Source organism: Protomyctophum parallelum, assembly GCF_964188405.1.
Source record: "Protomyctophum parallelum genome assembly, chromosome: 2".
Taxonomy (NCBI): Eukaryota; Metazoa; Chordata; class Actinopteri; order Myctophiformes; family Myctophidae; genus Protomyctophum; species Protomyctophum parallelum.
In genome coordinates, this window is record NC_139699.1 from 63,303,217 (window position 1) to 63,426,637 (window position 123,421).

At 43.5% G+C, this 123,421-nt stretch overlaps 5 protein-coding genes across 7 annotated transcripts; 1 reads left to right on the forward strand and 4 right to left on the reverse strand.

Annotated features, from left to right (window-relative positions):
- Window positions 1-809: 809 nt before the first annotated feature.
- Window positions 810-5,510, reverse strand: LOC310854742 (E3 ubiquitin-protein ligase MARCHF3-like; the record flags this gene model as incomplete). Its single annotated transcript, XM_083759415.1, has 4 exons — window positions 810-983; window positions 1,802-2,008; window positions 4,147-4,345; window positions 5,119-5,510. The coding sequence occupies 4 exons, from the start codon at window positions 5,508-5,510 to the stop codon at window positions 810-812; spliced, it is 972 nt and encodes a 323-aa protein (XP_083615541.1).
- Window positions 5,511-18,429: 12,919 nt separating this feature from the next.
- On the forward strand, window positions 18,430-25,112 carry LOC310879403 (gap junction delta-2 protein-like; the record flags this gene model as incomplete). The annotated part of the gene is made up of 6 exons (XM_083794053.1): window positions 18,430-18,576; window positions 19,058-19,289; window positions 20,067-20,209; window positions 22,840-23,058; window positions 24,052-24,116; window positions 24,596-25,112. 6 exons carry the CDS (start codon window positions 18,430-18,432, stop codon window positions 25,110-25,112), a joined length of 1,323 nt encoding a protein of 440 aa, XP_083650179.1.
- A 7,878-nt stretch (window positions 25,113-32,990) lies between these two features.
- On the reverse strand, window positions 32,991-51,648 carry LOC310878609 (alpha-taxilin-like). The gene is made up of 12 exons (XM_083792961.1): window positions 51,591-51,648; window positions 50,017-50,131; window positions 47,872-48,031; window positions 47,477-47,568; window positions 47,161-47,331; window positions 45,453-45,647; window positions 44,343-44,462; window positions 42,034-42,108; window positions 41,528-41,620; window positions 39,344-39,439; window positions 35,437-35,566; window positions 32,991-34,310 (listed from the first exon to the last, which is right to left on the reverse strand). The coding sequence occupies exons 2-12, from the start codon at window positions 50,107-50,109 to the stop codon at window positions 33,643-33,645; spliced, it is 1,893 nt and encodes a 630-aa protein (XP_083649087.1). The 5' UTR covers window positions 50,110-50,131; window positions 51,591-51,648; the 3' UTR covers window positions 32,991-33,642.
- A 2,137-nt stretch (window positions 51,649-53,785) lies between these two features.
- LOC310877919 (histone-binding protein RBBP7) lies at window positions 53,786-66,379 on the reverse strand. 2 transcript variants are annotated; one of them, XM_083791921.1, is made up of 12 exons: window positions 66,220-66,379; window positions 63,634-63,778; window positions 63,062-63,207; window positions 61,648-61,821; window positions 60,902-61,017; window positions 59,008-59,168; window positions 58,139-58,265; window positions 57,728-57,805; window positions 56,605-56,681; window positions 55,920-55,977; window positions 55,560-55,670; window positions 53,786-55,083 (listed from the first exon to the last, which is right to left on the reverse strand). In XM_083791921.1, exons 1-12 carry the CDS (start codon window positions 66,233-66,235, stop codon window positions 55,015-55,017), a joined length of 1,278 nt encoding a protein of 425 aa, XP_083648047.1. In that variant the 5' UTR covers window positions 66,236-66,379; the 3' UTR covers window positions 53,786-55,014. The 2 variants fall into 2 exon arrangements, with proteins under 2 accessions (XP_083648047.1, XP_083648046.1); XM_083791920.1 differs by having other exon boundaries at window positions 61,648-61,824.
- Window positions 66,380-70,071: 3,692 nt separating this feature from the next.
- Window positions 70,072-81,962, reverse strand: hdgfl3 (HDGF like 3). 2 transcript variants are annotated; one of them, XM_083759444.1, is made up of 6 exons: window positions 81,720-81,962; window positions 80,522-80,598; window positions 79,403-79,541; window positions 78,779-78,940; window positions 71,325-71,450; window positions 70,072-70,731 (listed from the first exon to the last, which is right to left on the reverse strand). In XM_083759444.1, exons 1-6 carry the CDS (start codon window positions 81,801-81,803, stop codon window positions 70,705-70,707), a joined length of 615 nt encoding a protein of 204 aa, XP_083615570.1. In that variant the 5' UTR covers window positions 81,804-81,962; the 3' UTR covers window positions 70,072-70,704. The 2 variants fall into 2 exon arrangements, with proteins under 2 accessions (XP_083615570.1, XP_083615569.1); XM_083759443.1 differs by having other exon boundaries at window positions 71,325-71,453; window positions 81,720-81,957.
- Window positions 81,963-123,421: the final 41,459 nt, after the last annotated feature.

Consider the following 123,421-nt stretch of genomic DNA (forward strand, 5'->3'; position numbering starts at 1 on the left):
CCCCCCATTTTCCCTCACTGTATATTGTATCTTTTCCCTTTTTTGCTTCCCATATGATGAATTCCTGTTCTGTTCTTTAGCTACATAGAAATGTCTATTTGTATGTCTCTAAATGTTTGTATGTCTTTAAATGTTTTGATGAATTGAACAATGTGGACCCTGTTGTAAACAAGTGTAATGCTTAATTGGGTCGTCCACTCACAGTTGACAGTCTTTGTATTGAGTTTGTGCTTAAAATGTACTGTAAATTCTACAAACTGTTAATAAATATTTCAATCAATCAATCAATAAAGCATTACACTAGCTATTACTGCTATTACTATTACCACAGGAAATGACACAAGTCTGGCTTATTGTACTGAATGTTTTCATTAATTTATCAAAAACAAAGGTTGTAGGAAATTTCTAAAAGGCTGTTGGAGTGTTGGTATTCCATTTCCTTCACCTTAATATTGTCTTGGCGGTTAAAAAAAAAGTTAAACAATTGAGCTTCATAGCTTGTTCAAAATGGCTAAAGCCTTCTCAATAATGTATAATCCCTCATCTGTGTATAGCTTCATCATCCTTCTCAAGTTCCTTTGTGTTTGGGTTGTAGATATAGGGTCCATTTAGAACTACAACTATGGAGGTTGGGTCCATTTAGAACTACAACCATGAAGGCTGGGTAGAACTACAACCATGGAGGTTTGGTCCATTTAGAATTACAACCATGGTGTCCTGTGGTTGAGGTTGCCAGGTTGGGTCCATTTAGAACTACAACCATGGTGTCCGTGTTGTGTCTAAGGTTGCCAGGTTAGGTCCATTTAGAACTACACAATGGTGTCTTTGTTGGCGGTCTTTCTGAAGAAGTGCATCGACAGGGCCTGCTGGTGGTGATGTGTGGAATCTGTGGATGTGGAGTTTGCCGGAAGGACCTGGAGTCTCACACTCTGGTCCGTGTTTCTCCAGGTGTGGAACAGGTGGATGTGGAAACGCACCGACACCTGCAGGACGGAGGAGGAAGGAAAAGTACTCACATTTTATAAGTAAAAGTATCAATACTGTGATTTAAAAAATACTCTGCAAGTAAAAATCTGGGATTTAAAATTGAGTCAAAGTTTAATGTACTTAAAGTAACAAAAGTAAAAAGTACTCATTACGCTAGAAGTGAGTTTTGATGTATACATCTTTTGGAAAATAGCAAGCTCATAATGTGTCGCATCCCGACACATTATGAGCTTGTAGAACGGCTATTTTCAAATAGGAATTCCTTACATAAAATCTTAAAGCTAAATAGACAGTGACTGTACAATATGAGTGATGCTCAATCTGCTTACCACTATAGTGTTCATTTTGTCGACAAAGTATGATGAAGAATGTTCATCGACTACCTTTTTTCACAGATGAAAACTAAATAAAACGAAGCTATAGTATAGGATGACTAAAACTATTAAGTCAATTCATATATTGATAATTTCGTTAACAAATTAAAACTAGACAAAAATGTTAGGGAGGGACTACTAGTATACAGAAGAGATCCAGTAACTAAAATACGAGGCATTTTATGTTTTGTTGCACTCTGAAAATAGCAGATCTACAAGCTCACAGCGACGCGTTGTGAGCTTTGTGCCATTTGCAACAAAGTTTAAAATCAGCCAAAAAAGATTTTATCTACAAAATTAAATCGTATGACATTTATTTTGTCGACTAAAAACCAGACAAAATAAAATGTTTAGATGACTTAAAACTATAATCCAAATGTATACCAAAAGAACGTGACATAACTAAATCTGCGGTCAGAAGAACCCGTCAGTCTTCTTACCACGGTCCAGAAGATGTAGATGGTGAGCAGCGTGAGGGTGAGGAACAGCAGTCCTACAGCCTCCACGGTGTTGGTGTGGAGCAGCTCCGTGGCTCCCTGAACACACAGCCACCCCGACAGGCTGGCCAGAGGGCTGATGAGGAGGAAGCACAGCATGTCGCCACACAGGGTCCTCCTCTGCGCCTGCATGGACGCACCGCACAGCCACTGTACGGGGCGGGGCAGGATGATGGAGGAGGAGGAGAAAGGAGCACATGAACCCCCGGAAGATTACCGCCATGGGGTTCCCAAACTTTTTCATGTCAAGGACCCCCAAGTTGACACTAATTATAGCCCGCGGGCACCCATTTGAAGAGACATATAACATGCAGGGACCCCCATAAGAGAAGATCTTTATAGCAGTGATTCTCAAACCATTTAATTTCAAGGACTCCCAGTTTGACATGCATTAGTCTACGAACCCCGTTTAATGGCATTTCTATCTTTGGGACCCCCAATTTATATTGTAAAGTCAATGTTAATTTATGGACCCTTATGGGTCTGTAACTCTGAGATTGTAAAAATGGAACCAAATGGACCCACACTCTCAGAGTTACAGAGCCATAAGGTTCCATTTGGTTCCAAACTATAATTTAGCTGGGGACCCTGGAATTCCCTCAAGGACCCCTAGGGGTCCCCGGACCCCACTTTGGGAACCACTGGATTGCGCACAATATGGAAATTGCCACCACCAGTGGTGGGAAAAAGTACTCAAAAGTACCAATACTGCAATATGGAAATACTCTGTTACAAAACGTCCAGAATTCAAAACGCAGGATTCAAAACGCATTCAAAACGCAAAAAGTACAAAAGTATTGGCTTAAAGTAAAAGTAATCATTATGCAGATTGAATGTTTTCAAATGTATAAAAATGTTATTGGAAAAATCGCCGATCTACAAGCTCACAATGCGATACGCATATCGCGATAAATCTGTGTATCTGAGCATGTGTGAGCAGCATGTGTATGCTCTGCTCTGTAAACAACAGATTACAGGTGCTGCATGGCTTGAGGCTTCACATGCCAAGTCGAAGAGGAGGAGGAAGCCAATTATACCCAGGCCTGTCCTGGCCTGAGCAGAGGCACAGCATGGGAGGGAAGGAAAGGAGGCAGCATCTAATCTGGCTCTCAGGCTAAGTGGCTTTAGGCTTTAATAAATGCAGTCCAGAGAGAGTAGCATGTGCCCTAAAGAGCCCTATATACAGTATGCTGTATATGCTGGGCATATAGAGGCGGAACAACATCGAGTCGACTTCCTATTGGTTCACCAGCCTATGAGCGTGATGTCACCACATTTTAAACTAGAACTGCACTCTGTCGAGTGCCTACTTGCTTGTTGCAGGGCCTACTAGTGGGTAACGTGTCATTACTCAGAAGGTTCATTGTTCCGAAATTACTATCCCTATCTCTAACCCTAACCTAAACCTAACCGCAAGCACGGGAGCAAACCTAAACCTAACCGCAAGCACGGGAGCAGTGCATGTTCGGACTAACGGGACTTCGGATCTATGGGCAGTTCCCCTACTAGTGCGCAAGCAGAGCGCGCAAGTAGCCTACTGTCGACAGCTACAAACTGTCAAATCTCAGCTTCTCTGTGAAAGAACGTTTGAAATATTGAATTATTAGGTTTATCTACTTGCTACGTACCTAGTTTTTGGAGGTAAAAGTATGTATGGTAAAAGTATGTATGGTAAAAGCAACGGCTTTCAATGGTGACGTATGTCGATCAGTGTCGGGTGGATCTATCCTCAAGTAGCAGTTTTTTGTACTGACCTGTGAAATGTACCCATTCTGCATCAGTGTTGATTTTGACACCAAATTTAGATTTTAGTCTCTTGAATAGTTTTCATTTAGTTTTAGTCACATTTAGTCACCTGGAATGTTTTAGTGTTAGTCTAGTTTTAGTCTAGTATATTAGTAAACTAAAATGTATTTTGACGGGCCAGCCGGGCCTTGATGCCGCCGTAATGACTGATTTTACACTTGCTGAAAAGAGCGTTGTGCTGTGACGCGTTGTGAGCTTGCTATCTGCTATTTTCAGCATGCAACCATGTGTAACTTGTCCACTAGTTTTTATTTGTTGACAAAATTGTCAATATATATTTTGTCTTAGTTTTAGTCATCGTAGCTTAGTTTTCATTTAGTTTCCATTTAGTTTTCGGCAGTGAAAAAAGGTAGTCGACGAACATAATGTTTTTTTTTGTCATAGTATTAGTCGACGAAATCAACACTGTTCTGAATACTGTGAAAAAAAAATCAAACAATCAATCAATCAATCAATCAATCAATGGTGGGCGTCGGTCTCACCTGGGTGAAGGGCTTGGCCAGGCGTTCCAGGGCATAGTGGTGGTGGCAGAGCTCACAGTGGCTGCTGTTGGAGGCGCTGAGCCAGCGCTCCAGACAGCCGCGGTGGACCAGGGCCAGAGAGCCAGAGCACTCACAGGGAGACAGCAGCTCCCCGGAACCTCCTCCAGACTCATGGCAGATCCTACAGAACGGCTCCTCACTACTAGTCAAATGGGAGAACATAGGAGAGAAACGTTAAGATGGAGTGCCGTGATTTTCTTTTCGTGTTTATGAAGTGACAGTACATCATTAGACACCTTGGTGTGGTTGTTATGTCATGTATATATGAGGTGACAGTATACTTCATTAGACCTCTTGGTGTGGTTGTTATGTCATGTGTTTATGAAGTGACAGTACTTCATTAGACCCTTTGGTGTGGTTGTTATGTCATGTGTTTATGAGGTGACAGTATACTTCATTAGACACCTTGGTGTGGTTGTTATGTCATGTGTTTATGAGATGACAGTACTTCATTAGACCCTTTGGTGTGGTTGTTATGTCATGTGTTATTGAGGTGACAGTACTTCATTAGACCTTGGTGTGGTTGTTATGTGCAATGATTTGTATTTAGGGTTTCTTCCATTACCAGTGGTGAAAAAATCAGTCCGGAATTCAAAATGTACTTGAGTAAATGTACAAAAGTATTGGTATAATTTTTTTTACTTAAAGTACCGAAAATAGAAAGTACTCTTTATACATGTCTCAATGAAAGTTTTCAAACGTTTTAAAATATTTTGAAAATAGCAGATCTACAAGATCACAATGTGTCGCATTGTGAGCTTGTAGATCTTTTGTAATAATTTACAAAGTTTACAAAGTTAGTTTAAAGCTGCTGTCAAATAATTTGCACAATATTTGGATCCGTAATTGTACTTGTGTATAGTATCCTACTTGAGTAAATGTACTTAGTTACTTTACACCCCTGTCCATTACCTATCGATCGTCCTGTGTTCTACAGAGTGGTCATCACCATCGCCACAACCAACCATCACTTCCTGGTTGTGGATGATTGGCTCCTCCCCCTGCACGTCACCCTCAGGCACAGACTTCAGCTCCGCTACAGGGCTGCCCTGCACACACAGGCCCAGGGGCTGCAGCTCCGCTACAGGGCTGCCCTGCACACACAGGCCCAGGGGCTGCAGCTCCGCTACAGGGCTGCCCTGCACACACAGGCCTAGGGGCTGCAGCTCCGCTACAGGGCTGCCCACACACAGGCCCAAGGGCTGCAGCTCCGCTACAGGGCTGCCCTGCACACACAGGCCCAGGGGCCGCAGCTCCGCTACAGGGCTGCCCACACACAGGCCCAGGGGCTGCTCCGCTGTCATGGCTGCTACATTCAGGCCTCTCTCAGGACAGAAGCATCATTCCACCCTGGAAGCAGACGTGGTATGTATTAAAAAGAACACCCGTGTGAAGTGAGGGGCGCTCTTATCATCGTACATCATCATGCATCATCTCATACTGGCCAATCAGAATGCCTGTTGCCACAAATTTACGTCATATTTGGCGTACATTTGACCTAATTTCTCGTTTCATTGTCGATTGCAAATATGGGGACAAGATAAAAATAAGGTTGCGAATACAAGCAGCCAAAATTAGTTTTCTTTGACATGTGGCTGGCATCTCCCTTAGAGATAGGGTGAGAAGTTCAGTCACACGAGAGAGACTCAGAGGGCTGTATTTTGCGTGTCTTAAGTACCAGGTCTTATTCCCTAACTTGAGTAAACTAAAGACCTGGAGGCGTGATCAATGCTCTTTGGCCACTCAGAATAGCCAAATGGCATTGACCACGCCTCCAGGTCTTTAGTTTACTCAAGTTAGGGAATAAGACGTGGTACTTAAGACACGCAAAATACAGCCCTCAGAGTACAGTCACTGCTTCTTCACAAGGAGCCCGCTTAGGTGGTTCGGGCATCTGGTTAGGATGCCTCTCGGGCACCTCCCTAAGGAGGTCCTCGAGGCACGTCCCACTGGGAGGAGACCCCGGGGCAGACCAAGGCGCAGTTGGAGGAAACACATCAACTCACTGACCTTGGAACGTCACGGGATCCCCCAGGAGGAAGTCACTAATGTTGCTCTGGAGAGGGAAGGGTCGACTACTGCTCTGGAGTTTTGATTGATTGAAATATGTATTAAGAGTTTTCAGAATTACAGTACAATTCAAGCACAACTCAATACAAAGACTGTTAGCTGTGAGTGGACGACCTAATAAAGCATTACACTTGTTTACAATTGTTCAATTCATCAAAACATTTAGAGACGTACGGTACAAATATACACTTCTATATAGCCAAAGAACAGAACAGGAATTCATCATAAATGAGGTAAAAAGGGAAAAGAAACATATATTATACAGTGAGTGTAAAAAAGGGGTGGGTGGGTGGGGACTGCAGGGTGATTCGGATTTTACGGGGGACATGCAGTTTCGAATTGCAGCCGTCCGTAGGTGCCCTTTGAGAGTGGTTTTGAAGAAGTCAAGGGATTCGCATGTCTTAATGACTGTTGGTAGGGCGTTCCACATTTTGGTGGCATAGGAGCGAAAATAATGTAGTCCCTTGTTTGTGCCGAACCTGGATTGCACATGGTTTGTGGTGTTGTGGGTGTGGACTTCGTTAACATTAAGGAAGTATTTGGACAGGTAGATGGGTATCTTGGTGGTGTATCGAATCTTGTGGACCAGACCCATTGCAAGATAGTACGCTTTAACAGCGGGAGACCAACGGCAAGCGTTGCTTGAATTTCATTGGCTATCGCCCAATCGCCCACTGTCGCCGGGCGACGTCGCCTGCTATCGCCCCTATCGCCAGTAGTTGCCGGGTCCCATTGACAAATAATGCACTTCCGGAAAATTTGTCTGGCTGTCGCCCGCTGTTAAAACGTACTGTGAGCCAGTACTTTTTTCTCAATAAAAGCTCTCGTAGCCTGTAGCTTTTATTGAGAAAAATCGGTTTGAGGTAAAAGGAAGTTGCCGCCTGTTGTTCCTGCCTGTCGACTACAAAACAATACTACAACATGACGTAACGATATCATCCGCTCCCGACAGGATCATATACCCTAAATGAAATGGTGCCCAGGCTAAGGCCAGAAAGGTCTAGCGTTAGCTCAGGCTAATTACAACCTGTCAAAGTGGGCAGGGGTGAGGTGAGGTGGGTTCGGGGGGTGAGGCCAAGGGGAGGGTCGACTACAGGCTCAATGGAGACAATTAAGTAATCTATCCTATTAAAAGACATCTAATGTACATTTAACGATTACTGCAACAGGTTAAAAGAGCAGTTTGTGATACTGTACATAGGGTATTCTGACAGATTCAAACTACAACAGCTATGCAGATTATGCAAGTGAATCCAACACCTGAGCGGCTGGTGAGTCACAACACCAGAGGGAGTTCAACAAATCATGTGCAACCCAGATTTGGCACAAACAAGGGTCTAAATTAATGTCGCCCTATATACCAACTGTCATTAAAGGTATATTCAGTGATTTCACTCAAAAAACCTTAGGTTTCGTTTTTGGCTGTGGGACCCAGCCTTTCGTCCAATCAGGATAGAGAGTCAAAAACGAAACCTAAGGTTTTTTGACCCCCAGGGGTTAACTGAGGACAGGGAGGAACTCCTTATATGGCCAGCACACTCTATAGTAGGGAGGATTATCACAACAAAACAAAAAAATAAGTGATATTTGAATTAAGTGAAATCACTGAATATACCTTTAAGACATGTGAATCCCTTGACTCCTTCAAAACCGCTCTCAAAAGGCACCTACGGACGGCTGCAATTTGAAACTGGCCCCCGTAAAATCTGAATCCCCCACCCACCCCTTTTTCCCCTCACTGTAGATGTTTTTCCCACCCTTTTTCCCTCCTTTATGATGATTTCCTGTTTTTGGCTATATAGAAGTGTATATTTGTATGTCTCTAAATGTTATGATGAATTGAAAACGGTGGACCCTCTTGTAAACAAGTTAACAGTTTTTGTATTGAGTTGTGCTTGAAATGTACTGTAATTCTGCAAACTGTTAATAAATACTTATGCTCCAGGGAAACATACACATTGTCTTAAGTGAATACTGCATAGCTTATACCTATACACACATGCAATACACAGACATGCACATGATGCAGTTGAATTAAACCTTAACAAATCAACTAACATTAAACTTGGTTTGCATATAGTTTAGTATACATTATGTTACTAAACTACACGCAAACCAAATACTTCCCTGCATTGTAGACTAGCCTACAGACTTTACAAGCAGATAATAAACTACAAGACAATATCCAAAGAGAAAAACATTCTTCTTACCATTAACAGCAGAAGCATTGCTTTTATCAAATAAAAAACAATAAGTGACCACCTCCCTTATTCTAAAAAAAATGCTAGCAAGTCAAGACCGCTCCTCGTGTGTTTATCACAGAATGGTGTGCGTGTGTGTGTGTGTGTGTGTGTGTGTGTGTGTGTGTGTGTGTGTGTGTGTTGTCCACACAGAGAGGTGTTTGCTGTCCTTAGCCAGCCTACAGATTACCTCAGTTGAAGGACGTAACAGAGAGGGATTAAAGCCCAGGGGACACCGAGGAGGGCCCAGACTAGACCAATGGAAACGTCACATCCCAGTCAGTCGCATTACCACCCTATAGTCTACCTCTACCGTATCGCCCCCTAATCCTGTTAGTTAGGGGCTACCAGGCAGGCAGCCAATCAAACTCTCTCGCTGCCTGGCCCCCCCTGTCTGAATGGTCAATTATTAGTATTAGCCTATTGGGTTTGGTTCTCAATCTCAACCTCTGTGTGTGTGTGTGTGTGTGTGTGTGTGTGTGTGTGTGTGCGTGCGTGCGTGTGTCTGTGCGTGCGTGCGTGTGTCTGTGCGTGCGTTCGTTCGTTCGTGCATGGTTTCACAACCTGTATGTGTGGTATCCATCCATACTGTGGAACTCATATATTCCAAGTGTTTATCAGATATATCAATTATTATCAAATATAAGAATTGGGGTCATATACCAGAGCCTTAATGCAATGACAGCAAAGGGCATTAGGGCTATGGACCAGAGCCTTAATGCAACGACAGCAAAGGGCATTAGGGCTATGGACCAGAGCTAACTGATTTCCTACGACACTAGGCATATTATGAGTCGTAACTACTAGTGGTTCTCAATGCAGTCCTTTCCTCTTTTCCTCTCTCCATGTCCCTAATCCTGTCGACGGGATATTCTGCTGCAGCTCTTGAGTCTTGACGAAGCTCAAAAGGAGTGGACATCATTGGACATCATTGGGAATTCCTTCATGAACACACCGAACTCGTAATATAATGCACAACTCCCTCGGACGCAGAACAGTATCCCCCAGAAATACCCCAGACATGGGACAGTAACCCTCAGACATACTGTACAGCAGCCAAGCCCCCAGTAAGGCTATGCAACGTTGAAGCTGCCACTACCTACTGGCGAAATGTGGAATTGCAGCAGCCCAGACATGGTACAGTATCCCCCAGACATGGCTGGACTAACGGATCCCACATAAAAACACGTTCACATACACCCCGTCACGCTGCACTGGAAGAGGGACTTCCTCTTTGTTATCCCTCTCTGTGCACAGGCAGTCACAGACAGACAGACAGACAGACAGACAGACAGACAGACAGACAGACAGACAGACAGACAGACAGACAGACAGACAGACAGACAGACGCTGCATGGGCAATGGCTCTTTGCCGGTCTAGAGGTTGGCTATATGTTGTGTCTGGCTCTCAGTCAAAAGGTTCTATCTGCCATTGGGCCTCCCAAGTACATGTGCATTGTGTTAGCATGGACCCTTACGGCCCCTCTAATCCTCCTCAGCACAGGAGGGACCAGGGGGGTGGAGACGGACTATAGTGGCCCCTGGGCTCCGCTCTATTAATCCCTCCTGTCATCGAGGTCCCACAACAGCCATTAAAAGATGTTAATCCAGCGTGCACCTCTCTCTGTCCTTAAAGTCTCTCTCTCTCGCTCTCTGGATCGATAGCAGACAGAAGCACCGGAGGAGGCTGTCTGGACATTAGGTCGACACACACACATGTTCCACGCAGGGGTCATGCAGGCGTCACGGACATACAAAATGAGCAGACAATAATATGACCAGAATCACATAAATAGCTATTCCCTGAATCACCATAACAGGTCTGTAACTCTGAGAGTGTACAAATGGAACCAAATGTACCCTATATAGTACAGCGGCTAACAGCCATATTGTGAGAGAACCTTTCACTTGGTGATACAAGCGTGAAATTTGGCATGAACATGCCTCTGGGTCACCTCTTTAACTTTTTTAACCGAGCCAGCGAAAAATCCAATATGGCGGTAATTTTTCAAGATGGCCGCCAAATAGAAAAGGCCTTTTGTGGCGGTTCTGGACAACCATGGGTGCGGCCGACTCGAGACCGGGCACTGCACTCCCTGTGGGTGTGTGGAACGTGTGTGTCGAATTTGAAGTCGGTGGGGCGAACGGTTCTCGGGTTACGTGGATTACAGATGTACACACGCACACAAAATTCGTGCAATATAGCAGATCATTGGAACGGTTGTTCGCTTGGTGATATAAGCGTGAAATTTGGCATGAACATGCCTCTGGGTCACCTCTTTAACTTTTTTAACAGAGCCATCCAAGAAACCAATATGGCGGTGCTATTTCAAGATGGCCGCCACATCTAAATGTTAGCCTATGTCTACATTTCTTACAAATTTTAGGAAAAAATTCACCATTATAGATATATATATAGATAGATTTATTTATTTATTTCAATTTTTTTAATATATTTATTTTATTCTTTATATTTATATTTTATTTTTTTGTTATTATTTTTAGTTTTCATACTGAAAATGGTAGCATGCTAATGCTAACTTAATGCTAACGTGGTAATATGCTAGCATGCTAACATAGCATGCTAACATGCTAATTCTAACATGCTAATGCTAACATGCTAGTGCTAACATGTCAACATGATAATGTCAACATGCTAATGCTAACATGCAACATGCTAACATGCTAGTACTGACATGCTGCTAATGCTAACATGCTAATGCTAACATGGTAATGATAACATGCTAACCTGCTAGCATGCTAGTGCTAACATGCTGTTAATGCTAACATGCTAATGCTAACATGCTAGCACTAACATGCTAACATGCTGATGTTGATGCATGTTAGCATTAGCAGCATGTCAGTACTATAGGCTTACCATAGTAAGACCAATGTGTATTACAATGCACGTTCAATGGTTTGTAGTGGAAAAACACTGTGAGAGGTGGACTTTCAGCCCGAACCCCGGAATGTGTATTATTCATAACTCTGCATGCGCTGCGCGCTGAGTCTGACAGCACTGGTCCCGACCACAGAGCAGAGCAGAGAAAGGCTCTGCTGTCTGCAGATAGACTGTTGTGCTCTCCGTGAGGAAAGCTTGACATGCCAAAGAACTATCTCATCATCATTGTTTACAAACATATCCCTAAATGTTTGTAACCAAATCTCAAATGCTTACAAACATATCTCAAATGTTTATAAACAAATCTCAAAATGTTTATAAACAAATCCCAAAATGTTTATAAACAAATCTTGAATGTTTGTAAACAAATCTCAAATGTTTATAAACAAATCTATAATGTTTATAAACAAATATCCAATGTTTATAAACAAATCACAAAATGTTTATAAACAAATACCAAAATGTTTATAAACAAATACCAAATGTTTATAAACAAATCTCAAATGTTTGTAAACAAATCCCGGAATGTTTATAAACAAATACCAAAAATGTTTATAAACAAATCTATAATGTTTATAAACAAATCTCTAATGTTTATAAACAAATCCCAAAATGTTTATAAACAAATCTCAAATGTTTATAAACAAATCTCAAATGTTTGTAAACAAATACCAAGATGTTTATAAACAAATCCTGAAATGTTTGTAAACACATCCTGAAATGTTTGTAAACAAATCTCAAATGTTTATAAACAAATGTTTGTAAACAAATCCCAAAATGTTTATAAACAAATACCAAAATGTTTATAAACAAATCTCAAATGTTTATAAACAAATCTCAAATGCTTATAAACAAATCCCGAAATGTTTATAAACAAATACCAAAATGTTTGTAAACAAATACCAAAATGTTTGTAAACAAATCGCAAATGTTTATAAACAAATCTCAAATGTTTGTAAATAAATCCTGAAATGTTTATAAACAAATATCAAAATGTTTATAAACAAATCCCGAAATGTTTATAAACAAATCACAAAATGTTTATAAACAAATACAAAAAATGTTTCTAAACAAATCTCGAATGTTTATAAACAAATCTCAAATGTTTGTAAACAAATCTCAAATGTTTGTAAACAAATCCTGAAATGTTTACAAACAAATACCACAATGTTTATAAACAAATCTCGAATGTTTATAAACAAATCACATGTTTATAAACAAACCCTGCAATGTTTTGTAAACACATCCTTGAACGTTGGTGGTATAACATGCGCAGAACATGCACACGTGCACGCGCACATGCATGCGCACATGCACGCGCACATGCACGCTGTGTCCTCTTTTTGGTAATTCAGAATATGGTATGCCTACAGTACTAGCATGTTAGCATGTTGGCATTAGCATGTTGGCATTATCATGTTAGCATTAGCATGCTACCATGCTAACATGGTAATGTTAGCATTAAGTTAGCATTAAGCATGCTACCATTTTCAGTATGAAAACTAAAAAAAATAATAAAAAATAATAATATAAAGAATAAAAATAAAAATAAACTATCTATCTATCCATCTATAATGGTGAATCTTTTCCTAAAATTTGTAAGAAATGTAGACATAGGCTAACATTTAGATGTGGCGGCCATCTTGAAATAGCACCGCCATATTGGATTCTTGGATGGCTCGGTTAAAAAAGTTAAAGAGTTGACCCAAAGGAAGGTTCATGACAAATCACAAATATCACCAAGCGAACAACCGTTCCAATGATCTGCTATATTGCACGAATTTTGTGTGCGTGTGTACATCTGTAATCCAAGTAACTCGAGAACCGTTCGCCCCACCGACTTCAAATTCGACACACACGTTCCACACACCCACAGGGAGTGCAGTGCCCGGTCTCGAGTCGGCCGCACCCATGGTTGTCCAGAACCGCCACAAAAGGCCTTTTTAATTTGGCGGCCATCTTGAAAAATTACCGGCATATTGGATTTCTCGTTGGCTCGGTTAAAAAAGTTAAAGAGGTGACCCAGATGACCCAGGTGACCCAGACCAATTCATGCCAAATTTCACGCTTGTATCACCAAGTGAAAGATCGTTCCTATTATCTGCTGTAGGTACTAATATGGGTCCATTTGGTTCCATTTGTACACTCCTAATGTGCCATAGAAAACATAAGCCCTGACTGTCATATTGAACTTTAAAGCATGATTCACTTAGTAAGAGACCTACACCTTCACTCAAGATTAACAGTTTATTGAAACAGAATGAGATGAATGCGGAGTGGAGTGAGGAACCCAAGGTTGGGCGTACTCTCTGGAGCTGACGGTCGGAATGAGCAGCTGGTCGTCTCTGCTCCGTCACTGCCCCCTGGATTCCTAGAGAATCGAGGTGGAAGGAGGAGGTTGGGGTGGAGGAGGATGGCGATTTTGAAGAATAGTGAAAATAGCCGATCTACAAGTGCAGTACTCACAACCCATGTTTGGTCTGTCGTGGAGCAGAACAAGCAATTTGGTTGAGAGATCGCAGGTGTATTTATGCCGGGTGATAATGAAAGGCAGGTGAGTTTTAATGAGGAGGGAGGAGTTATTGATAATGAGGTGGTTAAGTGGTTATTGATTAAGTGGTTAAGTGGTTATTGAGTTATTGATAATGAGGTGGTTAAGGTTAATGAGGTGGTTAAGGTCATGCGGAAGGAGGTCTCTTCTCCCGAAGAGTATAAATACAACTTCCCTACATGCTTGTTGTATTGCTTTCTTTTGTCCATTAGATTGCATAAACGTTAAGCATGTATCTACAACTCACTCATACATAGACATTAGTTAAAAAACTGAATGAATGAAACACAACACAATCCAGGACCTATTTCCATTGACGTCCTCAAAAATATCCCTTTTGGAACTGTCAAACCCCCATATTGATAAGGCCAACCATCATCTTAGCTTCTTGCAGAAATACCAATCTATATTAGAAAATATATGAACAATATTGTCACACATAAGACTGAGTGATAAGAAACAATCTTATAAGCGATAGAGGGAGTGTTTACTTGTGAGAAGAATTCATGTGAGAAACTAAGCCAAACCAAGAAGCTGTGAGCCAATTAGTGTAAATGGCAATCTGGGGGCACGGTGGAACAGTCGGTAGCGCTGTCGCCTCACAGCTAGAATGTCCTGGGTTCGATTCCCGCTGGGGCCGCTGTGGGCGAGCTCTCTCCTCTGTGTCATCAGTGCTCATACCCGAGGCGGGGTTGGAGAAAGGGCCTTTCTGTGTGGAGTTTGCATGTTCTCACCGTGTCCCCCTAGGGTAGGTACCCTCACATGTTCTCCCCGAGTCCTATAGGGTAGGTACCCTCACATGTTCTCCCCGAGTCCTATAGGGTAGGTACCCTCACATGTTATCACCGTGTCCCCGAGGGTAGGTACCCTCACATGTTCTCCCCGTGTCCTATAGGGTAGGTACCCTCACATGTTCTCCCCGTGTCCTATAGGGTAGGTACCCTCACATGTTCTCACCGTGTCCCCGAGGGTAGGTACCCTCACATGTTCTCCCCGTGTCACCTATAGGGTAGGTACCCCCCCCCCCCCCCCCCCCATTAGATAATTGAGTACTACAGACGACTGTTTAAGTTAAAAAACTGTCAATCTGTGTGTGAGAACTGCAGCTGAGGGAGTCAGTCAGGAGCCACGAAGGCCAATAAATACAAGGTGGTGAGAGCTGCTCTTTATAAAACAGAGTTGTCTCATGTTTCACTTGTACGGAACCCTGGAGTGGCCATTGAGATATATATATATATATATATATATATATATTTTTTTTTTAAATGATAATACGAGATCTCAAAATGGGCTCCGTATACTCTTGCTCTGTGCTCAAACTCACTGTTGTATTCTTTCTTTGTGACACCTGCACTCACTCTGCTGCAATACAAGCCCTCCATGTCAGACAGACAGAGGGACAGAGGGACAGACAAACAGACAGACAGAGGGACAGACAGGCAGGCAGGCAGGCACACAGACAGACAGACAGGCAGGCAGGCAGACAGACAGACAGACAGACAGACAGACAGACAGACAGACAGACAGACAGACAGACAGACAGACAGACAGACAGACAGACAGACAGACAGACAGACAGACAGACAGACAGACAGACAGACAGACAGACAGACAGACAGACAGACAGACAGACAGACAGACAGACAGACAGACAGACAGACAGACAGACAGACAGACAGACAGACAGACAGACAGACAGACAGACAGACAGACAGACAGACATCTGAAGTAATAGGGGTCACTGCAGAGGGTTTTATCTGGGGGGGGGCTCAGTCTCAGTGGTTTGATGTGAGCAGACCTTTCAAGGATCTTTTTTTAAAAGCACTGATAACGGCCTTGGCAGGTGGCTAGAGCAGCCGTCACAACAGACAGACAGACAGACACACACACAGACAGACACACAGACAGACAGACAGACAGACAGACACACAGCCAGCTAGGGGTCCTGACACAATTTTTACAGATAGTTGTGGACACCTTCATTTTGTTCACTTTCAAGCTACGGATGTTACTTTCATTAATTCCAGGTATAGAGTCCCACCCAGATGTGTTAACCGCTAACATTTGAACGGCTTTGAGGAGCGTGTGTGTGACAGCGAACATGCTCGTGTGCATCTTGTAACAAAGCGTGCACGCGGCCACATTTATAAGCGTCTCTCCATTAAAGGACGGGCCCATTAGCTTCCCCCGGACTAATCTTCAAAGAATGTTCTATCTCAGTCAGAGAGCGTGCTATCAGTCCGTCCTGCACTGGAGGAATTAAGGGTCCAACGGTCCCCCCAGAGGGCTTTTAAAATGGAAGCCTGAAGACAAGAGGCACGCCACGTGACTCATATGTCAAGTGGTCGTCCAGCCGGCGTGCGTGTGCGAGACGTGCGTGTGTGTGTGTGCGTGCGTGCGTGTGTGTGTGTACGAACGCGCCAACCCCACCGTTATCTGAAAAGGATGAGACGATGGTTCTCTCTCTCATTTCCAATGGGCCGGGGCTCTCAGACCTCTGAGTGCCTGATGTCCACTCACAGCACAACCAAGCCAGCCTGCCAGGCAGGGCTCAGGGCCGGCGGGGGGGGGGGGGGGGGGGGGGGGATAGGGAGGGTAGTCAAGGCTTGACACTCATGGGGACATGGATGTGATTTTAGTTGTAAATGTTTCAATCTGGTGGTGAAGAGGTAGTCTAGATTATCTTCTAGGCTACAGAGCACCTCCTGCAGGATTGTGTTCATCCCAGGAGTGTCCCAAAACTAAAAGGAGAGAGAGTTTCATCCAGTGCATCAAAGGTTGTGAGCGGAGAGGAGAGGTGGATCTGCAGTGGTGGAAGGTAACTAAGTACAATTTTGTAATGATTTGTTTACTTAACTTGCAGTACGGTATATTTCAGATACTTTCACTTCTACTCCAATACATCCCGGATCCAAATATTATACTTGTACAATCATTTGAAAACTTTAGTTAGTTACTTTCTTATAGATTGAATATTTGACAAAACATACAGTAACCACTTCAGCCCTATAATATACATTTCGACCATTTGAAAACAGCCGATCCACAAACAAGCTCACAATTGTGACGGATTGAATTGTGAGCTTGTGGATCTGAAAGTCTCTAAATATAATTATTTAGTTGAAAACTTCAAATGGGACATTCTGTACAGTGAGTATAGGCTTACTTTTACTTTGATGCCAATACTTTTGTACTTTTACTCAACTACATTTAGAATTTCAGACTTTTAACTTGTATTTCTACATTTCAGTATTGACACTTTTACTTAAAGTGCCGTGATTTCTTTTGAACTTTTTCTGTTTTGTACTATGGTATGGTGTGGTGTCTATGGTATGGTGTCTATGTATTTTTGGTTTCTTCTTGAAAGCCTTTCAGTCAAAAGGCCGGCAAAATGACAGTGATATAGTGACATCACAAATTATCATCCCCTCCCCCTTTATCGTACAACAACAGCTGTGGGTGTGGCTTCAGTTCAGGTGGATCATTCACCACCCACCAGGCAAACCAAGCATACTTAGGGCGCATTCGTACATACCGCACCGGAGCACACTCGCCTATTAGTTTGCAATGCATTGCAGTGCGCTCAGTGCGCTATTTCTGAACGCGCCCATAATTGAACTGGTGGGCGTGTCCACATTAAATCGATATTTTAACACTTTCTGTACACCTTTTTTGAAAATAAAATCTTCCTCCTAATATAATCATAGTACCTGATGATCATGTTTTAGGGGCATCACGGCACTCCATCTTTAAAGGTTTCATGACATTCATTTTCATTAATTACACCCAAAAAACCTAAACATTCAGTGGAGTTTCTGTGGTCTGGAGTTTTCTCTGGGGTTTGGAAGACTTTTGAGCTGCAATGAAAACAGGCAAAACAGTGACATCTGCTGGTAAATCCCATTGACATACATGGGATTTGCAAGCGGTGACATCACAAACAGCAGTTAAATCAGAGCACTTGATTGAGCCAGAAAACCCCAGACCACAGAAAATCTACTGAATGTTAAAAGTTCAGGTTTTTGGGGTGCAATTAGCCTGAGCTAACGTGTTAGGTTTCTGGTCTAGAGGGGCGGGTCGCGGCTCAGATTTGCGCACGCCCTGATTGGATCTCATCGATCTGTCCGTCACCCGCGGCCCCTCCTCTCCCCCCTAGTGCAGCGCTACGTCACATCATTTGGAGCGACGCCCACCCGGAAGGGTTGACTCACACTTTTAGACCAGAGCGGCCAATGCGTTCCTCCAGGCTTTACATTTTTGCACCAACAAAAATGAAAGCCTGGTACCGAGGCTAGGGTGCAATTGACTCAACATTATTTGAGTGGTTATCCCACCACTGTGGATGCGTCCCCCCTAGCAGACCGCAGCGCTCCAAGCAGCAGCAGCTCCTCGACCCTCCGCTGCGGGTCAGTGCTGGTCACCACCACCACCACCACCATCAGGTCACCTCCGCCACCATCATGACAGAGTGGACGCTGCTCAAGCGTCTCCTGGACGCCGTCCACCAGCACTCCACCATGATGGGACGTCTCTGGCTGACCGTCATGGTCATCTTCAGGCTGCTCATCGTCGCCGTGGCCACCGAGGACGTGTATGCAGACGAGCAGGCAAGGTTATTATGGTTGACCAAGAATAAAAATAAAACCATTCTGGACTAAATCAAAACTAGAATGAAAATGACTAAACGACAACTAGCTGAAACCGTATTGTGTAAACTAACTAAAGCCAAAGTGAAATTATAGACAAAAGAATAAATTTTTTAAATGCTATATTTTGTTACGTTTATATTACACAATTCAATCCTGCACCTTACAAATAACCCAAAGTATGTAAAACAAATCACACCCGTGTGAAGTGAGGGGCGCATCCATTAATTTGCTCAGACACATATGAGGTAAATGCTCTGTTCATTGTCAGTGGCATTTAATGTGTTTCTAGGACAAGACTCTACACTATAGCTGAATATAGGATATTAGCATTTTCAGAAAGAAAAAAATAACCCAATTAAAATTAACTGAATTAGAAAATAAAATAAACTAAAACTAAACTAAAAATCCCAATGTTTTTTCTAACCCTCGCTGCGGGCAGGAGATGTTCGTGTGCAACACCATGCAGCCGGGCTGCCCCACCGTGTGCTACGACGCCTTCGCTCCCATCTCGCAGCCTCGCTTCTGGGTCTTCCACATCATCAGCGTGTCCACGCCGTCGTTGTGCTTCATCATCTACACCTGGCACAACCTGTCCAAGCTGCCCCACAACGCCAGCCATCAGAGGCAGGGCCAGGGGGGCACAACCCCCGGAGAAGGGGCGGGCTTCAGCGGTACGCCTGTTGTCAACCATTATTATTACATCAGTGGTTCCCAAAGTGGGGTCCTTGAGAGGGAGTTCCAGGGGGTCGCCAGCTAAATGATAGTTAGGAACCAAATGGACCCTCATGGGTCTGTAACTCAGAGAGTGTACAAATGGAACCAAATGGACCCGTTAGGGTCCGTCCATTTGGTTCCATTTGTACACTCTCAGAGTTGAATTAACATTGATTTTTACAATATATTGGGGTCCCAGAGATAGAAATGCCATTAGGGTATCGTAGAATTCAATTCAAACTGTTACCCCAAAAAAATACTTTCTGGCCTTGAGAGCCCATCCAAACAGGAAAGAATGTGATTGCATTAATGCATTAAACTCACTTTGCCACGTGATTTGCCACTCACTTTATGCATACCTGCCTGCCTGCCTGCATATCCTTTATCGCAATTATTTTTGCATAATCTTCAAAAAATTCTAAAATGGAAATAGCATATCTACAAGCTTACAACACGTCACTAAGTGATGTGTTGTAAGACTGTAGATCACTTATATAGGATACGCTATTTTGGACATTTATTTTTATTTTTCCTTTTTTTATTAATTCATGTGTCAGGGATTTCTTTGTACATTTTATTTACAAGTTATTTGTCATTATCTGCGCATTTGTGATTACGAAGCCTATAAAACACAAATAAAACGCAAATAAAACATTTTACATTCTAAAGTCCAAATAAAAAAAACACCCCACAATTAAATCGTGTTATATATATACATGTGTTAACCGTGCCAGCCCTGCTCGGCGGGACGGGGGCGGCGCGGGACGGCGGTCAGGAAGCCTACAACCGGAGCTGTGACTCGGACAGCTGCTCCATCCTCTCCCACAAGCACCTGGGCCACAGCCTGGCCGATGTGCTGGAGGGCCTCAACAACCAGGTGGATATACAGTACGCATGTTGTGTATATATAATATATATGTATGTATTAGTGCTGTCAGGCGATTAAATTTTTTTTATCGCGATTAATCGCATGATTTGTGTAGTTAATCGCGCGATTAATCGCAATTAATCACAAAACCTTTTTTGCTCTAAATTCAATGATGAACTGAAAGAAAACGCTGTATTGTAGAGATGCTCCGATCAGGTTTGACAACATTAATGTTACTTTTTTTATTTACCTTTTTTCCACATGACAAGTGCAATGTGCATTATTTTATGGCTTGCCCATTTTCTCTCTTTTGAATAATTCTGTGCAATTAGCACATTCAACACAAACAACTGTTTCCATAAAACAAACTAACATAGGCTACTTCTCTATAAGCAGAATCATGAATAGGCCTATTTAATTTATACAAAAGGAGAAGAGAGAGAGCAATGTGTTTGTGGCACAAACTTTGTCTAATATTGCTTTAGAGCAGTGGTTCTCAAACATTTTCATGCCAAGAGCAAAGGAACCCCAATATTCTTTCAATCTACAAAGAAAATCCCAAAATCGCTTATAAATTAAATTAAATTACTTACTAATCGCTTATTTGGAAACACTGGCCAAAAACGACCAGTGCTGCTACTATTTGTCTTATTTTGTATAGACCTAGGGCTAGGTGGCTTGTTTCTGCCATAGAGTTATACTGGCAACAACTCTGGCTTCTAGTAGCTAGCTGGTGCGTCTGGCTGCTGCTGCTCGACTCGTCTCTGTTTGTGTACTGTCAGTCCCAGCTCCGTGACTGGGAGATGGGACTGTGGATAGCCTGTTACAGTTAAATCCATAAACAAGTACCACAAAACTGAAAAGTATCGCGACTGTGACCGCAAGTTAGAAACGTGTGTGGCTATAACGAGCCACAGCTGTTTACAATGCGATGCAAAATTAACAGCGGGGGTTTTGCTTTTGGTCGGGATGGATGAATTGCACAGGTTTCTCAAGCTTTTTTGGACTGGAACGTACGACACGAGCAAAACCTTTGTGAAATGTAAATGGAAGGCTGTTACTCCACTTAAAACATCCTAACAAGGGGTCTGGGAAGGGAGTGCATTGCTGGAACCATGTATTCCTCAACATCACGCCTGCCAATCGCTGTGTTTTTTCTTTTTGTGTTAATGCCATAAAAAAATTAGTGCCGTTAATAAGGTGTTGCGTTAATGCATTAATAACGCGTTAACTTTGACAGCATTAGTATATATATATATATATATATATATAGCGGTTCCAAAACTTTAAACTCGTTCAGGACGGGGGAACCCCTTTTGGTGCAGTTTTAAGCAGTATGTTAGACTTTAGCTGTAGAAAAGTAGCAGATCTACAAGCCTGTAGCCGTTCCTCGCTTCCTGTAGCGGTGCTTGTAGATCTGCAAGCACCATAGATCTGCAACTTTTGAAATATCTTGAAAATGTGGTGCAAATCTTTGAATATATATTGTTTCAGAGCGAACGTTTTTAACTCAAAACTCAAATTCACAAAACATATTTTCAGATGGGGGTCGGCGGCCAATTACATATAGTTTTCAGGGTCCTTGACATGAAAAACTATGAGAACCAATGACATAGAAACAGGTTTTTCTGAAAACTGTCATGATTTAGACATTTTGTAGAAATGGGTTCTTGACATCCAAAAGAGCAATTAGAAGTTTGCCCGGGATCCAAACTATAGCGAACATAGCATATCTACACGCTCACAACACGTCGCTTTGTGCCGAATTAGGAGCTTGTATAGATGAACTAATTTCACTACTTTTTCTACTGTAAAACAACTGTTGAATTTGTTTCGAATTCATGAAAATCTTTGCTTTTATGGGAATGTTTTTAGATATATTTTTTTAAATAATCAAAAACAAAATGTGGCAAAAACAAATAATAAAGGGACCCATGTGTCCGCGGCCCACAAAGGGTCCAGACCCAGTGTTTGGGTACCAGTGATGTAGACAGATGCCATGCAGGTCATTATTGATCTGCCATCCTATACAGTGTTTATAATTTCCATGAATACGTTGTTGTTCGGGGCGCATACGTTGGTTAGACATACTAACAGTCTGACAGGCAACACCGTCCGACAACACCGTCTCTCCCAACATGCGTGGCCGGTTACAACTAACCCGTGGCAGGTTACAACCCGTCTGGAGTAAAAAACACTCAGTATACAAGGCTTCACAAGGTACAAAGGCCCCAGTGAGATGGTCCAAAATTGCAGATATTTGAGTGAGCACCACGGACAGACTGACAAACATTGCATTATAACAGGTGCTTATAGTCCCTCCTACCGGATATACTTTTCATCAATCCTAAAGAATGGCAATTTCAATGCATTATGTATTACCTTGTGTTGACCTTGCTTACTGTAAATCTCTCTGGATTAAAGGAGAATTTCGGACTAGAAGGCTTTCATATACCTTTCTTTGTAGTTGTTACGTCCCCACCAAAGAGGTCCAGGTGTTATTTTGTGCAAAAGCTCATCATTGGTTATTTCCCCTACCATAAGCCCTCAATGAATAAAGTTAAGAAAGACTTCTAGTCTGAAATCAGCCTTTAAGAGCATCTGCTAAATGCCTAAAAAATGTGTAAATTGTAAACCAGAGCCTGCAGAGAGGAGACCCCAACACCGTGGTGTCATTGGACCAGGTGCCGCTGCGCATGTGCAGGGAGGGCGTCGGGGGCGCGCCGGCCCGCCGTCCCGCCGCCACCGCCACCGCCTCCGGAGGGGTGCTGTCCAAGTGCTACGTGTTCCACGTGTGTCTGCGCGCCGTGCTGGAGGTGGGCTTCGTGCTGGCGCAGTGGATGCTGTTCGGCTTCCAGGTAGAGTGTTGTTGATTTCGTCGACTTAACTCATTCTCTGCTCTGTACGATGTGTCACGACCTCCCAGTTTCTTAGCGGACACTCTAAATACAAGGCCACTGTCTGGTCACAAAAAAACGTCATTGAATATTTTCCCTCCGTTCACACTATCTTTAGCGATGTTTTTTTAGCTGCGTTTATCTCAGATTGAGGTGATCATATAGAACATCCATGTTTAGGTCGCGGTACTGTATAAGTAACCCGACTCCGCCAGCTGGTGGCAGCAGTGAGTTCTGGCGGAGTCAGGTTACTGTATTAGCGCTTCTGATGAAAACCAAAGTAGCTAAAGTGGCTGCCCCGGAAATGATTGATTGTTAATTACGGTTGACCAAATCAGCTGGTGGCTCTTCAAAGTAAGGGCTTATGGTCTATGGTGGTCTACGGTGGTCTATGGTGGTCTATGGTGGTCTACGGTGGTCTATGGTGGTCTATGGTGGTCTATATGGTGGTCTTTGGTGGTCTATGGTGGCACAGACACGACTAAAACTTGACCTTAAACCTGGTGCTTAAAGTTAAAACTGTGATGAAAAATGTTTCGTTTTACTATGTTTTTTCACGGATGAAAACGAAATAAAAGCTAAGCTATGATGACTAAATATATTGACATTTTCGTCAAGAATTAAAAGCTATACAAAAATGTTAGGGTAGGGACTGGTGGAGAAGAGAAAAGTATATATATTTTTTTGGTTGCATTTTCAGAAGTGTAAAAATCTGCCATTACGAAGCAACCAAGTGTAAAATGACTTGTGTCTTTTACTTAAATTGGATATTCGTCCACTAGTCACTTCCCAATATTTTACTCAATTGTCAACATATTTAGTCTTAGTTTTTGTCATCATGGCTTAGTTTTTATCTAGTTTTACTTCAGTTTTCCTCGGTGTAAAGCGGTAGTCGACAAACCTTTTTTGTCACAGTTTTAGCCGCCGAAATCAACACTAGTTCCTTTGTTCCAGGTGCCGGTCCATTTCCTGTGCTCGTCGGCGCCCTGCGCCCAGCCAGTGGACTGCTACGTGTCCAGGCAAGCTTATCATAGTTCAAAATGTACTTCATTAACTAAACTAAATTAAAAAACTAATAACAAATAACAAATAAATAAACACTAACTAAGTGAAACTATATTGTTCATAAAACTAACTAAAACAAACATTGGAATTAAATTATAGACAAAGAAATGATCTAGACAAAATGCACGTAGTTTTCTTTTGTGGATGTATGGTTGGTGTTTCTTCTGTAACTGAATGCTATCTTTTGTTATATTTTATTACAATACTTAGCTATTCAATATCACACCTGACCATAAAACAACTAAAACTAATACTGGAAACTAATAAAAACAAAATAAAAATAAATTGCATTTAAAAAAATAAAAACTAATAAAAAACTAGCAAATCTGCGAACTAAAAACGAATTAAAACTAACTAGAATTAGAAAAAAAGCATTATTCAAAACTAACTATATAGCTAAAACTATTCTAACATTGTTGTCTCCACATCACAGGCCCACGGAGAAGACCATCTTCCTGCTGTTCATGTACTGCGTGGGCGTGTTCTGCATCGTGCTCAACCTCCTGGAGCTCAACCACCTGGGCTGGAAGAAGATACGACGCGCCGTCAAGGCCAGGGAGGAGCAAGGAGGAGGCTCTCCGTGGGCTTCTTCTTACCCGCCGGGGGCGATGAAGAAGAAAGGGATGATGGGCTACGAGACCTTCCCTGCTCCCGACAGCGACCCCTCGTCTCTGCACTCCTCCCTGCAGGGGGGCTTCAGGGACGTGACCAGCACCGCCTCGCTGCCCACCCTGGACCTGGTGGTCGGACACAAGCCCGACTGGACGTGCGCGGGGAACTGCGGTGGTGGTGATGCTCCTCCGTTGTTCAATAAAGAGCCCAAGTTGAGAGCTCAGACGACGACTAAGAAGCAGGACTCCCACAGAGGAGAGAGGCAGCCGCTGAAGGGCAAACGGATCGAGGGCAGGGACCGGTCCGATAAGCACAGGAGCACCGAGGTCTGGATATAAATGACCACCACCACTGTTTAGTTGGGCCCCTTTTTCAGCCGAAAGAACTTTGGTTTTAGAACTGGTTCCGTTCTAGATTCTTGAAACCTCTATGCTTTCACAGAACCGGCGGCCATTTTTGTTTGTTCCAATTCATTTTCAGTGGAAAGAAACGCGCTGAACTGGTTCAATATTAGGCAGGAAAACAGAACCAAACAACTGGTTCAACCCTGGTAGGAGAGGGGCCTTGGGAAGAACAGAACGGTATACGTCTTGAGCAGTGGTTCCAAAACTTTGAGCCCAAAAGAGAAATTTGATGTTTCACTGGGTCCCAAACTAGTGAACATGTGGCAATGTGGCACGAAGCTTGGGTTAGATCAGCTATTTTCACTACTTCTTAAACATTTATTTTCTAATTTATGGAATTTCTTTGATTTTTCATTGATTTCTTCATGAAATTGCTAAAAGAAAAATCATTGAATTTTGTTTTTAATTCATGAAAATCTTAGCATTTTGGGGAATGTTTTTCTTTTTTTTTTTAATGTTTTGTAACAATTTTAAACAAAATGTAAGAAACCAAAAATAAAGGGAACCATACTAATGTAAATGGGCAAATAAAGGAAAAACGCGCCCTTTTTTCCTGAGTCAACAATATGTCTCGAGAGACTAGGGAAATAGTGATATAGAGCACCAAAGTCAGAAGGAATGCTGCTGAGTAATTTAGTTCTGATTGGCCAAGCCTGCCTGTTATTACCCAGCCAAATAATTACATTTTCACCAGAACCAAACTGTACCAAATATGAGTGACTGACTATCATAAACGATACAGAGCAACCAAGACAGTTTGTGTATATTTTTGGACCACAATGCTTATATGAGACGATTTTACGATGACCTAATGTTATTCTCCATTGAGAAATTACTTCTGTGAACCAGGGGATGGGTGATCGAGTGACATCAGGACTTCGGTACTGTAAGTCATCCAAAATGTTCCCCATTTTAGTGGATGAGACCGAAAATCTTAAAACGTGATCTAAATCAATCCGTCCAATTCTAATCAAAGATTATGTTTTTGACGGCCCATCGCGGTCCCGTCGCTAGTCGCATTATACATTTGTGGCGTTAACTTAGATACAATTAACCTCTTATGTAAGTATGCTAAGTAGGCTACTCCATGTGCATACATGTGTCCGTTATCACCTGAGAGTTACACCTGTTGTAGCCAGTTTCTGCCACAAAACATTAATTCTGAGGCTGACAGAAAATCTGATCTACAGTATATGTTAAGTGTTGTGAGTGTGTAGATCTGCAATTTTGGAACAAAGCTTGACAATCTTTGGAAAATGTGAGTATGGCCTACTTTTACTCCAATTGTGTGTATTGGTCTTCATAAACCCACACAACTCGGCCGCGGTCGAGATCATAGATTTCACAATGCCACGCCAGACTTCCTGGTCCTTCATTGCCACCCAGTTCCCGCTTACTGATGCATGTGTCCCTAGCGATGACATCAGGGAACGACAGTTTTCTACCTCTGGTCTACTTTGAGTGCAGGATTACAGAGAAGGAAAGATATAACCTCCTGATCAGCTCTGTAGAAGTGGCCGGCAAACTGTGTTCTTCTGGATCGGATTAGTGAAGATTCAGAAACACAGGGAAGGTTGCCGTATATTAGAGAAGTTGATGGGTGGCTCTTCCAAGAGAGATTTGAAGCTTCAAAATAAAATAAAAATATTTATAGGCTATTATTTTTTTGGCTTGAAGCAAGCCCACATTGTTTCTTCAGGAACAATATTTTCTAGTTATGTAGGCCTGTTGTTTTTGCCCTTGGTATTTTAGAATTTGTCTTTCTTTTTTGGTACTGGTTGCACAGCACCTTGTTTCAACTCTGTTGTTTTAAATGTGCTTTATAAATAAAGTGGATTGGAGGCATTTCTTTACTTTATAGGCTACTTCTACTCCACTAAGGTGTACATTTACTCATTTGAAAACTTTAGTTTACTACAGTAGCTACTTGGTAGATTTTTTATTAACCACTTCAGCCCATACTGTGTTACTATATTATTTGAATATAGCCTATCTACAAGCTCACAATGTGCCGTGAGCTTGTGGATCGGCTATTTTCAAATGTTTTTTGTAAGTATTTTGAAATTTGAAATGGGACATTTCTGTATAGCCTAATGGGCAACCCCCTTGTCACCAGGCTTTCCACCTCGGAGGGAATATATATATGTAGCCTATAATGGGTATTGGGTAGTTTTACTTTTGGTAAATTGGTACTTTAAGTATATTTTTATGCCAATGCTTTTGTACTGTACATTTTGAATACCAGACTATTTATTGTAACAAGTGTTTCTAAATGGCAAGTACTGAACTGTATACTTTCTTTTAAGTAGATTTAAACATTGGAGTACTTTTTCCACCACTTAGTGGCAGTGGTTATTCTCATATACTAAAATGAAAGCCTGGGTATCGAGGCTAATATACTGTAGCCTACATCAGTGGTTCTCAACCAGTGGTCCGGTAACCGAGGCTACTAAGCCAGTGGTCCTTGAGGAGGTTCCAGGTAAACCTGACTCCACCACATGGTGGTACTATTGAGTTCTTGCCATCTGGTGGAGTCAGTAGGTTAGTTCCATGTGGTCCCCAGCTAAAAGAGTTCAGTTGGTAATGAATGGACTTCACTCAGAGCGTAAAATACGCTTTCAAGAGTAAAATTGCATTAGTTAAACTGCATTACTTAATATACAAGAAGTCTAAACTATTTAGAATAGTTTTGATCATTTGCCCGTTATCTCTCAAAATGGCTTTATACCACATCAATGCAGCATGCATGTATAATGGAACCAGGGAACAAATCTTATCCAAAATATTTAAGTCCTGGGTCTGAGGCGCTAAATCTCATCGAATGGTGGTCTGTGGCTCAAATGCGGAATAATGGCCCATAATATGAAAGGCTGAAAACCACTGGACTAAAGTAAACTACAGCGTCTGTTTGCCTTGCACAGGCAGGTACAGTATACAGAGGCCTGTCACTTCCATTTTACACAATTATGGAGGAAACTTCACAGCAGTTAAGGAAAAATTCTACAAAATGTTTATTGAAAAGCAAGACAGGACTATAAGAACATTGTACAATCTCTCAAGGGGGAATGTGGGCTCATTTGTTTTAAAATAAAAATACAGCTTTCTGGAAGCTAGCCGCCGTGACTCGTCCCTCTTTCACAGTTGGTCTCACCTGCAGAGGTAGATTGTGACATTACCTGAGAGAGTTGATCTGGGGCAACGCCAAAGAAAGAGGAAACGCATGCTGAAAACCTTCCCTTAGTCGACTAAAGGCCTCATTTATACTTGGTTGCAGAGTGTGGCTCGCCTAGAACGGATTCTCAAGTGGAAAAACACGAAATGGAGACACTGGTGCAACGGAGTATGAATAAGAGTTTTAGGTTTGAAATCTGGTTCGTAGCCCATGCAGGTAGAACAACAAAGGTGGTACAAGGATGTGCTTACAAATCATTGCAATGGGTCTAAAAAACAAAAAGAATCATCATGAGGGATAGAAGACAACACACATCAAGAAAAACATTAACGGCAACGAATCCTGGCAAAACTACAAGCAATGTGAGATGGCCAAAAGGTGAACAGAACATAAATTCAAGCTGATTTGAACATGAACCAAATGTACGACTTTCCCGTTAAGCTAGTCTTTCATCCAACTGGTAATCCAACAGAAACAGGAGCACAAAATGTTAATAAAGCGCACATTTACTGGTCTTTTTAACTTAATTCTACTAGCCAAATTATACATTAGATATTGTATAAAGGAATAATCAAACCTCAAGAGCTTAAACATGTTTCTTCCCCATTTCTGTACCGTTCAGCAATCAACTTGTCAATCATTCCCAATTACTTTACAAAATGGAAAAATACTCATGATTTGGAATAGCTTAAATGAATGAATACACAACAGAACACGATGACCACAACTGCAGGTGTCTTCCGTAATCCAAGATAAAAATTCAACAAATCATAACTGACTTTTTCTTCTCGCCCCTTTTGCATAATGCACAGCAATTAGAAGTTCCAAGTTAGAATCAAGTAGGCAACTGGTCAGTGGTCAGTTAATCTCCTCCACTCGGAGGCTGAGGCGACCCCAGTAAGCTGACCCCAGTTCAGTGCTTAGGGACAATAATTCCAATTCATAGGTTTAAATTGAGTCAACATGTGCACACTCAGTTCAGTGAATAAACAGGAACGTCATCTAAGGCAGGGTATAATAGGGTTCTTGTGTGGCCATATATGGGCATAATAAGTGCATATTTCTACCTGTCTCACCAATAGTTTGAAACCCTGTTATCAACAGACATGGGAATGGTTTGTGGAATGGAGCCTAAAGCCCAATGAAATATAGTTGTAAGTAATTGCAAGGAGTTGCATGGCGACCCTCTGGTGTGGTTAGGGCTCAACAGCAGGCGGTAAGAGAATATAGGCTACATCTATGCCAATAATAAACACTGCGAGCAGCCATCACTTGATGTAGCTGCCATAGAGCAAAACCAGGCTGGTTTTATATAGTTGTACAAAGGCTAAGATAGTGATTTTATGTAGGTAATCAATGTAGGCATGCACAAGTTGGCAAGCCTTCCTTGGAGACAAGACGTCAGCCATTTGACGAAATGCATTACATGACTATAAGCCTTTGGTCCATCTGGAGTCAGTGCAAGATTGATGGGAGGGTTGGACTTCCAACTCTCACATGATCAGGAGGACTGATACATAATTATATGAATTGCAGTGTCTATTGCTGCTGGAATGACATGAACACATCAAAGAGGGCAAGATCCAGGAGAAACAAAGGCGTAAAAAAAGAAAAAGAGCAAACCAGTTTTCAATATTAAGTTAGAAGGCTCTCCTTTTCTTTTAACAACGAAAGGTCAATTTGTATGTGGCTAATTAAACATTTCCCACCGAATATGTCCATTTTCACCTGTAACGAACATGCCGAGAATAGGGATCTTAGGGTTCACGTGATTAAACCAGACAACCAGCGCAAAACGTAGAAGACTCGTAGTTTTCAGTTTTCCTGCACCGCACTTAACTTTCCAGTACGTTTCCCCACTTTGTGAATACTTATTTTCCCTCTCAGCCATCCTCACTAGATGGGACTAAAATACACTATGTGTTCATCTTAGGTTTTTGTTGTTGCTGATAATTTTTCTTGGACAAAAATAATAACTTGGGAGGGTCACTCACAAAATGGCTGCAGATGGGAGCCGAGAGACCAAATCAATATAAGACCCGTGTATGACCGCAGTCTGTAAGCTCACATAGCCCAACATTCATCTGAATAAGCACGCAGACAGCAGTGCCCACCGCAGAGACCATTCAGGGACTCAACCCGGAATAGTCAGCAAAAGTGAGTCACTTTCTTTTCCGAAACCCCAAAACAGGGTTGAGAATCACTACTAGAGCCGTACAAATCTTATGGGGGGGTCCCTGGCATTATTTCTTCAAATGGGGGTCCGTGGGCTAATTAGTGTCAATTTGGGGGTCCTTGCCATGAAAATGTTAAGGACAGTTTTTAATCAACCTGATTAACAACTGAAAGGAGAACACATCAAAACAGAACAGATACCCTGTAGCCGCTCCAACTCCAAACACCACCGCTCTGCTTTCAGGAATGGAAACATTGCATGCATTCGCTCTTCTAATATGCAGCCTAACATCCCGTTTATGGATCCTAACATCCCGTTTATGGAATTCCAATTCAGATTCTAACAACAAACAAGACTACGTTAATAAGTAAGCATCTCCTGACGATATCCATCCGATATACTCCCATTCTTTTCACCATTATTATGAATCCTCCTGTAAATTAGCTTTAATTATTTCCAATACAAGAGATATGCTGCAGAGCAACAACGACAAGAGGCGCGCAAAAACAAAAACAAAGGCTAGTATTGAGTCAGACTTCGATTTAACCGCATGTTAATTTCCTATGAAAATACAATTATGGTAGAAAAACAGGGAGTACAAAGTGCTCGCCACAAAGCCAATTATTACAACCAATGTACAACGTGTCGGTGAAGTACTAGAATAGAATTATCCAGACAATCATTGAACTCTTGATAAATCATCTCCCACAGACGCACGCACACACACACACACACACACACACACACACACACACCTCGCCCCTTTGTGAGATCCAGATAGTCCTAGACGTAAAAAACAAACAAAAAACACGCTCATCTCCACTGAAGATGCTTTTTGATTTCATCTAGTTTTTAGACTATAGGCTGTAAAATCTAGGGGACCAGAATGCTACAGGCTCCATCCACACAGAATAACTTCCTTCACAGGTGTCACAGATGACAATAATGAAGGCTCTGTTCCAGTCTGGTCAAACAGAGTCAGGGTGCTGCTGCTATTGTGCTCACTGGAAACACTGCTACACCAGTGGTTCTCAAAGTGTCCTTGAGTGGGTTTCCAAATGGGTGTGTAACTCTGAGTGTGTACAAATCCATGTGGTTCCATTTGTAGCCCATGGGAGAGAAATCCGTCATGGTGCTAGCAGGCATTGGGAAGAGACAGAAGGGCTTTGAAAAGGATTCCGTTGTTCTTGGGTTCTCCTGGTGAAGTGGTGATACAGAATGATGAGGCACTCTGAAGCAGTGGTTCCCAAGGTGTCCCCAAGGGGTCCCCAGCTAAATGATAGTTTTTGTACACTCCAAGTTAAATTAACAGTGATTTTACAATATAAATTGGGGGTCCCAGAGATAGAAAGCATGTCAAACAGCGGGTCCTTGAAATGAAACAGGTTGAGAATCTCTGCTAGAGCAGTTTAAAAAAAAAACTTCTTATGGGGGTTCCTGGCATATCTTTTCAAATGGGAGTCAGCGGGATAATTAGTGTCAATTTGGGTGAAGGTCAAGCTGTTATCTCCAGTGAACAGGAGAATAACAGCAGGGTGATGCAGACACGAGTGTTATGTTCTTTGAATGCATAAGCTAATTAGGGGCTTTGGTTTCCGATTTGCAGGCAGTTTGAAATGAGAACCTCCAGAGCCCAACCAGGAGTGTCAGGTGAGACATCCTCCATTTTACTTCATTTGTTGGCTCGTTTGCATTCCGTACTGTGCATCATCATGTCGGCCGTCTAATGTGTTCTATAGGTCGTGCACGGAATCCTCTTTAGTATTCCCAGGTCCTCAACTAAAATACACTCGTGTTACAGGCCTGTAAGGGTTTCTTTGGAATCCGTACTCACAATCACTGAACATTATGCTGTTGAAACTGTCCAACTGGGCACATATTTTTCTGTTGTGTGTCGAGGTCAGACGAGCTGTCAAGGTACGACAAAGACAGCCTGGGTGGCGAGGGCTCAGAGTACTGCTTCGAGGAGGTCAGGGCCATAGACATAAAAAGGTAGACGCCCCTTTCGGCTGTGGAGCGTATGTGCTCAAGGGAGTGCTGTACCTAGATTTATCTAGCCGTCTTCCACGGCTCTCCCAGTCCTGGACTAATCATGAGCTGGAACAAGATGCCATTGTTGCACCGTGGGAGCATTGACCACTACCGATAATCAAGATGAATTATGGGGTAGCACCAGGGGGGCAGTCAGACAGATAGCACTCTGAGATTCCTTGTGAATGAAAAGTGCAATATAAATAAAATTCATTATTATTATATTTTGTGAAACCACAAGGAAATGGGGATTTCCTGAAAGTTCATATAATGGCCTGTTGTCATTGGGCCCAAAAAAACCCATAGCCCCATAGAAGTCCATGTATTTGGGCCCAACTTCACCTCTGTATTACCTTAATAAACATGGTTATGAATACTTTTTGCTTCCAGTAACTAGTTTAAAGTCTAATTTCTAATGTCATAATATTCTTTCTGGAAAATTATGGTCCCATTTATAATAAAAAAAAAGACCATAAAGTCGCGCATGTTCTGAGGGGCGTGGCTACCGTTACAGTCTATGAACGGGATCCCCCACCCACTCGAGTCAAAATAAAAACCAACGAAGAAGAAGGGGGGGGAAGTCCCACCTCGTTGTCTGGGCCAGCCAATGGGCCAGCTGGGCCCAAACGGATCTAGAAAGATGGCGACTTACAATACAAGGACTGACAGGCTTCATTTTACGTTCATGTTAGACCCGGGGAACGCTTTGTCCATATTTTTTACAGTCTATGGGTAGCACTTTACATGAGGACCATATATGAAAACGTAACCACTGCTGAGTGAAGGAGACCATTCCCCGAAGACAGCCGTAGCAGTCTCCACAGGTGTGTTACGAATATATTCCTTTTTATATACACTGGTGGACTAGTGATATGAGTCAGGTGAAAGTTTGAGAACCACTGTACACACTAAATGGAACAGAGCCTTCATCAGTATAATCAGTTAACACCTGTGAAGCAGCCTGTAAGTAGAAATGGTTATTCTGTGTGCATAGAGCCTATTGGACACACACACACACACACACACACACACACACACTCCCCCTTCCCCCATTACTCAAGCGAGGCTCTGCACAGGCCCCACCATCAGTAGTCCTGGGGCTGTGCTGTCGTGGTGGGAGGGGTTGGAACTGGAGCTGTGGCAGCAGGGGTTGGAGCTGGGGACAAGATGCTGGTGGTAGTGGAGGTGGTGCTAGCAGTAGCAGAGGGATCAGTTGCAGCCTCGTCCAGGTCTTCAGGGGGCCTGGTGGAGGTGGTGCTAGCAGCAGCAGCCTCCTCCAGGTCTTCAGGGGGCCTGGTGGTGGAAGTGCTAGCAGCTGCAGCCTCCCCTAGGTCTTCAGGGGGCCTGGTGGAGGTGGTGCTAGCAGCAGCCTCCCCCAGGTCTTCAAGGGGCCTGGTGGAGGTGGTGCTGGCAGCAGCCTCCCCTAGGTCTTCAGGGGGCCTGGTGGTGCAGGTGCTAGCAGCAGCAGCCTCCCCTAGGTCTTCAGGGGGCCTGGTGGAGGTGGTGCTGGCAGCAGCAGCCTCCCCTAGGTCTTCAAGGGGCCTGGTGGTGCTGACAGCAGCAGCAGCCTCCTCCAGGTCTTCGGGGGGCCTGGATGCCTGGTGGATCCCCTCCGCCTCCTCAGTCTTGGGCCTGTCGCCCGGCGAGTCGTTGCCCCCTTCCTCCTGGGCCTCGGAGGGCTCGGTCGGCGGCTGGAGGGGTCCCAGACTAGTAGGGTCTGCTGCTTCTGCGGTCCCTCCTTCGACATCTCGGGCTGTCAACATTTACAACATAGTTTAGTTGCCCGATTAGTTTGTTACACACCGTTATGAATAGAAATTGCACTTCGTAATAAAACTGGCCATTGTGGCCTTACTCAAAAGGGGGAGGATTCCATGCTGCTTTCTGCTGGCAGGAGGGCGGTTGACAGAAGGACACTACTGAGAAAACCTGACAAATAGTTTTGTCTTCTCCGTTTCAGATAGCAAACTACTGTAGTCCCCGGTGTAAAAGGGCATGCTTTGGATGCTTTGCACTCTTCCCATTTGCCGCTGTGCTTGTGTTTGTTTTCCGGGTGCTGGAGCAGCATGGTTGCTCGTGTGCGATGCAGTCTCTCACAGCCTAGGCACCGGCCACCGACTTTTTACGGGTACTAAGGTTTTATTTCCGACATAGTGGAGTGGGAAGAGTTTAAAGCATTGCAGACTGGCACTGCTGCTGCCCAACATGAACACCGTGTCTCGACATACTGTCCCTTATTATTGTAAAGTTGGGTAGTGTACACCGTTTATTTTTGCACCGAGGAGCCATGTGTGTCTGACTGTCTGACTACGTCGCCTCAGCTAAAAACAAAAGGGAACCCTGATGTATGCTTCGCCGTACGATGTGTCGCATGTTAAAAAAAATAGCTGATCTGCAAGCTCACGTGTCGCAACACGTTGTGAGCTAGTAGATCGGTTATTTAAATACAAAATAATAAAAAATCTAAATATTGCTTTGATGCTCATATTATCCTTAGGAAGTATTAAGTTGTTTTTATTAGAATATGCATTCCATAGGGTACACATGGACCTAGATTTTAGCAAATTTAGATTTTTTAAATAATGGGATGAATCTACAACAAGAGCCATTCTAGGGCTAAATCTAGAGTTGCAATACTCTCCATTGACTCCCCACTCATCCAATAAATATCGTTTTGCTATAAGTTATTCATCCCCCTTTTATCCATCCGGCGAGACGGGTCGCCGCATTTTAGGAGCACCAAGAAACTCCTCCAGGTGCTCCTCTGAGTACTAGACCTAAAAAGTTGTGTGCAGCCCTGTTTATATATGTGAAAAGGGTTGAAAACCACTGGTCTAGACTCTAGACGACGAATGACGTAATGATGGTGCCAACCCTACCTTGGTCCTCGTGGAGGAGACTGAGGCGCGTGTTGAGGTCGTTCCTCTCCTTCTGCAGAGCTCTGCACAGCCTCTCCAGAAGCTCCAGCTTCCCCTGCAGGGCCTTGAAGTGGCCGTCACGCAATGTTTTCTGGAAAATTAAAGGAACACTTTAGTTTCTTTTCAACCAAGGTTCATGTTTTAGGTTGTTATTAGAGAAAGAAAAAAAGGATGAGTGTTAATTTTCTTTCATTTGCTGCCTTCTTTCGTTTTAGGGATTTTAGCTGTTTTTGACAGGGGAGCGGGGGCATTCGAACATGGGTCTAAATATGTATTTTATTTTACAAAATGTTATAGCGATTTATTATTTACTATAGTCCTACTAGACCCCAAGAAAATCTGGCCACAAAAGATCACAGGATCTACTGAATGTGAAGGTAGCCTACTGGGGGGATGCCATACTGTGTATTTATTTGTATTTGTATGTCTCTAAATGTTTTGATGAATTGAACAATGTGGACCCTGTTGTAAACAAGTGTAATGCTTAATTGGGTCGTCCACTCACAGTTAACAGTCTTTGTATTGAGTTTGTGCTTGAAATGTACTGTAATTCTACAAACTGTTAATAAATATTTAAATCAATCATTGTGTGTCATAGCCTCAATATGTCAGTTTGACACATTCAGTGTGATCTTTTGTGGCCAGATGTAATTTATTGGAGTCTAGTAGGACTATAGTAAATAACACAAAAATGAATCGCTATAAAATTGTCAACTGAAATATGCGTGAGTTTAACCTTAGCACCACCCACCTAATCCAGTCCCTCTGCCTCCTCCTTTAAAGGGCCGCTGACACGCCCCGAAATTAATATGGGTGGTACAGCACATCACGTGGTCTGACTGAAAACTGTTTGAAACAGGGCTACGGCGCGCTGCGCTAGCAACAAGTGGCTGCTAGCTCAGGCTAGCGTTTTTGACGGTACATTTAGGTCATATTTGCTATAAATGTAATTGATTTTTTTTTTTTTTTTTCGCTCGAAAATCTTCGTTACAATGACATTGAGTCGACGTGTACGTTTTAGGGTAAGCTGTTGCATAATCGCAATTTCGCACTCGGGAGTCCCATGCCCCGGCAGAGAGCTGGGATGCAGCTCTCTGTAACGCCGCTAACATACCCTCAACCACGGCCTTGTGCAGAGCCCTGTTCACAGGTTCACTACCTGGCTGTCTAGCAGCACTGCACCGGGCTAAAATGCATATCCGTCTTCAAATATCTTATGTACTTAAGTGAACTGTGTGTTTATGCTTGTTCATTGTAATAATAATAATAATATGAGAGAGAGAGAGAGAGAGAGAGACCCCCCCCCCATATCGGTCAGGTTATTTGTGCTCACGACACGATGAGCCTGCAGTGCAATTGCAATTGTGTGGCGTGAACCCCGGCCACCCAGCTCACTTTGCCCCAACTCATGTCCCCGCAGCGATCTGGTAGTCATGCAGGCTGCTCTCAGCCGGTCGGACTCTAAATGTGTGAGCGCAAGTAGCCTCGGTACCAGGCTTTCATTTTTGTTGGTGCAAAAACTGAAAGCCTGGAGGAACGCATTGGCCGCTCTGGTCTAAAAGTGGGAGACAACCCTTCCGTGTGGGCGTCGCTCCAAATGATGTGACGTAGCGCTGCACTAGGGGGGAGAGGAGGGGCCGGGGGTGACGGACAGATCGATGAGATCCAATCAGGGCGTGCGCAAATCTGAGCCGCGACCCGCCCCTCTAGGCGGTGAGAGGGGGCAGACGGGCTAGACTTTGATGTTGTCATGCGGAGCGACGCGGCGATAAATCATCATAGCGATTGATTATTACAATGAACAAGCATAAACACACAGTTCACTTGAACAATGTTGTGGTACATAAGATATTTGAAGACGGATATGCATTTTAGCCCGGTGCAGTGCCGCTACTCAACCTGTGAGAAGGGCTGAGTGCATGCCGTGGCTGAGTGCATGTCAGCGGGGGAGACCGAGAGAGATGGCCGGGGACATGGGACTAGAGTGCGAAATTGCGATTATGCTACAGTTACCCTAAAACAAAAAACACGTCAACTCAATGTCATTGTAACAAAGATTTTCGAGCGAAAAAATATATATTTTCAATTACATTTATAGCCAATATGAGCTAAATGTGACACCAAAATAGCATAAGTTGCTATGCTACTACGGCCACCAAGCCCGGCGAGCCCGCATAGAAGTCGATGGGGAAAGCTTGTCACACTCTGACCGTCTGACGTCAGAATCATGATAGCATTGTTTGATAGCCGTTCTTATCTCCTGAGGGGCGTGTCAGCGGGCCTTTAAGACTACCCACTTGTCCTAGTCCCTCCCCCTCCTTAAAAAAGGACAGCCCATGGCTCTGCCCTTTTGTTTACAAAATGACAAATTGGTGTCTGTAATATAACACTCATGTTTTTGTGAATGTTAGAAGTTAACACTTCCCATATTTCTGAGATGTCGGATAAGCACCATTATGCACTTATATTGCCACCATTTATCCATGTATAGAGCTATAACCCATGCATCCATACCATATCAGACCTGTTTTTTTCAGATTTGTTTTAATCATTTATTTATTTCTTGCTCATCTCATCATCCAATTAAAATCATAGTTTAACAGCAGCCCTAGGCACATGATGCTCTGGACAGAAGACTCTCCACTCTTCTATTGCTCTGATTAAACTCAATTTACAACATGAATAATCCGTTCCTTCTGACTGCATTGAGTTTCAGCAAGTCGCGTTGCCAGATTTAAAGAAACAAGCGGCCAGGTCCACGGAAACAAGTCACAGAAATTGCCTTGAATATTTATGAAAACGTTTTAACACCAAGGGTCCTTCACATGAACCATTGGTCAAGTCAACCACATCTCACCTGCAAGTTACTTATATGAAAACAAGCCCAAGTCACTTGTAATAGCCAGACATGGCAACATGACTTCCAGCGCGACACAAAAGATACTTCTAATTCTTGACTTTACAGCCTTGTATAAGTACTAGGACCTACATATTGACTACAACAGCACTTGTGCCACTACACTCTGTATCAAAGCCCGACCACTGATTATAAATGAAACAACCTGAACTTCTTGAGAACAGCAAGAGCAACTGGACAGCAGAGCAGGTATAAGGCTGGTTTGTGGTTTCCTTGATTAATCCTGAGGACCCGACGTGAACATCTACTTGCTTCCAATCTAACGATAAACAATCTAATGGACATCTGCTCTGCTGTGATCTGGTAATGTGTGAAATGACTGAAAATCTGTCACACAGTTAAGCACAGAGCAGCAAACTGCGCCGTTCAGTTCACATGTATGTGGCAGGCAGCTCTGCCCACAGAGGTTGTCGTAGGGGAGGTGCATGCAATAGTAATACGTCACACTATCAGTGTTTATATCATTGGCCCGTTTGACTGTCAAGGGTTCAGCCTCCAGGAAGAAACCCTAAATACAAAGTTAATACACCATTGCACATAAAAACTACTCCAGGGTGTCTAATGAAGTACTGTCACCTCATAAACACATGAAAAATACCTGACATCGAAATTTAAAAAAAATCTTCAAAACCCTGACCTTTTGTTTCTGTATCAGTGCTCAATATTTCATGTCATAACCCCAAAAATATGTTGTTCCAGGGACCTGCCCAGAAGCAAAGATTTGAGTTAAAATGTAAAAAAAATATATATATATTTTTGTTTTTCACAGATTTTAAGCACATTCATGATTTTTCAAAAATAGCAGACCTACAAGTTCATAGCGCAGCACTCGGTGCTTGTAGATCTGCTATTATTCAATAGCTAAAGTATAACATAATGCTTTAAAACACCAAAAGGCGTTCCCGCCCAAAATGGGTTAAGTTAGTGTTAGTTAGAGTGAGTGTTGGTCACCTCCTCAGCCATCTGCAGCAGAGCCTGGTTGTTGCTCTCCCATTTGGTCCTCCACTGAGTCGTCTCCTTCTCCAGCTTCTTGATCTTCTTGGTCATCTGATGACGAGAGAAAGGTTTTAAACATTTTAATGACTTTTATTTTTTTGGTATTCAGACAGCCAGTAATGAGTAAAACGCTCCCCAAAAAAAATGTAGGAGCCACAATCCACATTCCTAGAAGCTTTGTCATTGGTAAAAAAAAAAACCCCGGTCGAAATGACTAACCAATCAGGAAGTAGACAGGCAAATTGCCCAATGACAAAGCTTCTAGGAACTGCTAACTTGTGTTCCTCCTTTACAGTAATGTACTCTCTGAGGGATATACGCATGCGCAGAAAGCCTCTGAAATAGTCAACTCCCTCATCCACACATGGATAAGTGTTCACGGTCCCCCTCGGATTCTGTACAGCGACAACGGTAGTGAGTTCAATAATGCAGAGTTCAGGGACATGGCAGAAAACTTCAACATGGAGACGAGGACAACAGCAGGATACGTTCCATGGAGCAACGGGCTGTTGGAAAGACATAATCAGACTCTCACCGACATCCTCCTGAAGGTGAGACAGGAAAACGGATGTGACTGGCACACTGCCCTAGACTGGGCTAAGAACTGTATGCACAGTGTTCATGGTTACAGGCTATAGCCCTCGTCAACTGGTATTCCTAATCCTAATCTTCCATCTGTATTAATTGATAAACTGCCTGCACTGGAAGGCACTACAGTAAGTGCAAGGGTAGGACAACACATATCAGCGTTGCGTGCTTCTAGGAAAGCTTTCACTGAAGGTGAACGTTCAGAGAGGATAAGGAGAGCACTACGTAAGCAGCTCAGACCCACAGAAAAATATGAGACAGGAGACAAAGTCTATTACAAACTTAAAGGTGTACGGGCATGTCATGTGGATGATTTCCTCTGGGCTGGCTCTCAACACTTTGTAACTGATGTGATTCCTCGACTGAAGTCTGCGTTCCATGTGGGACGCGAGGAACATGAGAATTTCTGGATATAGTCACTATAAATGGTGTAATAGAGATGCATCAGCAGAGCTATATTGACAACATGCAACTCATTAACATGCAGCCAGCACGTGCTATGCAAAGAGATTCAGCTCTTAGTGAAACAGAGAGAGCAGCTGAGATCAAAAATAGGACAAATTCTTTGGGTTGCAAGGCAAACAGGCCTGATGTTATGTTTGATGCCTGTATTTTGGCATCCAGTCTAAAAAAATGCTACTGTACAGTCTATTCATGATGCAAATAAGGTAATTCAAAAACTTAAAAAGGTTACTAGATTTCAACATTTGGGTAACAATGATGCTTTGAACTTGACTGTTTTCAGTGATGCTTGCCAGATGGAGGTACACAAGGGGGGACATTCATCACACTCATGGGGGAAAGCCTCTGTTGGCAATCTAAGAGGATCAGACGCGTGGTGCGAAGCACCCTTGCGGGAGAGACTATTGCCATGTCGGATGGAATAGATAGACAATGCCATGTTCCTTGCCACCCTCTTTTCTGAGCTCGTTACTGGGACTGCTGAATCGAATGCTCCTGCATTGGTTTGTGTGACTGACAATCACTCCCTTTACGATGCCCTTAAGTCGACAAAACAGGTCACAGAGAAGAGACTTCGGTTAGACATTCAGAGTAAAACAATCAAAAAGGTGCTCTGGTCAGTGACAAAAGCCCAACTTGCTGACTGTCTCACAAAAGGGAGCATCACCTCTAGTGCTCTTGAAAGCACTCAGTGAAGGACTACGGAATGTGGCCTAAATTGTATGTTGTATGCATTTGTAAAGACGGGAAATGCTTTATTGTATTTGCTATTTTCTTGAATGTTATTGAAATGCACTTTTCTTCATTGCACTTTTTTTTATTTTAAAGAAAGAAGAGGGAGATTGTTAACTTGTGTTCCACTTTACAGAGCCGAACCGACTTTTATTCGGCTCTAAAATAGGAGTATGAATCGGCCCCAAGCGTCGTGTTTATTAAGACGTGATCAACAGGAACATCTTTGAATGCAGATGTGTCACAGAGAATACATTTTTGGGGGGAGCGTTTTACCCATTGCTGGCTGTCTGAATACCAAAAAAAGAATGAAAAAAAAGTCGTTGTAAACTGTTGTTTATCAGATGGATTAAATACCTTCTCCATCTCTTGTCTGAAGGTGGTGAAGACCTCGTTGCTTTTGGCCAGAGTGCTCTGGAACTCCTCAAACTTGTCCATGTACAGGGACAGCTAGAATCACACCCAAACACTCTGTAAGTAACAAGGTATTTCCATGCACATTGGAAAACTATTCAATGTGTTAATGGGAACAGTATTCAAATAACATTTCTATTTAACCTTGCATAATGGAGAAGAGCACGCTAATAAATAGACAGAAATCCCCCCCCCCCCCCCCCCCCCAGAAGAAAAGATAGTTATAAACGTTCGCTCTGAAACTATATATATATATATTCAAAGATTTGCACCACATTCACGATTTTTCAAAAATAGCAGATCTGCTACTTTTCAATAGCTAAGTATAACATACAAAACCAAAAGGGGTTCCCGTCCTGAATGGGTTATAAGGACTTAAACATCTAGTCATGACACTCAATGATAAAAGAAACAAACCCCTCTGAACAACCAATAGGAAGGGAGCGTACCTGTTGCTTGAGTTGAGTCTCCTGCTCCTTCATCAGCTCACACTTGTGTCTGGACTCTGTGGCGTCCTTCAGCAGCTGTACCAACACAACACAGTCAATACACCTTGTACTTGTGCATTATGTTAGATTTAGGAATGAGACAAAACATATCCATGAATTCAAGTCTCCACGGGGGGTGGGGGGTGAACTAACAATCCCTTTAACACAATGAGTGCCACCTGGTGGACGAAAGTGGTGGGGCTTGGGTGCCACGTGATGAGAAGCAATTCCACTATGATTTGCGTCTGGTTTTGGGGGCCATCTTGGATGCTAAAGCAATAACATCAATGCTGAGTGAGGTCCATCCTTGCTCTAGAACAGGGGTTCTCAACGTTTTTGGCAGGGACCCCCGGAAATGCTTTGGCCATGTATCGCAACATCGATCCCCCCCGAGGGGTTGAGAACCCCTGCTCTAGAAAACGTCAATGTTCCAATCACCTGGATAATCAGAAAAGACCTCAGAACATCGGCAATTTGTTCAAAGGGGCGGCGGTGGCTCAGGGGTAGAGTGGCTGGATGGTAGGGGTGCAACGGTTTTCGGTTTAAAACCGAACCGTTCGGTACGGCATGCACGGTTCAATGCGCTCTAATGAACCGCGCTATTTCGGTTTGCATTAATTAATTTCTTACAACTGCGAAGAATGTATTTCTCGGTCACACACCGGCCTACTTAGAAGTCTAGCACTCTATCGGTCACACACCGTCCTACTAAGAAGTCTAGCACTCTTTCGGTCACAGAAGTGTAGCACTCTGTCGGCCCACCCCCTATCCCCCCCACAGACACACACACACACACACACACACACACACACACAGAGAGAGAGACGGCATGATGAGGAGAATCCAGCCCTCGTCTTTAAACAACTTCTTGAAAAGACCTCTCTGTGGAATAATTATTGATCGTCATACACAGAGACACACACACAGCGGAGTAACCTCGAATCAACAGGCTTCTAAGCACGCATCTTTTTAAGTTTGTTCAGATCTGCTTCTGCATCTGCACTCGCTGTTTGAGTGCTAAAAGGGAGAGAGAGAGCAAAAACAACTCGTTGTTTTTTCGGAGCAGGAGAAGAATATTCCGTCTGAAAAGTCCCAACAAAATACTCCTGTCCAATCCATGACTGTAGATAGAAACCCTTCTTCTAATAATATAAGCATAATATCGCATTCAGAGATCTTTATTGTAAACTTTTGTAAATGTTTCTGTGCGACACGGCACTCTGCTGTGAATTCCTCCCCTCTCTCCCCCACTCTCCTCTCCTCCCTGCATGTGCTGCGAGTCTGCACCACGTGTGAGCGCATAGGTGCATTATTTTTCCCTTGAACATAATATTGATGAGGCACATTAAAATAGCAATATAAGGTTTTTTTCCCCCCTTTAAAATAATGAAAAGGCAGAAATGCCTAATAAAATAATATATGCTAAAAAAAGAATAAAAGAAAATGCTATAAATAAACTTTTTTGGTGCAAGCCAGTCCCTGGACTTGTGTGTGTGGGTATGAGCATGAAAGCAGCATGGTTGTTTTTCCACCTGTACCTGCAACCTAACACACACACGCACATATTAACTGTATATAATTATGATGATTTTGTGTGTGCCAGGAGGCTACAGTACAGTACAGTACAGTAGAGGGTACAGTAGAGGGACCGGCACACAGAACTCTGTCATTTCTCAGCCGTTTCGGACACGGGGCGGCAGTTCGGAACCGGCCCGGCACCCTGGGCGCGTTCCTGCGCGTTCCCCCCCCCCCCCCCCCCCCCCCCCCCCGGGAACCCCCACACAGAGTTGCACCACTCACTTCACAAATGTGTGATTTTTTTATTTTACTGTACCGAAACCGAACCGAAACCGTGGCCCCCATACCGAGGTTCGAACCGAACCGTGGTCTAACTGAACCGTTGCACCCCTACTGGATGGTAACTGCAAGGTTGCCAGTTCGAACCCGGGCTCCCCCAGAGTTAGTGTCGAAGTGTCCTTGAGCAAGACACTGAAGCCCTAATTGCTCCCGATGTGCAGGTTGGTGCCTTGCATGGTTTCTGCCACCATCAGTGTATGAATGTGTCGGTGGGTGAAAGCAAGCAAAGCAAGCGTCCCGAGCAACCGGAGGAGAATCCAAAAATGGAGAATAGCGAGGCAATCTTACAGTGAGATTAAACGCCTTAAGACGAGCCTACTTGTCATGAGCGCCTCGCGTAATTAAGTAATTAAGTATACCCGTCCTTCGCAACAAATGTGTTGAGAGACAGAAGAACAAAGAGGTGAACTCACAAAGTCTCTCTCTCTCTGCTGCTTGTCCTCCACCTCCCTCATCATCTCGGCGATTCTCTGCAGCTTGGCGTCCATCAGCTGTTGCTGCAGCTCCTTGTGCTTAAACACCTGGTCTATGTGCTGGTGGAGGAGGGAGAGAACACATGGAATAAAGCTAAACAGAATGTCACAACTCGGGGCACCCGCTGGCCTAGCGGTCCAGGCGCATGCCACATATATGCTCTGGCCTGACGTCGCGTGTTCGAGTCCCGTTCATGACGAACTTTACTTTGCTGCGTGTCTCTCCCCTTCTCTCTTTCCTGTCTTAGTCTATCTTCACTTGATACTATCAATAAAAAGGCAGAAAAGCCTAAAACAAATCTTTAAAAAAAAACCTCACAACTCAAAGTTAATTGATGTATCATCATTCTAAACCCATGTTCCTGCTGTTCTACAAAGAGACAACGGGTTGAAGAAATCAAATTTCTGACAGCATTTGCATTCATAGAAGAACATTCTGAACATTTATTCTATTGCTAGTTTAACAACTTCAAATATCCTGTAATCTTAAAATAACTAAAGTCATTTCCCCAAATTCAAGTTACCAAAAGTTAACTCTGAACTTGGTAGAACTGCTTTTAGCTTCTGTGGCCCTAAGCCCTAATACATGGAATGACCTGCAAACTACATTAAAATTGACCACATTGGTACCCCCTGGCGACTGAGAACTGTAATCCATGAGAACAGGTGAACAACACCTGGTCCATGTGCTAGTATTTCTATATTGCAGTATTGATACTTTTACTTAACCCATTTAGATTTAGTTTCCGTCAGTCGTTCTCAAACCTTTTCATGTCAAGGACCCCCAGAATTCTATGTAATTGGCCGCCGACGCCCATCTGAAAATATGTTGTTCCAGGGACCCCTCCAGAAAGCGATTTTTGAAAAATAGCAGACCTACAACCTTGTAGCGCAGCACTCAGTGCCATGTTATGAGCTTGTAGATCTGGTATTTTTCAACAGCTAAAGTATAACAAAGTATCAATCACCAAAAGGGGTTCCCGCCCGCAAAATGGGTTTTCCACCACTGTTAGCCATGATGAATGTGAGCAGAGCGCGGGGGGAGCGTACCTCCTCTCGTAGTTCGTACTGCTCGATGAGCTTCTTGAGCTTCTCGGCCAGCTCCATGTTCTCCTGACGCAGCTTGGTGTTGTGGGAGCTGTGCTGCTCCATCTGCACCTCGATGTCGCCCAGCGTCATCTGGAAGTGGAGCATGGCCTCCTTTCGCTGCTCCTCGTACTCCCGGGACCGCTGGCCGTTCTCGTCCTGTGGAGAGAGCAGTATTGATTTGATTTTAGTTTTAGTCATAGTCTCTTGAATAGTTTCACATTTTAGTCACCTGGAATGTTTGCGTTTAGTGATTTAGTCGACTAAAATGTTATTTTGGCGGGCCTTGATGCCGTCGTAATGACTGATTTTACACTTGCTGAAAATAGCAGATCTACAGGCTCACAACGGGTCGCAGAGTGAGCCGTTGTGAGCTTGGAGATCTGCCATCTTCAGCATGCAACCAGGTGTAAAATGACTTGTCTTCTACTTATACTGGATATCTTGTTCACTACTACCTTCCTAAAAATGTAGTTTAGTTTTTGATTTGTTGACGAAATTGTCAATATATTTAATCTAAAGGTGCGTTCAGACTTGAATTTAAATATTCGCCAGTTGGTTCGTCCTGTTTGTGCTACGCCAGGCTTGCCGCGCCCGTGGCGCTTGCGCAACTACTCGTCTTTGCATTGACTTGTATGTAATCGCGCCGCTCCAAGGAATACTGGACTACTCGCCCCGGTGCTTGCCTGTTTTTCCTCCCGGAATTTTCCCCAGTGAGGGGGATAACTTTGTAATATGCTATTGGCTGTTTGTATTCTTTTTGGAAAAAGATAAAGAGATACTCCTGTGAAAAGGCTATATTATTTGACTTATATTAAACCTATAAACAATTTAGTATATGTAAGGTTTTGCCCCCTCAAATGGTACCTCGTCAGATAATCCCCACTTATCCTACAACAACTTCTGTGAACAGACTTCACTGTAGTAGCTTTTCATAAATTATATTTGTACTGGCTGTTCTGCTGTCATGAAAGTTTATAGTTAGGGAAATTCCTCTCCCACCCCTCACTGGGGAGAATTCTGGGAGGAAAACAGAAACGGGGCGAGTAGTCTTGTTACCGCTCCAACCATCCAAGTCTGAACACACCTTTAGTCATCATAGCTTAGTTTTCATTTAGTTTGTCGGTGAAAAAAGGTAGTCGACGAACATTTTTCGTCATAGTTTTAGTCGATGTGAGGTGAGGAGGCCAGCCGAGGATCAAGAACATTAGGACAGCTAAAAACCTTGATTATGCAGACTCAAATCCTTGATGCGAAAGAAGTTGTGAAATATGTGGGATTTTATGTGATTGTATGAGGTGAAATATGCGGGAGGTTTGCGAAATTATGCACCCTTTTTGAATAAAATGCACCCCTGCATAATCCGCACCATTTGGCTGATTATGCGATCACATAATCGCATAATTCTGGACACCTTCACCACAACTTGAGCTCAAATAGAGATGGCACACCTTCAGTCTTGTTGTGTCTCTGCAGGCCTGGAGGACATTGTTTCTCTGTAGCTCTCTGCAGAGGCTCTGCAGGCCTGGAGGACATTGTGTCTCTGCAGAGCCTCTGCAGGCCTGGAGGACATTGTGTCTCTGCAGCTCTCTGCAGAGGCTCTGCAGCCCTGGAGGACATTGTGTCTCTGCAGCTCTCTGCAGAGGCTCTGCAGCCCTGGAGGAGGACATACCTTCAGCGTCTTGTTGTGTCTCTGCAGCTCTCTGCAGAGGCTCTCCAGCTTGCTGCGGGCCAGGATGGCCTTGCTGTGTTCCCCCTGCAGGTGGATCTTCTCCTTCACGATCTGGGACTGCTTCTTCTGCAGCACCTTCACCTGCTTCTGCATGTAACGGCTCTCTTCCAGCTAGACACAGACCGTGGACAGGAACAAATGCAGACGCAAACCAAAGACGCCATTATTACCAACAAGCAATAGAATTAACTCCATTTCATTCGGCACCAACGGTTCTGTATGTATGTACATGTGTCTCCAGAGAGATAGTCCCTACCAGGTCTGCATACTTCTTGCAGAGGGCAGCTAGTTTCTCCTCTGGCGTGGCGAGGGTGTTCAGTGCCTGCATCAGTAGAACCACCTCTTTCCCTGTGGGGCACAAACATGACAGTAGGACACTTAAATGGTGTCGGTCTGCAAACCGACTCGGGCCATTAAGTCTACCTTTACCGCCCTAACGGAAGTAGGCTGTTCTGCATTTTATTCTTTTGAAATATGAATATGTACTGCTTCTTGTGAAGCAAAACGATGACGATGCATTATCAACATATTGCTCAAATCAGTGGGTTAAAAGAACCCTAAGGCAGTTTTATATAAGACGCCCTAAAACCTGAAGTCTTTCTGAGAAACAAAGAATTTAATCCGGAAAAGTAGGAGAAGCGACCGCCGTACCGAAGGCTTTGTGGCCAACCGTCTTGCCGCCTCCCCCAGGGTCCAGCTCCGCCTCTCCCAGCAGGTCACTGGGACTGTCCTCCCTGCCCGGGGTCTCTCCCCTCACCTCGGAGGAGGAGGAGGAGGAGCACAGCGCCAGGCCAAAGTCACCCACATCCTCCTGCATGGAATAAAAGCACAAATAAAATATGACTGAAAGATTTATTACCCCCATTCAGGATTTTAAGCATTATGTTAACTTTAGCTATTTAGAAATTAGCAGATCTACAAGCTCATAGCGCGGCACTTATGAGCTTGTAGATCTGCTAATTTCTCAATAGCTAAAGTATTTTTGAAAGATCGTGAAAATGTGGCGCACATCTTTGCTTCTGGGGGGGGGGGGGGTCCCCTGGAACATCATATTTTCAGATGGGGGTCCGCGGCCAACTACAGACAATTCAATATCTAACATATTTAGATATTTTAGTCATTACCAAAAACCTGTAATGAAAATCGGCTCTCACTTCCTTCCGGGACTACAAAGTCAAACCTCCACGCAGCCTCCCCACTCTCCACAAGGAGGGGAAGTGCACTAAAGCATTATGGGCATTGTAGGAATTCAGCAATCCAGTCAAACACTAGTCAAACACAGACTCCAGCGGTGAAATGTCCTTTGCTTTTATCACAATTCTGAGACCATTCATGTCTATGGAAGATGCTTCTTAAAACATGTATTCTATTGCTAGTTTGATCAGTTCAAATACTCTTAACAAAACAATAACTAAAACAAATCTTAAAATAATAACAAACGAAAATAGCCGATCTATAAGGTACTAAGGATGGAGCTTGATGACAGATACCCGAAAAAAATCCGATAACAAGCATATTAAGTACCCGTTATCAATAAGCTTTGGGCTTATCAAGCCTGTTAACAAGCATAGTGGCCCATGACATCATGTTAAAACAATCAAGACAAGAGGCGATCAAGAAATGAATGTAATCATCCATGCTGGCACAAACATGTCAGCCTAAAAGTGTCTCGATACCCGTCAACCAGCGCTGTCCGGGGAAATAAAATTACGCTTATGAAGTGGCGGTGCAATTATTAATAACCAGTTAAGTTTCTTTAAGATTATTTTATTGGGGGGAAAAAAAAGGTCAATTGCCTTCCGTCTGTTGAAAAGTAAAAGTACTGTATTTGAAGGCCCTTAGTAAAAGATGCTCGATAAGCCTGATCGATAAGGTGCGACGTGTTGCGAGTCGGGATGGAGTTCGTTAATTGTCATTGATACCTGTTCATTTGTTTTGCTTCCATAGAAGATATGCTGGCTTCTATGGAATCCAAATGACTGAAATCATGTCTTGGCGACTGAGAACTTTAAAGGAGCATTCAGTGATTTGGAAAAAAACCCGGTCCGCCCCGGTAACAAGATGTGCACATGCACACGCTCTACAGTGGGGGGGGGGGATGCGCAACAGGCCAACAGCACATGCACCAAGGCCCGGATGGGACCTCTAGCCAAAAACGAAGCCTACGGTTTTTTGACCCCAGGGGTTAACTGGGGACAGGGAGGAACTCCTCATATGGTCAGTGCACTCTAGGGAGGATGATAAAACAAAATATATAATATATATATCTCAACATTTTAATGACCTTTTGTTTTAATGACCTTTTGTTTTGTTATTCAGACAGCAAGCAATGGGTAGAACGCTCCAGGGAGAAAAAAAAAAGTCTGGGACCGAGTCCACTTCAATTCGGCATAGAGTAGCGCAAACGTCGATCACTCTGCTGATTTCTGATCATCTGCACCTTTGTTAAATTGACGCACACGGTACACCACTCTCTGTCGCTCTAATTAATTAGTCTCATGTCACGCAGCTGCGTCTAGATTCTCCCGGTGGATGCTGCCGGGAGCTGCTTATGCCATAGAAAGCATAGGTGGACCCCAGGCTACCACAACAATAACACATAGGTGGACCCCAGGCTACCACAACAATAGCACATAGGTGGACCCCAGGCTACCACAACATTAGCACATAGATGGACCCCAGGCTACCACAACATTAACACATAGGTGGACCCCAGGCTACCACAACATTAACACATAGGTGGACCCCAGGCTACCACAACAATAACACATAGGTGGAGGTTTTAATGCCTCTTACCTGACTAGGGCTGTCCAGCTCCGGAGGCGACACGCTACCTCCAACGATTCTTCTTGTTGCCACGTCTATCTTGCACACAGCAGTGTCCTCCATTGGTCGTGATACTGGTCCCAAGCTAGATTATGACAGGATTCATGAAGGAGGTTTTTACATTAAAACATAGATGATTAATTTTGTCACAAAAATACAAAATCCTCAAAATCCTACCTCCAATACACTTTAAATTGGGAAAACAAACAATTATAACATCCTCAGAATAATATTTGTTTTTGATTGTTACATTTTAGTAGAAACAATAATGGTAATATGTATATGAATAAGTAGTGGTAAAAGGAGGGTAAAGAAAGTGTGGTGCAGTGGTGGGAACATTTTTCATTCCAGGAGATGCGATAATCAATGGAAACATAACACAATAAATCAATAATGCAGCTCAAGCATTCAAATGTTAAATCTGTTATGCTTGTTGCGCATGCTGTTGTTGAGAGCTTGTAGATTTGCGAATTTATTTTCGGTGTGTGCAGAAGGACAGGTGTGTCAAACTGCCTGTGTTTAAGTAGCTGGATAATGTTGAACACAATTACTTTCTGTTGGCAACTTTAGTATTTTGGGCTGGTGAATTAAACTCTACACCAGTGGTTCCCAAAGTGGGGTCCGGGGACCCCCAGGGGTCCTTGAGGGAGTTCCAGAGTTAAATTAACATTAATTTTACAATTATAAACTGGGGTCTCAGAGATAGAAATGCCATTAAATGGGGGTCCGCATGTCAAACTGGGGGTCTTTGAAATTAAGCAGGTTGAGAATCACTGCTAGAGCCGTAAAACTCTTCACTTATGGGGATCCTTGGCATATATTTTTCACCTGGGCGTCGGCGGGGCTAATTAGTGTCAATGTGGGGGTCCTTGACATGAAAATGTTTGGGAACCACTACGACACAAACTCTATGAAACCACAAAGTTTATCCACAATAATAATAATAAATAATAATAATAGACAACATAATCCTGAAATGGGTTATGTGTGTCTGTCTTGTCTACTATAGCAGCAGCAGCACTTCCATCACCCCAGAACAAACACACCAAGGAGACGACCACGACGTCAGCTTCACACGAGGAAGTGCACGGTGAAAACCGCGACACCAGGCTATACGACTTCCGGACATTTTGTGACGACAAAGGGACTAACCTACATTTCTCCCACCTCCTCCATGATCCGCCTTGAAGCTAAACCAACCCAACGTTTGAAGCAAAATACAGCTTTTATATAAAGAAAGACAATTTATCGTAGACAGTCAAAATTACATGGATGTATTCTGTGCACTTGCCAGTCCCTGGGTGTCTGTCAACAGCATCTTAACTATAGTTTGCCTTGTTGTGTTTTCACTATTATAGCAACCAGGGGAGCAGCTAGTTAGCCACAGTTGCTAATCCTTGCTACTATACCAGCAAACCAACTTCGTCAGATAAATAAGTCCACATACAGTGTATGTATAATAGAGCAGAGGTACTTAATGCTACTCCTGACTGTATTAGTCGACAGAACAGATACATGTCATTTAAAATAAGAGTTGTATATACCTGAAGAAGTGTTGCCACTGTTCCACACAACCTGGCCGTGGATAGTACTGTCTAAATACTCTTCCTCAGTGTTGCACTGTTGCCACATTGCGCGAGAGAAACAAGCAACCAGGTCCATGAAAACAAGACCAAAAGAAGCCTGACGTACTACTGGCTATTTTAAAATATCTGATCTGCAAGCTCACAACGCGCCGCAATGCGACCAGCTCTATCAATGCGACGCGTTGTGAACTTGTAGATCTGCTATTTTCAAAACAACAATCATGGGAAAAAAAATATTCACAAAATGTGGAATGTTCTTTTGAAACGTTTTAACAACAACACATCTTCCTGGCACGAAACATTTTTAAATGTAGGGTCCTACTAGGTTGGACAAATACATGAAATTCCCAGGCTCATGGTGGCGCTACAACAGGCCAAGTTGCGTCTCTCACTCACACACACACACACACACACACACACACACACACACACACACACACACACACACACACACACACACACACACACACACACACACACACACACACACACACACACACACACACACACACACTGAGAATCACTGGTTTAAATAACATTAGGAAACAAGCCCAAATAATCGACTACACTTTAGAAACAAGCCCCAAAAAACGCACCCCGCAGTACGAATAATCAACTACAGGAAAAACTACAGGAGTATATAAACTACAGGAGTATATTATATACTCTAAGGGAAAAACAAGCCCAAAGTAGCTTATAACATAGATACCGGTATATATATAAAGGCTTTTATATATCTATGGCTTATAATAGGCACTAGGCAGACATGGCAACACTGCTCTTCCTTCTTCTTGCACTGTTTGTTGACTATTGGCAAACCACTTCTGTGCGTTGGTGTCGCCTCCAACTGGCCTGGAGTGTGTCTGCCACCAATAATAATGTACAGCAGTGGTTTTCAGCCCTTTTCATATTATGGTCCATTGATGTTTCGGCAATTTGAGATTTAGCGCCTCAGACCCAAGACTTAAATATTTTGGATAATATTTGTTCCCCGTTTCCATTCTACGTAACATAATGCATGCTGCATTGATGTGGTATCTAAGGGCGCGTTCGGAAATGCGCCCTGAACGCACTGGTGTGCTCTCTTGTCGTTCGTTTATTCAGTGCACTCAGTGCGTTGTCGTTCGAAAATCCAGTGCGCTGCACACCGGGTGTGCCGAGTGCACGCACTGAGCAACCCTACCCTGAGGGTAGGGTTGCTCAGTGTGAATGGTGTGTTGTAACTGGTCGTTCGTAAATAAGGCACACTGAACGCACTCTGTGACGTCACCGCCCACCACACTCAACAAACTGACCACATTCCCGGTGCGCATAGCCGAACGCGCCCAAAGCCATTAGTCCTGAGAGCTAACGGGCAAATGATCAAAACAATTCAAAATAGTTTAGACTAAATTAAGTAAAGCAGTTGTTTAACAATTTAACTCTTGGAAGCGTATTTTACGCTCCGAGTTCATATCGATAAGGGACAAAGGTCTGTCCATTCGGTTACCAACTGAACTCTTTTAGCTGGGGACCACATGGAACTACTCACTCCACCAGATGCCAAGAACTCAATAGTACCACCATGTGGCGGAGTCAGGTTTACCTGGAACCCCCTCAAGGACCACTGGCTATAGTAGCCTCTGAGACCACAGGCGTTTTTCTAATTGAGTCTGTAACTAATAGCATTATAGTTACATTTACGACATTTAGTTGGTATTTTTTTTAATGCCATGTCCTTAGTTACTGTGCACTGTTACTAATTAAAGTGTCCCTTCACTGTTATCACTGTTATCTCTAGACAGCTCCAGACTTATTACACTAATTACAGCATGGCATTAGGTGAGCCATCTAGAAATGGGTCTGTCAGTGAGTCTGTCTCTCACACCAGTGGAACAACAGTGCCAAATGTCTTGTGCTTGCTTCCCATGGACCTCCAGTCCACACATTTATCAAATATTTTAACTTTTATGGCAATTGGATCTGGCTGAAAGAAACCATAGCCAAATCGTGGCCTCATAATGTCCAAGATCCAAGATGAAGCCATACCAATCAGTGGGGGGGTTTGGCAAAAATAAATTAGACCCGTTTTCAAAACCATGCATACGCAATGGTAAAAAGAAAAAGAAAAAAATACAAAGGAGTCAACTTTTAAAATTTAGAAAAGTGTTTTATTGCCAGGTCATGGGGTTTGAACAGAAACAACTCCATGAGACTTGCATGTTGCATTTAGTCATTACACAAAAGAAAACCAACAGGAATGAGGAGAAAAATAAACACACATGCATTTATCTGAAGTGCACTAGTTTAGTCTGGCGCTCTCCACTCAATTTTTTTTTTAGGTTTGTTTTTACTTAGCTGTATTAGACATTGTTCCATGTCTGTGTACCTGAAAACAGCTGGAGGAAACAAAACAAGAATACTGGGAATGTTTTTCGCCCCTAAGGGACGCCTATTAAATGAGGGTAATGTGTGAATACCATAACACTACTGAAGAGGGAAAATGTACAATGATATCAAAGTCCTTATAGGGTGAAAATAATGAGTGTATAAGTGCAACGTCGTGTCACATCAACAGAAACTCTTCTCACCGATCCCCAATGCCTACAATTCTCTAAAACATCTGGGTAAAATTTCCCAAAACCCATCTCGGTGCTCAGATAATCTTGGTTCCAATTGGAATGAGACATATTTTATAGTTTTGTTTTAATAAAGTACTTGAAAAAAAGAGTCAAATTAATTAACATAGAAATGAGCAGTATTCTGGCTCTCTGAAGCACAGCTCAACACAACATTGTCCTTGTTTGCCATTTATGGCCAAACAGTAAATCTTGACAATCAGAAATGTTGAGACAAAAAGGGGAATCGTCTGGTATATACCAGTATTGTTCTTTCTGTAGACCATAACAATCAACAATGAACTGAAATGCACATGAACTGGGTGACGGTGTCCCTTTATAAGGCATTTAGAATCAGTCACATCGGTCGGATTTATCCACATTAAAGACATGTGCCATTTACAAAGTCTCCACCCACCCGAGTCCCTCAAGAGAAAAGCATGTAAACCAACTTATCGTAGTTCCTAAAGATACATTTGGGAAAACTTGGGCAATGGAAAGATTCCAAGCAGGACGACACTCCACATCTTTCTTTAAAATGGCCGGGTTGAAGTATTGACTATGTTGCTTTATAACTCTCCAGTTCATTCAGACTGGATCTATTAGAGACAGTGAGAGATGGACCAGAATGGGTTGAAGGTCTGGGAGGTTCCTGGGGATGTGTGGACCAGTGGGTATAGACTCATGGAGAATGCCTGGATGAAGGGCTGGGGGTCCCTGGGGTTCCGGGGAGGACCAGTCAGTGGAAACATCTAGACTAGAAGTTATGATCCCTAGACTAGAGGTTATGATCCCTGGCCCTCGAGCTCTGAAGCAGGTGTGTCCGGTTCCTCGTCGTTGTAGATGTTTTCCGCCTGCCAGAGGAACAGATATTTTATTCACAACTGACTGATGTACAGATTTAGCAGATGTTTGAGTGGTGCAACCACTCCTATAGACAGCTATGTGTGTGGCTGGGTCTGTCCCTGGCTGTGTCCGAGCACAAAAATAGCGGTATAGCGTTTGTCACCAAGTGTCACTGTTTCACAGCCTAACACACAGACACACACAGGCCAGTGAGGGCTTGTACAGTACAGTACAGTACAGTACAGTACAGTACAGTACAGTACAGTACAGTACAGTACAGTACAGTACAGTACAGTACAGTACAGTACAGTACAGTACAGTACAGTACAGTACAGTACAGTACAGTACAGTACCACTCACTTCAGACAGGTCAGTTTTTTTTTCTTTAAAAAAAAAGATGTCTTTCGCAACTATAGAGGTGTACCAACAATAATGTTTGGCTTTTAGACGTACTGCACAACACACTCAAACACGGAACACTCACCATCTGCCAAACTTGCATGATGTTATCCTCTGACACAGAGCAGATTACCCAGGGTTCATTGGGGTTCCAGGAGAAGTCAGAGATCTTGGCTGTGTGACCGCCGTGGATGAACTAGAGGAGAGTAGAGCAGACAGACATGTGGAGTTTGCTTTGGAGTTGCCCAAACTGCGAGTGCACATTTGAGTGAGGAGTCTCTATAAACACGAGATATATAGCTAGATAGCTATAACACAACACGAGATCACAACACTGGTATCGGTATTCGGTATTGGCTAACACAGAAATTGTGATATCGGGATCAGATCGGAAACGAAAAAAAGTCTATCGGGACATCCCTAGTGGTCAGTAACAGTAACTCACCAACAGCTCAGGAGGACCATCTTCAGCATCCTCAGCTGACTGCTCTTCTCCGATTTTACTGAAAAGGGGGGAGGGAGAATGTTTCAATCATGGCTGGGCAGTATGATCTGAACAAGTATATGTACTGTATATTAAATATGATCTGAACAAGTACATAGGCTATGTATATTAGAAATGGACTCGACATGTCTCAACTTATTTTGCCACTCAATTCCACAAATTATGTTTTACCGGATCTTTGTCAACTGAAATGAGACTTCTGAATAATAGCACAAAAGACACTTTTATATGCAGTATGAAGGGCTTTGCAAACGTGAAGCGAGGAACGCAGGCGTTGTTGCCTGGATCAACACGGTTCTCCTCCAGAAGAGGGGCGCAACAACGCAAGCGTGAAAAAAAAGCTAAACAGAATCCAGGTCTGGTGAGTCGCGGGCGTGTGCACGTAACAAGCACGCACGCAACAAATTCACAGGACAGCGCTCATGTAAATACGCTTGCGTTGTCGCACCGCGACTGCTCCGAGCAAAAACGCAGGTCTCATTGTTTGCAAGGCAATGCTTCTTATTTCCAACTGATGATTCCCGACTGGATTCATTGGGTACATTTCAAGGAGATTCAAGGCTAGCCGTGTGTGTGTGTGTGTGTGTGTGCAGAAGGAATGCATGCTGGGTATTGCAGTTTTCACCTGAGGTCCCAGACGTTGAGGCGTCTGTCGGTGCCGCTGGAGGCCAGGATGGTCTCGTTATGAGGGGACCATTGCACCTGATCACGGTCATGGAGAAAGTCAGTTCAATAAAACTACATTTTGACATGACAACCTAATCTGTGTCTTGCATGGCTGTCCAAATAGTCATGTTTTTCTATGTCCAGCTTTTGGTATATGTAACTCAAATTTTGTCCCAACACAAACTAACATTAAATTGCATTGACAATGAATGGACAATTTTGAGTGTAAATTCTGATTTGCCGGAATGAGAAGATGTATGATGATGTACGATGATAAGATTGCCCCTCACTTCACACGGGTGGGATTTCTTTTTAGCTATCGTTTTTCATGACATGCCAATGGAGTCTGACTCTGGTTACGGGACTCACCAAACTCACCAAAGAATAAAACACGCTCGTGAGAAGTGAGGGGCGCTCTTATCATCATACATTATCACATTCTGTACTCAGCCAATCAAATCTTCACAATACATTTTGGTCAAATCTTCACAATAAATTTTGGCAAAAAAACCCCAAATGTATATCATACTATAATTCACCGAATGTCTGTGTGTCTGTGTGTATGTGTGTCTGTCTGTCTGTCAGAAACAAACACTTATCTCCTCAATGCCTGCACCAATCGCTCCCTTTTCACACAGGCATTGACCATATGAATATGGAGGGCGTAACGGAGCCCTTTTTTCGATTTGACACATTAATTATTAATAATGAATTTATTAGTGAATTAAAAACGCACCGGGCGCAGTACCGCAGGCAAATATCTCACAACGGGTAAGGGCTAGTAAATTATAATCGACTAAATTGATTAGTTTGATTAACCATTTAAGGCCCTGTAACATACCACGTTGTACAATTGTGGCATGCAAAAACAGTGAAAGTAACCCAACTGCAATCCCACAATAAGTCACATCTCGGCACGTTGTGAGCTTGTAGATCTGCTATTTCCTGACACTCTTTTCAGGCTTTATGACAATCCAAAGTATTTCACAATGCAGCTCATAAAGGTATACAGTGGACCAAAATGTAAACATTGCATACAGCACGATATGATGTCATGCAGCAGGTTATGATGTCATTATTACCTGGAATATTTCATCCTTGTGGGACTCAAAAGAATGAAGCTTCAGCTTCAGGTTCCTGAGGTCCCACAATGCAACAGTCTGTGTGAATGGAGAAAAGGAGGGGGGATTTCAGACATGTTGACACAAGTTAATATTACACAAGAGGGTGTGCGTTATCGTGATTATTGGCACGCCAGTAGAGATGCTCCGATAATCGGCCAGCGATATCAGCATTTACCCTATGTGTGATCAGCAATTTACCTGGAGAAACTGATCTTTTACGCCATTTAAGTGGTATAAATGTCAATCAGATATATAACATCACTTTGCATTTTTGTGACAGGCCTAAACATTCTCCGAAGATTAACTCATTAATTTATTCATTCCTTATCATGCTGGCTAAGATGAACTCATTCATTCATTCATTCATACCTTATCAGCAGAGCCACTGGCTAAGATGAACTCGCTGTAAGGGTTGAAGGACAGACAGTTGACCTCTGCAGTGTGAGCGTCCACTGCGTGACTGGGCTTGGACGTGTTGTTGGAGCGAGTGTCCCATCTGAGGAGACAATGTTAAATGAGTCAGTATGACCACGGAGTGACTGGGTCGTTGGAGCCAGTGTCCCATCTGAGGAGACAATGTTAAATGAGTCAGTATGACCACGGAGTGGCTGGGCCGTTGGAGCCAGTGTCCCATCTGAGGAGACAATGTTAAATGAGTCAGTATGACCACGGAGTGGCTGGGCCGTTGGAGCCAGTGTCCCATCTGAGGAGACAATGTAATGTTAAATGAGTCAGTATGACCACGGAGTGGCTGGGCCGTTGGAGCCAGTGTCCCATCTGAGGAGACAATGTAATCACCAGGACCACTTCACCACTATCACCACTATCAACATATAATAGGTCGTCAATAATAATCATGAAAAAACATCGATGATGTCACTGGAAGACGGTTTCTGAACTGCCCACAGCCCTCCTATGAGACACAGACCGAGTAGAAAAATATCGTGCCATTTTTTCATGATTATTAGTGAGGACCTATTATAATATGAAGATAGGTTGAAAAGTGGTGAAGTGGTCCTTTAAATGAGTCAGTATGAAATGCCCGTTAGGGTCCATTTGTTAGTGTGTACAAATGTTAGTGTACATTTGTTACACTCTCAGAGTCACAGACCCATAAGGGTCCACTTGGTTCTAAACTATCATTTAGCTGGGTACCCCCTGGAACCCTCTCAAGGACCCCTGGGGGTCCCCGGACCCCACTTTGGGAACCACTGGTCAATAAGGTTAATAACACTCACATCATGAGCTTCTGGTCGTCTGCGACCGAGCCGAACAGAGACTCGTGCAGCAGGTGCCAGGACACGTCCTCCACCACGGCCGTGTGTCCCGTGAAGATGGTCTTGGCGTCCACGATCTTCCCTTCCTTGGGCCCGGCGCCGATGTCCCACAGGCAGATGGTCTGGAGACGAGGAGGGGGTGGAGGTGTAGGACAAAAACAACACGAGTTGGAAGTAAATGTATACATAAAAGATGTACTAAAAAAGATATTTCTCTGCCGTCGTTCGCTGGGCAGAAACAAGATGCCATGTTAAAGATATTAACTTTTCAGGAAACGAAAGAGAAAACAAAACATGTTTTTCGATCAAAGTTAGTACGGTGACTTTATGTAGATTGTCAGATACTTGAATGTGTCCTTATATTATCATCACTTCACTCAAATAAAGCTCAAGTGGAGTTAGGAGGTTTTTGATCATTTTATGTGGAGTTAGGAGGTTTTTGATCATTTTATGTGGAGATCTTTCCCATTCTAATCAATGGTGGACAAAAAAACCACAGGTATCTCCAAAGTTGGAGTTAGGTGGTTTGACCGACAGTTTGAGGATCCAAAGGAGTTAGGCACTTTAGTCTTGAAGCACTTGTTTCTTTAATACTTTAAAGGGTAAGACCACTTTTTTGGAGGTTTGGGTTGTTTTCTTACGTTATTATGGTCAAACTAGTCCAGTCCAGGAGTTAATTCACTCCATTGTGCAGTTTTATAGAAAATAACTTTATAAAAATACCAGCCCAATGAGCCCATTGACTTACATTGAAGCGGGGAAACAGCTCTCAAAGTCACTCTTTTAGCACATGAAAGAACGCAACAAAAGCTGATTCTGACAGCTTATGACATCAGGAAAACTCATGCGGTTTTATTTTGAATAAAAAATGTCAACGTTGTCTTGTTTTGAGAAATTTGTGTAGAAAGAAGATCTGGTAGGAATGCTTACGCCAACCGAATCACTTCTGTTTTCACGTGACGCGGTACTACGATCCGATTGGTCCAACTCTAACTGCAAAAATCTGGAACAGCGCACTTCATCCTCCGTTCTAAAAGTATCGTAAGCCTACAAACTTATGACTGCTTGCCGTGGGTGTCTGTGTCGGGGGTACTGCTCGACTGCAGATGGATTGGGTGCTCTCAGCGTACAACACAGGCAGCCAGCGTGTTTCCTTGTTTACAAATGAAACCGGAAACGGAAGACCGCATTGCAGCTTCAGTGTCTCTCCAAACAAAATAGTACCTTTATAAATATACGTTAACACGAAAATAAAACCGCATGAGTTTTCCTGATGTCATAAACTGTCAGAATCAGCTTTTGTTGCGTTCGTTCATGTGCTAAAAGAGTGACTTTGAGAGCTGTTTCCCCGCTACAATGTAAGTCAATGGGCTCATTGGGCTGGTATTTTTATAAAGTTATTTTCTATAAAACTGCACAATGGAGCGAAATAACTCCTGGACTGGACTAGTTTGACCATAATAAGGTAAGAAAACAACCCAAACCTCCAAAAAAGTGGTCTTACCCTTTAATACTAAAATCCACAGACGTTAGGGTGTTCAATACCATTGATGTATTTAAAAAAAGTTGAAAAATGGAGATTGCTGGTTCCTGCCGACAGTGACGATTGGTTATATTGTATGTTACGCATTTTATTAATAATAAGTATACGATGCTATAATTGTTAGTGAATGCAGACATGTCGGTGGTCCTCACATGGTCGTCAGAGGCACTGAGAAGGTTTAATAATAACTATATATAACTGTTAGTGTATGCAGACATGTCGGTGGTCCTCACATGGTCGTCAGAGACACTGAGCAGGTTTAATAATAACTATATAATTGTTAGTGAATGCAGACATTTCGGTGGTCCTCACATGGTCGTCAGAGGCACTGAGCAGGTTCCCGCTGAGGTTGGGGTTCCAGGACAGACCATAGCCCTCCTTCTGGTGACCTCTGAGACGCAGGTCTGGACTGCACTCTCCACTGGGGTCTGGAAACGCACACACAAAGAGTCAAACAAACACATGCCATTATTGACCATAGGTTTTCCAACTCTCAAAATATATGATGCAAGACAGTGTTAATTCGACCTTTGTCGACCTTTTTACATTTTCATTGACCGAAACTAAATAACTAAGCTATGATGACTAAAACTAAGAATAAATTGACAAAACTAGACTAAAATGATATAGGGGACTAGTGGAGAAGAGAAAATAGGAAGTGGGAGCTTATAGATTGCCTATTTTCAGCACGCAACCAATTGTAAAATCAGCCACCAAGGCTGAAGGCACCGCCAGCATACATTTGTCGACAAAATCAACTGTAGTCGACTAAAATCGTATGACATTTAGTAGACTAAAACTAGACTAGGTGACTAAAGTATAGCCTCGTCCCCACCTTACTCATCTGCGAAGAGAAAAGCCTGGTAACGACCTAATGCAGAGAGAAAAGCCTGGGGTTCCATTTGTACACTCTCAGAGTTACAGACCCATAGGAGGGTACATTTGATTCCCAACTATCATTTAGCTGGGGACCCCCCTGGAACTCCCTCAAGGAACCCCGGGGGTCCCCACTTTATTGGAAACCACTGAAGCAAGAGCATCCAGAGAGCCGTCCGTACCTGGCTTGGACGGGTGCTTGGTGTAGTCGAACACAAGCACGTCGGAGGTGGGGGTCTTGGTGGCGATGATGCAGGGGTTCTGGGGCATGTAGCGCGCTCGGTTCACCTCTCCCTCGTGGTTGATCTTGATCTCGATCTCGATCTTGCCACTGACCGAACCGAAGCCGCCAAACTCTGAGGAGAGAATACAGGTCACTCACGCCTTGCTGTTATTGCATCCAAGAGTCTGAGAGATAAGACGATAGATACTGTACATCTGTGGCTGCTGTGGTGTTAATAGTTTAAAACTCTACCAACCATATTATTCACATTATAATATTTTTTCCTCACCTAATAATACAACTATTGAGATAGTTTTAAGTGTATGCATACACACAAAGAATACAAACAAATATTAACTGACAAAATCATGAATGCATCCAACACATGTTGAAATAATTGAAATCACACTCCAAAAACACAGATTATTCTCCAAAAGCTGACACACATCCTCAAACCTCTTCTCATGATGTGTCACAAAGTCTTCAAAATCTGCCAATAAAAACTGACCTTTACTCATAAACCAACTAAGTGGGAAAAAGCGTAAAAATAAAAGATGCAAGACTGGCTCAGATGTAAAAAAAAGTTTGTTTAATCTGCTCTGGAGATCTGTGGTGCCCCAACGACCCTCCGGGGTTACGGGTGAGGTGAGGTGAGGTGGAGAAACGCATCAGCGTTCTCAAATAAACGTGAGAAATTGCATCTGAGCCAGACTTGCATCTTTTATTTTGGAGTGCCGCTTTTCCCACTTAGTTGGTTTATGAGTTAAGTTTATTTTCAAAGCTGAGCACCCACTGCCTCAACCAATCAGAGCTGAGCAGCCATTGCCTCAACCAATCAGAACTGAGCAGCCACTGCCTCAACCAAGGGCAGTTTTCCTTTCAAATACTGACCTTGTATTCATATGTATGAACTGAATCAGGCTTCAACTGTACCTTCAGAGTCTTCCGTTGACTTACAAACCAACAAACTTTTTACTAGCACCACTATCACCCCAACAAAGGACCAGTGAGGCTCCTGGACCCTTGCCCACCACAGCCGGACACCCCTCAACACAGGCGGACACCCCTCAACACAGGCGGACACCCCTCAACATACCTGCTGGAAAGCAGAACAACAACATGTCAGTAGCCAGTAATGATAATAATAATGACAATTCACAAACTTGTTAAAAAATTGTTTACTGCCCCCTAATGCACGGTTCAGGGCTAGGCAACCTTTGCACAAAGGAGGGTGGTCAAGGGAACACTGGCGTAAGTGTGAGAGATAAACTATTAAAAAAAGAAAAAATAATAATAATCACACCCGTGTGAAAACTGTGAACAGAGTGGTGCAACTCTGTGTGGGGGTCCCCAGGATGTCCCCGGAACTTTACCTCCTTTCTCGCTGTCGTAGTGCGAGGCGTCGAACTGGGCGTCGTCGTTGGGTACCTGGACGCTGGCGATGACCAGGTGGTTCTGCTCGTCTGACGTGTGGGTCCCCAGAACCAGTCTGTGGACCGCGTAGTCCTTCCCTTCAGGTCTGCACCACAAAACGCAGAGACATAATATTAACAGGTTCCGTCCATCCGACGTGACCACACGTCCTAGGGAATCCAACCGACGGGTTGCAATGACGTGTGTACACGTCCTAGCGCATCTTCAATGATATCAGGTGAGAGAATAATATTCCTGAATTGCTCTCCTTGGTTTTGATCTGATGGATATACTAAGCGCTTCATTTCTGACTTCTCATCCGCCTCTCGTTCAAAATATGAACACTTTGGATTATTTAGCTAATTAATGGAAACGAGAGCAAGGTAAGCTAGCAAAATATTTCTCCGTTGAGGCCCACTGCACAGTAGGGGTGTTCGATATGGTGATAAATATCATCGGGACGATATTTTGCAATTGCACAATTGCATTGTGTCTCCACGATACGGCTTTTTAGAGTTATGTGCAATCATACCTGTTGACATCGGGCAGCCACTGCACGGTGAGACTGGGCCACTCCAGCGCGTGTGTCATCACCAGGTCGTAGAGGAAAGGCGTGTTCTTCTTCCAGATCTTATACTCCTCGTTGATGACCCTCTCCTCCACGGCGTCATCGTACACTGTGTCAGGAACACAACACATATTGTGCGGTTAGTCAAGTGAACTTGGTAAGGGGGGCGGTGGCGCAGTCGGATTAGAATGTGAGAAAGCCCCACCCACACGGGCATCACACTACTTGCTACTGCTAGTAGTAGTAGTACTAGCCGCCTGCCGGTGCTGTAAAACAAGCGCCCCCTCAGAGCCCATTGACGCCCAGGCTCAAGACAACAACAAATAAAAGAGAGTCCCGTCACCGCACAGCTAGAAGGTCCTGGGTTTGATTCCCGCAAGGGACGCTGGGAGCGTGTTCTCTCCTCCACGTCATCACCGCCCACCTGGGTGGGGTTGGTGAAAGGGCCTTTCTGTGTGGAGTTTGCATGTTCTCCCCGTGTCCCCTAGGCCTAGGGTAGGTACCCTCACATGTTCTCCCCGTGTCCCCTAGGGTAGGTATCCTCACATGTTCTCCCCGTGTCCCTTAGGGTAGGTACCCTCACATGTTCTCCCCGTGTCCCCTAGGTCTAGGGTAGGTACCCTCACATGTTCTCCCCTAGGCCTAGGGTAGGTAGTAGCCGCAATTTGCAACTCTAGATTTTTTTATAATGGGATGAATCTAGCGTTGCAATACCCTCCATTGACTCCCCACTCATCTTTTTTGGTTTGCGATCTGCTTGTCTTAAACGACGTTAAACTCACCAACATTGCAGCTATAGTACAAGCTTGAATTATCCTCTTTCAATCTGCCGAGCTTGTTTTTCATAAAAATCCACCGTAGAGATGTTATGAGCTACTTTCTGTCAAGACATCCTCTGCAAGTGATTATTTTTGTTGCAGTTTGGAGGCACTCGTTTTTATTAACGGGTCGCGCTGCTGCCTCCTGCATTATGTGCAAATTCGAAACAGGTGGAACGCAGAAGGTTCAGTGACATACGACGAGTGCTTCCAAACTCCAGCACAAATAATCACTTGCAGAGGATGTCTTGACAGAAAGTAGCTCATAACATCTCTACGGTGGATTTTTATGAAAAACAAGCTCGGCAGATTGAAAGAGGATTATTCAAGCTTGTACTACAGCTGCAATGTTGGTGAGTTTAACGTCGTTTAAGACAAGCAGATCGCAAACCAAAAAAGATGAGTGGGGAGTCAATGGAGGGTATTGCAACTCTAGATTCATCCCATTATAAAAAAATCTAGAGTTGCAAATTGCGGCTAGGGTAGGTAGGTACCCTCACTCACATGTTCTCCCCGTGTCCCCTAGGCCTAGGGTAGGTACCCTCACATGTTCTCCCCGTGTCCCCTAGGGTAGGTACCCTCACATGTTCTCCCCGTGTCCCCTAGGGTATACCCTCACATGTTCTCCCCGTGTCCCCTAGGGTAGGTACCCTCACATGTTCTCGCCGTGTCCCCTAGGGTAGGTAGTATACTAGGTACCCTCACATGTTCTCCCTGTGTCCCCTAGGGTAGGTACCCTCACATGTTCTACCTGTGTCCCCTAGGGTAGGTACCCTCACATGTTCTCGCCGTGTCCCCTAGGCCTAGGGTTCGGTACCCTCACAAAAAGCATGCAGTAATCCTGGTCTATATCCATACACTGTGTCAGGAACAACACAACACACATTATGCAATTACTTAGTCAAGTGTGTGTACTGTAGCCTACTATTTAAATAATTTTCAGTAGAAATGATGCCATTTGTCCCAAAGTGATTGCAAGATTGGTGCCATTTGTTTAAAAAAACATTGTTTTGGCAATGTCAATAATAACACTACTTTGAATTGAATTGCTAGTGATTGTATTACCATACATATATATACACACACACACACACACACACACACACACACACACACACACACACACACACACACACACACACACACACACACACACACACACACACACACACACTTTATATATATATATATATATATATATATAATAGCAGGATTTATTTTCCCCCAAAAAAGCTACTGCAATTCGACACTGGCCCCCATAAAATCTGAATCCCCCCACCCACCCCTTTCCCCCCTCACTGTATACGTTTTCTTTTCCAGTTTTTTGGCTATATAGAAGTGCATATTCGTACGTCTCAAAATGTTATGATGAATTGAACAAGGTGGACCCTCTTGTAAACAAGTGCAATTCTTTATGGTGTCGTCCACTCACAGTGAACAGTTTTTTGTATTGAGTTGGGCTTGAAATGTACTGTAATTCTGCAAATTGCTAATAAATACTCTGAATTCTATGCTAGCCTCCTATTCTCAACAGTTCACACTTATAGGGTTGAGGTTAGCATGCGAATGCGATGCTAACTAACTAGTACGTCTTCAAGCGTCATTCATCACACGCACGCACGCACGCGCACGCACACACACACACACACACACACACACACACACACAGGCAGCAGCACAAAGCAGCATGCAGCAAGTAAACTGGGCCACTCTCTGGCTCTATTCCTCCTACCTTCTTTATCAGCCATGTTGTTCCTTCCAGGCTCAGCACAGCAGCAACTAGACGGTGATGCTACAACTGATATTTATTGATTTGCTTTGTTGTTGTTATTATTATTCTGTTGGTTTGTATGTATGAACACACACAACACAAGTCGTATCCGTCCCTTTTCAGCGCGGATTTCATCTGTTCGTGTTGCGCACGCGCGCACTGTCAAACTAGTAAACTTCACGGCTGCGTACAAACTGCGCAGGAAAGAAGAAATATGCGTTCAATACATTTTGTTACATGTTTATTTGTAGCTGTTAAAACTCAAAGTGTTGATCATGAAAAAAGGTAAATTCTTACATACTATACTATTATGATGATTTCCTGTTTTTGGCTATATAGAAGTGTATATTCGTACGTCTCTAAATGTTTTATTGAATTGAACAAGGTGAACCCAGGCCTCTTGTAAACAAGTGTAATGCTGTATGGTGTCGTCCACACACAGTTAACAGTTTTTGTATTGAGTTGTGCTTGAAATGTACCGTAATTCTGCAAATTATTAATAAATCAATCAATACTACTACTACTACCGGTACTACTACTACTACTACTAATAATAATAATAATAATATATTTGCATGTCTTTAAATGTTTTGATGAATTGAAAAGGGAGGACCAATGGACCATTATGTAAACAAGTCTCAGTGCTTGTTTTATCCTCTTAGCAAATGTTGTACTGTACTTGAACTGTACCCATTCCACAAATTGTTTGTAGACACTGACTCAGGAACACCAAATTAAATGCATTCCAATGAGTTTATTCTGTAAAAGTCTTGTCCATAAACAGCAAAAAACAGTTTACAGTAAAACTACAAACCTTGAAAATGTAAAAGGTGTTCCAAATACAATACAAGCATAACAAAGATTGAAAGTTAGGGAAATAAAATAATGCACGAGCTTATACAGACAGACAGTGTATGATCAACTATCATCCAAATAAATAAATCGGCTATGTTTCATGAAGACAATATTTTATGGAAACCAAAAACTGGCACATAGATAGACTGAGCGGGCGTGGATTAATTCTCAACTAGTCAAATCTAAATCAGCATGTCTGCATGACCGTTAATTGAATTTGGCACATTTCGATAGGCATTGTCATAGCATAGTGCTGCTGCACCATTAGGCGTGTAACGAATATATTAGGGTTGTCCCGATCACGTGATCGGATATCGGGGGCCGATCACGTCATTTTCAAGTGATCGGAATCGGATCGGGACCAAAAAAAAAACGTGATCGGGACATCCCTAGTATCAATAGTATATCCATATCATGATATTAGACTGGAAATTGTCTGTGAGTTTGTATATTGTGATATGGCATAAATGTGTTCTATAAAAATATAAATATCGGATTGGGAAAAATCGGTATCGGCAGATGCTCAAAATCTAATCCGGGAGCAGCAAAACGTGATTGGGACATCCCTAGAATTTATTGTAAATAGATTCAAATCGATTCAAACTGGTGACAATTTAAGTTGCAATTAGATTGCAATTTGAATCGTGACGCAAACATCAGAGTGCGTTATAAAAGAGAAGAAACTGCAGGACAATTGATAAAACAAAATTTGTTTTCAGTCATTTTCTGTATTGAATAGAAGATGAGACGTAAATTTAAAGAGAAAGAAAATACTGGATTTGTGTAAGAGAAAATAAATTGGTCATTTGAATGGAAATGTATGTTGTGTTAGAAATGATTGTATCGTATCGTGAACCTAATACCGTGATTCGAATCGCAGTGTGAGTTGAGTGAATGAACGTTACATGCCTATGCACCATCGTTGCAGTTTATGATTATATTCATCCTCACTTTGTTCTCCTGAAAGTAATATGTACAGTTTCTATGTACACCACTGTAAAACCCTCAGTGTTATTGATATAGCAGCCATTAACGAGAGTATACACACGTAAACCATATGAATGTGGTTGCATTTGTACATTCTCTGAGCTACTTTAAGTTCGTCATCGTTGCTTTGTATATGAGGATGCTGAACCAATAGGCAACAGAAGGTGCATCCAAATAGGGCTGTGTGTCAGCTCCACACCCCCAATGCAGTGGTTTTCAACCCTTTTCATATCAAGGCCCATTGTTCATTCAGCATTTGAGCCACACGGACCACCATTTGATGAGATGTAGCCTCTCAGACCCAAAACTAAAAGATATTTTGTTATCGTTGGATAAGATTTTGTCCACAATTCCAAACATCAATTATTCTACATTCTCAGTGCTATCTACGAATAACAGTTTATGTCCACACTAATTATCCATAATGTATAAGATGGATAAGGGGTCAGAATAATTAAACTGTTATTCGTCTATAGTATTGCGTAGACTTCCTGTAAATGAAGTAATGCAGATGTTTAACAGTAATGTAACTCATGGCACTAACCATAACCCTCAAGAGTTAAAGATCTACGTTAGCAACTTTCCATCACTTAGCTGCATGGGACCACCTGGAACCCCCTTAAGGACCCTGGACCACTGGTTGAGAACCACTGCTCCCCAATGCACCGCATAAAGACAAAACTATGAAAATCGAAAATCAAATCAAAGTAAAAAATAAAATAAAATCTAATTACACCATAATATAAAACAACTGTTTTAAGTACAAGTTGAGCATGCCACTAATATAAAAAGCTTTGAAATATACAGTAACCCATTCCACAGATACACAGAAGAACAGATAATAATATTATAGTATCCCCATAAAAAGATGAGCGGTTATTCTAGAGCAGTCCAAGTAGAACAGTAGTGCTTCTAAATATTCTACACAACAAAGGTAAAATATACAGATATTATAGTTTATTTTCTTTTTTTGTGGTTACATAAAAGAGTAACGTATGTATGTATGTATGTGTGGCGTGATGATGGATAATGGCCGACGGTTACCGTATTCCACAAATCCCGTTTCCCTCCCCTTGTGGGTTCAACTACAGTTAAGAGTGATCAGTACACTGCATTAATACCAACATGTCATGGAATGACTGTAACAGAGTGTCTGTGTTTGTGTATATACTGTATACAGTATATACACTGCACATGGAAGTTACACACACCGTGCAACGTGGAATTCATTGAGATTTGTTTTTGTTTTCGTCGCATTCCTAGTCACGCGAGAGAGACTCGGAGTAGACCCGCTGCTTCTTCGCTTGGAAAGGAGCCAGCTTAGGGTGGTTCGGGCATCTAGTGAGGATGCCTCTCAAGCGTCTCCCTAGGGAGGTCCTCGATGCACGTCCCACTGGGAGGAGACCCCCTGGCAGACCAAGGACCAGATGGAGGGATTTACATCTCCACACTGGCCATGGACCGCCTCGGGATCCCTCAGGATGAAGTTACTATAATGTTGGAGAGGGAAGTCTAGAGCTCTGGGCCCCCGCGACCCGTTGCCCCGTTGTCCCCGCGACCTAACTACGATTAAGCGGTCAAAGATGGATGGATGGACGGACAGATGGATGGATGGATGGATGGACGGACGGACGGATGGATGGCAGAGTCTCTGGTAGTCTCCATTGAGTCTCCGCCGGTCATCACATTTTTGTCTTAGGAATGTGACTAAAACAAACTTATCTCTGTGAATTCAAGGCTTCACGGGGTGTGTAAGTGATAGAAACTAGACATGTTTGTACATGGTGACAGGTAATCATGGTTGAGTCAATTCATATAATAGGTACTGTATATAGACAATGGGTCAGTATAAATATTGTATTGATTGATGGCTATCTTACACTGTGGTTTCGGCTATGAAGTGAAGATGACAAGACCCGGCCCCTCCCCACCCCACCCCCACCCCACCTTACATCCCACCACCCTCCGGTCTGTTTCGGCTGGCCTATACGAGCCCAAAGAGAGGTTTATGGAGGATACTGGTAAATATACAGTGTGTTTTACGAACGATGTGCAAATGGAACAGGGATACACCGGCAGCATTTCTTCATGGCCGTGCCAAAACTGATTTGTGCACGCGGAGATTGAAGTATTACAGGTATGTTGAAAACCTATATCACTCAGATTAATTTGGTTTTGCTTTTGCTTTTTTTGTTGAAAAAAAACATTTCTTTCTCCATTTTCCGGTGGTCTGTGAAATTATTAGATATAACTCTCTATTAGAGAGATCCAACATCTTTGAATAATATGGGGGGATTGGAAAACTGAAATTTGAGTCCCTTTGCTATATGACACACGATACATATCAATATAAGCTTTTGGTATCAGATTTTCTGTACTGTAGGAATTGTGTCAATTAAGGCCCAATTTTGCCCTGCTATCAAGCACGAAATCCAACGCCAGGCAGCATGTCAGTGCATCCCTCATACAGACTAGAGACACAAGTCCAACAGATGTGATAGTAGTGACGATGGTGGCCAGGAGATGGTGCTGAGGATGAGCAATCATGTTGTAATTCCAATTTCACAGCTACAAAGAATGACTTCCCTCCATTGTCCTCCGGACTTAATGTTCTTCTCTGAGCAGCTGGTTCTGGGGACAAGGAGACACATCAAATCAATAACTTATTTAATAAACAATTATGCAAATGTGATTCAGATCAAGGCGACTGTAGGGAAGGTTATAGCGTCCTGTTTTTGAGCGGTGCAAACCACTCCAAGGAACAGCAATGTCCATATGTGACTATGTCCCGATGTTTAGAGTACCAGTAGGGGCAAAAGTGGCGCTGTTGTGCCAGAAACAGAGAGAGATAGTGTTGCACTGTTGCCGGCCAATTACAGAGAGAGAGAGGCCGGGGGAGAGGGGAGAGGGGAGTTGCACCACTCAGTTCACACAGGTGTGATTCTTTATTATATAGAAGTGTATATTTGTACGTCTCTAAATGTTCTGATGAATTGAAAATGGTGGACCCTGTTGTAAACAAGTGTGATGCTTAATCATGGTGTCGTCCACATGAGTGTATACAGTATTTGTATTGAGTTGTACTTGAAATGTACTGTAATTCTGCAAACTGTCAATCAATCAATCGATCAGAGGTTAAAGTGAAAAATGCTGTTCACACGTTTACTTAAGTGAAAAACTTTGAGTACTTTTCACACCAACGGGTTCATCGTCAACTCCCTCACCTTATTGTCGGTGGTGTTTTCCATGATGTCATCGTCTCCGCCCTCAGAGCCACTCTTCTGATCGTCATCCTTTCCGTCTTTCTCCAGGTCCTCTACCCCCGAGGAGATCCTTGACAGTTTGGAGGACTTCTGACGCACGCACCCACGCACACACGCACACACACACACACACACACACAGTACACAGAGATTTTGTTGTTGCTGTTGGATAAAATTGTGTCGACAATTCTACGCTGAATTTACAGTATGTGGTATTATTAGGAGAGATTACAGACAATTGTTGATCAAAATGAACTATAAATGCAGATGTTTAACAATAATGTAACTCTTGAGAGCGTAAAATGAAACCAAATGGACCCGTACGGTTCCTGTTTAAAGGTCTATAAGGGTCCATTTAGTTGGTTGAGAAGTGAGAACCACTGCTATACAGCCACAAATACCTCGAGAGCACCATTTTAATATAGCCTGACATTGCCAGACTATATTATCACTGCGTAGATATTAGTCTGGAACTTCGGTGTGGAAGATTTTTGGTTGCGTCACCGCAACCAAAGAAAAGGGTCACTTTGAATAGGGGGCTCTGATTGGTCACCCACAACTCTGGGGTGGGCGAAATGTAATTTAAACTGAGGAGTGCCAGACCCAATCTGCCCAAGGATTCTTATCTTTTTTTTTTTTTTTACTGCGGCAGATTCCTCTGGTGGCCAAGCCACGATTTGAAAAGGCTGCCATTCCCTTTTTTCCACTATCATTTCCATTAACCCATGTAGACGTGAGGACAGTTCAACAAGTGCCTTCTAAATCCTGACTGTTTTCTGAATAACCCATGTTTCTATGTAAGTCATTCTCAAACCTTTTCATGTCAAGGACCCCCAAAATATATGAAATTGGCCCGGGGATTTGAGTTAAAAACGTTCACTGTGAAATAATATATATATATATTGCATTTTCACAATTTCACAAGCTTGTAGCTATGCTTTTGTAGATCTGCTATTCTTCAATAGCTAAAGTATAACATAATACTTAAAAACACCAAAAGGGGTTCCCGCCCTGAATGGGTTGAACAACAGAATACAATGTGACAATTTTAACCTCTAGCACCCACCCCTCCACCCCAGAGAGATTCAGAGATGTGACAGGATTGTCTTGGATCAGCACATGGCCGCTCTCCACAAAAACTGCTTACATTCCTTCGGATGCACTGCATGTGCCGTGCGTAAATGGAGGCCAGTTGCTAGGCAACAGTGGTTGCTAAGCGAGGAGGAGTGGGAGATGTGGGTGACTTTTTCAACCTGCTTCCATTTACAGTGGAATGACAGTATAGCTATATAACACACTACTACTACAGCAGTAGTCTCTGTATCTCTGCACTGCTCGGTTCATTTAAAAACCATATAAGCCTTTAATCCAGAATTAGGGCATGGTCTAACAAAGGAGGGGCATTGTCATGGAAAATATGAAACATCCTGTGTAGAGAGGCAAGGATATGTACACACCACTCTCAAAGTAAACACCTATACGGACGGCTGCAATTCGAAACTGGCCCCCGTAAAATCTGGATCCCCCACACACCCCTTTTCCCCCTCACTGTATATGTTTTTTTTCCCTCATCACCCCCTCTATGATTTCCTGTTTTTGGCTATAAGTGTATATTTGTACGTCTCTAAATGTTATGAGGTGGAACCGAATGTAAACAAGTGTAATGCTTTATGGTGTCGTCCACTCACAGTTAACAGTTTTTGTATTGAGTTGTGCTTGAAATGTACTGTAATTCTGCAAACTGTTAATACATACTGCAATCAATCAAACAGTAATAGCTTTCGTGCACATCCAGGTGGAGGAGGTGCTGGTAGGCCAGGTATTGTATTCAAACCAGAGAAAACATCCCTTAGAGAAGGAAGGGACTCCAGGACGTAATGCGTAATTTCATGTTTTATTCGCACAACGCCCTTCATGCGTGTTGGCTTTGTCAGGTGCTAGGTGCTGTATACATATATAGCACCTGACGAAGCCAACATGGAGAAGCGTGTTGTGTGAATAAAACATGAAATGAAGCATTAAGTCCTGTGACTGTTGTTGAGCATCTTTTGGAGTGTGTGGTCCCTTCCTTCTCGAACAGAAGTTTTCTCTGGTTTGAAAATCTCTCTCTCTCTCTCTCTCTCTCTCTCTCTCTCTCTATATATATATATATATATATATATATATATATATTTGTTGATATTTAGTCGACTAAGACTAAACTATTTCAGATGACTAAGGGCGCTTTCACACCGGACATGTTTGGTTCGTTTAAAACGAACCATGGTCCGCTTACCCCTTTGGTTCGGTTGGTGTGAACGTGCATACGAACTCTGGTGCGGATCAAAGAAACGAACCATGGTCCGCTAAAAAAGGCCGAACTCGGTTCGCTTCCAAACGAACCACGGTGCGGTTCGTTACTGGTGTGAATGCATTCGGACTTTATAGAGGACCAAATACAGGACGATAGGCAAAATAGCCGTCGGGCGTCGGCAGTTGTGAGGCTGCATTAATAATTATAGTTATAAAAGCATGTATTTTTTTACGGGGATCATATGACAGCTGACAGTCTGATTTTAATAGTAGACGCATACAGTATATGTCGAGGCGCAGCGCAGCATACGAGGTTCACATGCGCAAAATGTACAAGTTATCGACATGGAATGGTGCACGGTATGGCACACGATGTTAGCTTGTAGATCTGTTTATTTTAATCATGCGCCGGCCGCCGCCACGCATGCGAATCTGCGATGCATGAGTCTTCATGCGAGTTTCTCTTTCAACTCGTGTCCCCTCCTTTTTGTGTGTGTGTGTGTGTGTGTGTGTGTGTCTGTGGGCGCGTGGGCGCGCACGCACATGAGGGGACTGGGGGAGAGACCCATATATTTATATGGGAGAGACGCAGAGACAGAGAAATATTTAAAATCATCCATGTCGCGCAGGCCGCAGGTATCGAGAAAAAGCCAATGTTAAATAAGCTATACACATGTGGTCCCAAATGTTTAATTGATTACATCACTATAGCAAAAGACGTAAAACTAGGTCAACTCAATTAGCTGCAGCGGAGCTGTTCTGACTTGAAGCTCAATAACCAACTGACCAAACCATAAGATGACATGGAAATGCCCGCCGCGGCGCCGATTTGATGCGCAGAAATAACATGGGTGAAGGTGCACACATGGAAGAAAAGTCCTTTTTATCGGGGATACCTTGTTGTAGGCTATACGTCTCCGTGAATTTATGCATCAGCATTCAGCAGCAAGCACATTATTGTTCAAACACCTGCTCCTCTGTTCATCTGTTGCTCTTATTTGGCTAATAAAATAATTAATAAGAATGAATGCAATAGCAAGTTGTTGCTGCCTGTCATGTTGCTGTTCTCTTCTCTCTCTGTGTGACTGAAGGTTGCACCTGCAAAAATTGTAGACAGTGATTTCCCCTCATGTTCTTTTCCCCCCCACTATTTGGTTCGCTTAACATGTCCACGTGTCATTTGTTTACATATTTGGTACGCTTTACAAAGTCCAGTGTGAACACCAAACGGACCAAAATCAAAATGCAAATATTTGGTCCTTGGTCCTTGATCCGGACCTTCTAAGCGAACTTTGGGTGTGAAAGCGCCCTAAAATAGGACTAAAACTAAATGTTTTACACTAAGGGCGCTTTCACACCGGACATGTTTGGTTCGTTTAAAACGAACCATGGTCCGCTTACCCCTTTGGTTCGGTTGGTGTGAACGTGCATACGAACTCTGGTGCGGATCAAAGAAACGAACCATGGTCCGCTAAAAAAGGCCGAACTCGGTTCGCTTCCAAACGAACCACGGTGCGGTTCGTTACTGGTGTGAATGCATTCGGACTTTATAGAGGACCAAATACAGGACGATAGGCAAAATAGCCGTCGGGCGTCGGCAGTTGTGAGGCTGCATTAATAATTATAGTTATAAAAGCATGTATTTTTTTACGGGGATCATATGACAGCTGACAGTCTGATTTTAATAGTAGACGCATACAGTATATGTCGAGGCGCAGCGCAGCATACGAGGTTCACATGCGCAAAATGTAGGCTACAAGTTATCGACATGGAATGGTGCACGGTATGGCACACGATGTTAGCTTGTAGATCTGTTTATTTTAATCATGCGCCGGCCGCCGCCACGCATGCGAATCTGCGATGCATGAGTCTTCATGCGAGTTTCTCTTTCAACTCGTGTCCCCTCCTTTTTGTGTGTGTGTGTGTGTGTGTGTGTGTCTGTGGGCGCGTGGGCGCGCACGCACATGAGGGGACTGGGGGAGAGACCCATATATTTATATGGGAGAGACGCAGAGACAGAGAAATATTTAAAATCATCCATGTCGCGCAGGCCGCAGGTATCGAGAAAAAGCCAATGTTAAATAAGCTATACACATGTGGTCCCAAATGTTTAATTGATTACATCACTATAGCAAAAGACGTAAAACTAGGTCAACTCAATTAGCTGCAGCGGAGCTGTTCTGACTTGAAGCTCAATAACCAACTGACCAAACCATAAGATGACATGGAAATGCCCGCCGCGGCGCCGATTTGATGCGCAGAAATAACATGGGTGAAGGTGCACACATCGGGGATACCTTGTTGTAGGCTATACGTCTCCGTGAATTTATGCATCAGCATTCAGCAGCAAGCACATTATTGTTCAAACACCTGCTCCTCTGTTCATCTGTTGCTCTTATTTGGCTAATAAAATAATTAATAAGAATGAATGCAATAGCAAGTTGTTGCTGCCTGTCATGTTGCTGTTCTCTTCTCTCTCTGTGTGACTGAAGGTTGCACCTGCAAAAATTGTAGACAGTGATTTCCCCTCATGTTCTTTTCCCCCCCACTATTTGGTTCGCTTAACATGTCCACGTGTCATTTGTTTACATATTTGGTACGCTTTACAAAGTCCAGTGTGAACACCAAACGGACCAAAATCAAAATGCAAATATTTGGTCCTTGGTCCTTGATCCGGACCTTCTAAGCGAACTTTGGGTGTGAAAGCGCCCTAAAATAGGACTAAAACTAAATGTTTTACACTAAGGGCGCTTTCACACCGGACATGTTTGGTTCGTTTAAAACGAACCATGGTCCGCTTACCCCTTTGGTTCGGTTGGTGTGAACGTGCATACGAACTCTGGTGCGGATCAAAGAAACGAACCATGGTCCGCTAAAAAAGGCCGAACTCGGTTCGCTTCCAAACGAACCACGGTGCGGTTCGTTACTGGTGTGAATGCATTCGGACTTTATAGAGGACCAAATACAGGACGATAGGCAAAATAGCCGTCGGGCGTCGGCAGTTGTGAGGCTGCATTAATAATTATAGTTATAAAAGCATGTATTTTTTTACGGGGATCATATGACAGCTGACAGTCTGATTTTAATAGTAGACGCATACAGTATATGTCGAGGCGCAGCGCAGCATACGAGGTTCACATGCGCAAAATGTAGGCTACAAGTTATCGACATGGAATGGTGCACGGTATGGCACACGATGTTAGCTTGTAGATCTGTTTATTTTAATCATGCGCCGGCCGCCGCCACGCATGCGAATCTGCGATGCATGAGTCTTCATGCGAGTTTCTCTTTCAACTCGTGTCCCCTCCTTTTTGTGTGTGTGTGTGTGTGTGTGTGTGTCTGTGGGCGCGTGGGCGCGCACGCACATGAGGGGACTGGGGGAGAGACCCATATATTTATATGGGAGAGACGCAGAGACAGAGAAATATTTAAAATCATCCATGTCGCGCAGGCCGCAGGTATCGAGAAAAAGCCAATGTTAAATAAGCTATACACATGTGGTCCCAAATGTTTAATTGATTACATCACTATAGCAAAAGACGTAAAACTAGGTCAACTCAATTAGCTGCAGCGGAGCTGTTCTGACTTGAAGCTCAATAACCAACTGACCAAACCATAAGATGACATGGAAATGCCCGCCGCGGCGCCGATTTGATGCGCAGAAATAACATGGGTGAAGGTGCACACATCGGGGATACCTTGTTGTAGGCTATACGTCTCCGTGAATTTATGCATCAGCATTCAGCAGCAAGCACATTATTGTTCAAACACCTGCTCCTCTGTTCATCTGTTGCTCTTATTTGGCTAATAAAATAATTAATAAGAATGAATGCAATAGCAAGTTGTTGCTGCCTGTCATGTTGCTGTTCTCTTCTCTCTCTGTGTGACTGAAGGTTGCACCTGCAAAAATTGTAGACAGTGATTTCCCCTCATGTTCTTTTCCCCCCCACTATTTGGTTCGCTTAACATGTCCATGTGTCATTTGTTTACATATTTGGTACGCTTTACAAAGTCCAGTGTGAACACCAAACGGACCAAAATCAAAATGCAAATATTTGGTCCTTGGTCCTTGATCCGGACCTTCTAAGCGAACTTTGGGTGTGAAAGCGCCCTAAGACTACGACTTTTCCAGAATTTTCCAGTCACCTCTCGGAGCGGTCATGCTGCAAACAATGTTCCATAATTTAATAATTGACTTGAAGATGCATGTTCCACTTTTATTGGCGTCATATCGTTAGGCCTGAAGGCCTGCATGGAGAGGCATGACTCTCCATCTCGGTGCCTGACTCCCCGTGCTGTATAGTGAACTGCTTCTGTAGACTGGGATGAACGGCGGGGGTAGTGGCATCTCAGTGCATGACTCCCCGTACTGTAGTGAACTGCTTCTGCAGACTGAGAAGGCGTCCGGAGGCATTGGCAACTCCGTTTTGGAGGGACATCGCAGAGGGCGGAAGGCATATAGGAGGTGCTAGCCCATCCTATATGCCCAGCTTGCCGCGTTTGTGTAAAGATAAAAGTGAGGACAGAAAAATGAAGCAACAAACAAATTGTGATCGGCCCGGAATGATATTTGTGATGATTTGATTGGCTGAGCACGGACTGTGATGTATGATGATAAGAGTGCCCCTCACTTCAAACAGGTGTGATTTTATAATGTCTGTAACCAAGTCTATGGACTTTTCTGTTGGTGTTGAACAGACTTGTGGAGACAAATATCCCTTCGGGCGGGGAAAATAATACAATTCTGGACGGGAACCCCTTTTGGTGTTTTAAGCATTATGTTATACCTTAGCTATTGAAAAATATACAAGCTCATAGCGAGTGAGCTTAGATCTGCTTTCTTTCTTTTTACTTGAAAATGTGGTGCAAATCTTTGAATATATATTATTTCAGAGCGAACGTTTTTTAACTAAAATCTTTGCTTCTGGGGGGGGGGGGGTCCCTGGAACAACATATTTTCAGATGGGGGTCCGCGGCCGATTACATATAATTCTGGGGGTCCTTGACAAAAAGGTGAGCACCACTGACATAAACATGAGGTTTTTCAGAAAACTGTCTGATTTAGAAGACATATCTTTAGAATTGGCCTCATGTCTAAATGGGATAAAGATGATTATTGTTACCTTGGAGGAGGCCGTCTTTTTCCGCTTGGACGCGCTCTTGTCTCCCTTGGCCTTCTCCTGGTCGTCCAGCTCCTCTATCAGGTCTCCCTCCTCTCCCTCGCTGCTGCCGTCGGCCGCTACACCCCCTTCTTCCGTCTCCGACAAGCTCTGTTGCTGGACGGCCTGTGTGTGTGTGTGTGTGTGTGTGTGTGTGTGTGTGTGTGTGTGTGTGTGTGTGTGTGCGTGCGTGTGTGTGTGTGTGTGTCACAGTGTGTGAGTGAGAGAGAGAGAGAGAGTGTTAATGTCGACGACCAAAACTATGGCGAAGAAATGTTCGTCGACTACCTTTTTTTTACTGCCGAAAACTTTATAAAAACTAAAAAACTAAACTAAAAACTAAGACTAAATATATTTTAACTATATTTAGTCTAAATTAAACTACAACTAAAACATATTTCAGATGAGAAACGTGGACTAAATGGAATTGTATTCAAAAGATTATTAAACAAAATCTAAATGTGCTAAAATGGTGTGCAGAGCATGCATGGCATCATGGGGTTCCCAAACTTTTTCATGTCAAGGACACCCAAAATGATACTCATTAGCCATGCTGCAATGTCATAGACAGGCGGAGAGCCAACTGACCTGGTAGCCGGTGAACTTGACCCCGGGGTTGTTCTCGATCTCCCAGAGGCCCTCGTTGAACCCTTTCCTCTTGTTGGACTTGCCAAACTTGTCTTTGTACTCCTTGTATGGAAGCAGATCCTTGGGTCCCAGAAATGCACTATAAAAGGAAGGAAGGAATATACGAACATTTTCGTCATCTTGTTCTTGTCCCCATCATCATTTTTCGACCGCGGTCGAGATCATGGATTCCACAATGCTACGCCAGACTTCCCGGTCCTTCATTGCCACCCCCAGTTCCTGCCTACTGAAGCATGTGTCCCTAGTGATGACATCAGGGAACGACAGCTTTCTACCTCTGGTACGCCCTGAGGCAGGACTCCAGAGAAGAAGGGAAGATATAACCTCATTCTCAGCTCTGTAGCAGTGGCCGGCAAACTGCGCTCTTCTAGATCAGACCAGTGAAGAAACACAGGGAAGGTTACCGTATATTAGATTAGTCGATGGGTGGCTCTTCCAAGACAGATTTTGCGCTCTCATTAGAAGGCGGGTGTAAGTGCCATCCAACCGATTCTCTTGTTTCTTTGAAAGTGTCCATGTCTCGGAGCAATAGGCCTACAGTAGAATCGGCTCAAAGGTCGTCCTAAATATTGTCCCCACACGTCTCATATTTGCCATCGACAATGAAAGGAGAAATTATAGGTCAAATGTTCCGCGACACAAACATTAAATGCCATTGAAAATAAAGGGAAAATTTACGTCATCTTGTTCTTGTCCCCGCACGTCTCATATTTGCCATCGAAAATGAAAGGAGAAATTAGGTCAAACGTCCGCCAAATATGACGTAAATTTGCGGCAACAGGCATTCTGATTGGCCAATAGGATGCATGATTATAACTTATAGCCACTCACTTTGCACGGGTGTGATTTTTATCCACAATTCATACATTGCTCCGCCAATCAAATCATCACTATGGGGTGCTCAGCCAATCAAACAGTACAACAGTACCAACCCCTAGCGGACCATCGATGGGTCAATGGAGTAGCAATTATATGGGTTTTACAAATATTCCTATTATTCAAACTGTACATCGTTCACACTTCACACACAGGTCCAGGAAGAGTTTGAAGCTTGCTTACGTTTCATGAGTCCCATAGAAGAAGATCGGATTCTTGTTAGCAGGAGGCTTGACCGCCCCTTCTGGAAGTTCATCAATCTGAGAGAGAGAGAGAGAGAGAGAGAGAGAGAGAAGTAGGCCTATCATTAAGTAGAATGTCATTTTTAACAAGTTTTTAAATGTGTAAAAATGTGTAAAAAATCTGTTAAATATATCGCAGATCTACAGGCTGTGTGAGCTTGTAGATCAGCTATCTTCAAATGGACAAAATGTATTACATAGGGCTGAAGTGGTTCATGTTTTGTAATAATAATCAAGATCTAAAAAGTAACTATTGTAGGCCTAACTATAAAGTTGTAAAATAAAAATAATAAAAAAGTAGGCCTACAATATTTCCATCTGAGATCTATAGGCTAATACGGCTATATATAGCCTACAATGCATGAAGTAGAAATACAATAGGCCTATACTGAAAATTGGCCTACTCCATGAAGGTAAAGTACAGTAAAGTAAATCTAAATTGTACTTTAAGTAACCACTGGATTTGGCGTTTGATTTGAGAGAATGCTGTTCTTCTGACTTATCACGACTCCACTATAGTCTTTTGAATGTTTGCAAATGTACTGTAACCTTATAAAAATCAAATGTCATTAGGTCTGACTAGTGTCTGTCTACATGCACGCTGCAAAACATCGATTTGTTGTGGGCAAAATGTCAACATGTTGCAGACTAGATATCTATTGGCACAGCGGGTTACTTGAGGTCAATGCCATGGTCGTTTGTTCAGTCAAGTGATGATACTGTACATATATAGACTACGATACGTATCCTAGGCTATTATAAGCCAATATATTGCGGGAAATCTTCCCGGGAAAATCATATTCGGTAAAAAAAAAAAAAAAAAAAAAAAAAGAAGTTCTAACGACATATCCTCTCCAAATGAAGAGGAAACAAAACGGTATAGCCTACACTTGAATTATTAATAAGGAGGCTAAACTGTTGTGATCGGCAATTCAACGCGATCTCTCACGCGGGGAGTAAATGCGTTTATGGTGAACGGTGGTAGAACCTACTCGATGGCTCGCCTAATATGTTCCGAAAACAAGCATGCACGCATCCTAAAAATGCTCCAGGATCTGCAGAGGCATACATGCAGGCTGTATTGTCTCAGAATCAACCCCGCCTCCCTCGCTTTCAGCTCGGCTGCATCACAGACTCACCCTCGCCGGCCAGTGTGGGTATCCCTTCATTTTAGCAAAAACCAGATCTCCAGCCTTGTATTCCCGCGGCCGTGGTCGAGCCATGTCTGTGTTATCCCCTCTAACGGTCAAATAGATGCGAAGTTAAACTGTATTCTTATTTTAGGATTCTTTCAGTATCTAGATACTCCTCGGGCCCTCAACACACAGGAGTAAATTATCGACCATCAATGTTTTTTTTTATTATATATATATATATATCTAGACTGCAGTTTACACGGAAATAAATAATTAAAACGCAGAGGGAAAAAAGGCCATGGAAAAGGCTATCCTCCTGCGCACAAAAATGTGCGTAAAAATGAATGGAGAATGGCCGTACGTAGCCTCTATGATCACCGTCCGTCACGAGCGTTATGGCGGAACTTGAGCCTTTTTTGTGGACTTTGTCCATTATACGACTCGTACGTCTATGCAAACGGCCAAAGGTGGAATATAAAGTGCCCAGAGCCACGGATGTTACACACGTCCTCGGGTGGGTATAAGCGCCCGAATCGTCTGTATTGTTCAACAAAGAGCATTTTAATCCGATCGGTGGCCATTCCCCCCCCACATAAAGTAGTGTATCAGCGTGCAGTACACCTCCCAACCGATAGGGTCGCGTAGATAGTCCACTCACAGTTAACAGTCTTTGTATTGAGTTTGTGCTTGAAATGTACTATATTCTGCAAACTGTTAAATATTTCAATCAATCAATCAAAAATCATTAAGAAATGCGAATCCCTTGAATCCTTCAAAACTGTTCTCAAAGGGCACCTATACGGACGGCTGAAGACCCCTGCAGACCCCCGTAAAATCTGAATCCCCCCGCCACCCCACCCCTTTCCCCCGGGTCCACCGTTTTCAATTCATCATAACATTTAGAGACGTACAAATATACACTCTATATAGCCAAAAACAGGAAATCATCATAAAGGAGGGGGGGGGGGGGGGGGGGCATACAGTGAGGGGGAAAGGGGTGGGTCTGAGAGCTGTGATATCAAATGGCATCAGGCATATGGCATGGACCACCTCAACAGTCATTTCAACGATATCACAGTAAACGGTAAGTTTTATATTTCATTCAGTCAATATCATATTCATTGTTTAGGCAAACAAAAGTACTTTTTAAGCATATAGCCTAAAGTGAGCTGTTCATTATGCTCAACAACCAACAGCACACTCTAGCGGTATTAATCTGCTACAACATCCTGTTCAGCAGCATTATTCGACCCTGGATGACCTGCTTGATTGATTGATTGATTGATTGATTGATTGATTGATTTATTGATTGATTGATTGAGTCCAAGGTACAGGTCAATACAAAAACCGCTAAGAGGATAAATCAGAAAAAGCACTAAGATAGTTTTTATTAAAGTGTCATAAATCATAAGATGCCCAGCCCCCACGGGCTTACAAGACACTCATAACATTTACATACACAATGATACACCATAAACAAAATACATAGACAGTTACTTATAGATACATCGTTCTCCAACGTAACTGCATGCCTTCTCTATGAATTTTCCTAAAACAAAAACTTCATTGCTGAACAACCAATTTAACATTCAACATTCAGACATCCAAAATAAATCTGGGTTCTTATCCTGATTTTTTTTTAAATAAAGAGTTTCTTAAATCATGGTATAGTGGACAGTGGAAAACAAAATGAAACTCAGTGTTCCGTTCACCTCCACCATGTGGGTGTATATACTTGCCTCTGGTTCATCAGATGATGGGAGCATCTGTTACGGAGCTTGAAATGTAGATTTGAGCATCAAAATATACTTTGAGTACCAAAAGTACTCAAACTTGTAGAAATGAGCAGATACATGGCCATAACCCATCACATCACAGATGGGCTTTGTATACATTTTTGTATTCTTAAAAAAATCTGCATGAACAATTACTAAAGCTGTCAAATGCTGTAAGTGTATTGGAGTTTAAATAACGGCACACCTACCATCAATACCCCCGTACTTCCAGCACCCAAACCAAAACCATGCTACTCATACACTGAGTTGGCGGTGCTCAGATTTGAACCTATGTACTTGTGGTCCAAAAGCAAGAGCTGTACCGACCGCTATTTGGACACAATCAGTTGTTCCATTGTAAACAGCAAAATAATTCAGTGTTTTTGATAACAATTATGTGTCCTGGTTTTGGTTCTACAGTGTGTTCGCTTTTAATTCTTTCAAATACAAACTTATCTTCAACTGGGATTTCAGAAAATGGTCCATAGATTGTGTGTACAACGTCTCACACAAATCGCTCAAAGATCCAGTCAGAAAATCAGGTATAAGCATTTTTCAAACTGCTTAAAACGGTGGAATATCTGAGGGTGGAGCTTACCGGTCAAAGTGACAGATGTGTTCCCCATGAGTCAAAGAACATGTGGAAACAAGTGCCATGACTTTTGGCCAAACGAGGCATGAGTTATGCCTGTTCAAAGGTTTCATTAAAAAAAAGACCTTTGGTCAATTGGAGTAAGGCTGGTTTCAGTGCTGTTTGGCATGACCCTCTACCATACTGTGAAGTTTCATAAGCATATGACGCTGCATGTATTATGGGTCAAAGTTCACGTGTAGAAATTTTCGTGCATTTTGATCAAAGATCCTCCCATTTTCACTGACTTTCATACAAAAATGGCGGGTGATCTAGCGGTCAGAAGTCAAAAGTCAGAATGCGAAAGTTGTTTGGCATGAAGAGACACATAGGTGTATCGAAGTTTCATTACCGACGGTCAACAGTTCAAAGCTTCGCGAAAATCGAGTGCACAGTTCAGCCAGAACTGCTATTTTTGGCAAAAGGAGGAGAAGAAGAAAGAAACAGACAAAAACAATAAGGGACCAAGGCCCTTCAGGACTGCTTGCTCCCTTAATTAGATTTCCCTTTCCTCTACCAGACAGTCCAGTAGACTAGCTACAATGGTTTTGATTGATTGATTGATTGATTGATTGGTTGATTGGTTGATTGATTGAATGTAATTTTAGTTTTATTAAAGGTATATTCAGTGATTTCACTTAATTCAAATATCACTTTTTTTTGTTTTGTTGTGATAATCCTCTCTACTATAGAGTGTGCTGACCATATAAGGAGTTCCTCCCTGTCCCCAGTTAACCCCTGGGGGTAAAAAAAAACTTTTTTGGCTCTCTATCCTGATTGGATGAAAGGCTTTGTCTCCTAGCCAAAAATGAAACCTAAGGTTTTTTGAGTGAAATCACTGAATATACCTTTAACTGATTGCAGAATGGTAACAGATCAATATAAAAACCCTTAAGTGAAAATAAATACAGAAAAAGCACTAGGACTTGTTTACATCAGGGTCCTCCATTTTCAATTCATCATTTCATCAATTCATCAAACCCAAATATGATATCGTTAACGATAAGATTTTCCATGCTGTATTGATGTGTTGTTACCATTAATTAATACCTAATTGTCTAAAGAAATGCAGTTTAACAATAATTTAACTCTTGAGAGCTAAAATTATTTCATTTTACGCTCTCAAGAGTTAAAGGTCCATTTGGTTACCAACCATTTACCTGGAACCCCCTCAAAGCCCACTGATGGTTGACAGACCACTGGTTGGAAAACTACCACTGAACAAGATTGGTAGTCCAACAGTACCCAGCTAATGCTGTGGGTGGCAGCAGAGTCAAGGACATTCGCTGAACATAGACAGTCCAGTGCATTATGAGCTTCTAGATCTGCTATTTTTGGAGGGCGAGTTTTACAATGGAGTATTCATTCAGCATAGGCTATTGGACTGGACTAGTGGACTGGACCACTTCACATGGTTCTGATTTGATGACCAGGGGTCATCGACATGTCCGTACACAGACAAAATGTGTCCGTGGCAAAGACTTGGCCTGGTCCGTGGCAAATTCTCAAGCCAACATGGCGATGACCCCAGTTTTCATATTTGACCTCCAGATGTTTCCTCCCAGGCTGGAACGCCATCGTGCAGTCAGTGTCATCATCGCAACACCGGGCAGGAAAGCATACGCAGAACAAGATAAAATAAAATAATAACATTAATCAAGCTATAAGTCTCCAGAAAGCTGCACAGGTGAGCTCATATACCTTTCAGGTGTGTTCAATCACAATCACAACACCAGAGGGAGTTCAACAAACCACGTGCAACCCAGATTTGGCTCAAACACTCCAGTCCAAAAGGGATAGTACCAAAAAAAAAGGTCATTGCTGTCTTGTTTCCATTTAGGCCCTATGCAATCAATTCATAGACATGACATGAACAATAACAGCAAAAATCTATATAATCATCAATCATATCTGCTGTCTGGGTAGGACTGCATTCTGTGAAATCAATCAATCGATCAATCAACGTATGAGCTCTGAGTAATTCATTATTACAGGTATAGCTCAGATAGAGCCTCTGTCCGATGACCAATAGCCGAATATCTCCCTCCCCCAGGGGGGAAATGTTGCATGGTTTTCCACACGGGAGAGCAGGGTTATCATTCCCGGCGTCGCCATGAGTGGTGGGGGAGGTCAAAAGGGGGGTGAGTTTAGCGGTAAAGGGTCAGACAGAGCCTCTGCCTGATGACCAAAACCCTAATATCTAAAGTCACACTTCTTAAAATAACTCTCAACTCGTCGCTTGGTTGAGAGCACTATAGGGAATGGCAATTGCAATCCTCGGCTGGTGCCCCAAATGACGCCCCTGGGTGGTTCGAATCGCGGCCGTCACGCATTGAAGATATTATAGGTGTTCTACCAAAAAGTAGTAGGCAGCGCTGAATGCCGTAATACATTTGTTCAGGAGTTTTATTTTTTTATTTATCTCATTGGCCGTGGTCTGGGTCACATTTTATTATGTCCTTGAGAGTTCTGTCCTATGTGGAACTATAGCCTGCCCTATAGGCCTACTACTCAAACCGCCTCTGGAACTCTTGTGTTTTCTCCCCGTGCCTCACACACAGTGACTGCTGTTCATTGGTGCACAAAATGCAGATAAATCTGGATTCTATGGCTGCCAGTGGTGCTACTGTCAAGTCCCATGATACTAAACAACCACAGTCATAACACTGCACAGTGTTTCACAGCCATGAAGCAAGCCTCCCCCCGGCACGCTCAATTTATCATGCATTTTACAGTTTCACACCGTTCCATCGTTTGGCCCTTCAGGTGACATTAGCGTTGGTCTTGATACCTGACGCACCTTGGCACCGCCCGGCCGCGCTCATCTCTGACCTGCATGGAAACGGGATCGAGGCGAGAGAGAGAGACAGAAACAGAGAGAGAGAGGAGGCCCCGCGCGACAGCAACAAATGCAAGGCAATTTGGATTCTGACACCCCGGTGCTACGAATAAATGATCCTAATGATCGCCATGAGATTGTTTTGCCACTTGCCGCCCCCCTCAGCAATGACACAGGGTGGGGGGGCACAATGCACCCCCCGTGGCCCAGCGATGGCCAGCCAGGACGAATGTGGAGAAATGAGGCAGACAGCCAGTAAATAGTACTTGCCATTGCTGGGGGGGAGTAGACCAGAGTATCTAAGTACATTTACTTAAGTAATGTACTTAAGCACAGTATTGAGGTATTTGTATACTTTCCTTGAGTATTTCCAATACTTGTACGATCTACTCCACTACACTAGATCTCAGATCCAAATATTGTACTTTTACTCCACTATACATTTATTTGAAACTGGTATACTTGTGGAGTCCTCTGTGTGATATGCCAGGCTCTGACATGGCACCCCGGACCCGGAGAGCTGTCACCCCCTAAGGACGGAAGCATCACCCTCGCCTCCACAATTTGTGCGCTTAACACTTCACTTGGCACATGACAGGTGCTTGTTTCATTCCCCCCCCCCCCCTCACCCCGCCCTGGCGATGTGCCCTCACAGGGATAACCGTCTCTACGGAGCCCACAGGGCACACAGGCGGGCGGCATCTGGTGTGGGTGTCTGACTGTCCACCCCGCTCCACCACCATGCCCCCGCCTCTCGTTGCCTCGCGTGTGTGACTATAGGCCAGTGGTGTGTGTGTGTGTGTGTGTGTGTGTGTGTGTGTGTGACTATGCCAGTGATACGTTTCACATCCGCTCGCCTCGCCTCGCACCGTGTTCACAGCCCAGTGAGCATGCATGGCTACAATAGACAGTGCGTGTGTGTGCATGCACACACACACACACACACACACACACACACACACACACACACACACACACACACACACACACACACACACACACAGGGATCACATTGCACTGACATGCAGCTCTAAGTTGGCCTTGTCGTCCCAAAGGGCATTGCATGCTTTGCAGCAATTACATGAGACACTTCACATAAACACAAAGAACACACTTTGACACCCGTCCAGCTACTAGTATATAGAGAGGATAAAATCATCATAACTTATCCAAATTGGTGTGACATTATGTCACAGTGGGCAAAACAAAACAGTGCTCATATTTGTAAGGGGGGGGGGGGGGGGAAATGTGCCTTTGCTGTGGTGATGCATATAGGCCCTCCCTCTGTACACTAAGGCCCCATACACACATGCAGAACGCATGTTCTGTGATCTGTCTGTCTTTTATGGCCGCCTCAATGCTTTTCCAATGGGAGTCACATGGTTTGACCATACATTTGTGTTTGATGGGGGGGAGGGGGGGGGACAGTAATCAGCAATCACACACAAATGTTTGGTCAAACCATGTGACTCCCATTGGAGTGTTCTGTACGTGTGTAGAGTGTGAGTATCATCAGCCAGTAGACGTGCGTGCGTGCGTGCGTATTTTGGACTTATTTTTAAATATATGAAGGTATTACGGGCAGGGATCTTTAACAAAAAAGCCCCCCTTTTAAAATACATACACACATACATACTGTCACGGTTCAAGTCAGGAGAGTTTGTAGGACCCAAATGCAGGAGGAGGCAGAGGCAGGTCATTTCAAAAGGTTTAATAACTCAAAAGAACTATAGAATACAAACAAAAACACTGGAAGCACAAAAGGTACATACCACACACGCAACATACCACAATGAACTAGCAAGGAAACACTGGGATCAGGGGGGGTATAAATACACACAGGCACAGGTGAACAACACTGTGATAGGCTGGGGAACAAACAGGACAAGGTGGAAACACTAGGCTAATCACAGCACAGGTTGACAAGGCAGGCAAACAGTAACAAGACAGACAGGAAACACTATGAACAATTCTACAAAATAAAAGCACACAAGGGTAATGCAAAACTCAAACAGGAACTAGGAAAACAAGAACACAATACTTCATAGTATAGTATAAGTATAATATAAATCAGAGGAACACAACAGAAAAGTAAAACACAAACCATAACTGGAAAACATGAAAACCAACACATGTCACGGATCGTGACACATAGGCCTACATACATTTTAGAAGTTGAAGCAGTTTTTAAGGACCCACTTTTAGGCCAGTGCACCAGAGCAAGCTTTTGCCTTTTTTAAACCCTACCCATTTTAACCAAATAGATACATACATACATACATACATACATACATACATACATACATACATACATACATACATACATACATACATACATACATACATATATACATACATACATACATACATACATACATACATACAAGTCATTTAATGTTTGGTTGCATTCGGGTGATGTAAAACATTTCAGATGACAAAAACTAACTAACTAAAAAATATTGTCAAAACTAGAAAAAGTGCCCTACTGGGCACAGGTCTCCACCAGGATGAGCAGATGTGAAGAATTCCAGGCAAAGGTTTTTCCTTGGCCTCTAGGGAGTTGGCATAGAAAGTTATCCACAGATCCGTGCAGTTAGAGGTAAAAACACTTTTGGGCCAGTTATAGCGCCACCTTGAGGCTGAGTTGAAATTGTTCATGTGGCATTTCGTCCTCGGCCTAGTGGGAATGTGGGTGCACAATTTCACGGAAATCTCGCGATGTGTTCATGATTTGCAGCATTTTGTTTGAAACTGAGCACTCCTGTGAACTTTGGAAGCCAATCTTAACCAATCAGGATGGAGTCTGAGAAATCTGAAAGAGCGGTTTGGTTGAATGGCTCTAGAGAGACTGTGTACCAATTTGCGTGATGTTTGGACAAAATCTGTAGGTGTACTGTGCAAAAACTTGTTTTGCACAAAGCGGCCTCCTGGTGGCGCTATAACAGGCCGTTCTGGAAAGTTTGGGGCAGAGGTTCATGGTTGGCATCCAGGGAGTGTGTGTGCAAAATTTGGCATCGACCGGGTTAACGGTGGCTGAGATTAGCTGGTCACGGACAGACACACGGACACACGGACACACGGACGGACGGACGGAGTGCAAAACATACTCTCCCCATGCCTTCGGCTGGTGGAGACAATGAACACTGATCCAAGCAGTGATTTTAGTGTTGCTTAAGTAGGCTTATACATGTAAAGATACTGCCCTTGGAAAGACTGCAAGGTGTTTGGCCTTGAATGAGTGTAGCTGGCACACTCTCTCCCTGGTGTGATGAATAATTGAATGTCCTGCTCAGATTGCTCCGCTCCTAAATGACTCTCCGAGATATTGTAATCACACTTGTCATGCTTAAGTCCTTTACCTCTTGTAGTCAAAGTCACGGTTTCATCCTTCGCTCTCAAATCCCAAGGCTGCGGTTGACAATTCAAAAACAGAAATGGGATTATGCTCTCTTTTTGTCCCTGTCAATCACAAGGAGCGTGATGCCGTTCTTTTTAGTTTTTCTTTTAGGGCCACTTGTCAAGACTGCTGGGAACGAACGTCAGGTGGCATTACTGTCCCGCAAACCTTGCTAAAAGCCAACTCTTTTTTTTTTACAGAACAAAAAGGAAAGCTGATGCATTATTGAACACACAGATCAGGTGCAATTTCTTTTGAGTTCTAGAATGGCGGTTTCAGACGAGACTCTTGGGCGTTTGCAGGGCTAGCTGAGATACTATGACGTGAATTGCCCACACGCTGTTTTTTTGTTTTTTTTTGTCTCAATCTCATACATGCACGCAGACTTTAGTATGGCCCTGGCATTAATAAACCATGGCGGACATAGCTAGGCTTTGGCAGCGCATCTTATGAGCTCTCCAGCCTTGTGCGTATATACGACGTGCAGCATTCTGAGGGGCCCGGCCCCTGACAGGTAAGGCAAGGCGGGGAGAGAGGCCAGCTGTGAACGCTAGCCAGGTGGTCCCTGCAGTCCACGCGGCTGCCACCACATCAGTCCACCGCTGGCCTGATTGGCAGTAATTGGCAGCCAGCTCTCTCGCCCCACCCCAAGACCCCGAGAGAGAGAGAGAGAGAGAGAGAGAAAGAGGGGTGGGGGGAGGGGGAAGGGAGCAGGGTTGAAGAGGACTGGCCCAAAACTCCCTACCACCGCTGTCCCCCAGATCAAGGGGGGGTGATAATAATGTGAAAGAACCATCTATCGCAGGGGTGTCCAAACGTTTTTCAAATGGGGGCAATATAAAAGAAAATATTAAAACACAGAAGGGCCAACCACATTACCAAATATAACCAGACGTGAAAGGTAATTAAATAAATAAAAATAGCCTTTCTTTGACCCCTTCAGAATGAGACGACAAGGAAGAAGGAATCCTGACAAATTATACTCTGGGAAATACCCGGGTGAATAAAAAGAACGTCCGTCAAAATGTCCTATACTGTTGGGCGAGCCGTTCATAATAAAATTCAGGTGCATGCGGGCCGCATGCAATTCTTCCCCGGGCTGCATTTGGCCCGCAGGCCGCACTTTGGACACCCCTGATCTATCGTGTCTTGCTAATCACACAGAGGTTCTCAAACATCTTTGGCTCGGGTCAACACCTGTAAATAAATGTTTCATCCATGGCACCACCACCTGAATGACATTGTTATACATTTATAGCACCTTTTTCATATTAACGGAACGTAAATATAGCCTGCTATAGATCTTTCCCCCAAAGATACCGTATATGTCATGAGAAAAACGGTGGAGAAATGACAGAGTTAGGTCCACGGGGGGTCCGTGTGCAGGGGGTCCCCGGGGGGAACATCCAGAGCCCCAGGAACGGCCCAGGGCTCGTGCTTTAGTGTACTCTGTGCCACTTTACTCTGTGCTGTACTTACTGGCCACTTTAGGTGTGTACAAAATGGACACTCTATGATGCGAAGCCTGCAGAGTTAGTTCAGGCAGGCAACTCGTGAGCGCGCCTTCCTGATCAGGTGACTAGTCTCATGAACTCTTTACCTGATCGGAGCGGCTATCTGCCTACCTGGCGCTCTTTCCTGGCTTCTCTCCTGCTGTGCGGTCGTGCGCCGCTGCTGCTGCTGTCTCCCAGCCTCGCTCGCTGCTCACCTGCTGCTCATGAAGTTTTTGCAAATCCCACCACCTCCCCAGCATCCACCTGAATACAGGCTCTGTTTCTAGATCCCCTGCATGGGGGTATAATTGAACTAAAATGTTAATGTTACAGGGAATGAATAGGGACAGAGCCCTGACGCAAATCTATGCTTCATATCTATATGCTCAATTATGCTCAATATATGTTCTAAATTTGAGAGTTGTCTGACTGAACTTAGTTACAGACCCATAAGGGTCCATTTGGTTCCTATAGCTATCATTTAGCTGGGGACCCCCTGGAACTCCCTAAAGGACCCCTGGGGGTCCCCGGACCCCACTTTGAGAATCACTGCTATATAGGGTGCCATGGTGCCAAAAAAATCCAACCCTTAATGGAATAGAATTCGCCACATATTATTTACTGTACTTACGCAGTGCAGCTTTTTGATAACAGCATATGGAGCGAGGAGACACACAAAGACGTTCTTTTCTTGCCCTGTTTGCATACAGTGCATTAGAAGCAACCTTCGAAGTGAAAGGCCTCTAAATCCGTAACGTACCTCTATGGTGAACAGAGGCAGCGCGGTGAGAGCCGCGGGGCGCTATAGCGTCATGCTAGCTTCAAACAGAGAGCGGGGGGCACGCAGCCACCGTTGCCCCACCCGCTGACCGATCGACCGATGCGTGACAGGCATCAATACAGAGAACGGCTGCTAGTACATGCAGGCAGGTTTTTATCAAGCAGGCGTGTATACTCGCCTCTGAAGTTCATCGCTATAGCTTTTAGGATAAATCCTCACAGCCCTCGCTCTATAAAAGATAAACATAACCCCCTGGCCCGCGTGACACCTGGCCATTTTCAGACAAAACACCGATCAAAAGTGTTTCTCTGTCACTCCGGTGACAGCGGTTATACTTTGGAGGGACTGAAAAACATATTTCTTTGCTCTAGTCTCAGAAACCTTTTCTTCTTGTTTTTTTTTCCTCCCGTTTCTCTTGGCTGAACCTGAGTGACTTCCATCTTTTCTTCCCTCCGGGCTAAATTGATGGCAGTGCAGGAGTTAATTGTTCAGGCATGTGTTCGGCTTCCTGGTGGAGAGTGGATGTGGAGCGGGGTAAGGGTCAGAGGTCACAGCGACATGTTTTTTTTCTTTCTTCTGTTTTTTTTTTCATTGGCCGGGCGCTGGGGATGGAGGAAAGGCCGCGGGAGAGTGTCGAACACAGGGATGAATAGGAGCTCCGCCGAGGCACTTAAACCTGTCTCAATGCAGCAGCCAACAAAAGAGAGTACATCGGAGACGATAGGTGCAAATCCACGTGAGGCAGCATGAACTTCACAGATGGCACTTTTGATTTTATTAGAGACCCACAACAAGGTTACATCGTTTTTCAACAAAGTGTGATATTATACCCATAATGCAGTTGCCTCAACTTTATTTTGATTTAAACTTCAGACTGGACTAGTTTGAGTGCCTCCCTTTAAAATGTATTTATTTTTGTGTTCTGTTCTGTTTATTTGTTATATTTCTGAATCACTGCCTAACGCAGACCACGGTCATTCTTTTCAACAATTTGTTTTGTTTTGTGATTTAGCTGAAGACAGTCATGATAAAGAATTACCTAAATAAAGAAATATGCCCCCCCCCCCCCACACACACACACACACGCACACACATACACGTGTGTGCGCACACACATATCCATCCCCCTCACATGGGGGCCAGTAAATCTTGTGGTTTCGTGTGGAAATGCAGCCAGCCAGTCATCCCCAGATAGCCCTAATCATCAGACCCCTGGCTGAGTGCGGGACACTCGTGGCATTACTTTCAGCCAGCTTAAGACATCTTAAGGCACCAAATTGCACTGTAGCCGGACAATGATTCCAGGTTATTTGTCTCGGCGGCACTTGTTTAGTTCCTTTATAACTTTGCTGAGCATCAGTGCGGGGTGAGTGGACTCTGCTACTTAACAAGGCTTGTGTAATTGATTGTGGCACATCCTGCCATGAACAGCAGGTTCTCACTGAGCCCAGTGGAGGGCTGGCATCGATGTGGATATAAGGGAATTATCTCTACTCTGGTGACTTGGACCGTCCGGAGGACAGTGGTGGAAATTCAATTAAACCAATCTATGTTCTCCATATACTGTACATATCCTGTGTTTTAGTTTTAGTTTTTATTTTATTTTGTTTTTGAGGTTCTGGCGCATACGGAGGCCTGTGTGGGTCAAAAAGACGATGCAACACTTCAAGATGGAAGAAAAGTATAGAACGTATTTTTGGGAGTTAAAAAAAAACAGGTTCAAGTAATCTACATGTGCTATAGAGCACCGAAGTCCTGACGTAACTCGCTCATCCCTTCGATTTCCCTGGTTCACGGAAGTAATTTCTCTATGGAGAATAACATGGGGTGATCTTAATATCGTCTACTATAAGCGTTGTGGTCCAAAAATAAACAAGCTGTCTCGGCGTTATTGTCAGGGAGGTGTCTCTGTATCGTTTGCAACAGTCAGTCACTCATATATGATACAGTCTGCTTCTAGCGAAAATCTAACTAATTCAGCAGCAGTAACATTAGCGTTTTCTCTCAGTCAGTTGATTCTTCATATCCATATGAGTGAAGCGGCCGGGATGACATGTTCATTTTTCAAACACAATTCTTATATGAAGCAATCTAAAAATCCTCCTATGGTGATTTCAATGCAACAAAAAAAATACATGAACCTGGGGACTGACGCCCTCTACTGAAAGTGACGTCAGACTTCGGTGCTCTATTCTTTTCAAGGATATTTTTCATTTTTTCGTGAAGAATAGTATGCTAAACCTGTGCATTGTTTCAGTATAAATAATTAACATAGCTATACATTCAATAATTTATCTTACATAATTATATCATACATATACGTAAGTACAGTTTATTGATTTCTGTGGATATTCTACTGTTATAGACTGATGATAGGTTCATGGTTTGCCTATGATCCTAGATTACTTATTTATACGCATTACCGTGGTGTTCTAGTTTATTGTAAATCACTCTGGATTAAGGCACTTATTTATCAACGCGGTGAATAATGGCCTAAGAGCGTCTGCTAAATGTCTAACTTGTACATATCTAGCTCACCGTGCTTCGCATTAGAGATTGGCTATTTTCACCATTTAACTTTTCTTAATTTTTTCTATAAAAAAGGAACGTTTTTGGATATGCAAGGTTCCCACGCGACAGCCACCATATAAATCCTGTTAGGGTTATAGGTGTAGGATATAGCCTCTAAATTCATCTCTCTCGGACTCTCTGTGCGTGGTTGAAGTTGTGTGCACCGTCCGCCTGCGTCCGTCCTCGCTCAGTGAGTGGGAGGAGGACTCCGTGGTCCGTTCGTTGATACGGCGCGTTGTGCACAATATTACCATTTATCTCACGAGTGAGTAGGAGGGGGATTTGTAAAGTGTTAGCGATTCAGCGCTTGGCTGTATGCGGCGACACTGCAGAGCTGACGAGACGATCGACGTGGAGTTCTCTGCTTTGCACTATGAATCAATCAATCAATCAATCAAGCTTTATTTATATATAGCACAATTCAGCCAAGTGCAGTTCAATGTGCTTCACATGAATGCTTGTAGATCTGATATTTTTGGCGAACGTTCCCACCCAGAATAGGGATGCTGGGTGTTCAAGTGGTTAACAAGTGCCATTTTGATTATCGCGATAATATCGTTAAACGATATTGTTTTTTGGCCACACTAATCGTGACATGTAATCTTCATATCGTCCCATCCCTATAAGGAAAATAATAAAATAAATAAAAGAAGCACCAAGGTTCCAAGAATCTTTCTGTGTGGAGTTTGCATGTTCTCCCCGTGTCCCCTAGGGTAGGTACCCTCACAAAAACATGCAGTAATCCTGGTCTCTAAACTGCCTCCCCCTGGCCAGCCGGGGCGCCTGGAGGGGAAAGGAACTGGTTGGAATAACGTGTTCCTTCCACGCGCTACGTCCAACCAGGGAAACTCCCCCCTGTCAGGTGTAAAGGAGCAACTTGGACACTCAAGCATGAAGGAAGCATGAGTTAAGTCCGTTGCTCTCCCCAGGTTGGCGGAGGGTGTGTAGAGCCCAGGATCACATTAGATGATTGACACAGGGGTGAAAAATGGGTTACAAAATCGTGGGATAAAAAATATATTAAAAAAAAAGGTTCCAAGAATCTAGAACAGAACCAGTTCTAGAACCAAAGTTATTTTGTTGGAAAACGGGGCCAAAATGCTGTGCTCTCCTTTAGGTGTTTTGAATGTCAGCTTGAATGCTACTGAACTCTAGCAGAGCTGTAACGAGTACACACGGCCTACCGTAAGTGATCTATGCATTTTGCGTTTTCATTGTTCGCACCACGTACAGCGTACCGTAACACTCACGTACAGTAAACGCAGACATGACGATTTGTGCACGCAGACACAAGAGCTGCTTTACTAATTCAACTGAGGAAATATCACGTTGCGTGTCTGGGGCGATGCTTTGTGTGTCACCGCTTTAGGTGTCTGGCAGCCGTACATTTTATAACATTTAATCAATGAATATAGAGTGCATATGTCTGGTCCACTGCCGAGTGATAACCTGATAAAGTTTGATTTGCACTTTCAACCCCATGCTTGTATGTGTTGTGTTACGCCCTGTCTAATACTAATCGCATATTAATTCTAATGTTTCATGCTTCAGATGTGATTGTTTCACCACCTTAATCCCCATCATGCCAGGAAGGGGACTAGCAGTACGTAATGGCAAAGTAATACGGAGAGATGAAGTGGCTTCTTGTGGATTACTCACAGTGACTGATGCTTTCAGTTTGGAAACACTGGCCCGGAGGAGTGAAAACAAGACAAGAGACGACGTGGAAACAGCACATTTTCTGTGTGACACATGGGGGGGGGGGGTCTGTGGTTTGTGTTGAAGATGGTTGCTCCATGACAACGTCAGCGTGTGAAATGCAGAGGAGAGGCGACCCACCGGAGGCGCGGTGGAGTGAGTGAGGAGAAAGGAGAGTGAAAAAGCAGATGTGTGGTGTTGGAGTACAGGCCTGACGATGAGTGATTCGGCCCAGTGAGGGGATGACACCGACCCACCGGGGCCCCGCTGACACGGACCTCTGGGGCGCGGGGGGGGGGGGGGGGGGGGGCTCCTCCCCTTTTAGCAGCACGGAAGAGACTGTTTTTAGAGATAGGCACGGGCCAGCACCGCGTGGAACCGTCCATTAACCCCGTCGAGAACTTTTTTTTCATTTATTCTATTTGACCTTTTATTAAACCAGTAAAAAGCCATGTTGAGACTACAGCCTCCTTTACAAGTGTGAACTGGCCACGAGTATAGAGGCAAATAATGTTGCACAGCTCTGCCAGTAACAACAAATACAGGACAATAACAAGGACAGACATATACTGTACTGTACAGTATACAGTACAGTATTATGTCTGTCCTTGTTATTGTGTTACCTGTGTGTATGTTACACATGTTACAGTGTAACATACATGCAGTACCCACTACCTATAGGAAGGTAGGAAGCTCAAGGAGAAACAGGGAATGTATTAAAGTGATCAATATGAAACTAGTATCAAATTGAGAGCAACATTTGCTATGCATGTCTAAGCAGGAGCAGCTTGTCTGGGACGTGTGCCCGCATGGCAATCCTTTTAAAACTCTATTTGACCTAATATGGGCATAACTGTCCCTTAATCACATGAACTCTAGTTCACCTAATCTGGACATGTCGTAATGCAGTAAGTTGAACGTGCAGCAGCTGCATACAATTGGCAAAAATAGGCAAACATTCGCCCTAAATATATAGTTAGGGAATTTTAGCAATATAGTTGGACCATCTGTGAAAAAATTTACCGCCAATAGCTTTCTTCACCAATGTGTTCTTATAGGTGTCTAGAATCACCTCTCAATTTTTTCAAACCCAATTCCTCGTGGAAAATTCTGGGGAGCCAATCAAAGTTGAGGAGTTAAGGAGGCTTGGGTGAAAAATATGAAAGTCTAAAATTAACTTGTGAGGTGTCTAACTAGGGGTTTTCAGGGGTGCTGAATCCATTCCAACCATTATCTTTTAGTAAAAATGTCTCCCTGGCCATATAATATTGGTATATTGGTTATTAAGCTGTAATGTACAGCACACAGTGTATAATCAATGGTAGGGGATTGGGGTGTTGTTGAATTGATTCTATTCTGAAAATAAAAGAAGAAAATATTGCTAAACACTTGATAAGAGTGTACACCTACTGTGCACATGCTCAGTGGGATACACTGTCTGCATGTGGGGACTTAAGGAGCCCGGCTTGGGTCTAAAGATTACTTGTGAGGTGTCTAACTAGGGGGTTTCAGGGGTGCCGAATCTATTCCAACCATTTTTGAGTAAAAAAAACAACTCATTTTCCATAAGAACATATTTTATTACATACTGCAAGAAAAATGTAAATCAGAAATGTGCAGTATTGATTAAACCTGGTGTCAACCGGGTGTTACTCAGCCAACTCCTCATCTTCCTCACTCCTTATCTCGTCTTCCTGGTTGATGTTCTTGCATCCTCCATTACACTTGCCACAAGCAGATATACACTGCTTTTTACAGCAGCACCTGCGTGTACTACAGTCTCCCTCACAGTTGCAGCTGATGAATTTCAGTATATAGTCTGGGGCAATGGGGTCTGTGGTAGGGACTGGTGCATAGCCTTCTCCTCCCAGTTTCCACCCGTAGTCAAGGACATCCAGTGATGGACTTTGTAGCAGTAGCCAGTCTCTGGTTTGGAGATATGCCCGGAGAGAATGTTGTGCTGCAGCTGCAGTAGTCGGGGGCAGTTTCTCTATATGATCTTCCCAGCAGCAGCATGCTTGCAACATCTCTCAGCATAAACTTGGTCATTGCTGCAGATGCAAGTAGATGAAAGCGGTATAGTCCTCCAGTCTGACTTGCCAGTTATCACCAGACTAGGTGGGTTTCACCTCCTGAAAAGCTTCCTGGGGTCCATCGGGGTAATCATGGTAGACTCTGGGCTGCAAGAGCTGATACAGCTGGTTTATCCAGGCAGCAGCATAGTAGAACACATCCTCTCAGGTGGTGCTTATGCCAAGGCCATCCGCTTTCATCTACTTGCATCTGCAGCAATGACCAAGTTTATGCTGAGAGATGTTGCAAGCATGCTGCTGCTGGGAAGATCATATAGAGAAACTTCCCCCGACTACTGCAGCTGCAGCACAACATTCTCTCCGGGCATATCTCCAAACCAGAGACTGGCTACTGCTACAAAGTCCATCACTGGATGTCCTTGACTACGGGTGGAAACTGGGAGGAGAAGGCTATGCACCAGTCCCTACCACAGACCCCATTGCCCCAGACTATATACTGAAATTCATCAGCTGCAACTGTGAGGGAGACTGTAGTACACGCAGGTGCTGCTGTAAAAAGCAGTGTATATCTGCTTGTGGCAAGTGTAATGGAGGATGCAAGAACATCAACCAGGAAGACGAGATAAGGAGTGAGGAAGATGAGGAGTTGGCTGAGTAACACCCGGTTGACACCAGGTTTAATCAATACTGCACATTTCTGATTTACATTTTTCTTGCAGTATGTAATAAAATATGTTCTTATGGAAAATGAGTTGTTTTTTTTACTCAAAAATAATGGTTGGAATAGATTCGGCACCCCTGAAACCCCCTAGTTAGACACCTCACAAGTAATCTTTAGACCCAAGCCGGGCTCCTTAAGTCCCCACATGCAGACAGTGTATCTCACTGAGCATGTGCACAGTAGGTGTACACTCTTATCAAGTGTTTAGCAATATTTTCTTATATTTTCAGAATAGAATCAATTCAACAACACCCCAATCCCCTACCATTGATTATACACTGTGTGCTGTACATTACAGCTTAATAACCAATATACCAATATTATATGGCCAGGGAGACATTTTTACTAAAAGATAATGGTTGGAATGGATTCAGCACCCCTGAAAACCCCTAGTTAGACACCTCACAAGTTAATTTTAGACTTTCATATTTTTCACCCAAGCCTCCTTAACTCCTCAACTTTGATTGGCTCCCCAGAATTTTCCACGAGGAATTGGGTTTGAAAAAATTGAGAGGTGATTCTAGACACCTATAAGAACACATTGGTGAAGAAAGCTATTGGCGGTAAATTTTTTCACAGATGGTCCAACTATATTGCTAAAATTCCCTAACTAATAGGCAAACAATCTGCGCGAACTAATCGGCAAAAATAGCAGATCGACAAGCTCACAATGCGTCACATTGTGAGCTTTAAGATTTAAGGTTGGCTTTTTAACTACAACTTATTCTATGGGGTTTAACTGCATGGTTAGACTGCAGAGCTACAAGGCCATATCTTGAACGTGCAGCAATCTTTGATGCAGCCTCATAGAGGCGTGGGATTCATTCACACGCAAACATAGAAGCCCGTACAGTAAGTATACAATACACGCTTGGGTATAAACACGCAGACACGCGCACGCCAACACGCGTGCACGGCGCCAACCACCACCATCCCCCTCACGCCCATGTGTAATGGATTTTTTAGATGTAATGGATAGTATCAGGGCTGATTTTGACGAGTCCCTAGGCTGCTCTAGAATTCCTTTTGAAATCCCTTTCTTTAGTAGTCTTGTTCAAGTAGCCGCGGGCCATGGCCCTCCGAGATCACAATGTTATTAATACAAACATGTCAAACCGCATGCTGAAATTCAAAACAGAGGTGCCAAAATGTCAAGGTGTCAAACTCCTGAAATATGAATTATTCTCTAATATTCCCTTCCTCGGCGCAACACACAAAATAGCTTCAGTGCATATAAAAAAGCAAGATGTGTCCTGCGCATTTAATATTTCAACATAATGTCACCAAATTGCAGAAACTGCAAACCGGACGTCTCTGACGTCCGTGACCCTGAGTTGTGGTGTGAAAATTCAAGTAGCCTCTATAGCAGATTAATGCCATGCCTCTCCTCTGTCCCCATCTCTCCTCTCACGGAAGCCTCATTCCTGCATATGAAACTCAAGGACATCTGCTCTCGTTGCAACACTATAGTTAATTGCCACGCAATTTATTTCATTCCTTTCTTTTTTTACCTGTTTAAATATTTAGCGTCATTAGAAAATGTGACACAAAATGACACATGGACGGGAAGTCTTTTCCTTCTAACACGCACACACCCACGCGCGCACGCGCGCACACACACACACACACACACACACACACACACACACACAGAGCGACAGAGTGAAAAATAAATTCACTGGTATCGGCTGCTTGTGTGATTGTACAGTATAGGCTATAACTCCTTCAGCTGAGTTAACGTTTTTTTTTACTGATATTCCGAAACCGTTTCCTTTAAATTCCAGTCTTTTTGTATGGATCCACTCCAAATCATTTAAAAGTCAGGACAGGGATCTAATGAGCTTCATCCATCCATCCGTCTTCAACCGCTTATCCGTAGTCGGGTCGCGGGGGCAACAGCTCCTCCAGAGAGCTCCCGACTTCCCTCGCCACAGCAACATTATAGTAACTTAATTCAGGGGGATCCCGAGGGTGTTCCCAGGTCATTTTGGAGATATCTCTCCATCTCATCCTTATAGTCTGCCCGGGGGTCTCAATGGGACGTGCATCTAGGACCTATAGGGAGACGCTCGAGAGGCATCCTAACCAGATGCCCAAACCACCTAAGCTGGCTCCTTTCCAGGCGAAGAAGCAGCGACTCAATTCTAGAGATGTCAGCCGCATTCATCTGAGAAAACTAATTTCGACCTCATTCTTTCGGTCATGACCCACACTTCATGACCATAGGTGAGAGTAGGAAGGAAGATTGCTCGGTGGACAGAGAGGGAGCATTGCCTTCTGGCTCAGTTCTCTTTTGGTCACAACAGTGAGCGGTACAGCGACTGCAATACTAATGAGCCTGCATGGCTCTCTTAATTACCCTGGCCCGTTCCCGCCGTGACATCTGCCTCTCATCCACATGAACACCTAATTTTTTTAATGGCCTCTGAAGGAGACGAGAGGTGCCACACAGTCCATATATTCACAGCTCTGTTCTCTTGGCCTGCCCTGCCCGTCGGTTGGTTGGCAGCTGTGGGCATCTGCTATACCAGTCAAAGACCAGCGGGGTGGGTGGGTGCCACCTCGCCCCCCCCGCCATCCCTCCCTCCCATGATTAAACGCTCCCATTGCACATTTCGGTCAGTTCTTATACCGCCGAAGCGCTGGTGTGCGTGTGTGTGTGTGTGTGTGTGTGTGTGCGCCTTGTCACCTCAAATGACCATGATTAACCTCTGACGTAAAGAGGAATCGTGTTACGTGTGTGACACTAAAGGGGTGGGAAAGGCAGAGTTATACCTGATGCGTTTTGTCACCTCTTCCGGCTGCGTGAGCAGGCATTTGTGTCGGTGCGTTCGTTTCGCTGCGGGCCCCGCCAGGCAGAGCGTCAGAGCGCATCTGCTGTGGGGCTGCTCTCCTTCTGCCAGACTGTTCCCCTTCACAACATCTGAAACCAGCCCAGTGGTGGAAAGTAACTATGTACATTTACTCAAAGTACTGTACTTAAGTACAATTTTGAGATGTTATTTTTTACTTTACTAATGGAGTATATGAATATTTTGGTACTTTAACTTCTTTACTCCACCAGCTTACATCTCAGAGGCAAATGTTATACTTTTACTCCAATACAGTTATTTTTAAACTTTAGTTACTAGTTACTTCATGTAGATTTTAATAATTGTCACAAAACATACAGTAACGACTTCAGCCCTATATATATTCTATCGGCCATTTGAAAATAGAAGATCTACAAGCTCACAATGCGTCTCTATGTGACGCATTGTGAAGTTGTAGATCTGCTATTTTCAAAATATTTTAAAACATTTTATACATCTTGCGAAATGGGACATTTTGCGTAATGAGTATACTTTCTATACTTCTGGTACATTTTGACACTAATACCTTTGCATAATTTACTCAAGTCAATTTAGAATCCCGGACTTTTACTCGTGAAGGGAGTATTTCCACATTGCCGTATTATTGATACTTTCACTCTAGTAAAACCATGTGAGTATATATGCTTTTGTTTTTTTCCCCAGCACCACTTGCCCAGCTCAGATCGGTTCCCCTTCGTGACATGTGAAAGTAGCCAGAGCAACACTCTGGTTCACACATGAAATGCTGGGGCCACTCAGCCCCGCTGAGAGCGGCCTGTCAGTCAGCCTGCGTGGCGTGGCGTGGCGTGGCGTGTAGGACCTTGAAGCACTGACCTGAGCTCCAACGCAGAAGGCACAGCGCTCCTGCACTGGGAGGAACAGGAGTACAGACAGCGCACACTACCACTGCTACTTATATGGTATATTTTTTTATTCGTTGGCGTTTGGGGGGAATGGATGTTTTCTCCCCTGTTCGGTGTTTCGTGGTGGAGAGAGAAGGTTGTGAGAGAATAAAAAGCCATGCAGGAAAGAAAAAATGTCCTTGCTGGCTGCTGCAGTTTAGATTACTTCCTTTTCAGCCTTGAGTTGCCTTTCTATACAGTTTGAAGGAGACGTGTGTGATTGCTGTAGTGAAATCGCAGTAGTAGCGTATATGTACTTGCTGTTTCGTTGGGGTTCAACATACCCTGTTTTGAACTGACTTATGTACATTTTATCCTGACAATATTATTGGAACTTATAAAATAATCATGACTCTGAGTCCGATTTATGGTCCGTGAGACTTCAACCGCATGCAGACGTAGTCTCAGTGTTGATTTTGATGACACATTTTGATTTAGTTTTAGTCATAGTTCAGTCAGACAACTCAAGGAGGATGTAATATATATTTATTGAATATAAGATAATCAATGCAATATATTTATTATGGTTTGGCGATGTATTGGATCTGCTTTTAGGTACTCAGGTCAAGCGCATCAGTCCCAACCATAGGGACTCTGAATCCCCCGTACCTAAACAGTAGATCCAAAACGACAGGTGGTAGCTGGGGTGGAGGTGGGTGAGCACTTTGTATACAGCAGCACGCAGTATACAAAAAGGCAGCAGCAGCAGAATTGAGCGCAGGATGTATGACAGCGGCACGCTGATACAACAGCAGTAAGCAAGCAGAATGAGCGCGGGTTGTATGACAGCGGCACGCTGATACAACGGCAGTAGGCTAAAGCAAGCAGAGTTGAGCGCAGGTTGTATGACAACAGCACGTTGATACAACAGCAGTGTAAGCAAGCAAGAAGGCAGAGGACTGCAAACCTCTGGTTCAAGTAGCCGGTATGAGAGATTGGGTGAGCGTGTGATTGGCTGAGTGAATCATGTGGATGAGAGCTTGATGCTGCGGTGGCCCAATTACCGGCCGGCGCGCTGACTGAGGTTCCCTGACTGAACTTGCTCTGCGCATGTCTACGACAGGCGCAAATGCTCATTTCAGTCAGACAACTCAAGGAGGATGTAATATATATTTATTGAATATAAGATAATCAATGCAATATATTTATTATGGTTTGGCGATGTATTGGATCTGCTTTTAGGTACTCAGGTCAAGCGCATCAGTCCCAACCATAGGGACTCTGAATCCCCCAACAGCGCAAAACATCCGAAACCCCCAAAAAGCAGATCATCACCAACCCTAAGCTATACATGTGTACAACAGAGCACCTGTTGTTTCCTGTAACAGGAAGACCATACCGATATCCATTCCGCGCAGCGACAAGGGTCATAGGACATGGATCAGACATAGGTCATGCTAGCATTATGTGATGACTAGTCAATGTGTTGGACAGTACAGCGCCTGTTCGACAGTACAGCGCCTGTTCTAGCATTATGTGATGACTAGGTCAATGTGTTCAACAGTACAGCGCCTGTTGATCCCTGAAATTCAGGAGTCCTAAACGGTGTCCTGGTTCGCTGCGCGCTGCAAAACCAACATGACCCACTGCACAAATAACCCAACCCAACCAGGATCACCGAAAGGGACATTCTATCATTATCATTAATATCTGAAATCAGTACCCAGTAGTCTACCACCTGGAGCTTCAAATTTTAGCTTGCAACATGATCGCATGCATGATCATGATGCGGCAACGCTGCAATGCGGCAAGTTCTGCAACAGTTATACGCAAATACAGTTTTAAGAATGAATTGTACTTATGTAGTAAGTAAGAAAAAACAGTAGCAAATTACACACTATTCACGACTAGTTAGTATTTGAGCCTGTAAAATATCTTCAAGACTAGTCTAACATAGCTTTCGTAAGCAGCAGAGACCACCGGCCTAAGAAACAGAAAGATCATGCAGAAAAACAGTTAAGAGTATTAATAATATCCTGCAGCATAAGGAGCAAAATAATGAAAATATGTAGCAGCAGCAACGTAACCAACATAATTCAGAGCTCATTAGTCTGAGCCTGAAAAAAGCATCCGAGTTTAGCAGAGCATAGCTTTCATCAGCTGCAGAAGACCACCAGCCCAAAGCTTGTAGCATTTGGTGCTGCTGCCGATCCTAAAGAGTGACGTGTAGCGATTAGGAGGCAGCCCACAGCCTTGACACAGAAGAAGCAGCTTTTGCAGGACCGGCCATGGCTTCCCGGAATCCATCATGAATAGAGGCTCATGACATTGCGGATGGACATCATGGCAGAAAACGAGGCATGGAAGAGAAAGGACAAAGACCAGTGTTAGTTGCTGTCACAGATATACCTTAATGAAATTAGTTGTTTTGAGTGATTTAATGGTGGGCATCCAAGCAAAGTCAGAAGTGGAAATATCATGCATAGGATTCACCACATAGAAGGTATAAAAAATAATATATATATATATATTATAGAATGCCAGTAGATAACTCACTGAAGATCTGGAGTAAAGCTGAACGCCAGTTATAATGCCTTTGAGATTTAAAACAATTAACTAAAAGCACTACTATGATAGGATACACAGAAAGCAACTTGGAAAGATGAATAGGACCCTGCAACATACTGTAACCTCATGAGCTTGCAGCTGCATTAAGAGAAGGCAGGAATAATTTACCATGGTTTGATTTAAGGTTACCAGGCAGCTTCGAAACCATCAGCATGGCCTCTGAGCTAGAACATGAAATTAAACAGGACAAGCATCTCTATGTTGACAAACCTGGAATTAGAACAGCTCTTAGAATGAAATAATCCATAACACAGGTCCAAGTTATACCACTGAGCGATGGTCCTTATTGATGGGTGATGCTGATTCCTTCATTATGACTGATCCGTTTCCCATTCCAGGTTTTTCTCCGACCAAAAGCATGCTACCGCTGCTTATAAGGTAGCTCAAATAACACGGAAGACTTGCATCTGCCGGCAAGTATTAAATTCAGCCATTTATCTGCAACCCATCTCCCTTCATACTCTTCCCCCAAGACCGTAGAAGGAGCTGCGTCCATGTCAACATATCAAGGATACAGATGTTTCAACCGAAACACTACTTAGGTGGCTGAGCGACTGCATGTGAATATAGAATTAATAGAACAAAAGCAACCTAGGTGAAGATGCGGATTGATTAACTGATGACCTGCCTCATGGTTTCAGTAGCAGCAGATCCACGTATACCACCAATGTGAGCCTATCCGATAATGGCTGCAGCTGCGATGAAGACTGTATGCAGCAACCCATGGGGAGGACCTTCCCAGCATCCAAGGTTCATCTCATCAGTATAAAGGGCTGTCGCTCAGGAAATGGAGACAGAAGCAGCATGAGAACAGCTATGAATCGCTTTAAAATGACATGGATATAGCTAAAGTTGACTTTAAGGCAAATTAGCTTCAGTCACGGTGTAGTATCATCTAAGCCGTAACACTGATAGAATTCAAATCAATCATTTAGCAGCAGTGTTAGCAGCGTGGAAACGCCATACCTCTTTTCCTGGCTGAGCATAGGAAAAACACCACGCCTCTGTTCCTGGGCTAAGCATAGCAGAAATGTTAGCAATGAGCCAATTCCTGTCTTTAAAGACAGACTGTGCGTTTAATTTAATGTTAAACACTTCCCTGGCGCACCATAAGTACTTACCTGTAAAACAGACCCATAGAGTAAGACGGAGTTACGAAACTCAGTTCACTTCATGGGGCCAGTTCAATGGCGTGGCTCTTCTTCTACAAATGGGTAGAAGGGTACAGAAGCAACAGCCCAGCTTTAGTATTCTTAAGTCCCTTATTTTAGATTGTTTGTAGTAATCGTATGACAAACACATTACAGAGACTTTAGTCGTCCTGAATAATACTTTTAAAACATGTCATGTTGCACACATGCCTAAATGGCTTCTTATTTGCACTGCCGTCGTTGAAAACAATGTATTCGAAACTCCATTTGTCCGCCTTTCAGGCTGCATGAACAGTGCTCGGTTTCTGCCCGCTCATCGTAACTCTTCTATTAGATGGCTCTGCTGCAACCCATGCCGCCTATTTCTCCAAGCATAGGCATCGAGTCGTGGGTGCTTGAGGCCTGAAGCGCCCACTGACACAATGGGCGCGTTCGGAAATAGCGCACTGTGCAATGCAAACAAATGGACGAGTGCGCTCCCGCACTGGGGCCAGTGGGGCGGGGGGGCACCCACTATCAATTAGCATCCTAAATACCTCATAATAGGCCTACTAAAAATAATTGAGATCCCTGAATGTGCAAGCATCCACCTTATAGCCAGGTAAATCATTTATTTGAACAGCAGGATCAATTAGTTTATAGGTAGTTAGCATGAATCAATGGCATGATATTGATTCCTCCAGCCAAAATGAAAATAATAATATCCAGCATGGCTCTGCCCAACACTAGGTGCATGATACGTACAATTCACACTGACATATTCCTTGGGACCCAGGTGCCATGTGGGCCTATGCAACCAAGAGCAACCTCACTGCTCTCTCAGTTGCTCTGGTCAACTACATTTACTTCTAACTGATGCTGCATTGGACGTTTCATTCTGATCAGAGAACTTGTGTTGCCATATGTGAAGAAAAATACACTGCAGTACAAACAAACAATAATAGAAAAACATTAACTAAAATAAGCAGGCTAATTAACATAAGAAAATGTACAAGCAAACATTTACTCACATAATGTAAATAAAAGAAAGAGGCAAAACTATATCATAGTTCCATATATATGCATAACACAAACAAACTTACAAGTATTAGGTGAAGAACCTCCAAACACCACAACATGCATCTCTGAATGTGAACATGAAACTGACAACAAACAAGACGGCTCTCTTCTACACTCTACAGAACAGGAAAGCTAAAGATATACTGCCCCTAGTGGACGGCAGACCCTTCAATATGGAGGAGACAAGCAGCTGGGTCAACGAAAACAAGCCACAAACTATCTTGAATCATTATGAAAACAATCCAACAACGTCAAATAAGTTTATCATCATATAAAATTGAGGGTGCCTCAAATGAACCGCGGGTTTAAACAACGTTGACTGTTATAATGTGCAGACGTGGCAACATGCCTGACAGACGCGATGCGGACATACTCCCGAGTAATCTAGTAATAGTGGCGACATTAGTGTTGACTCACTTGGCAACAATGGAATGCGGAAGTGCTCGTTCTCTCTCAAGGGATAGTTCCAACTTCCAGCCAAAGGAACAATGTTGGAACTATACAAAGCGTGTCGCCACTCTCCTACTCTATACTGTGGACGAATGTATGCTTTTAATCCCGTTGCCTTGAATCTATATTACGTCCACATATTGACTAGAAGCAGCCGAGACAAGAATGCGCACCAAGCGTGACCACCGTCATAAAACTGATTATAAACTTTGCCTGGATTTACATGTGAAGAACGGCGGAAAGCAGAGCAGACGGCAGGTAAGATGCTTCCTTGACTAGTGTTGTGAGCAGGACAGGACCCGACGTGAAATGCATTGGCTAACGCGATCTCGGTGTGATCGAGGCACAACGATAAAAGCAACAGAAGAGAACATTTAAGCAGCAGCTTCAACTTATTTCCGTCGGTGAACAAAAGCAGTGCACGTTCTTCCAACCAATTAAACTCACTGACTTACCAGAATTGTATGAAAGCAACGTTTAGTGCATAGCCTAATCGCCCGGACGCCACAGCAGTGGCGAACTGGTGACATTAGCAGCAGTAGTAGAATTGAGCACTTTGTATACAGCAGCACGCAGTATACAAAAAGGCAGCAGCAGCAGAATTGAGCGCAGGATGTATGACAGCGGCACGCTGATACAACAGCAGTAAGCAAGCAGAATGAGCGCGGGTTGTATGACAGCGGCACGCTGATACAACGGCAGTAGGCTAAAGCAAGCAGAGTTGAGCGCAGGTTGTATGACAACAGCACGTTGATACAACAGCAGTGTAAGCAAGCAAGAAGGCAGAGGACTGCAAACCTCTGGTTCAAGTAGCCGGTATGAGAGATTGGGTGAGCGTGTGATTGGCTGAGTGAATCATGTGGATGAGAGCTTGATGCTGCGGTGGCCCAATTAACGGCCGGCGCGCTGACTGAGGTTCCCTGACTGAACTTGCTCTGCGCATGTCTACGACAGGCGCAAATGCTCATTCTTTTGACAAAATAATCATATTTTTGTCACTGAAATGTTTTAGCTCAGTAGCAGGAGTGTGTCCATTGGTTGCTTGCATGCTAGAAATAGCCGATCTACAAGCTCACCACAGTGAGCAGCAGCACCCGAGTGCAACCAAAAATAAAATGTATTTTAGGTCTATGGATTTAGTTGACGAAATCAACACTGCTCCATGCATATATGCTCATTGCTCACTCTACACATTTGCCTGAAGAACTGCTAAAGCCTGTCTTACTAGAATCTCCTCCTAAACTGTGTTGACTGCTAAACACATTTAATGTGGATCAATATGGTACCATCAAAACTGACATACTGTATTTACAGCTTGCCTTTTTGATATCTTGAGTCTTTGAGTCTTGCATTGTTTGTTTTTCTATCCTTGTCGTCGTCGTGCTAAAGGGACTCTGACTGAAGACGGTACAAATCCATCTACTGAGAGCCTGTCTCTATTGTTCTGGTCTGCTGCTCTGGAGTCAAGCAGAGGGAGTGTGTGTGTGTGTGTGTGTGTGTGTGTGTGTGTGTGTGTGTGTGTGTGTGTGTGTGTGTCTGTTTGTGTGGGCGTGCACGCACATGTCTGTGGGTAAGTACTAAGTAGCCTTGGCCTGGGTCAGTCCCAGATCAGTGCACGGTGAAACAGAGCCAGACACAGCCACAGATCACCCCAAAGCTAAAATAGTGAACCTCACATTCCTCCTGAGTCCTGACATACTTATCTTCACACATACCTCTCTGTCGGGGGTCACTGCGTCGTGGTGGACAGAGCCATAGAGGGGTATAGAGACAGCGGATGCAAAGATACCACCTACCATTCATTGTCAGCGGGAGCCAGCGACATGAAGACGCAAAGATGCATCTGACGTTTGTAGCTGCTGCAAAAAGTACAAAGCTACAAAAACGTTGAGCTGGTTAATTTCAACTTCAGATACAAAGATACAAAGCTGTGTAGCTTTGCATCTTTTGCATCTGCAATTGCGAACGCAGCAAAACACTAAGGAGGAGAGAACGATGGAAAGAATTAAAAGGCATACCATTGGTTCGCAACCTTTTTATACTGAAGTACCAGCTCAGAAAATATTTGGCTCTCCAAGTATATATACCACCAAAATACAGGAGCGTAGACCTGCCCTTTTTGAGAGAGAGAGAGAGAGAGAGAAAGAGAGAACAGAGAGAGAGAGAGAGAGAGAACAAGGGACAAGCAGGATAAAGGAGGAGTAAAGAGAGGCCTCCAGAAGATGAAGAAGGAACCGCAAAGTGATGATCTCCACCCCCCCCCCCCCCCCGCCCCCCCCCCACCAAATAAAATATGGGGGGGGGGGGGGGGGGTGGCAGGGATAATCCAGTTAGAAAAAAAGCCCAGCCACAGCAGGCATGCTCACAGGTCACTGGTATACCCCTGCTATTAGAACCCTACGCCCCCTCCTAGACCCCATAGACCCCCCCCCCCACACACACACACACACACACTCCGCCCCACCTCCTGTTCGGAGGAGAGATTACCACGAGAGGACATGTGAGGTCACAGGGTAAACTGCTCAAACAGATACAGTACAAAACTAACACACTTTTCTTTATTACCTTCTCTTAAATAGTGTGTGTGTGTGTGTGTGTGTGTGTGTGTGTGTGTGTGTGTGTGTGTGTGTGTGTGTGTGTGTGTGTGTGTGTGTGTGTGTGTGTGTGTGTGTGTGTGTGTGTGCGTGCGTGCGCGTGTGCGCGTGTGTCTGTTTCTGTGTCACTCCCAATCTTCCGCCATAGTCTGAAAACTCATCTCTTCAGACTCCACCTTAGCCTGTAGCACTTACCCTAGCCTTGATGACCTTACAGGCGTATGCGAAGGCTACAAATATAATTTAGATAGCATGTTATGTAGACACGGCATTGGCATCCTATAGTGTTCATAGTTTCAATATAGATAGTATTGATTTTCTGTTAGACTGATGATAGGCTTTTGGTTTACCTATATATGATCCTATAGATTACTATTTCTATGCATTAGATGTATTACCTTGTGTTGACCTGTTGCAAAATCTCTGGATTAAGAGCGTCTGCTAAATGCCTAAATTGTATGGGTAGAGTTTGATGTTGTGGACTTATAAGTGCAAAGTGTGGACACTGGCAGTGCCAGGAATAAGCTTTGCAGAGACCTTGTACAATATACTGTATGCACACAGGGCTCTACAGGATGTGCTGCATACTTGGCAAAGGAAAGACATGCAAACAGATGCATATTTACCAGGGTTTGAGCCCAGCCTTACCAATCTTGTTAAGGGATTACAAAATCGTTGTGAAATTGTGCGGGGGAAGATTTAAAAAAAATTACCCCCAAATGCACCGATGTGTACACTTCAAAAGTGACATCAACATGATGTGCTTTGATTTGACGCATGTATCTTTCAAAAGTGGGTAATATTTGATATTTGGTGCCCTTAGCATTCATGTAAACAACACAGATATGTGACCAAAGCTGGCGTGGTAGTAGTGGTCTTTGATCCGCGGCTCCGCTAAGCTTTGATCTGCTCCTTTGCTGTGTAAAACATGTATTTTATTTCCGAGGGGAATGCAGACGGCACGCTGCTAGCAGCCCTATACGTTAGCCAAACATTGGCTTATAGGCGGGCGGATGCAAACCCTCCCAACACACACTGCACTGCCCAACACATTAAGTAAGCATGTACTTACCAGTCCCTGGTGTTTGGGGCAACAAAACATGCCCTGCGAGCCTTGAGAAATCGTGAGCTGCCGCAACTCTTAATAATGCATTTCAGAAAAAGGCCCTTTTCCACATTGGGAGATTAATAGCCTATATATATATTTAGAGGCTTGCCACGGGTTTTGCTAGTAGGCCCGTATGATTTGAAGAAGCATAGAAAGGGGGGAAAGCGGGCCGACCTATAATAGGAAACGAGAGCCACTGAGCTAATACGTCTGACCCCCAAGACACCTTCATCGAACGACCGGTTGGATTTTTACCACCGCGGACGGTCGCAAATAATTTGCGCTAATTGCCTCTGAAGGCAATTACGGCGGACAGAAGAGACAGATATGGGGGAGAGGAATGCCGGTTGCGGTATGAAATGCATACTGATGGTTAGCATCAAAAGCACAGGCCTCTTTGAAGTGCCGTGGCGGTGCATGCAGCGTGGTGTGATAGCAGGAGAGTTGTTTGGAGAACAGGACAGGAGACAGCTTCTCCTGAAGCATGCCTGGCTTGTTGGAGAGGTCAACTCTGTCTGCTGCCTGCTGCACACTGCACCTTGACTTCTCTCTCTCTCTCTCTCTGTTTGTGCGTGCGTGCGTGTCACAGTTTTCACCGTTTTCAACGTCGCTTTCACGCCGCCTGAAGATGACTTGAGCCACGAGGAGCATGGCCAAGCGAGCCGAAGAGAACGAGTCACCGTGACCTCATGACCTGTGACCCCTGACTCCTGACGAGCCAAAAGTGCTTTACATAAAAAAAGAGACCTGCAACGAAAGAGCAATAAGATCAAAAACATAAACATGGAAATTTAAAGTGAAATAGAAATAACAAAACATCACTACATCACTTTAGAAAGATTACCGGTACTACAGGCTCACTTTAGGGACTTCCCTATAAAATGTCCCTATAAACCTCACACCTGTTCATTCACTTCCATATTTAACCACACAGACTATACCCGCCATCTATTTAGGTAGATTGATTGATTGATTGATTGATTGATTGATTGATTGATTGATTGATTGAAATATTTATTAACAGATTTGGAGAATTACAGTACATTTCAAGCAGAACTCAATACAAAAACTGTTAACTGTGGAGTGTGGACGACACCATAAAGCATTACACTTGTTTACAATAGGGTCCACCATTTTCAATTCATCATAAAAAAGGGGGGTAAAAAGGGGGAAAAAAACATATACAGTGAGGGGGAAAAAGGGTGGGTGGGGGATTTAGATTTTACGGCGGCCAGTTTTGAATTGCAGCCATCCATAGGTGCGAAATTAATTTAGTCCTTTGTTTGTGCCGAATCTGGGTTGCACATGGTTTGTTGAACACCCCAGACAGTTTTTAATTCTTACGTGAACACCCCAGCCAGTTTTTAATTCTTATGTGAACACCCCAGACACTTTTTAAGATGCTCGATTCAGTATTTAGATATTTATATTATTCATTTTAGCTGCCCTGCCCCGCCCCCTTCCTGTAGAGGGTATGCGCATGCTTAAAGTGAATGGCACATCGAGTGGCAATTCGAGTGGCAAAGCAACATGCAAAGTGAGTTTAACATTGTTTAATGTTGTTTAAATTAATCAGATTTGTATGTGTGGATGGGTGGGCTGTCAAGGCCAGAAAGTAGTTTTTTGCCTTCCTGCATAACTTCCTGGTTTGATGATGTTGCCACGCACATACCCTCTATACACAACCCATTGTAACTTCAAGCTCCTCATTTTAACCATGATAGATTCATGGAAAAAAAACCCGGGTTTGGTTCTGGTGACTGATATTGTCCTTCAAATACCTGAGGTGCTTTTTCGATTATACTTTCTTCATTTATTTATTCGATTACTTTATTCATTTATTTTTACTAATTATTTTACATCTTTTTTAATGGTTCTTGATCTTTTAATTTTCCAAACAAAATATTGACGGTCTGACAGTCCCCCCCTGTCCCCGTCCCCCTGTCCCCCTGTCCCCCTGTCCCCCTGTCCCCATAGCTCAGTGGCTCAGCTCAGCAGTACCCTGTAATTTCTCTCCCTTCTCTCACCCCTGGAGGGCAACAATACACCTATAAAACTCAATGGGGGGGGATGGAGAGATGGAGATAGAAGGAGTGTGCGTGCGTGCGTGCGTGCGTGCGTGTGCGTGCGTGCGTGCATGCGTGCGTGCGTGCGTGCGTGCGTGTGTGCAAGATATATATATATATATATATATATATATATATATATATAGAGAGAGAGAGAGAGAGAGAGAGAGAGAGAGAGAGAGAGAGTCCCCTTGTGGCCGGCGTGCTCCTCTGAGAATCAGTTTATTCCTTATACCTCTGGGCAGAATGTTGGTCTCAGCTTGACAGCCAACACATAATTCCCCACCCTGACCCCTGATGAGGTGCAGGGGGTCACTACCATATCACCATCACACTGGCCAGGAGAGGATCCAGGTGTCAGGATCATTTTTTACCCAAACGTATTTCTGTGCCGATTTTGTACAGATCGTTTTTTTTTTTAATAGTAACATCCGGTTTAATTGTAACTTAATTTGAGCTTCCCCCTCACTTGAAAATAAAGGTTAAAAAGTCCTACTTTTTGTCACATATATTGCTGTTTGTTTGTTTTCTCACATTAATTGCCAGAATGTTGCCTCTCGCAAATTTCATACAGTCTGGAGCAATGGAAGCTCTGATCATGAGTAAAATATAAATGCTTCCGTCATACAGTCTGGAGCAACGGAAGCTCTGATCTTGAGTAAAATATAAACGCTTCCGTCATACAGTCTGGAGCAACGGAAGCTCTGATCTTGAGTAAAATATAAATGCTTCCGTCATACAGTCTGGAGCAACGGAAGCTCTGATCTTGAGTAAAATATAAATGCTTCCGTCATACAGTCTGGAGCAACGGAAGCTCTGATCTTGAGTAAAATATAAATGCTTCCATCATATACAGTCTGGAGCAACGGAAGCTCTGATCTTGAGTAAAATATAAATGCTTCCGTCATACAGTCTGGAGCAACGGAAGCTCTGATCTTGAGTAAAATATAAATGCTTCCGTCATACAGTCTGGAGCAACGGAAGCTCTGATCTTGAGTAAAATATAAATGCTTCCATCATACAGTCTGGAGCAACGGAAGCTCTGATCATGAGTCAAATATAAAGCTGAAGTGAAGCCTCCTCCCCACTTCCGTTTCGTCCTTACTATACAGAACAATAGAAATATAAATCATCAAAGCATATAGGCTATATAGGCTATATAAATGGAAATAAAACAATAAGCTCTAAAGATATTTTAAAATATATTTTTGTGAACGGAAATGATAAACTGATTACTCGGATTTGGGGAGGTAGGCCTATATAGTTCCAGATAGCATTCGGAGATTGTGGAATAGTTAGTTGTCTGGCTATAGGCGAGACTATACATTTGAGCCACAGCCGCATGCCACGCTTGGGAATCATTTGTAGTGGATCTAACCCACCCCAATCCAACCCTTGATGCTGAGTGCCAAGCAGGGAGGCATTTCAGAGTCTTTGGTATGACCCGGCCGGTGATAGAACCCCGACCTCAGGCCGTACACTCTAACCACAAGGCCACTGAGTTGCTTTAACAGTATTTAGTTATTAGTAACTTGTTAGTAATTACCAATTAGAATTAGAATTACTAATTAGTAATTAGTTAACTAATGCATTGCGGTTTTCTCATTCTAATGCATTACGAATACGTTCATGGTCGCTTGCAGAGTTTTAGTCCAAATATGCTATTCACCACTTCAAATATTGAGTGTGCTAACTGTCCGTTCTCAAGATGATTGCTGGAGAAAAAAAAACAGCAACAACAACAAGACTTCAGTTCCATTTATCGACTTATTTTCCTCTCCCCGACTAAAACACGGCGTTGCAGTCAGAGACCTCGTCTTTGACAACAAGTGCCCCGAACACTCTGTGCCTCACAGCAAAGTAAATATCACATCAGGCTCATGTTTCTGAGCTGCATCTCCTCTCCTCTCTCCGACCCTTCCTTATTGATTCCCCCCCCCCCCCCCCCCCCCTTTTGAAAAATACATTTTAAAAAACAGGGCCCTAAGCTATCTGACACCACCGAGGGCCCCCCAGACACGCACGCACACGCACACACACACACACACACACACACACACACACACACACACACACACACACACACACACACACACACACACACACACACACACACACAAACGGCTATATAGCTGGTTGGTGTGCTGTGCTGTGGTGTGGTGTGAGGCCCCGTGGGTATTCCTCCACGGGACCCCAAGCAGCTCTGGCAAAAGGAGAGGTCAGGGGTCGTTCTGTCAGGCCGTGTCCTGGAGGAGGACCCCCCCCCCCTCCCTCCCACCCCCACCCACCCCCAAGTCAGAATAAATCTTCCGCCAGCGCTGGAACATGAAAGAGGGCAGCATGGATGGCCGTTACTAGACCGCCGGTTACCAGAGCAGAGAAGACAACCACTAGCCTTGTTTTTCTTTTCTTTTTTTTTTTTTAATAATTCACTCCCCCTCCGTCCCTCTTCCTCCTTGTGCCTCATGGCTGTTATCTGCCTGTGGTGGAAAGTATAACATTTACTCAAGTACGGCACTCAACCCGTTCAGAACGGGATCCCCTTTTGGTGTTTAAAAAGCATTATTATGTTATACTTTAGCTATTGATAAATAGCAGACCTATAGATTTGCTATTTTTGGAAAATCTTGAAAATGTGGCGCAAATCTTGGAATGTATATGCTTTCAGAGTGAACGTTTTTAACTCCAATCTTTGCTTGAGGGGTTCCTGGAATAACATATTTTCAGATGGAGGTCAGCGGCCAATTACACATATTTTTGGGGTTCTTGACATGAAATATTGAGCACGACTGACTAGAAATATAGGTATTTACAGATAACTGTTCAGAAGATTTTTTTTTTTTTCGACGTCAAGGACAACTTGAACCAAGGTTCAAGTAATAGCTTGTTATTAGAGAAAGTAAAAGATGAGGGTTATTTAGTCAAATGTTTTCATTGGCTGCTTTCTTTCGTTTTAGCGATTTTATCTATTTTTGACAGGGGGGCATTCGAACATGGGGCTAAATATGTTTTTTTTTAATTTATAGCGATTTATTTTAAATTATTTATTATAGTCCTACTAGACCCCAAGAAATTACATCTGGCCACAAAAGATCACGGGATCTATTTATTGTGAAGGGGGAGGTGACATACTGAGCCTATACGACACACAGTATGGGAAAAATGCATGGGGAATTATTTCATCATGAAAGGGGGCGGGACTGCGACGCTCTATAGTACCCCCCTACACATTCAGTAGATCCTGTGATCTTTTGTGGCCAGATGTAATTTCCTCATGGGGTCTATAGGACGATAGTAAATAATTGCAATTATGCATATGTGGAATCGTACATTTCCTGTCAGTGTGTTGGTCGGGCACCATATATGGTGCCCGCAAGTCCCGTGACATCATGTGACATCATCAGGGATGGAGCTGTGGAAACCCTGACGTGGTAGTAAATGTAACCTGCTGTCGCAGTTAAGCTCATATGATATCCCTGATGTCATCAATATTGGCCAGCATCTGACCTCAAACCCTTAGATCTCCATATATATAGAAGTATCCAGAGCTCAACATGTCGCTTCAGGGATAGCACTTACCCTGTAGCCATTAGACATCTGAACTCATAGTATATAAATATAGCACTTTAAAATAAACTGAATGTAATTTCCTATGCTGCTGGTTTTTGTTTTTGTATTGTACTGTCCTTCTTGTTTGTGTATCTATGGTTGTCTGTATATGTTGAGTATGAACCAAGACAAATTCCTATCAACTTGTTGACATGGCAAGTAAATGATTGAATCTTGAATCTTGAATCTTGAATCTTGATATATGGATAGTATATGTCTGAATCTGTTCTGACATTCCATTATGTTGATCCTTCCCCATCAATCATTCCTCTTCGATGTCTCCCTTTTGATACCTGTCCATTCAAATTTCAAACTCTTGGCGGGCCTGCCTCAAAGTTATTAGATGTAATAATAATAATAATTATTATTATTATTACATTCAAAAAATATATAAATGTTGAGTTATTTTATTTTATTATTTTATTTTATATTTCAAAACTTTTACTTTTATGCACATACATGATCACTACATTTCACTGCAGTATCAATACTGCAGTGTAGAAATACTTTGTTATTAAAGTTTAAAGAATACAAATACAAATACAAATACAAATGTTTTGACATCAAAATGAGCTTAAAAGTACCACAAGTAGAAAGTACATAGTATGCAGATTGTCCCAAAGTTTTCAAAATGTATAAACCTCTTAATAAAAATGGCCGAGCTCACAATTTGGTGCATCGCATTGCGATGCATTGTGAGGCTATTTTCAACTACCAACTAAAGTTTTCAAATTATTGTAGTGGAGTAAAAGTACAATATTTGCCTCTGAGTGAGATGTACTGGAGTATAAGTAGAAGTAGAAGTTAACGAAAGTCAAGAAATGTTCCACCTCTGGCTGTTATCTATACCTCCTCTCTTCCTGTATGGGCTTCATGGGAAGTAGAAGATGTCCTTGGTCTACTAACAGAAGAACAAGTGTCCATTAAGTTCTCTGACTGCATGTATCTAATCTCAGTGATGCTAAAAAAGAAAAGAATACAATGCAAGGCCTTTCAGGGGAGGGGAGTGTCGGCAGTGGCTCAGTAGAGTGGTCGCTTGGGAACCGGAAGGTTCCAGGTTCCATCCCTGTGGGCTCCCCCAGAGTTAGTGTCGAAGTGTCCTTGAGCAAGACTCTGAACCCCTAATTGTCCCCGATGTGCAGGTTGGTGCTTTGCATGGTTTCCTCCACCATCCATTGCTGCAGTATGAGTGAATGTGTGTTTGTGTGTGTGTGTGTGTGTGTGTGTGTGTGTGTGTGTGAATGGGTAAATGTAATGCACTATCTATGTAAAGTGCCTTGGATAAAAGCGCTATATATAAATTCACCATTTACCATTTACTTTTGGAATAATAATTTGTCCCCGTGGCGTGGCATTAAATTCATTGAACTTGGAGTCCAAAATGTGGAATGTTTTACTTTAGCAGAAGGCACAAACATTGCTGGTGGTATGTCTGTACGTCCCCAGTGCACTCCTGACAACACTACACCAATATCACAGTTCATGTGCCACTATAAAGTACACACACACACACACACACGCATGCACGCACGCACGCACACACACACACACACACACACACACACACACACACACACACACACACACACACACACACACACACACACACACACACACACACACACACACACCCTTCTGGTTCAGTGGATTGGCGAGCTCGCAAGAGCCAATTCTGCTCCCCCAGTTCCAGGATCTATGATCATCGGATCAATGCATGGCGCTTGTATGACGCATGTCTGCCATAGTACTTGCCCTAGCCTCGACCTCCTATAGGCGTATGCATAGGCTCAACTTATTTAACTTAAATAGCACTTTACGTATAGACATAACACTCTATAGTGTATAGCTATACACTTATAGTTTCCTTAGAGATAGATATTCCACTGTTAGGTTCTTAAGCTTACGTACGATTCATGATGACTACTTTTATGTGTTTGATGTATTGTTATTGCTTACTGTTTGTCACTCTGGAATAATTAAGATTGTCTTCTAAATGCCTAAATTGTAAAATTGTGTATTGTATGACCCCAATTCTGCTATCAACCCAGTTCCATGGCCTACTGAAGCAACCCAAGCTTTGTGGAAAACATACAAAGTCCTGCAGTCCCAGGAACCAACGGTCGGATCGGTGTTGATTTTGGCAGCAAATTTAGATTTTAGCTTCAGTCTTTGGAACAAAAGTTAATTTAGTTTCAGTCATATTTTAGTCATCTGAAATGTAAGATCAAAATCATAAGATTTTAGTCGACTAAATCTACAGTTTATTTAGTCGACTAAAATGTATTTTGGCGGGCCTTGATGCCGTCGTGATGACTGATTTTACACTTGCTGAAAATAGCCGATCTACAGTACAACCTCAGAGAGAGGTAGACCTGCTACTTTCAGCATGCAACAAAAGTCTAAAATTACTTTTGTCTTTTATTTACACTGGATCTCTTGACCACTATAGTCCCTTCCTAACATTTTAGTGCAGTTTTTAAGGTAGTCAACGAACATTTTGTCATCATAGATGTATAGTCGTCCAAATCAACACTGATCAGAGAGAAGCCTGTGGTGTAACATTATTGACCAGTCTGTCTGCAGACTGCAGGTGGTGGATTGATATGTCTCTCGGTCTGTGTGAGTCCGACTGAGTCACTGTAATGTTTGTGCATGATTATGTCACTCTTCTCCTCGAAGTTTACTAAAAGTTTAGATTTTCTGTTTTACACTCAATTGTAATGTTTTTAATTCTCTTCAGTATTTGTGGGTCTGTGCCGGTCGCCTCTGAGAGGCGGAGTTGGTTCCTCGGAGTCCATTTTGGCTCCTCAGAGTTACAGACCTGTTATTGTCATTCAGGGCTCTTTATTTGTTTTCTGGCAATATTATTGTCCACCCATCACGGGTACATTTGTACACTCTCAGAGTTACAGACCCTATAAGGGTCCATTTGGTTCTATCCATTATATTATACTTATACAGACAGCAATATTATTGTCCGCTCATATGTCCGAGGCAAAGATGCCAAACATTTTTTTTTTTTTATGTTTTTTTTTGTGGCTTTCGCCTTTATTTTATTTTTTGAGTGGTGCAACCACTCCTACATCCAGCAACGTCCGTGTACCTAGGTAGGTAGGTAGGTACCTGTATGTGTACCTGTATGTATAAGTGAGCACGGGTATGTTACTTATTTATACCAGTAGGGGGCACCAGAGTACAGAGAAGAAATTGGACGATACAAATTGGAATGATACAGAGAGCCAATAGACGGGAGTTGCACCACTCGGTTCACACTGGTGTGATTTTTTATTATGGAGGGACAGACAGTAGGCTAACAGGAAATGGGGAGAGAGACATGCAATAAAGGCCGTCGGGATCGGGAGTCGAGCCCGCCGCACACTGCCAGACCGGATTACCAGCCAAGGTGCCTGGACCGCTGAATGTCCGCTAAAGATGTCCACCACAGACCAACAATAAACATGGCAATGACCCCTGGCATGGCGGCCATGGCCCTCCATGAAATTCCTGCTACGATGACAATACTTGAATTGACCAATGTCCAACCATTCCAATTATGGAGGTAACATAACATGTTACACGTCATTGTTCCGACCTTCCGTTACTCCGACCGAACGCTATCCCAGACCCTTAAATAGGGTTATCCCATAGGGCTATCCCAGACCCTATAACCCTACCTCTAACCTCAGTCTTTACCGGCCACGTACTGTATATGTTGGTCGGACTAATGGGATGTTGGAATATATGGGCAGTCCCCCCATTATGGGTCCCAAAAAGCTGCTGCTGACCGGGTGGATCGGAGGTCAAGCGGCTGCAGTATATACTCACGAAAAAACAAACGCAGACTTCCTCCTATCAGAAGGGAGGTAGAGAAAACACACCAACCGCAGCCCCCCAAATAATTCCTCAAACCACCTAAACCACCTCTCTCTCTCTCACACACACACACACACACACACACACACACACACACGCCCCATATGTGTTGGTTTTAGCCGCTGCACAAACACAGCGGCGTGGCTGTCCTGTCCCCTCCTCCTGTCCGAGGCCATACGTTACCATTGGGACCTGACCCCTGGGGGTCCAGAGTGATGGCTCCAGGAAAGGAAGGGGGACACTTCCTCTGAGACCGAGGGAGGGAGCTCAGGGGTGATGCTACTGTGGGCCTATACTTGTTGGGGAGCTGAGGGGTGATGGTGCAGTGGGCCTATACTTGTTGGGGAGCTGAGGGGTGATGGTGCAGTGGGCCTATACTTGTTGGGGAGCTGAGGGGTGATGGTGCAGTGGGCCTATACTTGTTGGGGAGCTGAGGGGTGATGGTGCAGTGGGCCTATACTTGTTGGGGAGCTGAGGGGTGATGCTGCTGTGGGCCTACTTGTTGGGGAGCTGAGGGGTGATGCTGCTTCGTCAGAGTGAGGCACAGGACGAACACAACACTCCTAAAATAGCAAACATTTCAGACATCAGTGCTGGGCTGCAGTGATATTTCGATTTGAAGCACTCGGAAGACTGCCGGCACAATTATAACTCAATGGCTCGAGTGAGCGGAAGTTAAGCCCGGACCTCAAATCCCGGACGTCATGTGCGTCATGAACGTCCGTCGTCCGTCCACGGTCCACCTCCATGAAAGTGCTGCAGTTCCTCTTTTCGCCAGTAGGTAGTGGCAGCTTCAACGTTGGACAATCTTACTGGGGGCTTGCCTGCCCCTCAATTGTGGTTAAATAATGATGATGATGATGATGATGATGATGATGATGATGATGATGATGATGATGATGATGATGATTGGTGACACACACACACACACACACACACACACACACACACACACACACACACACACACACACACACACACACACACGCGCACACACACAGGTGCAGTCAATGGCCTAGTTAGGGGTGTCCCAACCTTTTTCACGTCAAATTGACACTAATCAGCCCGCGGACCCCCATTTGAAAAGATATGCCAGGGACCCCCCAAAGGAGAAGATTTGTACGGCTCTAGCAGTGATTCTCAACCGGTTTAATTTTGCAGCACCCCCAGTTTGACATGCATTAATCTACGGACCCCCATTTAATGGCATTTATATCATGCCAATTGATATTGATTGATGGAACCAAATGGACCAGTCTGGGTCCATTTGTACACTCTCAGAGTTACAGATCCCATAAGGGTACATTTGGTTCCAAACTATCATTTAGCTGGGGACCTCCTGGAACTCCCTCAAGGACCCCTGGGGGTCCCACGGACCCCACTTTGGGAACCACTGGCCTACAGCAATGAGTAGGCCTATATATATATACTGTATACAAAAAACAACATTATTTGAATACAAAATAAACAGTCCATTGAGTAAGCAAGGGCCAGATCACACGTTTTATGAGGCTCTTGGTCATCATATCATTCA

Bases quoted from the DNA above. Each gene is read 5' to 3' on its own strand.
- LOC310878609 (XM_083792961.1), bottom strand. From the start codon at position 50,109: ATGGAGGACACTGCTGTGTGCAAGATAGACGTGGCAACAAGAAGAATC. The intron at 42,109-44,342 runs GTGAGTTCACCT...GTGTTGGTACAG, and splicing joins AGCAGAGAGAGAGAGACTTT to CTGCTGAAGGACGCCACAGA. The intron at 41,621-42,033 runs GTACGCTCCCTT...GTGTGATTCTAG, and splicing joins AGACTCAACTCAAGCAACAG to CTGTCCCTGTACATGGACAA.
- LOC310877919 (XM_083791920.1), bottom strand. The intron at 61,018-61,647 runs GTACGGACGGCT...GTGCGTTTCCAG, and splicing joins CAAGCACCCGTCCAAGCCAG to ACCCCAGTGGAGAGTGCAGT. The intron at 55,671-55,919 runs GTGAGTTACTGT...ACTCTCCTCTAG, and splicing joins ATGGTCCTCCTGAGCTGTTG to TTCATCCACGGCGGTCACAC.
- hdgfl3 (XM_083759443.1), bottom strand. From the start codon at position 81,803: ATGGCTCGACCACGGCCGCGGGAATACAAGGCTGGAGATCTGGTTTTT. The intron at 79,542-80,521 runs GTAAGCAAGCTT...TTCCTTTTATAG, and splicing joins TTCTATGGGACTCATGAAAC to TGCATTTCTGGGACCCAAGG. The intron at 70,732-71,324 runs GTGAGGGAGTTG...CCTTGTCCCCAG, and splicing joins AAAACACCACCGACAATAAG to AACCAGCTGCTCAGAGAAGA.